Consider the following 131,474-nt stretch of genomic DNA (forward strand, 5'->3'; position numbering starts at 1 on the left):
AAGTATCTTGATGTGAATGTGCACCTGCCCCAGTTTCCTGTAGACTCCTGTAGGTTTCATAAAAATGACTTTTTAAAATTCTATTTTCTATTATTATCTACAGTTGAAGTCGGAAGTTTACATACACTTAGGTTGGAGTCATTAAAAATTGTTTTTCAACCACTCCACACATTTCTTGTTAACAAACTATAGTTTTGGCAACTCGGTTAGGACATCTACTTTGTGACATCTACTTTTTTCCCCAACATTTGTTTACAGACAGATTTCACTTATAATTCACTGTATCAAAATTCAAGTGGGTCAGAAGTTTACAGACACTAAGTTGACTGTGCCTTTAAACAGCTTGGAAAATTCCAGAAAATTATGTCATGGCTTTAGAAGCTTCTGATAGGCTAATTGTCATAATTTGAGTCAATTGGAGGTGTATCTGTGGATGTATTTCTAGGCCTACCTTCAAACTCGCAAGCCGAAGAACACCATCCCAACCGTGAAGCACGGGGACACAAAATAGATGGCATCATGAGGTTGTAAAATTATGTGGATATATGGACAATGACCCCAAATGGACAATGACCCCAAGCCTACTTCCAAAGTTGTGGAAAAATGGCCTAAGGACAACAAAGTCAAGGTATTGGAGTGGCCGTCACAAAGCCCTGACCTCAATCCTATAGATAATTTGTGGGCAGAACTGAAAAAGCGTGTGTGAGCAAGGAGGCCTACAAACCTGAATCAGTTACACCAGCTCTGTCAGGAGGAATGGGCCAAAATTCACCCAACTTATTGTGGGAAGCTTGTGGAAGGATACCCGAAACGTTTGACCCAAGTTAAACAATTTAAAGGCAATGCTACCAAATACTAATGGAGTGTATGTGAACTTCTGACCCACTGGGAATGTGATGAAAGAAATAAAAGCTTAAATAAATCATTCTCTACTATTATTCTGACATTTCACATTTTTTAAATAAAGTGGTGATCCTAACTGACCTAAAATAAGGGAATTTTTACTGGGATTAAATGTCAGGAATTTTGAAAAACTGAGTTTAAATGTATTTGGCTAAGGTGTATGTAAACCTCCGACTTGAACTCTATATTATTATTTTCACTGCATTGTTGGCAAACAGCTCGGTAAGAATTCCACTATACAGTTTTGCTCTTGTTGTATCCTGTGCACGTGGCAATTAAACTTTGAAACTAGTCCACGATCAGCTCCTTGGTTTTGCTGTCGTTGAGGGAGAGGTTGTTGTCCTGGCACCACACTGCCAGGTCTCTGACCTCCTCCCTGTAGGCTGATTAGGCCTACTACCATCGTGTCGTCAACAAACTTAATGATAGAGTTGGAGTCGTGCGTGGCCACACAGTCATGGGTGAACAGAGAATACAGGACGGGGCTAAGCATATCTCCCTGGGGGGCCTCCGTGTTGAGGGTAAGCATGGCAGATGTGTTGTTGCCTACTCTTACCACCTGGGGTTGACCTATCAGGAAGTCCAGGAACCAGTTGCAGAGGGAGGGGCTCAGTCCTAGGTTCCCGAGCTTGGTGATGATCTTGGAGAGCACTATTGTGTTTAACACTGAGCTGTAGTCAATAAACAGCTTCCTCACATACGTATTCCTATTTTCTAGATGGTAGAGGGCATGTGGCGTGCATTTGACACCATCGATCACCACATTCTTTTGGAGAGACTGGAAACCCAAATTGGTCTACACGGACAAGTTCTGGCCTGGTTTAGATCTTACCTGTCGGAAAGATATCAGTTTGTCTCTGTGAATGGTCTGTCCTCTGACAAATCAACTGTACATTTCGGTGTTCCTCAAGGTTCCGTTTTAGGACCACTATTGTTTTCACTATATATTTTACCTCTTGGGGATGTTATTCGAAAACATAATGTTAACTTTCACTGCTATGCGGATGACACACAGCTGTACATTTCAATGAAACATGGTGAAGCCCCAAAATTGCCCTCGCTAGAAGCCTGTGTTTCAGACATAAGGAAGATGGATTGCTGAAAACTTTCTACTTTTAAACTCGGACAAAACAGAGATGCTTGTTCTAGGTCCCAAGAAACAAAGAGATCTTCTGTTAAATCTGACAATTCATCTTGATGGTTGTAAAGTCGTCTCAAATAAAACTGTGAAGGACCTCGGCGTTACTCTTGACCCTGATCTCTCTTTTGACGAACATATCAAGACTGTTTCAAGGACAGCTTTTTTCCATCTACGTAACATTGCAAAAATCAGAAATTTTCTGTCCAAAAAATGATGATCCATGCATTTGTTACTTCTAGGTTAGACTACTGCAATGCTCTACTTTCCGGCTACCCGGATAAAGCACTAAATAAACTTCAGTTAGTGCTAAATACGGCTGCTAGAATCCTGACTAGAACAAGAAATTTGATCATATTACTCCAGTGCTAGCTTCCCTACACTGGCTTCCTGTTAAGGCAAGGGCTGATTTCAAGGTTTACTGGAACCATAAAGCGTTACATGGGCTTGCTCCTACCTATCTTTCCGAGTTGGTCCTGCCGTACATACCAAACGTACGCTACGGTCACAAGACGCAGGCCTCCTAATTGTCCCTAGAATTTCTAAGCAAACAGCGGGAGGCAGGGCTTCTCCTATAGATCTCCATTTTTATGGAACAGTCTGCCTACCCATGTGAGAGACGCAGACTCGTCTCAACCTTTAAGTCTTTACTGAAGACTTATCTCTTCAGTAGGTCATATGATTGAGTGTAGTCTGGCCCAGGAGTGTGAAGGTGAACGGAAAGGCTCTGGAGCAAGAACCGCCCTTGCTGTCCTGCCAGGCCGGTTCCCCTCTCTCCACTGGGATTCTCTGCCTCTAACCCTGTTACAGGGGCTGAGTCACTGGCTTGCTGGTGCTCTTTCATGCCGTCCCTAGGAGGGGTGCGTCACTTGAGTGGGTTGAGTTACTGACGTGATCTTCCTGTCTGGGTTGGCGCCCCCCCTTGGTTTGTGCTGTGGTGGAGACCTTTGTGGGCTATACTCGGCCTTGCTCTCAGGATTGTAAGTTGGTGGTTGAGGATATCCCTCTAGTGGTGCGGGGGCTGTGCTTTGGCAAAGTGGGTGGGGTTATATCCTTCCTGTTTGGCCCTGTCCGGGGGTTTCTTCGGATGGGGCCACAGGTCTCCTGACCGCTCCTGTCTCAGCCTCCAGTATTTATGCTGCAGTAGTTTATGTGTCGGGGGGCTAGGGTCAGTTGGTTACCTGGAGTACTTCTCCTGTCTTATCCAGTGTCCTGTGTGAATTTAAGTATGCTCTCTCTAATTCTCTCGTTCTCTCTTTCTCTCTGAGAACCTGAGCCCAGACCATACGTCAGACTACCGGGCATGATGACACCTTGCTGTCCCCAGTCCGCCTGGCCTTGCTGCTATTCCAGTTTCAACTGTTCTGCCTGCGGTTACGGAACCCCTACCTGTCCCAGACCTGCTGTTTTCAACTCTTAATGATCGGCTATGAAAAGCCAACTGAGATTTATTCCTGATTATTATTTGACCATGCTTGTCATTTATGAACATTTTGAAAATCTTGGCTCTCTCTAATTTTCTCCTTCTCTCTTTCTTTCTCTCGGAGGACCTGAGCCCTAGGACCATACGTCGACTACCGGCCGTGGTGACTCCTTGCTGTCCCCAGTCCGCCTGGCCTTGCTGCTATTCCAGTTTCAACTGTTCTGCCTGCGGTTATGGAACCCCTACCTGTCCCAGACCTGCTGTTTCAACTCTTAATGATCGGCTATGAAAAGCCAACTGAGATTTATTCCTGATTATTATTTGACCATGCTTGTCATTTATGAACATTTTGAAAATCTTGGCTCTCTCTAATTTTCTCCTTCTCTCTTTCTTTCTCTCGGAGGACCTGGGCCCTAGGACCATGCGTCGGGACTGCCGCCCGTGGTGACTCCTTGCTGTCCCCAGTCCGCCTGGCCTTGCTGCTATTCCAGTTTCAGCTGTTCTGCCTGCGGTTATGGAACCGCCACCTGTCCCAGACCTGTTGTTTTTCAACTCTTGATGATCGGCTATGAAAAGCCAACTGAAAATTATTCATGATTATTATTGACCATGCTTGTCACTTATGAACATTTTTGAACATCTTGGCATAGTTCTGTTATAATCTCCACCCGCACAGCCAGAAGAGGACTGGCCACCCCTCATAGCCTGGTTCCTCTCGTGGTTTCTTCCTAGGTTTTGGCCTTTCTAGGGAGTTTTTCCTAGCCACCGTGCTTCTACACCTGCATTACTAGCTGTTTGGGGTTTTAGGCTGGGTTTCTGTACAGCACTTCGAGATATTAGCTGATGTACGAAGGGCTATATAAAATAAAATTGATTGATTGATTGATTTGAGATGGCGTCGTCTGTGGATCTGTTGGGGCGGTATGCAAATTGGAGTGGGTCCAGGGTGTCTGGGATGAAGGAGTTGATGTGTGCCATAACCAGCCATTCAAAGCACTTAATGATTACAGATTTGGGTGCTACAGGGCGGATGCGATGTGACAGGATGCCTTCGAGTTTCTGGGAGCAGGAATGATGGTAGTCAGCTTTAAACATGTGGGGATTACTGACTGGGACAAGGAGAGGTTGAAAATGTCAGTGAAGACGCCTGCCAGCTGGTCTTCACATGCCCCGAGGACACACCCTGGAATACCGTCTGGCCCTGCGGCCTTACAAGTGTTGACCCGTTTAAAAACCTTACTCACGTCAACTACTGTGTTGTTATGTCTGTCTGGTCATTATGTCTTGTGATGTTGTATGACCTGATATGATATCTTGTGAATATGTTATCTGCATGCTATATGTAGCCTACTTTGTTGCAAAGCAATATCCTTATGAGGTTTTCTATTAAATTTATTAAATTAAGAAATCTAGATATCCAATACCATGTATGCATTTCTATCATATTCTATTTTAAGTTATAATTCATATTTTTTTTATTCTGGTCATTTTTAACAGAAATCTAGGCCTATCCCATTCCCAATGTATGCCATGATGAAGCATTATGTGTAATCTCACATCTATTCATGATGTGGCCTATTCTAATGCTGAGTTCATACCAAAGTGGGAAGGTGTTAATTACTAGTTGATAAGTCGGAAATATCAGTTGGATGCATTCAACTTTGAACTCGTTGAGAAAAGACGATTGGCTAATGGACAACAAGCTGCATCAAACATAAACAAAAATTACAGCTACCATGCTTGTAAACAAATTATAGTGTTCAAAAACCATATTACTAAACTGCTTATATAGATGATGTTTTGTTGTTTAGTTTAACTGCTGAAAAAGCTGTTGTCGAGGTAATTTCCTTAGTAGGGGACGTCAGAGGTCAGCATGTGTGAGAAGTCGGAGCTCTGGCAAGATAGAGATGAGATTCCCACTAGTAATTATGCATTCAAGTGGATTTTCCGTCGTATGYGTAAATACCGCATTCCCACTTCGTTATGAACGCAGCATAAGGTCAAGGAAGTAAAGTGTTATGCTGCATTCATAACCACGTGGGAAGGTGGTATTTACCATATACAACTGGGAAAAATCCACTTGAACTCGTAATTACTAGCGGGAAACTCGTCTATCATCCCTGAGTTCTAACATCTCCCACATGGTGACTTCAGACGTCACCTACACCTAAGGAAATGACCTAGATAACACAATTTTGGCAGTTAAATGTAACAACAAAACATTATTTATTCAAGTTTTTTTCTTTTTATCCTTTTTTCTCCCCAATTACGTGATATCCAATTGGTAGTTACAGTCTTGTCCCATCACTGCAACTTCATATGGTTTCTGAACACTATAATTTATTTACAAGCATGATAGCTATACTTTTAGTTTATGGTTGACGCAGCTTGTTGGCCATTAGCCAATTGGCGTTTCTTAACGAGTTCAAAGCACACGTGGTCCCGTGTGGCTCAGTTGGTAGAGCATGGCGCTTGCAACGCCAGGGTTGTGGGTTCATTCCCCACGGGGGGACCAGGATGAATATGTATGAACTTTCCAATTTGTAAGTCGCTCTGGATAAGAGCGTCTGCTAAATGACTTAAATGTAAATGTAAAGCACATGAATACATCCAACTGGTATTTACCATGGTGATGGGAAGTTCAGCTCTTTTTACTGACTTTTTATTGGAGCTGTCATTTGTGACTGAGACTTGTAAAAGTGTGCTTAAACATTTGTTTTTTGCTAGGCATACAAATAATTGTATTTCTTGATACATCTGAAAAGAGGTCTAGTTGTGGCCGCAACCGGACTAGATTGTGATCAACTCTTGGCAGAATGCATTGCTTGACTGCCGGGAAGGTAATACGCACAATATAGTTCATGATTCGTTCTGGAGTTCGAGTTTGTTGAGCAGAKGCTTTGTATATTTTGGTTCTATAATGTTATGTCCATCATAACATTCAATAATCCATTAATCAAAGTAATTCTAATGCACCATGCGATCAATGATCAGTTCTAGGCATATTTTTCTTTGCTGTGTTGCCTGCAGCATGATCTATTTTCCTGTGTGCATATACTGTACAATGAGTATACAAAACATTAAAAACACCTGCTCTTTCCATGACATCGACTGACCAGGTGAATCCAGGTGAAAGCTGTGATCTGCTATTGATGTCACTTGTTAAATCAGTTTAGATGAAGGGGAGGAGACAGGTTAAAGAAGGATTTTTAAGCCTTGAGACAATTGAGACATGGATTGTGTATGTGTGCCATTCAGAGAGTGAATGGACAAGACAAAATATTTAAGTGCATTTGAACAGGGTATGGTAGTAGGTGCCAGGTGCACCAGTTTGTGTCAAGAACTGCATCACTGCTGTGTTTTTCATGCTCAACAGTTTCCAGCGTGTATGTATCAAGAATGGTCCACCACCTAAACGAAATCTAGCCAATTTGACGGAACTGTGGGAAGCGTTAGAGTCAAATGGGCCAGTATCCCTGTGGAATGCTTTTGAACCTTGTAGAGTCCATGCCCCGACGAATTCAAGTAAATATTAGGAAGGTGTTACTAATATTTGCTATACTCAGTTTATGTTGGTTGGAGACATAGGTCAGAGCACGTCTCTGGTGACACTGAGCAGGAGGAATGTGTATCAATCTTTCTGTACGACTCATTGCGGCTAGCAGATCAAATGACAACTAAAATKAACGAGTCACTCAGAAAAACAAAGCATCAGTAAGTTGAGTAATTGAAAAAAAAAATTGCTCTCGAACTGCACATCACTAATTTACGACTTCACAGCTGGTAATTACCACCTTCCCAATTGGTTATGAACGCAGCATTAACCCCCTTTTCAATGATCTGGCGCCAATAATCTCTTAATTAGATTCGCATTTTTGCAACGACTGAATTCGGTTGTGTAATATACAGCAGCACTTCCTGTAATATTGAAAACGGTCTTATATTCTAACACGAGACCTGCAGAAAGGCATGGTTCTTGACATCCATGACAGAGACTCAAGCTACGACGACTAGAGGCGAAGTGTCACACACAGCTCCGCGAACATAGCTAAATCAGTTGAGGACGGAATAGAAAAATAGGCAAGCCGTGTGTTTTTCTTTGAAATACAGTATTGAGGCTCTCTCTCCGATCTAATCTCTCGTCTTCATTGGTTTAGTGAGACAAAGTCGCGGTGCGTAAATGAGAGAAAATCATCGACAAATAATAACCGAGGACGGAGCGATGCATTTGTTCAACGTGTTCAATACAGAGCTGTAGCTAGTTTTTTAAGTGGCAAGGAATGCTATCTGAGTTCACGCATCAATGTTTCACTGGGGCAAGTGGAAGAAGAGAATGGGCGCGAATAGTTCTAAGAGACCGGTCTACGATGAAAAGGAAGATGGTAAGAAAACACAAAGAAACGAAAGCATCGCTATTCTTTTGCGATGTTAGTGAACTATAGCGCAACATTGTAGCGACACCTAAATTGCATTTGAGTCAAAGTTAGTTCATTGGATCAAGCAATTTCATCACGATGTTGCCTAGGCTATAGATGATGAGCTCCTATTGATGTAACCTCGATAATTTTGGGGGAAATATTAGCCTCCTCAAAAAACATGGTCTTACAGCCTAGAGATGAAAGCAAATGTCGGGGGTGTGGGGTTCAACTTTAGATTGATGGACAGTGAAACGAAATGTAGAATGTCGGCTAAAGTCTAGCAACCGACCATATTTCACACTTACACTTTTTTTGGGCCAAATTATACCAATGTTTTGTTGTTGATGATGACACAGAAGAAAATGTTCCAGAAAGAGGACACTGAAATATTGGTTGCAATCTATTCATTCTGGAGATCAACCAAGTTGCTACAGTGTCATACAGTCAGTGTAATTACTGTGGATTGCAGTTCATGTAGATGTCTCATTTATTTGATTATTTTTCTTGCTATTCTTCAGACTTCTCAGGATGTGTTCGCTGAATGCAATACCTGCACACTTCACTTCACCTTTTACATGCATCGTCTGTATGCAGCTGTCTTTGGGGAACTATTATGAAATATGAGAATGTGGAGTCATTGTGTTAATTGAATAATTCATACAAGATTAGTGGCATGCATGAAAGCAATGCACATTCATGTCTGTCACTGTGATGGAGAATAAGCCCATTCGAGCTGAACCAAATATGCCTTGCTTTGAATCMTCAATGCCCCTTTTATACTGTTGCCAACAAATCTAAAATGACAGATGAACTGACTAAATCAGTGAAAAACCGTAACTAAATGAGGTCAGTTCACTGCAGACTTGTGGTCATATGATTAGGAGGGGATGGAGATTGTGTGTTCCTGTGTGTATGTGAGTTCTTGTTTGTTTGTGTGTGTTTAGCTACAAGGGTGACCCATTTTAGAAGCGACATTTTGTCCACACAGTTCAAATGGGACTTTTGATGTGTCGACAGACGTCAGTGAAAATGGTGTCAATGTTATGAAAGGTGTAATGAGAAGCCGTGGACCTGCAAACAGTGCAATTTTTGTTGTTTTTGTCAATGTTCAATTTCTTTTTTAAGTGGAGCTGTGTACAGTATGTCTATGTTTGTCAAATAAACAATTATAGAGGTGGTTCTATTTGCAGAAGGAAAAGGGCGGCAGTTTGACAGGCATTATGATATTGTTTTTCCCCTATACTTTTCATTAACGAGGAGCCTTGAGGCTCAAGGCTGGCATGGCAAAAATGGGGAGGAAACAACATACACTGAGTATACAAAACATTAGGAACACCTTCCTAATATTGAGTTGAACCCCCCCCTGCACTCAGAACAGCCTCAATTCGTCGGGGGATGGACTCTACAAGGTGTCGAAAGCAGCCCATGTTTACTCTAATGCTTCCCACAGTTGTGTCAAGTTGGCTGGATGTTCTTTGGGTGGTGGACCGTTCTTGATACACACAGGAAACTGTTGTGTGAAACCCAGCAGCGTTGCATGTATTGACACACTCAAACTGGTGCGCCTGGCACCTACTACCATACCCCGTTCAAATACACTTAAATCTTTTTTCTTGCCCGTTCACCCTCTGAATGGCACACATACACAATTCATGTCTCAATTGTCTCAAGGCTTTAAAAAACAAAACAAAAAAATCCTTCTTTAACCTTTCTCCTCCCATTCATATGCACTGATTGAAGTGGATTTAACAGGTGACCATATCATATGGAGACAGAATCATAAACATTTTAACCTTAAGTAGACATAATTGCAAATTATTAMATTCTTCCAATAGAATTTAAATAAACAATTTAATTATGAATTGAACTGTAATTCAATTAGTTGACTCTTCACATGGGATGATTTCGCTGAACAACAAAAKAAAAGGGAATATTGAATGATCCCAATGATCGATCGCATCTACCAAAAACGTTTTCAAAATACAGCTGTAAAATGATAGTCTGGAAACTAAAGCTTTGGCTGTCTTTCTCTCAGGCTTCCATGTCTTCTCCMTGGACCTCCTCAATGTCCACCTCTTGAACATCAGACTCTGAGGCCTCATCTACACTGTCACTTTCCAACCTTGTTGAGGATGGCTCGTTGTCGGGCTCAAAAAGCCTAAAATTTGCCCGGATGGCCACCAATTTGTCAACCCTTGTATTGGTCAGCCTGTTGCGTGCTTTGGTGTGTGTGTGTGTTCCCAAATAAGGAACAGTTGCGCTCTGAGGCGGCTAATGTTGGTGGGATTTGGAGGATGATGGAAGCAACAGGGGAAAGAGCCTCAGATCCACAAAGTTCCTTCCACCAGGTGTCTGATGAGATATGTTGGCATGACTGCCATATTGCATCTCCATCCCAAAGCTCTTGCTTGGAAGTGTACTTCGCCAGACTGCCAAGAACCTTGCCCTCATCGAGGCCATGGTGGCGAGACATAGTAGTGATGACACCATAGGCATTGTTGATCTCTGCACCAGACAGGATCCTCTTGCCAGCATACTTGGAGTCCAACATGTACGCTGTGGCGTGTATGGGCTTCAGGCAGAAGTCTTCATGCTTTTTGATGTACTGTAGTTTCCTCTGCTTGGAGCAACAGTGAAGTGGGCAGGGAAGTACGGATTTCCGCTCTTACATCTGCAAGATTTCCGCTCTTACATCAGACAGGATGGCATTGTCTCCCTCAATCTGTGCAATGGCTACTGCTATAGGTTTCAGGCTGCTTACCACTCTCTCCCAAAATACATAATCCAGGAGGATCCTCTTGATGGGGCTGTCCATATCGGCAGACTGTGATATGGCCATTTATTGGAGAGACTCCTTCCCCTCCAGGAGACTGTCAAACATGATGACAACAGCACCCCAATGGGTGTTGCTGGGTAGCTTCAATGTGGTGCTCTTATTCTTCTCACTTTGCTTGGTGAGGTAGATTGCTGCTATAACATGATGACCCTTCACATACCTAACCATTTCCTTGGCTCTCTTGTAGAGTGTATCTGTTGTTTTCAGTGCCATGATGTCCTTGAGGAGCAGATTTAATGCATCAGCAGCATAGCCAATGGGTGTGATGTGAGGGTAGTACTCCTCCACTTTAGACCAAGTAAGCCTTCATGTTCACAGCATTGTCTGTCACCATTGCAAATAACTTCTGTGGTCCAAGGTCATTGATGACTGCCTTCAGCTCATCTGCAATGTAGAAACCGGTGTGTCTGTTGGCCCTTGTGTCTGTGCTCTTGTAGAATACTGGTTGAGGGGTGGAGAGGATGTAGTTAATTATTTCTTGCCCACGAACATTCAACCACCCMTCAGAGATGATTGCAATACAGTCTGCTTTCTCTATGATTTGCTTGACCTTCACTTGAACTCTGTTGACTCTGCCTCCAGCAAGTTAGTAGATAAAGAATGTCTGGTTGGAAAGGTGTATGCTGGGCGAAGATCATTCAGAAATCTCTTCCAATACACATTGCCTATGAGCATCAGAGGTGAACCAGTTGCATACACAGCTCGAGCAAGACATTCATTAGCATTTCTCTGACTACGTTCCTCCATTGAGTCAAAAAAACTTCTGATTCCAGGAGGACCATGAGCTGTTGCTATCGATAATGTGTCTGATTCATCATTTTCACCTCAAATAGAAGTAGAGGGACTTTTGTCAGAGGTTGCTTGTTGTGAGCACTGAGGGAACTTTATTCACTTGGCCAGATGATTCTGCATCTTTGTTGCATTCTTCACATATGATTTGGCACAGTATTTGCAAATGTACACAGCTTTTCCTTCGATGCAGTATTTCTTTATTTTTTATGTGTTATTTCTTACATTGTTACCCCAGGTAATCTTAGGTTTTATTACATACAGTCGGGAGGACCTATTGGATATAAGAGCAACGTCAACTCACCAACATTACGACCAGGAATACGACTTTCCCGAAGCGGATCCTCTGTTTTGCACACCACCCAGGACAATGGATCGGATCCCAGCCGGCGACCCAAAACTACGAAGCCGTAGAAGGTGCAGACGGAGCGGTCTTCTGGTCAGGCTCCGTAGACGGGAGCACCGCTCCCGAGCATACTACTCGCCAATGTCCAGTCTCTTGACAACAAGGTAGACAAAATCCGTGCAAGGGTAGCGTTCCAGAGAGACATCAGAGATTGTAACGTTCTTTGTTTCACGGAAACATGGCTCACTCGAGACACGCTATCGGAGTCGGTACAGCGAGCTGGTTTCTTCACGCATTGCGCCGACAGAAACAAGCATCTTTCTGGTAAGAAGGAGGGCGGGGGTGTATGCCTTATGATTAACGAGACGTGGTGTGATCATAACAACATACAGGAACTCAAGTCCTTCTGTTCACCTGACTTAGAATTCCTCACAATCAAATGCCAACCGCATTATCTACTTAGAGAATTCTCTTCGATTATAATCACAGCTGCATATATCCCCCCCAAGCAGACACATCGATGGCCCTGAACGAACTTCATTTGACTCCATGTAAACTGGAAACCACATATCCTGAGGCTGCATTTATTGTAGCTGGGGATTTTAACAAGGCTAATCTGAAAACAAGGCTCCCTAAATTCTATCAGCATATCGATTGTGCAACCAGGGCTGGCAAAACCCTAGATCAATGTTATTCTAACTTCTGTGACGCATATAAGGCCCTCCCCCACCCTCCTTTCGGAAAAGCTGACCACGACTCCATTTTGTTGCTCCCAGCCTATAGACAGACACTAAAACAGGAAGCTCCCGCGCTCAGGTCTGTTCAACACTGGTGCGACCAATCGGATTCCACGCTTCAAGATTTCTTCGATCACGTGGACTGGGATATGTTCCGCATTGCGGCGAACAACAACATTGATGWATACGCTGATTCGGTGAGCTGATTTATTAGCAAGTGCATCGGCGATGTCGTACCCACATCGTCTATTAAAACATTCCCAAACCAGAAACAGTGGATTGATGGCAGCATTCGGGCAAAACTGAAAGCGCTTTTAATCAGGGCAAGGTGACCGGAAACATGACCAAATACAAACAGTGTAGCTATTCCCTCCGCAAGACAATCAAACAAGCTAAGCKTCAATATAGAGACAAAGTAGAGTCGCAATTCAACGGCTCAGACACTAGAGGTATGTGGCAGGGTTTACAGTCAATCACGGACTATAAGAGGAAAACCAGCCCCGTCGCGGACCAGGATGTCTTGCTCCCAGACAGACAGAACAACTTCTTTGCTCGCTTTGAGGACACTACAGTGCCACTGACGCGGCCCGCTACCAAAACCTGCGGGCTCTCCTTCACTGCAGCCGACGTGAGCAAAACATTTAAACGTGTCAACCCTCGCAAGGCTGCAGGCCCAGACGGCATCCCCAGCCACGTCCTCAGAGCATGCGCAGACCAGCTGGCTGGTGTGTTTACGGACATATTCAATCAATCCTTATCCCAGTCTGCTGTCCCCACATGCTTCAAGAGGGCCACCATTGTTCATGTTCCCAAGAAAGCTACGGTAACTGAGCTAAATGACTACTGCTCCGTAGCACTCACTTCCGTCATCATGAAGTGCTTTGAGAGACTAATCAAGGACCATATCACCTCCACCCTACCTGACACCCTAGAACTACTCCAATTTGCTTACCGCCCCAACAGGTCCACAGACGACGCAATCGCAATCACAYTGCACACTGCCCTAACCCATCTGGACAAGAGGAATACCTATGTGAGAATGCTGTTCATCGACTACAGCTCATTTAACATTTAACACCATAGTACCCTCCAAACTCGTCATCAAGCTCKAGACCCTGGGTCTCGACCCCGCCCTGTGCAACTGGGTCCTGGACTTCCTGACGGGCCGCCCCCAGGTGGTGAGGGTAGGTAACAACATCTCCACCCCGCCGATCCTCAACACTGGGGCCCCACAAGGGTGTGTTCTCAACCCTCTCCTGTACTCCCTGTTCACCCACGACTGCGTGGCCATGCACTCCTCCAACTCAATCATCAAGTTTGCAGACGACACTACAGTGGTAGGCTTGATTACCAACAACGACGAGACGACCTACAGGGAGGAGGTGAAGGCCCTCGGAGTGTGGTGTCAGGAAAATAACCTCACACTCAACGTCAACAAAACAAAGGAGATGATTGTGGACTTCAGGAAACAGCAGAGGGAGCACCCCCCTATCCACATCGACGGGACAGTAGTGGAGCGGGTAGAAAGTTAAGTTCCTCGGCGTACACATCACGGACAAACTGAAATGGTCCCCCCTCACAGACAGCGTGGTGAAGAAGGCGCAGCAGCGCCTCTTCAACCTCAGGAGGCTGAAGAAATTCGGCTTGTCACCCAAAACACTCACAAACTTTTACAGATGCACAATCGAGAGCATCCTGTCAGGCTCTATCACCGCCTGGTACGGCAACTGCTCCGCCCATAACCGTAAGGCTCTCCAGAGGGTAGTGAGGTCTGCACAACGCATCACCGGGGGCAAACTACCTGCCCTCCAGGACACCTACAGCACCCGATGTCACAGGAAGGCCAAAAATCAAAGATCATCAAGGACAACAACCACCCGAGCCACTGCCTTTTCACTCCGCTATCATCCAGAAGGCGAGGTCGGTACAGGTGCATCAAAGCAGGGACCGAGAGACTGAAAAACAGCTTCTATCTCAAGGCCATCAGACTGTTAAACAGCAATCACTAACATTTAGTGGCTGCTGCCAACATACTGACTCAACTCCAGCCACTTTAATAATGGAAAAATGTATGTAATAAATGTATCGCTAGCCACTTTAAAAAATGCCACTTCATAAAATGTTTACATACCCTACATTACATCCTCTCATATGTATATACTGTACTCTATACCATCTACTGCATCTTGATGTAATGTATCACTAGCCACTTTAAACAATGCCACTTTTATATGTTTACATACCCTACATTACTCATCTCATATATATATACTGTACTCTATACCATCCACTACATCTTTCCTATGCCATTCTATACCATCACTCATTCATATTTTTTTATGTACATTTTCTTATTCATTCCTTTACACTCGTGTGTATGAGGTAGTTGTTGTGAATTGTTAGGTTAGATTACTCGTTGGATATTACTGCATTGTCGGAACTAGAAGCACAAGCATTTCGCTACACTCGCATTAACATCTGCTAACCATGTGTATGTGACAAATAAAATTTGATTTGATTTACATTAGCTGTAGTGAAATGTCTCCACACATCAGATAGTGCCCGTGGCATTTTGCTGTAAAGATTAGAAACATTTTTGTAAAAAAGAACCCCAAATACAATTCCATGTACAGATAAATAGTTAAGCAGTTAGAATAAACAACTCCTTTTGTAAGATAAATGTTTTAAAATGAAACCTGTATGGAATTAGCACTCCTCAGTTAGCAGGCTCATGCAATTTAAAACCCACATGGTCGCAAAAACTAACTAGAAATTGTTAAGTTAGAAATGATTTAAACACACTTTGCTGTAGGCTACTATTTACTAGTTAACAAAAAAGTATGCATGTCATCTAAAATATATTCACCCCACCCAGTATTGTATTCAAAACTTACCAGAAAGCATGTAGTGCTTGGCTCTGACAGTGTGGTAGTGTGGGCTCAATAGCATCTCATTAGTATGCAAGATCTTGAGAATCAGCTGTAGATGTAATGGAAGAATGCACTGTGTATGCAGAGGGTTGCAATTCCATTGAATTGGTGGACAGTTTAACCAAAATATGCCACAAGACCTAGAATTGCCTTTTTGTGTATCCCACAAAAAAGGTTAACTGTTATAAGCTAACTTTTTTTGATGAATTTAGGGAAAATTCCCAGGCTTAACTTCCCATGGAAATTTCATGGTAAGTTTCCGACCCTTTGCAACCCTAGGCACAAGAGTTCTAAGTGCCACGATACTTTCTTAATGCATTATCCTTCGATGTATATGATCTCTATGTAACGGGTTTCGTCCTCTTCGTCTGAGGAGGAGTAGCAAGGATCGGACCAATAYGCAGCGTGGTAAGTGTCCATAATGATATATTTAATAAATCAAACAGAACACTGAACGAAATAACTAAAGTACAAAACAAACAACCCGAAACAGTCCCGTATGGTGAAAACACTAACACAGGATACAACCACCCACAAAACCCAAAGGAAAACAGGCTACCTAAATATGGCTCCCAATCAGAGACAACGACTGACACCTGCCTCTGATTGAGAACCATACTAGGCCAAACGCATAGAAAAAGACAACCTAGACATACAACATAGAATGCCCACCCACATCACACCCTGACCAAACCAAACATAGAAACATACAAAGCAATCTATGGTCAGGGCGTGACACTCTACTAGGGATGTGACGAGTCACCGATACGCACCGGTGCATCGGTCCGCGGACCCCAAACTGATCTGATGCATCCTCTCCTTCAGTGTCGAACCGCATGTAACTGTGTTGACAGTCATTGATCTATACTTCATTTTTCATGCCGAACAACAGACATTATCAGTAACCTAGTCAAACTGCACTGTGCCCAGCTCACTAACGCGAGGTAGGCAACCTGTTCCTGATCTTGGGATAATACAGGGTAAAGTAAATGTCACACCCTGACCATAGAGAGCTGTTTATTCTCTGTTGGTTGGGGCGTGATAGTGACTAGGGTGGGTCATCTAGGTGTATTAATGGTTTATGTTGGCCTGGTATGGTTTCCAATCAGAGACGGCTGTTTATCGTTGTCTCTGATTGGGGATCATATTTAGGCAGCCGTTTCCCCTTTGTGTTTCGTGGGATCTTGTCTACAGATAGTTGCCTGTGTGCACACCAGTAGCTTCACGTTTCGTTTGTTCTTGTGCTTTGTTGTTTTGTTTGAGTTTCAATTTATTAAAATATGTGGAACTCTACGCACGCTGCGCCTCGGTACAATCCTTTCGACGAGCGTGACAGTAAATAATTTCATAACGAGGACAGCAATCACTTTTACGAGATGCACTGCATAGCCAAAGCGAGAGGAGAAGAAAAGATCACCTCCTAAAAACTTCCAAAACATTTGATATTGAGATGGGGAGTGAAATCCAAATTTGTGCTATATATTCATTAGCTACGTTGTAGCTCATTTGTAAACGATCAATATTGATGCATACTAGCTCAAACAGTTCAGTTGCAAAAATGACAAGTTAATTAGAGGGTGACGGTATTTCACAACCAAAGTGAGGGGATAAAAAAACAGGCTACATTGCCTACTAATCCGATAGTGGTAGTGGGGTGGTAGATGCCTAGTCTCCTTTATGGCTCAGCTCAGGTGCCTACATAGTACATACACCATAGACACACACACACACAGAAGTAATTTCAGACAGATCCAGCTCTAGAGGCACATCTCCTGAGCTCTATCAGCAGCAGAATTGAATTTAGAATGGAAAATGCAACATGTGTTCATGCAACAAATTGCATCCGGCTCGAATTGTTTTCTAAACAAACCGAATCCCACCGAATTCTTTTAAACTACAACGTATCGTATCTAGATACGCATCGAATCGTCTGGAAAGGGAAAGATGCACATCCCTAATCTCTACACATTAAACCGATAGTAGCATCACATCCCATTCAGCCGATTTGTATCGAAGTTGCTGAGTTGGTTTCATGTGAAGAGCATCCACTAAGTGTTGTGTTTGTTTCTGCCTGAGTCTCTCAGAAATAATATCTCTTGGCTTCTTGGAAAACGGTATATGGTCTACATCGGGCAGTACTTGGCTAGAATGGAGTCAGGTTAATGTCTAACAGAAGCTGCCCGAGGGCTATTTTAGTAGATTTTTAAAAACATTTACAGCAAGGAGATAAGAGAGAGCCTATGGGATTGATTAGGTCACTCATCCTCCTTGCTTGGCTGTTGTAAATTGCATTATTTCTCAGAACTACTTCCAGCCTTGGTGACAATTTAACTTGTGTCGTATAAACAGACCGACATATGGCCCGGATCCCACTGCTCCACTCAAGCCTTTCTTTAGAAAGGTCATGCGAACACTAGCTGGATGAAAGTGTTGAAGCATGTGCCAAGGCAAGCCCCAGGAGAAAGAGGCACTTTCCTTTTGAGAACTTGACCTGACCACTGCAGTGATGCACATACTGTAGTCCGCTTTTGAATGGAGTGTGTTTGCATCGAAAGAGTAGAGAATCCAGAGAGACGCTGAATGGCGATATCCGTGCGTTCTTTGATAGAGCCCACCAGGCATGTTCTTTGTGTACTCTGTACAGTTCGTTGCTCCTCTGATTTGACTATACAGAGAAGCATACTGTGCGCGTCATGTGCTCGATGTGGTGTGTGCACGTTTGTATGTTGGGAATGTGCGTTCCCGTGAGTACGAGGGTTTGAGGAACAAAACAGCGAGGCAGACTTGGAGGAGTGGAGGAAAGAGATAAAGAGAGAGATAGCAGATTGCTTGCATGGAATACTGAGTCCCGGTTTTCTTTCATCTCCAGCATTAGTCTCTCTCTCTCTCTCTCTCGAATAGAGCAGGAGCCCTATGCCTGCAGCTTTTAGCCTCACTAGTACGGACTATTTCCCCCTATGCCAGTAGTAATCCAATACGTGGCTGATATATGGTGGTAATACTGCGGTATTATCTGGTTTTGTGGTGAGAAAGGAATACCTCACCAACTTCACAAGTTGGACATACATTATAGTTATAGAATAGCAATAACATCACAAACTCAACTCGTGGTTTGAAGACTGGGTGACGGATAGACTACTTTAATGGTGAACAATCCCCCTTTTGTGTAGTAGTAGGCAGTTGTGTAGTAGTAGGCAGTAGTCCTTGTTAAAATAGTGTATCTAAAGGTCTTGAATATATTTGCAATTCCCTTAACTTACTTCCGGTGATAAACAGGAGACCGGTTTCATAGGAAAACTAGTTTCAGACTGTAGGTGTCTTCAAAGAGATTAGCTCAGTTGGGTTCTGAGATAAAAACCGAAAGGTCGCTCGGTGTGTTTGTGTGCGTGCGTGTGTTGGCCAATGCATGATGCGAGGAGCGGATGAGGGCACACAGAGAATGTAATTGACGTCAGCCCAGTGGGTTGGATGAGAACCTGTCATATAGTCAGGGTGTATTCTCTCACACCTGCAGACTTCTCTTTTCTATGTTTTCCTTTCTCTTTACTGCGCTTTTTGTTGCTCTTATTCTCCATTTTATTTTCCTCTCAKGGTACAAACAGTTTTAAAATGTGTATTGATGTAGGCTAATAAGAACATTATTGATTATGAAAATCTCTTTCTGCCCTTTCGCAGTGTTTACTGTCACTGTTGTTTYCGTCGCTATTGCAGGTGGTTGTCTATGCAGCTAAGAATGATTAATACACACTAATAAACACTGTTCAAACATTATTTAACACYGCTTATAACCCCCACAGTTTACAGTCTACTATACTGAACAAAAATATAAACGCAACATGTAAAAGTGTTGGTCCCATGTTTCATGAGCTGAAATAAAAGATCCCAGAAATGTTCCATATGCACAAGAAGCTTATTTCTCTCAAATGTTGTGCACAAATTGGTTTACATCCCTGTTAGTGAGAATTTTATCCTTTGTCAAGATGATCCATCCATGAGAGACGTGGCATATCAAGAAGCTGATTTAAACAGCATGATCATTTCACAGGTGCACCTTGTGCTGGGGACAATAAAAGGCCACTCTAAAATGTGCCGTTTTGTCACACAACCCAATGCCACAGATGCCTCAAGTTTTGAGGGAGTGTGCAATTGGCATGCTGACTGCATGAATGTCCACCAGAGCTGTTGTCAGAGAATTGAATGTTCATTTCTGTAATAAAGCCCTTTTTGTGGGGATGAACTCATTCTGATTGACTGGGCCTGGCTTCCCAGTGGGTGGGCCTATGCCCTACCCAATCATGTCAAATCAATAGATTATGGCCTAATGCATTTATTTAAATCGACTGATTTCCTTCTATGAACTGTAACTCAGAAAAAATCTTTGAAATTGTTGCATGTTGCGTTTACTGCACGAATCAGGCCTTCATGGTCGAATTGCTGCAAAGAAACCACTACTAAAGGACACAAATAATAAGAAGAGACTTGCTTGGACCAAGAAACACGAGCAATGGACATTAGACCGGTGGAAATTTGTCCTTTGGTCTGGAGTCCAAATTTTTGATTTTTGGTTCCAACCATCCTGTCTTTGTGAGACTCGTGTGGGTGAACGGATGAGCTCCGCATGTGTATTTCCCAACGTAAAGCATGGAGGAGGAGGTGTTATGGTGTGGGGGTGCTTTGCTGGGGACACTGTCTGTGATTTAATTAGAACTCAGGGCACATTTAACAAGCATGGCTACAACAGCATTCTGCAGCGATACGCCTTCCCATCTGGTTTGCGCTTAGTGGGACTATCATTTGTTTTTCATCAGGACAATGACCCAACACATGATTCCATATGTGTTATTTCATCATTTTGATGTCTGCACTATTATTCTACAATGTAGAAAATATAAAAAATAAAGAAAATTCCCTTGAATGAGTAGGTTTTCTAAAAGTTTTGACCGGTAGTGTATGTATGTATGTATGTATGTATGTATGTATGTATGTATGTATACAGTACCAGTCAAAAGATGTGACACAACTACTCATTCAAGCTTTTTTCTTTATTTTTTATATTTTCTACTTTGTAGAATAATAGTGAAGACATCAAAACGATGAAATAACACATGGAATCATGTAGTAACGAGAAAAGTGTTAAGCAAATCAAAATGTATTTTACATTCTTCAAAGTAGCCACCCTTTGCCTTGATGACAGCTTTGCACACTCTTGGTAATCTCTCAACCAGCTTCACTTTGAATTATTTTCCAACAGTCTTGAAAGAGTTCCCACATATGTGACCCGATTCAGGAAACTAGGTGTTTGTCGCAAGTCACGACTTCACAGGAGAGCCATTTGAACGTAAAAAATATTTTATCAAAATGTGTTTTTTGGTAGAAATGCTAGCTAACATTGGACCTGGTTGGTTAGCTCCCAGCATTGTGGCATTGTTGTCACATTGTTCATTGTCGTTTAACTAGCTAACGTTAGCTGGCTGGCTCATTAGCTAACGTGACGTGTGTGTGTGTGTGATCTTAAACGTTGTTTACCTAGTTTGGTTCATTGTTTAGCTAGCTAACGTTAGCTGGCTGGCTCCCTAGCGGAGGTTATTAGTTTCCCAGAGCTGTTTGCTTTTCTAGTTAGAGCCTAATGTTAGGCATTGTTGGCACTTTGTTCATTGTTGTTTATCTGGCTAACGTTAGCTGGCTGGCTCGTTAGCTAACGTGTGTACAACACCCGTTGAATATGGCCCGTGTCAGTAAACGTCTGCAAAAATGCGTAATAAAATTGTTGCCAGCAGAGCTGGTTAGGCTGTTTTCATGTTATCCAGAGGTAAATAAATAATCGGCCAGAGCATCATGTTCGCTCCGAGAGCGAAACAAGATGGGTGGGGCTAAAGCTTAAGAGGGTGTGAACGATGCTGAATGGGTGTAGACAAAGAAGAGCTCTTCACTAGATACCAAAACGTTCAAAGGCTGTTTTGTCAAAAGTGAAGTTACAAGTTTATCAACTTTCAAATCAGAATGACTTTCCCATTGTTCCTCAAATGCAGTGTATGATATACCATTCTGTAGCTCTGAGTCTCTGCTTTTGTCCAACGTAAAAAACACTTTCAAATTTTGCTACATGAGACCAAATCAAGGCGGTTGGCCACATTCACTGTCCATGAGAAAGCAAGCGAGAACGATACTAAGCAGAAGAGAAGAGGGATGATAAAGATGTCAATTTTCAACCCCAAAAACTAAAAAGTTGTTTGACAAAAGCATACATTGTCATTTTCCTTAATTTATGTGTAAATCCTGGCTCAGTTGTTTTTAGACCAGTGGTTCTCCTCTGTGTGTGTGTGAGTGAGTGTTCAAAGGGGATTACTGGAGCTTCTCCTCAATCCTCTGGGCAGTGCACTGAAAGCTGGCCAGATTCTTGCCTTTTCATTTCAGAACATTTCAGAAATGCCTGTTGAATCCAATTAGGCWGAATTTATAGATCATCTCAAACAAGTCTCAGATTGGGCTTGGGAAGTTCTGCAACATTTTTAAGACGCAACTGGACTTGYCTACTTTTACATAGGAAAACAAATAGCCTCTGGAAACCTGTCTGTGTGGGGAGGTGTTGAGATGTGGTTGTCCTTTAGGAATAAGAGATGCCTTGGGAAGATTTAGTGTGTTAATTTATTCATGTGGCACTTTGGAGTTCAGGGAGGGATTGTATTTTGTCTCGAGCAGCAGATTCATAACAGTAAGAGATTGAGGCCAAGGGAGGTTACTGTAGTGCTGTATTCTCAGGCTGGTTGTGTGTCTTCCGCGCTGTGCATATTGATTGCTATATTGAATGAAATTGCATTTTGATTGCTATATCATTAAAGAGAGAGTGTGAGATTTTGGCAATTTTAAGCCCTTTAGCTACTTACCCAGAGTCAGMTGAACTCATGGATACYAGTTGAAGAARGTTTTGTGAGCCGTTGCTAAAAGCGTTAGCGCAATGACTGGAAGTGTACCGGAACAACTAGCATGCTGGTGTCCATGAGTTCATCTGACTCTGGGTAAGTAGAAAAAGTGCTTAATTGGTGAAATCTCACACTATACTTTTTAATATGTTTTCTGGGAAGTTTAACACTTCTCCCAAGGCTTTTTGAGGTGTGATAATAAATGTGCAACACGACTGTGTTAAAGACGGGTTGGAAATGCATCAACCGATATGTTAGAGTTAGCCTGTTGGGCTTAGGACAATGCCAGCTCACTGTACCACACCACACCACGCCTCTAAAGATGTGAGCCTCACTCTGGCGATGCCAGAGGGGGTGTCACTCACGGTGGCAGCGTGCTTGGCTCATTCATGAAACACTGCTCACTGAACCCATGGATCGGCCATGAAATGTGACACCATCAAAGCTGACAGAGGCCCCTCCCCCCCCAGCTGCCCGTTAGTCCCCCAGGGAGCATATATGCAAATCAACCTGCAAAGAAAATCCTACAACAAGTGTAGGCTAACAGTGAAATGCTTCAGTACGGGCCCTTCCCAACAATGCAGAGAGAAATTAAACATATAATTGAAAGATAATAACACGAGGAATAAATATACAGTGAGTAACGATAACTTGGCTATATACACAAGGTACCAGACTGTGCAGGGGTACGAGGTAATTGAGGTAGATTTGTACATATAGGTAAGGGTAAAGTGAACCCCCCCCCCCCCCATTTGGTTCTTCAATCACATTCGAAACACAGTGCTTCTTTCAGGTGCCACAAGGGATCTGTCATGCCCAATTGAATAGCAGCGTTTGAAGAAAACTGTCTGGAATAATCATGTAAATAGCTGTGGTGTAGCCAAAGCCACACCACAGATTATGGCCATTCCACTATGCCTGTTTGTGCCGATGGTGGATGCGCATCATTCACAATTTACTGTGAAGAGGGTGTTTATTTTAGCGTTTTAGAAAATTAAATGATAAATGTGTTTGTGTTATGCATCTATGTGTGTGTGTGTGAATGAATATATAATTGCTGGAGCGCTGTGTCCCAGATACCTGGTAAGGCTCACAGAAGCAGGTGTATCTGGGCCAGAACTCAACGTGTCCTGCCGCAGCCCCAACCAAGAGCTGGACAGAGAACTAGGCCAGCCCCCCCCCCCACCCCCCAGTCACATGCAATGTCAGAGGTTGTACTTGTGAATTTTGTCATGCGCGATTGCCAAAATTATATGTTTGCAGCGTCTGAAGTTTGTAGGTGCCATCATCACTTCTCGTTATGAACCAATATGTCATGAAGAAGCAGACTCATTTTTATAGTGTTCATTCTTCCCCTTTCTTTGCACCATGCTTTCAATTGACACCGTAATTGTTTCTGTGCGTGTTTCTGTTTGTGTTTCTATGTTTGTGCATACCTGTTTGTGTGTGCGCACTTGCCTGTCTGTGTGTGTGCCTACATTGCTTCATGTATGCGTGTGTGTGAGGACAGCTGTTGTAAAGATGAATTATTCAGCCCTCTCTGTGTACTTTTCACCTCGGAAAGAGTCTTAAAATAGAACTCCGGTGTAATTCCCTCTCCTCACGATCACCCCTTAACCCTTCACACTAGTGGGAATTGGCCTATATAGATAGGGCTAAAATGAAATGTTTCTTACAGAATAAATATGAAGGGCATATGCATAACCATGGTGGCAATTGAAAGGGAAGAGTTAGGAGATTATGGGCAAATGATTAGACCAAAAGTGAGGACGCAACGGTTCATCTGACACGAGACTGAATCCAAACATTCCACTGTGGATGTTTATGTGCGTTCTACATTTGCTGTACTTTTTTGCCGTATTTGTTGATAAGCAAATCTGAAACTATTCTGGATACATTCAGTAACACCATAAGAATATTCCTGGAAAATATGGGGTAGGTGCAACATAATAAAATAATTCCAAGGGATTGAGTGCGAGGACGAACCAGACCGGGCACCATGATAACGTGACTAAGGGGGCAATTGAAATCGGTGAGGGGGCAAAACATTTTGGGGTTCTTACAGTGGAATTATATTTAATTCTGCGTATATAATCACGCTATACCACGATAAACATCAAGTTCAAATGCCAAGACTCCGAGATCATGAAATGCTTTTGAAATCTGTAGCATATCGCTGCTGCGCTGTATCAGCCTAATGGACAGTGCTCTATAGCTAGGCAGTTTTGGTAATGAATATAGGCTACAAGATAGATAGGCTGTTTGTAATAGGAGAATGCAGCCGTAAACATTGCTGGCTTACCAAAATAATGCGAACTCAATGCTGACAGTAATAGCCTAGTTATGCATGCAAACAAAAATACTGAATAGCAGTTTGGCTTAGAATACCGGCTGCGAATGCGAACTAGGTTTGGGTGATATGGACAAAATATCATATCACTGAATTTTTCAAATCTTCGATGGTATTTTATGGTTTTGAAATATAAAAGTTCTACATTTGCTTTATGAGTAGTACGTGATGCTAGGGTGTCAACACGTACCTTCTAAGGGATTTCAATGGGTCTCCCTCCATTTTGATTGTTATATACTGTTCAATATATACAGTGGCAAGATAAAGGATGTGAACCCTTTGGAAATTCCTGGATTTCTGCATAAATTGGTCATAAAATTTGATCTGATCTTCATCCAAGTCACAACAATAGACAAACACAGTCTGCTTAAACTAATAACACACATATTGAACACACCATGTAACCATTCACAGTGCAGGGTGGGAAAAGTATGTGAACCGTTGGATTTAATAACTGGTTGACCCTCCTTTGGCAGCAATAACCTCAACCAAACGTGTTCTGTAGTTGCGGATCAGACCTGCACAACGGTCAGGAGGAATTTTGGACCATTCCTCTTAACAAAACTGTTTCAGTTCAGCAATATTCTTGGGATGTCTGGTGTGAACTGCTCTCTTGAGGTCAGAATGCGTATTCTCTTCTGTTGAAGCCATTCTGTTGTTGATTTACTTCTGTGTTTTGGGTCATTGACCTATTGCAACTTCTGTTGAGCTTCAATTGGCGGACAGATACTAACATGCTCCTGCAAAATGTCTTGATAAACTTGGGAATTCATTTTTCCATCGACGATAGCAAGCTATCCAGGCCCTGAGGCAGCAAAGCAGCCCCAAACCATGATGCTCCCTCCACCATACTTTACAGTTGGGATGAGGTTTTGATGTTGGTGTGCTGTGCTGTGCCTTTCTTTCCTGTGTTCCTTCCAAATAACTCAACTGTAGTTTCATCTGGCCACAGAATATTTTGCCAGTAGCGCTGTGGAACATCCAGGTGCACTTTTGCAAACTTCAGACTTGCAGCAATGTTTTTTTTGGCAGTGGCTTATTCCGTGGTGTCCTCCCATGAACACCATTCTTGTTTAGTGTTTTACGTATCGTAGACTCGTCAACAGAGATGTTAGCATGTTCCAGAGATTTCTGGAAGTCTTTAGCTGACACTCTAGGATTCTTTTTAACCTCATTGAGCATTCTGCACTGTGCTCTTGCAGTCATCTTTGCAGGATGGCCACTCCTAGGGAGAGTAGCAACAGTGCTGAACTTTTTCAATTTGTAGACATTTTGTCTTACCGTGGACTGATGAACATCAAGGATTTTAGAGATACTTTTGTAACCCTTTCCAGCTTTATGCAAGTCAACAATTTTTATTCTGAGATCTCTTTTGTTCGAGGCATGGTTCACATCAGGCAATGCTTCTTGTGAATAGCAAACTCAAATTTTGTGAGGTTTTTTTTATAGGGCAAGGCAGCTCTAACCAACATCTCCAATCTCGTCTCATTGATTGGACTCCAGGTTAGCTCCAGGTTAGCTGACCCCTGACTCCAATTAGCTTTTGGAGAAGTCATTAGCCTAGGGGTTCACATACTTTCCCCAACCTACTTTTTCCAACCTACTGTACACTGCGAATGTTTTAAATTATGTACACAAACACACAAATTATTGTATTTTTCTTATCTGTTTAAGCACACTATGTTTGTCTTGTTGTGGCTTAGATTACTTAGATGAAGATCAGATTAAATTTGTTGACCAATTTATGCAGAAATCCAGGTAATTCCAAAGGGTTCACATAAACTCAGCAAAAAAAGAAACATCCTCTCACTGTCAACTGCGTTTATTTTCAGCAAACTTAACATGTGTACATATTTGTGTGAACATAACAAGATTCAATAACTGAGACATGTGACTAATAGAAACAAAGGGGGGGGGGGGGTCAAAATCATCGAAAGTAACAGTCTGGTGTGGCCACAAGCTGCATTAAGTACTGCAGTGCATCTCCTCATGGACTGCACCAGATTTGCCAGTTCTTGCTGTGAGATGTTACATTTACATTTAAGTCATTTGTTACCCCACTCTTCCACCAAGGCACCTGCAAGTTCCCGGACATTTCTGGGGGGAATGGCCCTCACCCTCACCCTCCGATCAAACAGGTCCCAGACGTGCTCAATGGGATTGAGATCCGGGCTCTTCGCTGGCATGGCAGAACACTGACATTCTGTCTTGCAGGAAATCACGCACAGAACGAGCAGTATGGCTGGTGGCATTGTCATGCTGGAGGGTCATGTCAGGATGAGCCTGCAGGAAGGGTATCACATGAGGGAGGAGGATGTCTTCCATGTAACGCACAGCGTTGAGATTGCCTGCAATGACAAACAGCTCAGTCCGATGATACTGTGACACACCGCCCCAGACCATGACGGACCCTCCACCTGCAAATCGATCACACTCTAGAGTACAGGGCCTCGGTGTAACGCTCATTCATTCGACGATAAACGCAACTCATCATTGAAGAGCACTTTTTGCCAGTCCTGTCTGGTCCAGCGACGGTGGTTTGTGCACATAGGCGACGTTGTTGCCGGTGATGTCTGGTGAGGACCTGTGTTTACAATAGGCCTACAAGCCCTCAGTCCAGCTTCTTCTCGCCTATTGCGGACAGTCTGAGCACTGATGGAGGAATTGTGCGTTCCTGGTGTAACTTGGGCAGTTGTTTGTTGCCATCCTGTACCTGTCCTGCAGGTGTGATGTTCGGATGTACCGATCTTGTGCAGGTGTTACACGTGGTCTGCCTCCTTGCAGCATGCCAAGGCTCGTTCACGCAGATGAGCAGGGACCCTGGGCATCTTTCTTTTGGTGTTTTTTCAGAGTAAGTAGAAAGGCCTCTTTAGTGTCCTAAGTTTTCATAACTGTGACCTTAATTGCCTTCCGTCTGTAAGCTGTTAGTGGTCTTAACAACCGTTCCACAGGTGCATGTTCATTTAATTGTTATGGTTCATTGAACAAGCATGGGAACGGTGTTTACGCCCTTTACAATGAAGATCTGTGAAGTTATTTGGATTTTTACGAATTATCTTTGAAAGACAGGGTCCTGAAAAGGGCCGTTTCCTTTTTTTTGCTAAGTTTACTTTTTCTTGCCCACTGTGTGTGTGTGTGTGTGTGTGTGTGTGTGTGTGTGTATATATATATACAGTGGGGCAAAAAAGTATTTAGTCAGCCACAATTGTGCAAGTTCTCCCACTTTAAAAAGATGAGCGGCCTGTAATTTTCATCATAGGTACACTTCAACTATGAAAGACAAAATGAGGGAAAAAATCCAGAAAATCACATTGTAGGATTTTTTATGAATTTATTTTGCAAATTGTGGTGGAAAATAAGTATTTGGTCACTACAAACAAGCAAGATTTTCTGGCTCTCACAGCCTGTAACTTCTTCTTTAAGAGGCTCCTCTGTCCTCCATCGGTTACCTGTATTAATGGCACCTGTTTGAACTTGTTATCAGTATAAAAGACACCTGTCACAACCTCAAACAGTCACACTCCAAACTCCACTATGGCCAAGACCAAGAGCTGTCAAAGGACACCAGAAACAAAATTGTAGAACTGCACCAGGCTGGGAAGACTGAATCTGCAATAGGTAAGCAGCTTGTTTGAAGAAATCAACTGTGGGAGCAATTATTAGGAAATGGAAGACATACAAGACCACTGATAATCTCCTCGATCTGGGGCTCCACGCAAGATCTCACCCCGTGGGGTCAAAATGATCACAAGAACGGTGAGCAAAAATCCCAGAACCAACACGGGGGGACCTAATGAATGGCCTGCAGAGAGCTGGGACAAAAGAAAAGCCTACCATCAGAACACACTCGCCGCCAGGGCTCAAATCCTGCAGTGCCAGACGTGTCCCCCTGCTTAAGCAGTACATGTCCAGGCCGTCTGAAGTTTGCTAGAGAGCATTTGGATGATCCAGAAGAAGATTGGGAGAATGTCATATGGTCAGATGAAACCAACAATATAACTTTTTGGTAAAAACTCAACTCGTAGTGTTTGGAGGACAAAAGAATGCTGAGTTGCATCCAAAGAACACCATACTACTGTGAAGCATGGGGGTGGAAACATCATGCTTTGGGGCTGTTTTTTCTGCAAAGGGCCAGGACAACTGATCCGTGTAAAGGAAAGAATGAATGGGGCCATGTATTGTGAGATTTTGAGTGAAAAACCTCTTCCATCAGCAAGTGCATTGAAGATGAAACGTGGCTGGGTCTTTCAGCATGACAATGAATCCCAAACACGACCGCCCGGGCAACGAAGGAGTGGCTTCGTAAGAAGCATTTCAAGGTCCTGGAGTGGCCTAGCCAGTCTCCAGATCTCAACCCCATAGAAAATCTTTGGAGGGAGTTGAAAGTCCGTGTTGCCCAGCAACAGCCCCAAAACATCACTGCTCTAGAGGAGATCTGCATGGAGGAATGGGCCAAAATAGCAGCAACAGTGTGTGAAAACCTTGTGAAGACTTACAGAAAAYGTTTGACCTCTGTCATTGCCAACAAAGGGTATATAACAAAGTATTGAGATAATCTTTTGTTATTGACCAAATACTTATTTTCCACCATAATTTGCAAATAAATTCATAAAAATTCCTACAATGTGATTTTCTGGATTTTTTTTTCTCATTTTGTCTGTCATAGTTGAAGTGTACCTATGATGAAAATTACAGGCCTCTGTCATATTTTTAAGTGGGAGAACTTGCACAATTGGTGGCTGACTAAATACTTTTTTGCCCCACTGTACATACACACACACACATACATATCTATTTGTGTATATATATATATATATATATATACAGCATTTTCTTCAATTTCTTTATTTCCTTCACTCATTTGAGATCATTTCCACACTGCCATGCAGGGCTGCCCAATATGGGCAAAAAATATAGACAATTTTTACAATGTTACAATTGCGATTTACTTGCGATTTAGATCAAACTGTTTTAATTCTATAGTTAGAAGGTAAGAGTGGGCAATTTGAATATAGTGTTGTTTGACATGAAAACTAATAAAAATGCCAGGGAGGAGTTTTTGTGACCGGGTAGGAACCAAAGTGTTGGTTAGGGTTAAAGGACCCTATAATCTTTGGCTACATTAAATCTTTTCTCTTAACTACTTCATGTAGTTGCCTATTCCTCTTTGATTTAGAAAATAATGTTGCACAAACAACATACTGATTTAGCCCTACACCATCACTGGTATCAGGCTGTATAGCTAGCTACGTTTATTCTGACTCAGTACAGTATTTATTAGCTAGCTAGTTAGCCAGCTAGCATTAGCAGCTAACTCGACTTAGCCACAATCTGCTAAGAAAATACAAACTTGCTGTTTGCAGATGTAAGAAACACAAACTAATAATGTAATTATAGAACACTTGTGGATTTATATTAAAAAGCAAAGTAGAAACAGCATTCTAGTCATCAACATTGTTGCATGTGCTGCATTGACCATGCAGACGAACGCAAGCAACAACAAATGCGTTCCTTGAGTGACAGGGGGCGGACTAGGTCTGTATGGAAAGCAGCATAGAGAGAGAGCGGAGAGAGATGACTCGAGTAGCGAGTAAACTATAAAAATGGATGTTACACACAATTTAATTTTTAGCATTTCCTTCATTGAGAAAACAACAAAACATTTGCAAAACTTTCCCAATTAGCTGGAGGGATGGGGGCAACTTCTTGTTGCGCGAGGTGCTTAATTTCAGAACTTCTGTCAGTCAAAACCCATACAGCGCTGTGAAACGCAGAACCAGAGCTCTGACGTCATGTATAGCATGTTACTGTACAGCCACTACTTTCCAATTTAGGCACTTATTAGTGCCCAAATCTGGGATTTTAACCCATGTACGGGTATGAGTGTAAAGGGTTACCACATTGCAACCTCCAACCTGAACACAGAAGGCTGCTACACACTATTAATATACTGTAGCTCTCACCCCCGTCTTTTCATCTCTTCCATTTCCTCCCCTCCATCCCTCGCTCTCTTCCTGTGGTCTCTAAATAGATCTCTAATGTTATCCTGTGTGCTTTGTGAAGAGGAGAATATGGCATTTTAACCCTGCAGTATGGGCCATTACTTTTACCAAGGACTTCTTCCGACCCAATGGTTTGTTGATTCAGTGGCAGTGAAGGAAGACAGTGTGACGATAATGATCATGTTTATGATCAATTCAATATCTTGATCATATTACAAAAAACAAACCAAACAACAGACACACTCAGAGCTCTCTCAATGCATGTTGCTGCTAGTCTGAGTTTGCCAAAAGTACCAGTCTCTTTTAGCTAACGTTCCAGTCCCTTTAGCTAACATGACACTCCTTCTCATTGCCAATGAGACCGACATTTCAACATTCAATATGTGCTGGATTTACGGCAGAGTTGCTCATTGGTTGTTGTAAATAACATGAATATTTTCCATGGTAACATGTGGAGCCTCAAAAATAGAATTCGAATTTATAACAAAGTCCCCCAAAAACATTTAGATGTAGCTAGGCAAGTTGTTGTATTCTGAGTCTTAAAAATCTAAACTAAGACAGTTGCCAACATATTTATAAAAATATGAATGACATTTTATAATTAAAAACATTTTAATGAGTAAATTTGTTTCTGCGTTCTGAAGTTGCTACCCAAGCGGGCTGGTCGTTAGTTGTTTTCGCATGTTTTGACCCAGTTGTTCATTCTATTCAATCGACATTGCTATGCTAAACAAATCATTGGCATGTAGCTAGCTAGCAGAGATTTAATTATGATGAGAGACAAGAATTTCAATAAATAATGATTGAATAAATATCCAATAGGCCTACATAGGCAACAACTATTATGGTTGGCTAGTCCGAGCTAACCAAGCTAGTTGGTGATGTTAATAGTGACGTTTCCGTTGATGGCACACGAGTGGAAGAACTGTCCTGGCGCTGGTTGGTGACAGCAAGTGCTTGCCTCTTCATTGCCAGCTAAAATGTCACTCCAGCGCTTTCTGTTCTCCATGTTAGGGGCTGCCAATTACTTGTTGAGTGAGCTCTCACACCGATGGCCACTCGCAGCCAATATTTCCCTTGCCTCCAGGCCCGCATTGGATAACTTTTGCTATAGTTCTGTCTTACTATCCAGGTCTGTGCCCAAACAATTTGAGCTTCTACTTGTAAAAATCCACCTTTCCAAAAACAAGTCTCTCACCATTGCCGCTTGCTATAGACCACCTTCTGCCCCCAGCTGTTCCCTGGACACCATATGTGAATTGATTGCCCTCTATCTTCAGAGCTCGTGCTGTTAGGTGACCTAAGCTGGGACATGCTTAACACCCCGGTCATCCTACAGTCTATGTTTGATGCCCTCAATTTGTGTGAGATTATCAATGAACCTACCAGGTACAACCCCAAATCCGTAAACACGGGCACCCTCATAGATATCATCATAACCAACTTGCCCTCCAAATACACCTTCAACCAGGATCTCAGCGATCACTGCCTCATTGCCTGTGTCCGTAATGGGTCTGCGGTCAAACGACCACCCCTCATCACTGTCAAACGCTCCCTAAAACACTTCAGCAAGCAGGCCTTTCTAATCGACCTGGCCCGGGTATCCTGGAAGGATATTGACCTCATTCTGACAGTAGAGGATGGATGCCTGGTTATTCTTTAAAAGTGCTTTCCCCACCATCTTAAATTTTTTTGAACCAGGAACAGATATAGCCCTTGGTTCACTCCAGACCTGACTGCCCTTGATCAGCACAAAAACAACCTGTGGCGTACTGCATTCGCATCGAATAGCTCCCGCGATATGCAACTTTTCAGGGAAGTTAGGAACCAATATACTCAGGCAGTTTGAAAAAGCAGAAATTTGCATACTGTAGCACAAACTCCAAAAAGTTCTGGGACACTATAAAGTCCATGGAGAATAAGAGCACCTCCTCCCATCTGCCCACTGCACTGAGGCCAGGAAACACTGTCACCACCGATAAATCCACGATAATTGATCATTTCAATAAGCATTTTTCTACGGCTGGCCATGCTTTCCACCTGGCTACCCCTACCCCGGTCAACAGCCCTGCACCCCCCACAGCAAATTGCCAAGCCTCCCCCATTTCTCCTTCACCAAAATCAGATAGCTGATGTTCTGAAAGAGCTGCAAAATCTGGATCCCTACAAATCAGCCGGGCCTAGACAATCATGACCCTCTCTTTGTAATATTATCTGCCGAAATTGTAAGCCACCCCTATTACTAGCTTGTTCAACCTCTCGTATCGTCTGAGATCCAAAGATTGGACCTGTATCTCTCCTACCTGCCTTTTCTAAGGTCTTCGAAAGCCAATTTAACAAACAGATCATCGACCATTTCGAATCCCACCGTACCTTCTCCGCAATGCAATCTGGTTTCCGAGCTGGTCATGGGTGCACCTCAGCCACGCTCAAGGTCCTAAACGATATCATAACCGCATCACGTAAGAAGACTACTGTGCAGCTGTATTCATCGACCTGGGCAAGGCTTTTGACTCAATCACCACATTCTTATCTGCAGACTCAACAGCCTTGGTTTCTCAAATGATGCTCGCCTGGTTCACCAACTACTTCTCAGAGTTCAGTGGTGTCAAATCGGAGGGCCTGTTGTCCGGACCTCTGGCAGTCTCTATGGGTGCACACAGGGTTCAATTCTCGGATCGACTCTTTTCTCTGTATACATCAATGATGTCGCTCTTGCTGCTGATGATTCTCTGATCCACCTCTACGCAGACAACACCATTCTGTATACTTTCTGGCCCTTCTTTGGACACTGTGTTAACTAACCTCCAGATGAGCTTCAATGCCACACAACTCTCCTTCTGTGGCCTCCAATGCTCTTAAATGCAAGTAAAACTAAATGCATGCTCTTCAACCGATCGCTGCCCGCCCGTCCAGCATCACTACTCTGGACGGTTCTGACTTAGAATATGTGGACATCTACAAATACCTACGTGTCTGGTTAGACTGTAAACTCTCCTTCAGACTCACATTAAGCATCTCCAATCCAAAATTAAATCTAGAATCGGCTTCCTATTTCGCATCAAAGCATCCTTCACTCATGCTGCCAAAACATACCCTTGTAAAACTGACAATCCTACGATTCTTGACTTCGGCGATGTAATTTACAAATAGACAGCCTCCAACACTACTCAGCAAATTGGATGCAATCACAGTGCCATCCGTTTTGTCACCAAAGCCCCATATACTACCACCACTGCGACCTGTATGCTCTGTTGGCTGACCCTCGCTTCATATTCTTCGCCAAACCCACTGGCTCCAGGTCATCTATAAGTCTCTGCTAGGTAAAGCCCCGCCTTATCTCAGCTCACTGGTCACCATAGCAGCACCCACCCATAGCACGCACTCCAGCAGCTATATTTCACTGGTCACCCTTAAAGCCAATTCGCTCATTGTGTGTTGGGGAATATAAAAATTGGTTCTTATTTTGTTTGTTCTTGGGGGTGATAATTGTGATTATAAAAAAATTTATAGTGTTGGTTGTTATATAAATACATCAATTATAAGCATGGATATTATCAAATTTTTTGGTTGGGTTGGCAGTATCATATAATCAGCCATTTTTTTAAATTAACATATATTTTTTTTAAAATTATCATTTAAATATAAATTATCATTCATAAATTTTAAGATTTGCTACTTGGGGGGGGGGCCGCCTTTCCTTCCAAGTCCTCTGCTGCTAATGATGGAACGAACGCAAAACTCACTGAAGTGACTCATATCTCCCTCACTAGCTTTTAAGCACCAGCTGTCAGAGAGCTCAAGGTCTGCACCTGTATAGCAAAATTGTAAATAGCCATCAACTACCTCATCCCCATACTGTTATTTATTTTGCTCCTTTGCACCCCAGTATCTCTACTTGCACACTCATCTTCTGCACATCTATCACTCTAGTGTTTAATTGCTATGTTGTAATTATTTTGCCACTATGGCCTGTTTATTGCCTTACCTCCCTTATCCTACCTCATTTTCACACACTGTATATAGACTTTTTCTATTGTATTATTGACTGTATGTTTGTTTGTTCCATGTGTAACTCTGTGTTGTTGTTTGTGTCGCACTGCCTTGCTTTATCTTGGCCAGGTCGCAGTTGCAAATGAGAACTTGTTCTCAACGAGCCTACCTGGTTAAATAAAGGTGAAATTTAAAAATAAGAAAACGATGGCCCAATCGGCTAAGACGCTTTGGGCAGGACGGTCACGTGTGTTTGTGAAGCAGTGGTCCCGAGTAATGCTCCAGGTTTGGGCCATATCGGGTGGAAGTGTTACTTGCTCAGCAAGCTGTGGTGCTGTCCTTTTACACTTCGCAACCGGATACCAACGTGTTCTGTGGAGAGACATATTAGTATTCCAATATTTGCGTAATCATTGTTATTGGAAGATAGCTGTGAGGGTGATCGAATCGAGATCAAATCCTCTGTGCTCCTCAAGCTCATTGACGATAGATGGCAGAAAGACCAGTCTCTTTGGCACATGACATGAGTACAGGGAGTGGATTAGCTAAAAGAGACTGGTACCCAGGCTATGTCGCCTGCATGCAGTGCCATGAATAGCTATTAGGTTTTTATCGGTATCGGACGATAATTCCACCGATAACAGATATTCAATAAATAGGATGGAAAAAAGGGAATCTCATGCTTATCTGAACATTTGTGGCCATTCGTATATTGTAAGAAATCAACATTTGATGCATATTTCTTGGACAATTGCTCTTTGGGACGGCAATTTATGAAAACACGGTGTGGAAAAATTACACGTTTTAGTTTCCCTGATGGGGAAACAGTATATCGGCAGATGTATCCGCGATGATATGGCATGTCATTACTATGGTAACCTCAGATGTTTTCTTGGGTATTTTGATCAAATTGCTTCTTGTTGCTTAGTGGCACCAGGCGCACCACTGTGCAATGTCCCGATCAACTGAAGGCTTGAAAGTTCTGTGTGTCTGTCTCAAGAACATTGTTACTCTTTAGAATCACTGTATAGTCTCCTGTTGTGAATGCTGTATGCGAAGTAGTCCAATTTCACATCACTATTAGAAAGTCAGCATGTTTGTGAGGATCTGCTGTGTGGCTTTATCATCCCTCCAAATTTATAAATGAGTCATTCATACGCACGCACGCACGCAGAAACACACACACACACACACACACACACACACACACAGTAAACATAAGCATAGCCAATTTGATCTCTTTTTGTGCTGAGTGTGGAGGATTCGATGTAAACAAGCCACTTTGCGAGATGTGTCAAGCAGCAGTGCTTTCAGTGTGTGTGTGTGTGTGTGTGTACAAACAGCTGATGAAGCACATCTGTCTAACAGCAGTGCGGAGAGGGACCCTGCCACTGCTTACTGTAAGCCAGAGACTATAATGACAGGGTACCGGAGAGACAGGCAGGAGGAGGTTTGGCTCATCATGTTAAAAGCCTCCATCTGGGGTAATGCACTGAGTCATAAGGCATCTCTCTTATGATGTTTTATTTCTGATAGGCCTACAGAGAATGGGAAGATAGAGAGTCGAGAAAGTATGGACCAAAGAATGATGTTCACAGGTGATGGCTAGTCCTGTAGAACAAAGACCTAGTGTTATTGAAAGTGAAAATGAATGGGCAGGCAAAGAGAGAGGAAAATAATTGGGCAATTTGGAGAGGATGTTAGACTTTTGAAAACGGATTACCGATTGAGCCCATTTCCCCTCTGTCTGAGTCTGTGGAACACAATCATTGAGGATGTGGAGGTACTAAGGACGAATAAACAAGCGCAACCCCCTTGTTGGAAAGTCAATGGCTTCTATTCGCTGCTGCTGAGCCACCCCATAGTGTGGAGAGTGTTGATGCACAAGCTTGTGATCTGTGCCCTCTATTGATCCGACTGAGATTCACACAAGTTCATTTCTAATTCGATCAGCAAGTTTAGACATGGGTTTTGGTGGGGGAAAAAGGATGGATTTCATGCCTCGCTGTATGTTTTGGAAGAGATGTGCATTGCATTAGGGAGTCAGTCCAGTTAGTGGACAACATGCGCAGAAGAAGCTGAAATGTACGGGGGGGGGCGCGCACACAATATTTTGTCACCATAAAATCAGCCTGACATGGGATGTAGGGTATTACACTGCCTTTTGATGATGAGAGATAAAACAATGGTACTAAGGACAATTAATATATAAGCCAGAGCCAATTCACACGACAGTCAACCGACTTGGAGCAGCAACTGAGGAATGGCTTTAAATAGACTGCCTGACTATCGGTAGCAAATGGCTATGTTCATTTCAACATCCTTGAAAGTGCAAATGCCTAGTTAAGATACTCCAGCCTGCAAAGACAATGGACCTGCTTCTGCTAGTGCTCATGAGTATGTATGAGTGTCTGTTTGGAAGGCCAGCAATTACACTGTATTAGGACCGCAAGGCATAACGGGGAAAGGATGATGACTGCTTAACAATGATAGTAATTTAAGTGAACAGGTTCGTCAAATGTAGTCTTCAGTTTTACGTAGGGGCATTGGCCCCTGTTTTTGAAAGTATGTTTACTATTTTTATGTGAAGTGTTTGTTTGATGTCAGCTTTTCAGTCCTTTGTTTGTCACTTTGCAAAGTGGCAAGTTCAGCTCATCAATTATGTAGTTCTGTTAGAGCTGGGATGATAAACCAAAAATGATTGACACCGACCACTTTGCTGATTTCGTTCATTACGAAAAATAACCTATAGGGCCCTACTAAAGAAATGTGAAGTTTGAAATGAAATTATTTTTCTAATATCGATGAGTATTGTTGGGACCGTTGATAGCTACAACATATTAAAGTAGTAGTAGTGGCCTTGTTGTTAGTGTCCGCCCTGAGATTGGAAGGTTGTGAGTTCAATCCCTGGCCGAGTCATACCAAAGACTGTAAAAATGGGACCAGATGTGTCTCTGCTTGGCACTCAGCATTAAGGGGTGGGGGGGGTGGTGTAAGGCCCTGCGATAGACTAGCGTCCTGTCCAGGGGGTGTACATCAAGCTGCCTTACCATACAGAAACAGGAGATGGGCTCCTGCCCTATGAGCTGTTCCGACTCGCACAAGCCAAGCTCCGTGCAAGGCTACTTACATGACTGTTCTAAATGTATCGTTCAATTAATCGTTGTCATGATAGTTCAGTAAATTTAGCGTGATATGGAGTTTTGTCCAAACCCCCCACAGCTTTAAGTTCTACCGTGTTAGGAATGTTCCTCAACCTAAATGGTAATGCAACTCCAAGAGTGACACACTATCATTCTTGAACACATTATGCTTTTCGCCTTTAGTCTGAAGCACACCAAGGCACATGTCTGCAATAGAAATGGCAAAATGGCTGCCCCCTCGTGCTGCCATAAACAAGAGCTCAAAAGAACATGATTCTCCTCTCCCGTGGATCAAAGCCAAGGTCTGCCTGGAGACGGGTTGGGCTTTACAAGTTGCACTCCAACATTGAGCTCTCATGAAAAAATGAACACTGCTAGCAAAGCTGTCACCGTTCCCGAGCTGAACACGCTCGTCTCCCACATGCTGCTCTAGATGGCCTCGTTTGGGGAGATTGTCATTAAAGACTGTCCTTGTGGTAGGAGTAGTTATTCCACCACTACAGCCTATGTAATCCAGCGTGATCAGGGTATCGTATCACTGTCAGGGCTGACCTATAAAACCGTGGGTAAGAGACGTCACTATTTCCCCCATATGATTAATATTTCATGTATATGAAATATTAATCATATGGGGAAATAGGGATGTCTCTTAACCACGGTTTTATAGGTCAGCCCTGACAGTGATACGATAATGTGATCACTGCAGTGTGGTGGGTCTCACGTGTTCATGCGTGATGCCGAGGCATATTCTCAGAGCAAAACACAGGTTGATCGATAATGGGATTTAAAAAATATTTTTTATTCAGCTCAAATCAATCTGTGCCAGCTCTGTTCAAAAGTGCAAACAGGGTGCTTTTCACTTACTGTGAGATCTGATTAGTCATTCACTTTAGAAAAGATATTCTGTGAATGTCAGATCGTGGAGTTGGTTATTCAGTTGAGTTTTCAAAGGCTATTAGGTCTTTGAAATGTTATCATTTCTACTTTCATCCATAATCTGGGAAGTGCAGAGAGTATTGGGCCTTTTACCAGCTTCAATTCACCTTCCAACTGCTACCGATCACCTACTGTAAGGCTAATTTCAATGACGCTTATTCAAATGAACTTTTATTCATTTACCAGACATTATCCACTGCAAAACAGCAAATGCATCCAACAAATTTGTAGAGTCACAAGCTTTATGTGGTCATTGTGTTCTATGAATATGGGACCAAATACTTACATTTATGCTACTTTAATACAGATACAGTTGAAGTCGGAAGTTTACATACACCTTAGCCAAATACATTTAAACTCAGTTTTTCACAATTCCTGACATTTAATCCTAGTAAAAGTGTCTTAAAGTAATGATGGACTGTCATTTCTCTTTGCTTATTTGACCTGTTCTTGCCATAATATGGACTTAGTCTTTTACCAGATAGGGCTATCTTCTGTATACCACCCCTACAACACAACTGATTGGCTCAAACACATGAAGAAGGAAAGAAATTCCACAAAGTAACTTTTAACAAGGCACACCTGTTAATTAAAATGCATTCCAGGTGACTACCTCATGAAGCTGGTTACAGAAAAAGCCTTGAATGAGTAGCTGTGTCCAACTTTTGACCGGTAATGTACTGTATATAAAGCTGATCTCACAGTTCAGCAGCATCTGCATTCTCGATGAACCTCCACCATAGCACCCCCTAACAACACTTTGTGCCGGGGAGCGGTGACTTTGATGGTGATTAATAAAGAACGACTCATGAAAATGACATCATCTCTGGATTCATAATTAATGCCAAAATATGACCAAAAAAGCTCAGCGCCTGGAAGCAAATTAGTCATTTTCATATATTTATAACTTTTTTTAAGCCTTACAGTCTGTCTCACACCCTATCGTATTTAGGTCCCATATGTTTTCCATATCTTCACCATTTGCTGTTTTATTGAAGCGCACGATGTGTCAATACGGTTCCCACTGCTCTCGCCTTTAGCTGAGTGAAACCTGTATTGTTTTCATTGCGGTTTCATTCCATATCTCCATTTGCTGGAACTTGCTGTGTGAAAAAGTGAGTGGTGATTTGTTCATATAAAAGGTTGAAAGGGATGTGTCTCCAGACAGTCTAACCCCACAGTTGTCAGTACTGTCTTGTGTAGAATTAGTCTGGGTAATGATCCTATCACATCATTGACCATCTTGCAGAGCCTTTTTTGAGGTCTCTCACTCAACTCGGCAAAGGGTACCATGTTTCGCAGCCTGTAGGAAAACTCACGAACTGCTATTAGGGTTAACCCACTTGGGAGAGACCGTAATGACACTACCTAGTTAAGAGTCGTTAGTGTCGTGGTCCTTTCTCAATAGCAGATTCATTTCTGCAGCCCCAGATGGTCGAAGTGGAGGTTTTGATAGGGTTAAAGGATGTTAGACCAGCGAGCTACACTATGGCGCTCTCTCTCTCGCTCTGTCACCCCAGGCACTTCCTGTTTCATCACTGGAGCCAGAGTTGCTCAGGGGGTTGTGCTCCCAGTTCCAGAGTAGTTACTGTCATTTGTCCGAACAAGCCAGAGGGAGGGTTAGATCCACCCCCCTGCCTCAACCCCCATGAGTCCTACACTAAGCTGCTTCTGCATAGCAGTGGAGTTTTGTCAAACTGATGTGGTGCCATGTAGTGGAACGCAATATCAAAGAGGCTGAAAACATTAATCTTGGTATAGAATCACAATCTGGCTTATTTGGTATCTGGTGTTAAATGCCTTCTTTGCAGTCATGGTATGGTATGTCAAATCTTGCAAACGGGTTGCAGTATATATCATGAAGGCTAGCCAAGTGTAATAGAGTAGTCACACACACACACACACACACTCACCTACTCTGTGGGCCCAGGAGCCAACCAATCATCCAGAGAGAAGCCCATCACACAGGGGAGCCTGCTTAGCACATCCTGGTGTGTCAGCAATCAGCTTCTTATAGTGACCATGCTGCCAGATCTCTAACTTTTTGAAGCTCAAATTCACCTGCATCACTCTGTCTGCTTGAGGGCAAAAACCCACAGCCCTAATGCAAGCACTCACAGAAGCCTGAGTCGGGAGAGAGGAGGAGAGTCGATGTCATGATTTCAGATGCTTTCTCTCAATCTATCAAGTCAACCCCGGCTTCCGCTGAGCACCACTTAACCCAGAAGTGACCCAAATTACAGGAAGCTTCTACTCAATCTTTGCCGTTTGAATATCGACGTCTCTTCTCAGACTGGAGGTAATTTCCAGAAAAGTTAACTAATGAACTGATTCAGAAGATGGATTGCAATAACGTAATTGAAGTGTCCCCTCTTTCAGTGTGGATGAATCCTAAAATAGGCAACCACTATCCCTCGCTTTAGATTCACCCCTGTGATATAAAATAAAATAGCCTCCAACACTCTACTCAACAAACTGGATGCAGTCTATCACAGTGCCATCCATTTTGTCACCAAAGCCCCATGCACTACCCACCATTGCGACCTGTACGCTCTCGTTGGTTGGCCCTCGCTTCATACTCGTCGCCGAACCCACTGGCTACAGGTYATCTACAAGTCTCTGCTAGGTAAAGCCCCGCCTTATCTCAKCTCACTGGTCACCATAGCAGCACCCACTCATAGCACGCGCTCCAGCAGGTATATCTCACTGGTCACCCCCAAAGCCAATTCCTCCTTTGGTCATCTTTCCTTGCAGTTCTCTGCTGCCAATGACTGGAACGAACTGCAAAAATCTCTGAAGCTGGAAACGCTTACCTCCCTCACTAGCTTTAAGCACCAGCTGTCAGAGCAGCTCACAGATTACTGCACCTGTACGTACATAGCCCATCTATAATTTAGCCCAAACAACTACCTCTTCCCCTACTGTATTTATTTATTTTGCTCCTTTGCACCCCATTATTTCTACTTTGCAMATTCTTCCACTACAAATCTACCATTCCAGTGTTTTATTTGCTATATTGTATTTACCTCGCCACCATGGCCTTTTTTTGCCTTTACCTCCGTTATCTCACTTCATTTGCTCACATTTGTATATAGACTTATTTTTCTACCGTATTATTGACTGTATGTTTGTTTTTACTCCATGTGTAACTGTGTTGTATGTGTCGAATTGCTATGCTTTATCTTGACACGGTCGCAGTTGCAAATGAGAACTTGTTCTCAACGAGCCTACCTGGTTAAATAAAGGTAAAATAAAATAGGAATCAGTTCCTGGGTGTTATTCTGTGTCAATTGTGCAATAAATCCAAGTCTAAGGACACTTGTTGTGGAAGAGAAGCAAGTGGAAGTAAACACATTCTTGAAATGGTGACATTGACGACTGAAAGAGCGAGTTTGCAGACAGAGCAATACATATAACTTTTAAAGGGGTGAAAGGATCCGTGGATACCCAGGGAGGCTCATTGTGAGAGGAAAGAAAGTGGGACATTGGTTGCTGAAGGTCAAGTGGCGACAACATGGCAAGGTCAGACAGAGTTGAAGCTTGAAAGAGCGACTGCAGTACAACTGAACGGGGAGGCAGAATCTGCGGCCCACGCTGCCATTTAGCAGCAACGTGTTTTGTATTGGGTAAAATTTTGTTGAACTGTACTGAATTACACTTACTGAACGCAAACAAGGGGGATTTGTTAGTCTCTGCGTCACTGTCATCTAAAGAGTATGAAGCAGGCTTAATCCATGTCTGGGAGCCACAGGTCTACAACATGAAAGCCCGGCACCGCCTCCCCCATAATCATGCTCTCAGCATGACCGTGAGCTAGCAAAGCGTATGAAGAGACTAGGGCCTCTGACAATGAATGGATGGCTACAGGAAGCAGCGTGTCCTTTCTAATTACCTTGGCCTTTTCTACTCGACGCTAATTCAAAGGAGTGGCCCGATTCACAGGGCTACTACAGGCAGTGATATGTTTCCCATCATACAATGACTCACTCTTCTGGGAAGATCCAGATTGATGAGATGAGCTGGAAAGGTTGAGGTAAAAGGGTTTAACCGTCACAAATGATGCTGGTCATTTCCATGTAAAACGACCCATAAGCACCAACACGTGAAGTTCATAGGAGCATGTCAAATTGGGTGTCAAATGAAAGCTAAGAGTACATCTTTTTCAGATATATTTTCAACCATTTACCATCCTCAAAATGTGGAATAAGCGAAGGCTTTGAATTCTGGTCAAACGGATGGAAAAGGGGTCTTAGAAAACATCTACCAGTAAAAGTATTCAAATGTATTAGAAATACATCAAAACACAGTAATGTTGAAGTAAAGTAAAACTAATAAACACTCTTATTTAGTTTTACTGGCTTCTGTAAGTAAGAAACATTGCCTTGTACCTTGAAATTGCGTCACCAAAAACCCACATATCTTTAAGATATTTTCTCATTTCTCTCCCTCATGAGGGAGGATAATGAAAGTTCACAGAAGTAACAAGTAAAGGTAGACCTATCATTTACTGATATCAGTTTTGTTTATTCATTATTAAGTGATTCATTCTTAATTCCGTTACCAAAWCGGTAACGGAATTACTGAAAAAATGTTTAATGGAATATCTGCAATTGAATTGTTTAGAATGGGAAATCATTGTCACAAATTACAGTTGGGTTTACAAGTTTGGACAGCACTGTACAGCATAGTAGAGTACAGTAAAGAGTAGAGTATAGTTTAGTACTCTACTGTAGAGTTCAGTAGCGTACACAGTAAAGCACACTAGTTGAGTACACTAATGTAGTTTATTTTACTGTACTGAACTCTACTGTACTATAGTCTACTTTACTGTACTGCACTCCACTGTACTCAGTAGTTTTTTGGATATCTGTACTAGAGGTCGACCGATTTATGATTTTTCAACACCGATACCGATTTATTGATGGACAAAAAAAAGCCGATATCGATTAATCGGACGATTTTTATATATATATTTGTAATAATGACAATTACAACAATACTGAATGAACAATGAACCCTTTTATTTTATCTTAATATAATACATAAATAAAATATATTTAGTCTCAAATAAATAATGAAACATGTTCAATTTGGTTTAAATAATGCAAAAACAGTGTTGGAGAAGAAAGTAAAAGTGCAATATGTGCCATGTAAAAAAGCTAACGTTTAAGTTCCTTGCCCAGAACATGAGAGCAGTTGAAAGCTGGTGGTTCAATTTTCCCAGTTGAGAAGTTTTAGGTTGTGGTTATTATAGGAATTATGACACGTCGACTATTTCTCTATACCATTTGTATTTCATATACCTTTGACAATTGATGTTCTTATAGGAACTTTAGTATTGCCAGCCTAATCTCGGGAGTTGATAGAGCTGTTCATGACTTCAAGCCTGTGTCTCAAGCATTGCTAAGAGCTGCTCGCAAACGCTGTTTGAATGAATGCTTACAAGCTTGCTGCTGCCTACCACCACTCAGTCAGACTGCTCTATCAAATGTCAAATCATAGACTTAATTATAATAAACACACAGAAATACGAGCCTTCGATCATTAACATGGTCAAATACGAAAATTATAATTTTGAAAACAAAACGTTTATTCTTTCAGTGAAATACGGAAAGTATTTTGTCGAAAGAGTGGCAACTCTAAGTCTAAATATTGCTGTTACATTGCACAACCTTCAATGTTATGTCATAATTATGTAAAATTCTGGCAAATGAATTACGGCCCTTGTTAGGAAGAAACACAGTTCGCAACGAGCCAGGCGGCCCAAACTGCTGCACATACCCTGACTCTGCTTGCACTGAACGYAAGAGAAGTGACACAATTTCCCTAGTTAATATTACCTGCTAACATGCATTTTTTTAAACAAAATTTTCAGGTTTAAAAAAATATACTTCTGTGTAGTGATTGTAAGAAAGGCATGGATGTTTATGGTTAGGTACGTTTGTGCAACGAATGTGCTTTTTTCGCGAATGCGCTTTTGTTAAATCATCACCCGTTTGGCAAAGTTGAAGTAGGCTGTGATTCGATGATAAATTAAGAGGCACTGCATTGATTATATGCAATGCAGGACAAGCTAGTTAACCTAGTAATATCATCAACCATGTGTAGTTAACTAGTGATTATGTGAAGATTGATTGATTGTTTTTTTATAAGATAAGTTTAATGCGAGCTAGCAACTTACCTTGGCTCAKTGCAGCCACAAGGTCYTTTTGACGCTGCACTCGCCTAACAGGTGGTCAGCCTGCCACGCAGTTTCCTCATGGAAACTGTAATCGGCCATAATCGTCCAAAAAGGCCGATTGTTATGAAAACTTGAAATCGCCCTAAATAATTGGCCTGCCGATTTTTATTTTTATTTATATACAGTGGGAGAACAAGTATTTGATACACTGCCAATTTTGCAGGTTTTCCTACTTACAAAGCATGTAGAGGTCTGTAATTTTTATCATAGGTACACTTCAACTGTGAGAGGCGGAATCTTAAACAAAAATCCAGAAAATCACATTGTATGATTTTTAAGTAATTAATTTGCATTTTATTGCATGACATAAGTATTTGATACATCCGAAAAGCAGAACTTAATATTTGGTACAGAAGCCTTTGTTTGCATTACAGAGATCATACGTTTCCTTGAGTTCTTGACCAGGTTTGCACACACTGCAGCAGGGATTTTGGCCACTCCTCCATACAGATCTTCTCAGATCCTTCAGGTTTCGGGCTGTCGCTGGGCAATACGGACTTTCAGCTCCCTCCAAAGATTTTCTATTGGGTTCAGGTCTGGAGACTGGCTAGGCCACTCCAGGACCTTGAGATGCTTCTTACGGAGCCACTCCTTAGTTGCCCTGGCTGTGTGTTTCGGTGGTTGTCATGCTGGAAGACCCAGCCACGACCCATCTTCAATGCTTTTACTGAGGGAAGGAGGTTGTTGGCCAAGATCTCGCGATACATGGCCCCATCCATCCTCCCCTCAATACGGTGCAGTCGTCCTGTCCCCTTTGCAGAAAAGCATCCCCAAAGAATGATGTTTCCTGTCCAGGCTTCACGGTTGGGATGGTGTTCTTGGGGTTGTACTCATCCTTCTTCTTCCTCCAAACACGGCGAGTGGAGTTTAGACCAAAAAGCTCTATTTTTGTCTCATCAGACCACATGACCTTCTCCCATTCCTCCTCTGGATATCCAGATGGTCATTGGCATTTTCAGACGGGCCTGGACATGCGCTGGCTTGAGAGGGGCTGCGTACTGCAGATTTTAATCCATGACGCGGTAGTGTGTTACTAATGGTTTACTTTGAGACTGTGGTCCCAGCTCTCTTCAGGTCATTGACAGGTCCTGCCGTGTAGTTCTGGGCTAATCCCTATCACTCTCTCATCATGATGCAGGCCCCGAGGTGAGATCTTGCATGGAGCCCCAGACCGAGGGTGATTGACCGTCATCTTGAACTTCTTCCATTTTCTAATAATTGCGCCAACAGTTGTTGCCTTCTCACCAAGCTGCTTGCCTATTGTCCTGTAGCCCATCCCAGCCTTGTGCAGGTCTACAATTTTATCCCTGATGTCCTTACACAGCTCTCTGGTCTTGGCCATTGTGGAGAGGTTGGAGTCTGTTTGATGTGTGTGTGACAGGTGTCTTTTTTACAGGTAACGAGTTCAAACAGGTGCAGTTAATACAGGTAATGAGTGGAGACAGGAGGGCTTCTTAAAGAAAAACTAACAGGTCTGTGAGAGCCGGAATTCTTACTGGTTGGTAGGTGATCAAATACTTATGTCTGCAATAAAATGCAAATTAATTACTTAAAAATCATACAATGTGATTTTCTGGATTTTTGTTTTAGATTCCGTCTCTTATATATATATATATATAATTTATTATTATTATTATTATTATATTATTTTTTTTTTAATCGGTCAACCTCTAATCTGTACTTTACTTTACTATTTATATTTTGGAAACTTTTACTTCACTACATTCCTAAGGAATTATGTACTTTTTACTCCATACATTTCCCTGACACCAAAAAGTAGTCATTACATTTCTCATTTTTAATATATTTTTTTTACCCCCTTCTCCCCAATTTCATGGTATCCAATTGTTAGTAATTACTATCTTGTCCCATCGCTACAACTCCCGTAAGTGCTCGGGAGAGACGAAGGTTGAAAGCCATGCGTCCTCCGAAACACAACCCAACCAAGCCGCACTGCTTCTTAACACAGCGCGCATCCAACCCGGAAGCCAGCCGCACCAATGTGTCGGAGGAAACACCGTGCACCTGGCGACCTTGGTTAGCATGCACTGCGCCCGGCCCGCCTCAGGAGTCGCTGGTGCGCGATGGTACAAGGATATCCCTACCAGCCAAACCCTCCCTAACCCGGACGACGCTAGGCCAATTGTGCGCCGCCCATTGTACATTGTAGAATAATAGTGAAGACACAAACTATGAAATAACACATGGAATCGTGTAGTAATCTAAAAAGTGTGAAACAAATCAAAATGTATTTCATATTTGAAATTCTTCAAATAGCCACCCTTTGCCTTGATGACAGCTTTGCACACTCTTGGCATTCTGTTTATGTTCTTAACCCTGGGCAACATGGGCCTGAGAGGTTGACAGGGATATCCACAGTACTCCCCTAATTATACATTTTTCAACTCAATACTATTCCCCAATTTTTTTTTTGAAAAGACATAAATGCATTTTAATTTAATCTTTCTACAGAATGTGTGGAATTGCAGGAAATTAACTTAAAGTGCAACATGAAAATGTATATTTTCTTTAGTTTGTTATACCACCGTCATCAAAATTGCATGACTTTTAACCACTTTAAAATGGACATACATCCATAATTTCAAAGCTCACTACATTGAATTACACATAATTTAAAAGACAATTTCACAGAGAATGAAACAAACTGGACAATTCCGTATGTAGTAACTTACTTTGAAGAGATGGTGATTGGGTCTAAATAGGTGTTGGGCATTTGGTAGTCTAAATCAGTGTTCTTGACATTAACTGCCATTTGCTGAAAGTCTGACTCTAACCAAATGCCAACTAATTTTCCTCGGCTTCAGAAGCCACTACATTCACCAAGTTGTGTGTGGTTATCCAATATATTCTTGAGACTTGCCCAGAGGAAAATGTCCGGTCCTGAGTTTCTGAACAAAATTAAACCAAAATATTTAGACTGACCTTTTCCAGTGACCTTGAAAAATATTTAATGCCATTTTTGTTTGCACATTTTAATACAATATTTCAGAAACATTTTAATACAAAAAAGTATATATATATTTTTTATCTACATTCAACTGGTAAAAGTTGACTGGGATATGATAAAATAAAAATCCCTATTAGGGTGTGGTGCTTGGTCTTAAATGTTGGTTCGTCCTGCCATGCACTGCCAAAGTCATAGTAAAACTCCTTGTATGCCATTTTTAACTCACTCAAGTTGTATTCTGATTATGAGGGGGTCCCTGATGAATTTGCTATCACAAAAGGGTTCCCCGGCCCCAAAGTTTGAGAACCCCCTACTCTACTGTACTGAACTCTGTTCTGTACTGAACTCTACTTTTCTGTGATGTACAGTATTGTACTCTACTGAGCTGTACTGTACTTTGATGTCMAAACTTGTGAAACATAGATGTCTATTATTGGTTCAGATTTGGTCCAGACCGGACCAACCAAATTTGGTCTTGATTGGGGGCTCATTAAAATAATAGCCAGTGTGTAGAATAATACCCCAATATGCAAAAGAGGATATTGTGTAGCTATTTAGGCCACATCACCATGAAGAGAATATTATAATTTTTTTACCTTTTATTTAACTAAGCAAGTCAGTTCAGAATAAATTCTTATTTACAATAGCGGCCTACCGGGGAACCTCGTTGTTCATGGGCAGAACAACAGATTCTTACCATGTCAGGTCGGGGATTCGATCCAACAACCTTTCAGTTACTGGCCCCACGCTCTAACCACTAGGCTACCTAATTATGATATCCATAATTAGGCATTTCTATGTAGTAGAGTTCAGGGACCTATGATGAAATTCTGTTACCGGATGTAAATCCACGTCACTTACAGTAGTTCAATAACATATGTTTTAAAGTCGATGTGTAATGTCAGAGCTCACACCATTCTTTCTGCGGACATTGTTGAATCGTAATTCAGAGCAGATATTTAACAGACCCCCCCCCCCAAAAAAAATGTACCTCCAAAAAGGGAGATTTGACCAAAATTCTGTTACCAAGCTTTGCATCTACACAGTTCTTCCTGGAAATCAAATCAAATTGTATTTGTCCTATGGGTCATAAGCACATGTGTAGACTATCGATGAAATGCTTACTTACGGGCCCTTCCCAACAATGCAGAGAGAGAAAAATAATAACATATGGAATGAATATACATTTACATTTACATTTAAGTCATTTAGCAGACGCTCTTATCCAGAGCGACTTACAAAAATTGGAAAGTTCATACATATTCATTCTGGTCCCCCCGTGGGGAATGAACCCACAACCCTGGCGTTGCAAGCGCCATGCTCTACCAACTGAGCCACACGGGACCACAGTTTGAGGTCCCGTGTGTAACAATATACAATGAGTAACAATATACAATGAGTAACAATATACAATGAGTAACAATAACTTGGCTATATACATTGGGTACCATGTCGATGTGCGTTGGTACGAGGTAATTTAGGCATATACACTACCGTTCAAAAGTTTGGGACCAGCATCCTGGAGTCGCCTCTTCACTGTTGACATTGAGACTGGTGTTTTGCGGGTACTATTTAATGAAGCTGCCAGTTGAGGACTTGTGAGGCGTCTGTTTCTCAAACTAGACACTCTAATGTACTTGTCCTCTTGCTCAGTTGTGCACCGGGGCCTCCCACTCYTTTCTATTCTGGTTAGAGMCAGTTTGCGCTGTACTGTGAAGGGATTAGTACACAGCGTTGTACGAGATCTTCAGTTTCTTGGCAATTTCTCGCATGGAATAGCCTTCATTTCTCAAAACAAGAATAGACTGACGAGTTACAGAAGGAAGTTCTTTGTTTCTGGCCATTTTGAGCCTGTAATCGAACCCACAAAGGCTGACGCTCCAGATTCTCAACTAGTCTAAAGAAGGACAGTTTTATTGCTTCTTTAAATCAGAACAACAGTTTTCAGCTGTGCTAACATAATTGCAAAAGGCTTTTCTAATGATCAATTAGCCTTTTAAAAGGATACACTTGGATTAGCTGACACAACGTGCCATTGGAACACAGGAGTGATGGTTGCTGATAATGGGTATCTGTACGCCTATGTAGATATTCCATAAAAAATCTGCCGTTTCCAGCTACAATAGTCATTTACAACATTAACAATGTCTGCACTATTTCTGATCAATTTGATGTTATTTGAATGGACAATAAAAATTAAAAAATCTTTCAAAAACAAGAACATTTCTAAGTGACCCCAAACTTTTGAACGGTAGTGTATGTACATATAGGTAGGGATAAAGTGAATAGGCAACAGGATCGATAATGCACAGAAGCAGCAGGGTAGGTGATGAGTCAAGAGTTAGTGCAAAAGGGGTCAATGCAGATATTCCAGGTAGCTATTGGTTAACTATTTAACTAACTATTTAGCAGTCTTATGGCTTGCTGGTAAAAGCTGTTCAGGAGCTTGTTGGTTCCAGACTTGGTGCTTCGGTAACGCTTGCTGTACGGTAGCAGAGAGAACAGTATGACTTGGGTGCCTGCAGTCTTTGACAATTTTTACATAGCATTTTGCCAGCCTCAGTACATGAAAGGCAATATCAACACACAGAGAGACTTGTAGCCTAGTGCATATTCTGCTTGATAAATTCAACTCACTGGTGTGGATAGGATGTTTTTCCCTGTAAGCGATCTAAGACTGGAATTCCAGATTGAATCAAATCTGCTATAATAGGGTTTACTGTTTATGCTACATCTTCGTTTTACACAAATATTGCCCAACCACTTTACAGAGCCCCAAACTATTGTACAACATTATTTGACACGGAATAGAAATATGTTGTTTAGCCCTGTGTGACCAAAACGTGAAATATTACGAAAAATGGAATTGGTCCTGTCTGACGTTTCTGTGCACCTATCCATTTCAGTCATCTAGTTACATTACGAGTACAGTCATTTTGCCCGTCTTCTACGCTGTTCCTGTTGCCCCTTTCCTCTGCTGTGGTTCTGTCTAAGCACTGCCATATGAAAGGATTAGCGATGTACAAAATGTTGAGCGGGAAGAATCCACGGAGGATTAGCTCGTCTTGCAGAGCAAGACATGCAAACCAGGCCCGACGCCTTTTGTGTGGCGCTGCTGCAGTACCTTCTCAGTAACGGCCTGTGTGCCCAGGTCTGATCTGGTGGGTGGCATAGCGGGCATAAGTTAACAACGTTGCGCCTGCCCAGGGAAGGGATATCTTGATGCTCTCCCCCCCCATGTTTTATTGTAGACTGGCACTGTGATCTGTGTGTGGTGTGTTGGAGGCAGAGGAACTTTTAAGATAAGCAGGGCGGGTGAGTCAGAGAGAGGTCTGCTGTCCCCCTCCTGTGCCACTGTTAGCTGCTGGGCACACCGGGGCTTCACACACACAAACGGAGAGCTCCCGCCTGGCACGCGCCACAGGGTGAAGCCAGYGGAGGCCCCTCATGACACCCACACAACACGCACTCCAACAGGGCAGCAGAGGCTCCCTCCAAGCCCCCCTTGGGCCTAACCCATCATGACGTACCAGTCAGATACACTGTAATTGCAAATTTGTGGTTTTCAGCTACACTTTGATTCTTTTCCATCTTCAACGTCACAGCGGCATGATCCTTTTTATTACTGCTTATCTGCAATGGAGCTGATGCCCTCGTCACATGGGAGCTTTGCCAAATGATCCACATTCCCAGTTACAATACCAAGTGTTACAGTAAGCTCGTTATTTTACAGTAACGGATAAGGTTGTACTGTATCTACAGTACAATAGCATACTGAAAGGATCACGCTAGGCTTTAGAAATGGAGATTGTTGTCTGTCGATTTTTCTGTAATAATAACCTGGGTTAACCGTGTCCCTGTTACTGTGCCTCTGGTGTCCTAGGTTGTTCTCAAACTGCTGTCAGAATGTTAGATGCTACTACTGTACGACACCAACAGAGCCTGTCCGTCTTGTTGCCAGTGACCGATTTCTCTTTTCTCTGTTTTCACAGTGACCTTTGACCACTTCCAGATTCTCCGGGCCATTGGGAAGGGGAGCTTCGGAAAGGTAATGAAGCCAGAGCTCTGTCTCTACTCTCTATCTGCTCTTTGTGCGTACATTTGTTCCTGGGAGGAGTGACCGCTACGCAGCTTGAAGGCTTGGGGGAGATCCAGTACCTCCAAGCAGCCAGCTACAGATATGTGTGTGAGGTTTGCGGGCAGGCGGTGGCTGCCACCGCTCAGGACCCTGGGTAATTCTGTGGCACTAATTACCCCCTACAATCATTATCCTCAACGAGGAAGCCGAGACGGTCTGGTAAAGTGGGCCTGAAGTAATTACTTTTGAATAATGATTAATCTAAACCGCAGCAGTTAATTAATTTAGCTGTGGCTGCATTTTTGTTTCTTTTTAAATGTAATCTCATGTCAGCTGGGATGTAAGTAGATTTGACTTGCTGTCTTACATCTAATTACAGACAATAGTAAGATAGCTCAGATCGTTATTTTGCTCAATGCTTATCTTTGTGTAATGAAATGCCAATAGGGAAAGTGTGCGTGTGTGTGTGTGTGTGTGTGCGTGTGTGTGTGTGTGTGTGTGTGTGTGTGTGTGTGTGTGTGTGTGTGTGTGCGCGTTGTTTTGGAACTAAATACCACAACTCTTCAAATCCCATCTCAAGTGACATTATGGGTTTTGATTGGTACTCTTGTGCAGTAGTCTCAGTTGAGCATAGTTTGCATTTGATGTGTGGTGAATAAATCTGTATGGTCCTGCACAACAATGTGTGTATCCAGCCACACTTTATAATCATGAACAATATAAAAGGAGGACTGTGCTACGTAGGTTGAAAAAAAGCTTATCTGCAGTTTGACTCTTAAAATATCATGACGAACTGTTATTTGTTCATTATACTTGCTGTCTACGCAAGCCTTTTTGCAATCTTTCCGCTTTGCTCTCATCAAAATCTTTTTGGGGCGGCAAAATAAGTGTCTCTTTTATACAGAAAGTCAGCCCCGGCTGCAGAATACATTACCATCTGAATTGATGTTCATTTCACTTATTGCTTCTTTCCCTCAAGCTGCTGTCACTACCCTTATGATGTTAGAGGAAGTATGACATCCACAGCACCCAGCCAGGGCTTTAAAGGCTGAGCCATTAGACACAACAGGCCATAGACTAGCGTCCAAAAGGGTATTGCATATCACTGGATATGAAAACCCAGAGGGAGAGGAGCCCTGACAGTTATGTCTCTCTCACACACGTACGTGCTGACACATTTTTTTTTWTTTTWACATTTTAGTCATTTAGCAGACGCTCTTATCCAGTGCATACATTTTATTACATTTTTTTTACATACTGAGACAAGGATATCCCTACCGGCCAAGAGCAGACGCTATTATCCAGAGCGACTTACAGTAGAGTGCATACATATTTTTTAAATATTATTATTATTATTATTATTTTTTTTTTTTACATACTGAGACAAGGATATCCCTACCGGCCAAACCCTCCCTAACCCGGACAACGCTATGCCAATTGTGCGTCGCCCCACGGATCTCCCGGTTGCGGCCGGCTGCGACAGAGCCTGGGCGCGAACCCAGMCCAGCCTGGGCGCGAACCCAGAGACTCTGGTGGCGCAGCTAGCACTGCGATGCAGTGCCCTAGACCACTGCGCCACCCGGGAGACACACAGGCATGTGTATGCGCACACACACATGGGTACACACATACACTTGTACACGCATTAAACACATACAGTTGAAGTCGGAAGTTTACATACACCTTAGCCAAATACATTTTCACAATTCCTGACATTTAATCCCAGTAACAATTCCCTGTCTTAGGTCAGTTAGGATCACCACTTTATTTTAAGAATGTGAAATGTCAGAATATAGTAGAGTGATTTATTTCAGCTTTTATTTCTTTCATCACATTCCAAGTTTACATACACTCAATTAGTATTTGGTAGTATTGCTTTTAAATTGTTTAACTTGGGTCAAACGTTTCGGGTATCCTTCCACACGCTTCCCACAATAAGTTGGGGGACTTTTGTCCCATTCCTCCTGACAGAGCTGGTGTAACTGAGTCAGGTTTGTAAGGCCTCCTTGCTCGCACATGCTTTTTCAGTTCTGTCCACAAATTGTCTATAGGATTGAGGTCAGGGCGTTGTGATGGCCACTCCAATACCTTGACTTTGTTGTCCTTAAGCCATTTTGCCACAACTTTGGAAGTATGCTTGGGGTCATTGTCCGTTTGGAAGACCCATTTACGACCAAGCTTTAACTTCCTGATCGATGTCTTGAGATGTTGCTTCAATATATCCACATAATTATCCTCCCTCATGATGCCATCTATTTTGTGAAGTACACCAGTCCCTCCTGCAGCAAATCACCCCCCTGCCACCCCCGTGCTTCACGGTTGGGATGGTATTCTTCGGCTTGCAAGCCTCTCCCTTTTTCCTCCAAACATAACGATGGTCATTATGGCCAAACAGTTCTATTTTTGTTTCATCAGACCAGAGGACATTTCTCCAAAAAGTACGATCTTTGTCCCCATGTGCAGTTGCAAACCGTAGTCTGGCCTTTTTATGGCGGTTTTGGAGCAGTGGCTTCTTCCTTGCTGAGCGGCCTTTCAGGTTATGTCAATATAGGACTCGTTTTACTGTGGATATAGATACTTTTGTACCTGTTTCCTCCAGCATCTTCACAAGGTCCTTTGCTGTTGTTCTGGGATTGATTTGCACTTTTCGCACCAAAGTACGTTCATCTCTAGGAGACAAAATGCGTCTCCTTCCTGAGTGGTATGATGGCTGCGTGGTCCCATGGTGTTTATACTTGCATACTATTGTTTGTACAGATGAGCGTGGTACCTTCAGGCATTTGGAAATTGCTCCCAAGGATGAACCAGACTTGTGGAGGTCTCCAATTTTTTTTCTGAGGCCTTGGCTGATTTCTTTTGATTTTCCCATGATGTCAAGCGAAGAGGGACTGCGTTTGAAGGTAGGCCTTGAAATACATCCACAGGTACACCTCCAATTGACTGAAATTATGTCAATTAGTCTATCAGAAGCTTTTAAAGCCATGACATCATTTTCTGGAATTTTCCAAGCTGTTTAACGGCACAGTCAACTTAGTGTGTGTAAACTTCTGACCCACTGGAATTGTGATACAGTGAAATAATCTGTCTGTAGTGAAATAATCTGTCACATCTACAGTTGAAGTTGGAAGTTTACATAGATTTAGGTTGGAGTCATTAACTCGTTTTTCAACCACTCCACAAATTTCTTGTTCACAAACTATAGTTTTGGCAAGTCGGTTAGGACATCTACTTTGTGCATGACAAGCAATTTTTCCAATTTCATCTAATTTCATCTAATTTCCAACAATTGTTGGAAAAATTGCTTGTCATGCATAAAGGAGATGTCCTAACCGACATGCCAAAACTATAGTTTGTTAACAAGAAATTTGTGGAGTGGTTGAAAAATGAGTTTTAATGACTTCAACCTAAGTCTATGTAAACTTCCAACTTCAACTGTAGATGTGACCAAGTATTTGGCCTTCAGGTAACCTTCCATGTAAGGCTTGTAAACTATAACGTGTCTGGTAAGTTGGTCTAGCCTTCAAGTGAATGTTTGTAGCCCAGAAGGGATATGGATGAGATGTTAGTACTCTGTAGCAGACCAGGGTTCAAATACTATTTCAAATATCTCAATTACTTTCACATACATGTTGAGTATTTAGATATGTTTTGTTTGAAAAGACAAGTACTTGAATATGGGAATATATTTGGAAATACACTTGGAAAGTATTGGCATGTGTTTGAAAATACACGGACTCAAATACACTCCCATGCATTTAACCCAGATATTTAGAAATAGTATTTGAAATAAGTATTCAAATGGCGTACTATTTATAGGAAATTATTAGAAAATGCTTTTAAATACATCCAATAGAAGTAGTTGATTCKGGACACATTATTTGAAAATACTCAAAGTATTTAAATAACAAATAATCAAATACACATGTATTTAAATCAGTCTGCTCTGTAGTAAACATTGTTGTTTAGAAGTTTACCCATAAAGCATGAGTCCTCTACCTGTGGTGTTTTTTGTCATTTATCATCTTTCATCTGACTCTTAAGGTGTGTGTGTGTGTGTGTGTGTTTGCAGGCTAGGTTGTAGATAACACTTCCTTGTAGCTCAGGGTCTGATTGTAGATATGTGATGGGAAGGTTGTGCAGGCAGACGGACAGAGAGACATTTGGCTCAATGACTCGGACTCAGACTTCCAGACCAAGTTTTTAACAGTTTGGAGGTCATCTTGACCCGACCATGGGGAGCTGTGTGATTGTAGCTGCACTTGGTATGCATGCTGTTACAGAGCAGCATGGTCTTCCTACCAATAGGGGACTGTCACACGGGAGAATGTGCTGACCGTGTGTTTGTGTGTGCTTTATGAGGTGTGTTTTGTGGTGTTTGGGGTTTCACAGCACGAATGGGTCTTTTCCTCCGTGTATTATACCAAAATAGTCCCTGCCGGGTGTGTACTTGTGCGAGCCAGGCATGTGTGGGGAGCCCGCCTGTGGGGAACGAAAGGAGGCTCTCAGTGGGAGAACTGTTTTGGAGCTGCGGAACCCCACCGAGACCACCTCTCCACGGGCTCTCTAAAAGACATCCTCTTTGGGCGCTGATACAGGCTCTTGTGCCTGTCCGCTCCTGCATGCGTACACCCACACACCGCTGCTGTCTGTAGGAGTGGCTGCCTTCCCATCTTCCTGTGATGGGTGGTAGTAATAGAGGAATTGGAGAAGGAGGAAGGTCTGGTTATTTCTCCCGGTCGCGATGGAGAGTGACGTCGTCCTACTTGTGAGGCCGAGCAGCCTGCCGTCCCCTATGGCGAGGGGAAATGGCCCACATACGGGCTGCGGAATAATTGCCTCTCCCCCTGTTGCTCTCTGTGCTCTCTGGTCCAGGAGTGGTCCATGGCGCCACTAGACTCATTAAGGCCCTTGCAACAGCTCTGTGTGTGAGAAGAGACTCCACGTAAAGCCGCCCAGCGTGGGGACCACCACCGGAGACGGTGACAATAGAAGACAGAGACGGCTCCTTAACGGCAGCAGGTATAGATTGACAACAGTCTCAGCCTCTCAGTGGAGAGCAGGGCACAGGAAGGTCAGAGGAGAGATGTCAGCGATGTCACAGAGCTTGGTTAAGGTCGAGTTGACAGCGGAGCTCAGCTGGTGGATTCACAATGTAAAGGTCCCTCTCGAAGTGCTGTGCGAAGACTCGTTATGATATGGCTCCTGTGGCGGACTGGCAGTGACAGTGAGAGGAAAGAGAGAGGCAGGGGGAGCGGAGGAGGGGGATAACAGACCAGAGAGATAACATGGAGAGAAAAGGACACACAGACAGGGCACGCAGACGGGACACGCAGACAGGTAGGGTTTTGTGCTGCTGACGTGTCTGTCAGATTGTATGGTAGGTATCCACATTGCCTGTCTCCAGAAAGGTCAGGGTGATCACTGATGACAGGTCTTTGTGATTGGTTCTATATCAGGCGGAACAGCACGATATGGCTGTGTCTGAAATGGCACCATATTCCCTGTACAGACCGCTACAATACCCCATAATGTCAAAGAGGAATTATGTTTCTAGAGACGTTAACAAGTTAATGAAAAAKGAGAAAGCTGGCTGTCTTGAGTCAATAAGTATTCAACCCCTTTGTTATGGCAAGTCTAAATAAGTTAAGGAGTAAAAATTTGCTTAACAAGTCACATAATAAGTGTGCAATAATAGTGTTTAGCATGAGTTTTGAATGACTACCTCATCTCTGTACCCCACACATGCATACAATTATCTGTAAGGTCCCTCAGTCGAGCAATGAATTTCAAACACAGATTCAACCACACAGACCAAGGAAGTTTTCCAATGCCTCGCAAAGAAGGGCAACTTTTGGTAGCACASAATKAATATCCCTTTGAACAAGGTGAAGTTAATAATTACACTTTGGATGGTGTATCAATACACCCAGTCACTACAAAGATAAAGGARTCCTAACTCAGTTGCCGGACAGGAAGGAAACTGCTCAGGGATTTCACCATGAGGCCAATGTTGACTTTAAAACAGTTAAGAGTTTAATGGCTGTGATAGGAGAAAACTATTGWKGGATCAACAACATTGTTGTTACTCCACAATACAAATCTAATTGACAGAGTGAAAAGATGGAAGCTTGTACGAATAAAACTATTCCAAAACATGCATCCTGTTGGCAACAAGGYACTTTTGTAATACTGCAAAGAAAATGTGGCAAAGCAATAAAAAAATATCCTGATTACAAAGTGTTATATTTGGGGCAAATCCAATACAACACATTACTGAGTACCATTCTCCATTATTTAATTCATAGTGGTGGCTGCATTATGTTATGGGTATACTTGTAGTCATTAAGGACTRGAAAGTTTTTCAGGATAAAAAAGAAATGTAGGGACCTYCCGAGTGGCGCAGCTGTCTGAGGCACTGTATTGCAGTGCCAACATGTACTGTGACATACTGAAGCAGAGCATGATCCCTTCCCTTCGGAGACTGGGCCGCAGGGCAGTATTCCAACATGATAASGACCCCAAACACACCTCCAAGACGACCACTGCCTTGCTAAAGAAGCTGAGGGTAAAGGTGATGGACTGGCCAAGCATGTCTCCAGACCTAAACCCTATTGAGCATCTGTGGGGCATCCTCAAACGGAAGGTGGAGGAGTGCAAGGTCTCTAACATCCACCAGCTCCGTGATGTTGTCATGGAGTAGTGGAAGAGGACTCCAGTGGCAACCTGTGAAGCTCTGGTGAACTCCATGTCCAAGAGGGTTAAGGCAGTGCTGGAAAATGATGGTGGCCACACAAAATATTGACACTTTGGGCCCAATTTGGACATTTTCACTTAGGGGTGTACTCACTTTTGTTGCCAGCGGTTTAGACATGAATGGCTGTGTGTTGAGTTATTTTGAGGGGACAGCAAATTTACACTGTTATACAAGCTGTACACTCACTACTTAACATTGTAGCAAAGTGTCATTTCTTCAGTGTTGTCACATGAAAAGATATACTCAAATATTTACAAAAATGTGAGGGGTGTACTCACTTTTGTGATATACTGTATATGTAAAAAACTATAACAATTATGGAGCTAAGCACRGGCAAAATYCAAGAGGAAAACCTGSTTGTATGCTTTCCACCAGACACTGGGAGATGAATTCACCTTTCAGCAGGACAATAACCTAAAACACAAGGCCAAATCTACACTGAAGAAACCACACAGGGAATGTTCCTGAGTGGCCGAGATTCAGTTTTGACTTAMTAAATCTGCTTGAGAACCTATGGCAAGACCTGACAATTGTGACATTTTTCAAAAAGAATAATAGGAAACTGTTGCACAATCCAGGTGTGCTGTAAACGCTGCTAAAGGTGATTCTACATATATTGACTCAGGGGTGTGAATACTTATGACAAAAAAACTAAATTGAATACATTTTAAATTCAGGCTGTAACTCAACATAATGTGAAAAAGGGGTGTGAATACTTTCTGAAGGCACTGTACATAAACAGTGAGTAAACAACAGTATATACAGTTGAAGTCGGAAGTTTACATACACTTAGGTTGGAGTCATTAAAACTTGTTTTTCAATCACTCCACAAATTTCTTGTTAACAAACTATAGCAAGTCTTTTAGGACATCTACTTTGTGCATGACACAAGTCATTTTCCCAACAATTGTTTACAGACAGATTATTTCACTTATAATTCACTGTATCACAATTCCAGTGGGTCAGAAGTTTACACACACTAAGTTGACTGTGCCTTTAAACAGCTTGGAAAATTCCAGAAAATGATGTCATGGCTTTAAAAGCTTCTGATAGACTAATTGACATAATTTCAGTCAATTGGAGGTTGTAACCTGTGAATATTCAAGGCCTACCTTCAAACTCAGTGCCTCTTGCTTGACATCATGGGAAAATCAAAAGAAATCAGCCAAGTCCTCAGAAAAATAATTGTAGACCTCAACAAGTCTGGTTCATCCATGGGAGCAATTTCCAAATGCCTGAAGGTACCACATTCATCTGTACAAACAAATAGTATGCAAGTATAAACACCATGGGAGTACGCAGCTGTCATACCCTCAGGAAGGAAACGTATTCTGTCTCCTAGAGATGAACGTTACTTTGGTGCGAAAAGTGCAAATCAATCCAGAACAACAGCAAAGGACCTTGTGAAGTTGCTGGAGGAAACGGGTACAAAAGTATCTATATCCAAGGTAAAAACGAGTCCTATGTCGACATAACCTGAAGGCCGCTCAGCAAGGAAGAAGCCACTGCTCCAAAACCACTATAAAAAAGCCAGACTAAGGTTTGCAACTGCACATGGGACAAAGATCGTACTTTTGGAAAATGGCCTCTGGTCTGATGAAACAGCAGTAGAACTGTTTGGCCAACAGGATGCATGTTTTGGAAAAGTGGATGCTGCAAGCGAAGAACACCATCCCAACCGTGAAGGCGGGGGTGGCAGCAATCATGTTGTGGGGTGCTTTGCAGCAGGAGGACTGGTGCACATCACAAATAGATGGCAAACACGAGGAAGGAAAATTATGTGGATATATTGAAGAGCAACATCTCAAGACATCAGTCAGGCGAGTTAAAGCTTGGTCGCAATGGGTCTTCCAAATGGACAATGACCCAAGCATACTTCAAAGTCGTGGCTTAAGGACAACAAAGTCAAGGTATGGAGTGGCCATCACAACGCCCTGACCTCAAATCCTATAGAAATGTATGGCCAGAATTGAAAAAGCTTGTGTGAGCAAGGAGGCCTACGAACCTGACTCAGTTACACCAGCCTGTCAGGAGGAATGGGCCAAAATTCACCCAACTATTGTGGGAAGCTTGTGGAAAGGCTACCCTTTAACGTTTGACCCAAGTTAAATAATTTAAAGGCAATGCTACCAAATACTAATTGAGTCTATGTAAACTTCTGACCCACTGGGAATGTGATGAAAGAAATAAAAGCTGAAATAATCATTCTCTCCTAGTATTATTCTGACACTTCACATTCCTAAAATAAAGTGATGATCCTAACTGACCAAAACAGTGAATTTTTTACTAGGATTAAATGTCAGGAATTGTGAAACTGAGTTTAAATGTTATTTGGCTAAGGTGTATGTAAACTTCTGACTTCAACTGTAAATGGATTATGAGGTGACCAGCGTTCTATGACTCGTATACAGTGCATTTGGAAAGTATTCAGACCCCTTGACTTTTTTTCACATTTTATTACAGCCTTATTCTAAAATTGATGTTAATATTTTTTCCCCCTCATCAATCAACACACGACTATCCCATAATGACAATGCAAAAAACAGGTTTGTAGAATGTTTTTGCTAATTTATTAAAAATACCAAAACTGAAATATCACATTTACATAAGTATTCAGACTTTTCACACAGTACTTTATTGAAGCACCTTTGGCAGCGATTAAATCCTCAAATCTTCTTGCGTATGATGCTACAAGCTTGGCACACCTGTATTTGGGGAGTTATTCCCATTATTCTCTGCAGATCCTCTCAAGCTSTGTCAGATTGAATGGGGAGCCTTGCTGCAAAAGCTATTTTCAGCTCTCCCCAGAGATGTTYGATCRGGTTCAAGTWYGTGCTCTGGMTGGGMCACTCAAGKACATTMAGAGACTTGTCCCGAAGCTAYTCCTGTGTTGTCTTGGCTGTGTGCTTAGAGGCGTTGTCCTGTTGGAAGGTGAACCTTTGCCCCAGTCTGAGGTCCTGAGCGCTCTGGAGCAGGTTTTCATCAAGGATCTCGTTGTACTTTGCTCCGTTCATCTTTCCCTCTCTCCTGACAAGTCTCCCAGGGCCTCCCGCTGAAAAAGATCCCCACAGCATGATGCTGCCACCACCATGATCACGGCAAAGGATGGTGCCAGGTTTTCTCCAGACGTGAGGCTTGACATTCAGGCCAAAGAGTTCAATCTTGGTTTCATGAGACTAGAGAATCTTGCCTTTTGGCAAATTCCAAGCGGGCTGTTGTGCCTTTTACTGAGGAGTGGCTTCCGTCTGGCCACTCTACCATAAATGCCTGATTGGTGGATTGCTGCAGAGATGGTTGTCCTTGGTACCACCTCCCTGACCAAGGCCCTTCTCCCCCGATTTCTCAGTTTGGCCGGGCCGCCAGCTCTAGGAAGAGTCTTGGTAGTTCCAAACTTCTTCCATTTAAGAATGATGGAGGTCGCTGTGTTCTTGGGGACCTTCAATGCTGCAGAAATGTTTTGGTACCCTTCCCCAGATCTGTGCCTCAACACAATCCTGTCTACGGACAATTCCTTCGACCTCATGGCTTGGTTTTTGCTCTGACATGCACTGTCAACTGTGGGACCTTATATAGACAGGTGTGTGCCTTTCCAAATCATATCCAATCAACTGAATTTACCACAGCTGAATTTTAGAATAAGGCTGTAACGTAACAAAATKTGGRAAAAGTCAAGGCGTCTGAGTACTTTCTGCACTGTACATGTGACATTTTTGCAGGGCTGAGTACCGGGCAGGTAGCTTGCTAGTGATGGCTGTTCAACAGTCTGATAGCCTGGTGATAGATGCTGTTTCTCAGTCTCTCGATCCCGGCTCTGATGCTCCTGTACYGTCTCTGTCTGCTGGATGGTAGCAGAGTGAACAGACCATAGCTCTGGTGGCTGAGGTCCTTAATGATCTTTTTGGTGGCCTTCCTTTGACACCGAGTGCTGTAAAATCCTGGGGGGCAGGCAGTGTCCCCCCCGGTGACCTGGGCTGACCGCACCACCYTCTAGAGAGCCTTGCGGTTGAGCGGGGTACAGTTGCCATACCAGGTGGTTATACAGACCGACAGATTGCTCTCCATRGTGCTTCTATAGAAGTTTGTGATGGTCTTGGGGGCCATGCTGAATTTCTTTAGCCGCCTGAGGTCGAAGAGGTGCTGTTGTGCATTCTTCACCGAGGTGTCATTGTGATGGGACCATTTCAGGTCTGCAATGATGTTCACAAACAAGGAACTTTAGCTTTTGACCCTCTGCACTACAGGCCCTGTCGATGTGGATGGGGGCATGTTCCCTCTTCTGTCTCCTGTAGTCCACAATCAGCTCCTTTTGTTTTTTTGTGTTGAAGGAGAGGTTCTTTTCTGGCACCACTCCTCCAAGGCTCTCACCTACTCCCTATAGGTTGTCTGTCGTGTTGGTAATCGGGCCTACCACTGTTGTGCCGTCAGCAAACTTAATGATTGAGTTGGAGTGGTGCGTAGCCACGCAGTCATGGGTGAAAAGGGAGTATAAGCAGGGGGCTGAGCACACACCCCTGTGGGGACCCCCGTATCCAACCTAACATACTATTACAGTATTGTAAGGAACGGTTTGAATGACAGATATTAGTCATATTATATTTTTCCAAATACCCACTAAAGCGTGCAGCGTGTTACTAAGGGTTTCGTCTCACACAGCCACAGTTGCTGCGAGACGAAAAGTAGTCATAATTTATTGACTGCTGGCAGGCTGTTGTTTGGACCTCCATACACTTACAGTGGGGAGAACAAGTATTTTGATACACTGCCGTTTTGCAGGTTTTCCTACTTACAAAGCATGTAAGGTCTGTAATTTTTATCATAGGTACACTTCAACTGTGAGAGACGGAATCTAAAACAAAAATCCAGAAAATCACATTGTATGATTTTTAATATTCATTTTCATTTTATTGCATGACATAAGTATTTGATCACCTACCAACCAGTAAGAATTCGGCTCTTCACAGACCTCTTAGTTTTTCTTTAAGAAGCCTCCTTTCTCCACTCATTACCTGTATTAACTGCACCTGTTTGAACTCGTTACCTGTATAAAAGACACCTGTCACACACTCAATGAAACAGACTCCAACCTCTCCACAATGGCCAAGACCAGAGAGCTGTGTAAGGACTCAGGGATAAAATTGTAGACCTGCACAGGGCTGGGATGGGCTACAGGACAATAGGCAAGCAGCTTGGTGAGAAGGCAACAACTGTTGGCGCAATTATTTAGAAAATGGAAGAAGTTGAAGATGACGGTCAATCACCCTCGGTCTGGGGCTCCATGCAAGATCTCACCTCGTGGGGCATCAATGATCATGAGGAAGGTGAGGATCAGCCAGAACTACACGGCAGGACCTGGTCAATGCCTGAAGAGGAGCTGGGACCACAGTCCAAAGAAAACCATTAGTAACACACTACGCCGTCATGGATTTAAAATCTCTCAGCGCACGCAAGGTCCCCCTGCTCAAGCCAGCACAGTCCAGGCCCGTCTGGAGTTTGCCAATGACCATCTGGATGATCCAGAGGAGGAATGGGAGAAGGTTTGTGGTCTGATGAGACAAAAATAGAGCTTTTTGTGATAAAATCCACTCGCCGTGTTTGGAGGAAGAAGAAGGATGAGTACAACCCAAGAACACCATCCCAACCGTGAAGCATGGAGGTGGAACATCATTCTTTGGGGATGCTTTTCTGCAAAGGGACAGGACGACTGCACCGTATTGAGGGGAGGATGGATGGGGCATGTATCGCGAGATCGTTGGCCACACAAACCTCTTCCCTCAGTAAGAGCATTGAAGATGGGTCGTGGCTGGGTCTATCAGCATGACACCGACCCGAAACACACAGCCAGGGGCAACTAAGGAGTGGCTCCGTCAGAAGCATCTCAAGGTCCTGGAGTGGCCTAGCCAGTCTCCAGACCTGAACCCAATAGGAAAATCTTGTGAGGAGCTGAAAGGATCTGGAGAAGGTCTGTATGGAGGAGTGGGCCAAAAATCCCTGCTGCAGTGGTTTGCAACCTGGTCAAGAACTACAGGAAACGTATGATCTCTGTATTGCAACCAAGGTTTCTGTACCAAATATTAAGTTCTGCTTTTCTGATGTATCAAATACTTAGGTGTCATGCAATAAATGCAAATTAATTACTTAAAAAATCATAGGAATGTGATTTTATGGATTTTTGTTTTAGATTCCGTCTCTCACAGTTGAAGTGTACCTATGATAAAAATGACAGACCTCTACATGCTTTGTAAGTAGGGAAACCTGCAAAATCGGCAGTGTATCAAATACTTGTTCTCCCCACTGTATATCCACAGGATGGTGTGACGGAACTAGTAAGATGGGAAAGCTCTTTCATCCTTCCCCGGCACTAGGAGGGCGACAGTTCCTGAGAAAACAAACTTTCCTGTTGAGCTCTACTATCCCGCTCTGAGGCCAAGCTCAAGCAGTCAAATGGAGGCTGTTTTGTTATTAATGACTATGGCAGCCTTAAAAGTGCGTCATGTAGCTCTGAAAATGGCCCCCAAGCTCGGTAAACATTTTCCTCCTGCCTGTCACTAGCGATATAAGGGAAGACGGCGAGGGGAATGAATTAAATAAAGGGGATTATTTATTCTTCTCTCTGTGACTGACAAGTTCATCAGTCTGAAAACATACAGTATTTGCCTTGCTCATCACTGCCTCTCGACAAAACAGACAGCTAGAGCCCATGTTACGTCCTATTGTTTGTTTGTGTGTGTGTGTGTCTAGGAGTATGTTATTTTATGCTTACATCACTCTCTGTTTCAATCACTGTAGTCTGTTTGCATACAGTATGATATGCGCTACACTATTATGCTGACAAAACCAAACCTATCCCTCTCACGCAACACCCTGCCTGAAACCCCAATATGAGATGTTGATATACAGTATGTGAGCACTTGTATTTCCCCAGAAACAGGAGCACATAGTTTAAAAGTCAGTTTAGGGTCTATGAGGAAGTTCTTCCCTCTCATCTCTTAAAGCAGTGGTCATCAACCGGTCAATCGCGATCGACTGGTCAATCTTCAAGGCATTCCTAGTCAATTAGCAAATATTTCTGAAGAAATGCCAACGATAAAGCCTTGYGCTTCTATTTGATATTTTTTTTGTCATGCACTGTTGGCTGTAGGTGTTCCCATTTTTAACCGTAACATTTTTCTGAAGGGGCACACTCCACCTACCCGGCGGACCAGGAGAGCTAAATCAGGAGAGGGAAATCAAGTGTGCCTTCTGCGTTGGCCAATCGGATAGCTCAAATCACTGTGCCTACAACTTCCACGACTGCACAGCAAAGTTTGATACTAGCCTTCCTGAGACGTATTAACTTTTAAAACCATGACCAGGGAGAGAGAGACTGTCAAATAATACAGCAAAGAGCTGCTGTTTTTATGAGTCAGTTCATGTTTGTTTTTATTCAACACTTTTACAAAACTTAAAACATGCTTCTCCCTACTTCCACTCACGCTACAACCAGTGCTGCAGCTGCAATGAATGAGTAGCCAAGTGTAGGCCTGCATTTTCATTATTAGCAGCTCGTTGTGTCTATTTTAATATCGAAGGCATATTTCACTTTCTCTGGTCATAGGAACAACATGAATTTGTGCATGAGGCAGAAATAATGTGGTGCGACTCAGGTTTTGCCATCAGGTGGATGATGTGTCCCCTCTCCCTAGTCAGTCTCACCTTCGGAAAGGTAAGAGCAGGGACAGTGGGAGGCGAACCCTCTGCTGCTCTCTCCCTCCTTCCTCTGAAACTGACCATCAGATGCAGGTACAGTAAAATAGATGCAGTCCAGTAATATCAAAAAGCACATTATTTGCAAATTATTTCAATTTATCTATGCTCAGCCGTGCTTCGCATGTAATAGTTTTTAAATATAATATGGTCTGAGAAGAACAATATTGGCAGGCCAAGCATTACCAATATGCTGTGATATTGTTTAAAGCCTACTGCACGCACGAACCTCATTCCTACATAACTGTTTTTATTAGGTTAATGTTGGTTAGGCTTACAATTTTTAAGTCATGTTTCAAAAAAGAACCTGGCGGTAGGTCTAAGCTTGCTTTTTAAATCCAAAAGTAATCTTGACTCCGAAAAGGTTGGGGACCACTGTCTTAATGGGTAAGAAGCATGAGTTTTKACTCACCAATGTAACAACATAGTGTGGTCAAAGACATAAGCTGTGTTCGAATACTCATACTAACTGCACTAACCYGTACTATTTGTGACATAAATTGAGTATGTAGTATGCTTAATGGTCATAGTATGGATATAGTTAGTATGCCAAAAATTCCTGGATGTCATACTACATTTGCCAAAATACGAAGTATATAGGCAGTGGACACTATTTCCCTGCTTTTATGGCCCATAATGCAATTCTTCAGAAAATGAGMGTGGCTTCACAGCGTTTTCAGATTGGAAGAAAATGGCGGAAAATATGCAGCTGAAGTCCGACGAGAGCGGATACAAATGAATTGCTTTAACTCATTATGACAAATGTTAAGAAAATGTTGAGCAATGTAATAAAGTAATGACTTTTCAAGTAAGTTACGTAACACGTTATGTTGGCTGACAATTTGTTAGCTACGCTATCCTTACGAACTGCATACATTACAGCAGTATGTACCTGTATGTTAGCTAGTTACGTAACGTTAGTTGGCTACTAATACAYCGAACTTGCCAAGCAGTATATTAACTATAATCTAACTAACTACCCAACGTTTATTGACTTGATTATTCACGTCATTCTTAGCAAAGTGGTATAGTTGTGGTGCGTTTTCAATGGACAGTGTTAATTCTGCCTATCTACTCTGATTTCAGAGCACTCTCGTCTGAGTGTGCCAGAGCGCTGAATAACTGATGAATTTATGAACGYTCAACACCCGTTGAATATATGGCCGGTGTAAGTAAACGTCTGCAAAAAAAGCGCAATTAAGTTGTTGCCAGCAGCACCGTTAGTCACCAATGCTCTGGACAACATGAAAACAGCCTAACCAGCTCTGCTGGGGTGAGTAAAATGGTCAGAGTGAGGTGTCATTTGTGTCTGGAAATAGCTAACAAGCTAGCCAACGTTAGCAAGTTAGCTTTGGTGCTTGACTGCTGTTGTGAGGTCAGAACRCTCGGATCAACCCTACTCGGCCAGAGCGTCCAGTGACACGCTCCAAGAGCGAAATGCTCAGAATTTACAAACTGACAATCTGACAACGCGCTGGATTTACGAACGCACAGAGCGCACTCTAACCGCCCTCTGGCACTCCAGATAGACATTTTACGATTTCATGTGTGTTCATAAATTCTATCTCGTCATTTGTTATGCTAACAAGCTAGCAAGAGGATGCATAGCAACAGCATCAACTTCCGGTAGACTAGTATGCTCAACTGAAAGGATACCGTTCGTTTACAGTATACTAAAATTAACTAATAGTATTGTTAGGTTCTAAATGAACCAAGTCAAACTCGCGGATGATTAGTAAAGCTTAAACCAAGTTTATTCACCCATTGGGTTATACAGCTGCATAAGACATGGTTCCACCAGTGGTAGTATATATATACCCCAATTTGGGGTGGAATCTCCTCCTCCTCTCTAAATATTACATTTTTGTTGCTAGGCAGGAAATTAAGTGACGCGGGCAATAAACTGTTCCTTCTCCCTTAACGTGACCTGACCTGACCTCGGCCCCCTTCCTCCCTTAACCACATCTCTCCACCCTTATCAGTGCCTGCCAACGCCTTTCCTTCACTCAGTACATTCCAAGCTTAATTGCCTCCACCATATACATTCCTCCTACAGATAACCATTAACTTCTGGTGTAGACCCTAGACTATAGCACTCAATATTTCATTAGGATACCTGATAATTAACACTATTCCAAGTTTAGGTGTCAGAACCCAGAATCCATCAGTATGTAGTATATACTCATTAAGTATGTAGTATACAGTATGTTAGTATGGGTATTCAAACACAGCTTTAGTAACTTAGTTGTAGTCATGATCTGGTTACCTATTAGTACAAACATAGTTATGTTTTTGGGTTATTAAATATTTATAAATTATTTCCATATCTTCTAAACTACCCACAATGCACTATTTCTCAACGTCATATGGAGGATTTACTATGTGCTACCAAGTTCGTATGCTAGCTCGGTAGCTAGCTCAAGCTCAAAACGAAAGAGAAATCATACCTGCTTGCTCTAATTGTGTAATACCTCGTCTGTTCTCCTTTTTGTCTTGTCAACTTTTACGGAATTTTCTCTGAAGTAGGCTACGGGAGTTTTGTAACTTTTTCCACCTTGGCTTAGTGCTAGTGTGCTAGCTGCCAGATATCTGGAATCTATCTATTTTGGATTCGCTATATAGTTATTGGATTTCCCTGACTCTCCCTTGGGCTGATGTAGAGCCCGCCTCACCTTTGCTTTGGTAGTTACTCAGCCTGCACTTTTTAAAAAGTTTTTCCATCGGATGGACCCAGCCATCAATCTGTAAGTCTCTGCTCACTTTTTGCTTTTGATCTGTGGTTATGTTTTAGTTGTGTTGTGTTCTAGCAGATCTCCAGGCGTTGGGCTCTAGCTTGCCAGCCATAACCGTGGTGGTTGGCTAGGCTGGCTAGGCTAATAGCAAGTTGGCTAAATACCTAACATTTTCTGGCTAAGATAACTGCATACAGCTAACATTCTTTGATAACTGGTTAGATGCCATTATGCATTTAAAAATCGTTAGTTTACTTTAATGTAGCTGTAAGGTAGTTGTTGATAGCACTGACTGAGTCTGCCAGTTCCTAATGTAATGTTACCAGGCTGGTAGGGATAATGTTAGCAGGCTAGGAGGGCTAACGTTAACAGGCTAGTTGGCTAGCAACCTTGCAAGTTGATTTGTAACAAAATACATTCATAAAGTATTTGCTCATATATTGGCTGAAAATGTCATTTAAACCAGTAGTCATGAGTGCAAAAGATTTGGTTTAATTTATGTTATACATTTGAAGTTATTTATTTGAGTTTACATTATAGGGAATAGGCTGGTTTGCGGGTCCTCCATATTACATTACACCCTGGAAAAACATTTCCCGACATGACTTCGGAATTATGATCGGTTTTATGTAATAATTTGAAAAATATAAGCGTGAGTTGTAACTTTGCATTGGGACTTTTGATGCGTATACTAATGCAAATCCATATGTTACATGTGGTTACGTTTAGGCTACTTACCCTTTAAGACCGGTGCCTGATGCTGTTCACGTTGTATGTTTTTCCTCATCTGTCCTAAAACAGCTGCTGCTTGGTTCACTTGGCACTTAGCTGACCTAGAACAAGAAAATCCTATGCTTCCTGACTCCAATAAATGTAATAGCCAACCTTTTTCTCCTCCTTCACCACACCGAGGGCTCCCTGGAGTTCTGGGCTGTGACAACAATTGATAGGGCAGCAGAATTAAAGGGATAGGGGTTCTTTAAAAGGTATCATCCTGGGCCAACCTTGGAGAGCCACKATTTATTACGAGGACAACTAATAGTACTGCCTCATCTGTGCAATCCCCTGCTTTAAAACTGGACCCACAAACACAGTTAGCCTAAGCACCTTAGCAGCAGAAAATGGTTGCTTTTCAGGCCACGTGTTGCCTGGCTCCGAAAACCCAGCTACATAAATGTAGTTCAAGGGATTGTTATGATTTCATATCAGTGTATGTGTAGTAGGGGTAAGGTGTTAGTAAGGCTGTATACGCCCTTAAGCAAACAGAAAAATGCTCATCCAGAGGTGGCGCTCCTAGTGGCCGGGGACTTTAATGCAGGGAAACTTAAATCCGTTTTACCTCATTTCTACCAGCATGTTAAATGTGCAACCAAAGGGAAAAAAATATCTAGACCACCTTTACTCCACACACAGAGATGCGTACAAAGCTCTCCCTCGCCCTCTATTTGGCAAATCTGACCACAATTCTATTCTCATGATTCCTGCTTACAAGCAAAAACTAAAGCAGGAAGCACCAGTGACTCGGTCAATAAAAAAAGTGGTCAGATGAAGCAGATGCTAAGGTACTGGACTGTTTTGCTAGCACAGACTGGAATATGTTCCGGGATTCTTCCGATGGCATTGAGGAGTACACCACATCAGTCACTGGCTTCATCAATAAGTGCATCGATGACGTCGTCCCCACAGTGACTGCACGTACATACCCCAACCAGAAGCCATGGATTACAGGCATCATCTGCACTGAGCTAAACGGTAGAGCTGCCGCTTTCAAGGAGCGGGACTCTAACCCAGAAGCTTATAAGAAATCCCGCTATGCCCTCCGACGAATCATCAAACAGGCAAAGCATCAATACAGGACTAGGMTTGAATCGTACTCCACAGGCTCTGATGCTTGTCAGATGTGGCAGGRCTTGCAAACTATTACAGACTACAAAGGGAAGCACAGCCGAGAGCTGCCCAGTGACACAAGCCTACCAGCCGAGCTAAATTACTTATATGCTTGCTTCAAGGCAAGTAACACTGAAACATGCATGAGAGCATCAACTGTTCCAGACGACTGTGTGATGACGCTCTCCGTTTCACAAGGCCGCAGGGCCAGACAGATTGCCAGGACGTGTACTCCAAGCATGCGCTGACCATCTGGCAAGTGTCTTCACTGACATTTTCAACCTATCCCTGTCCGAGTCTGTAATACCAACATGTTTCAAGGTGACCACCATAGTGCCTGTGCCCAAGAACACTAAGGTAACCTGTCTAAATGACTACCGACCAGTAGCACTCACATCAGTAGCCATGAAGTGCTTTGAAAGGCTGGTCATGGCTCACATCAACACCATTATCCCAGAAACCTGTTGACCAACTCCAAATTGCATACCACCCCAACAGATCCACAGATGATGCCATCTCTATTGCACTCCAAACTGCCTTTTCACACCTGGACAAAAGGAACACCTATGTGAGAATGCTATTCATTGACTACAGCTCAGCGTTCAACACCATAGTGCCCTCAAAGCTCATCACTAAGCTAAGGACCCTGGGACTAAACACCTCCCTCTGCAACTGGATCCAGGACTTCCTGACGGGCCGTCCCCAGGTGGTAAGGGTAGRTTACAACACATCCGCCACGGTGATCCTCACCACGGGGGCCCCTCAGGGGTGCGTGCTCAGTCCCCTCCTGTAATCCCTGTTCACTCATGACTGCACGGCCAGGCAAGACTCCAACACCACCATTAAGTTTGCAGATGACACAACAGTGGTAGGCCTGATCAATGACGAAACAGCCTATAGGGAGGAGGTCAGATACCTGGTCGTGTGGTGCCAGGACAACAACCTCAAGACAAAGGAGATGATTGTGGACTACAGGAAAAGGAGGACCATCGACGGGGCTGTAGTGGAGCAGGTTGCGAGTTTCAAGTTCCTTGGTGTCATGAAGAGGGCACGACAAAACCTATTCCCCCTCAGGAGACTGAAAAGATTTGGCATGGGTCCTCAGATCCTCAAAAGGTTCTACAGCTGCACCATCGAGAGCATCCTGGCGGGTTGCATCACTGCCTGGTATGGCAACTGCTCAGCCTCTGACCGAAAGGCACTATAAAGGGTAGTGCGTACGGCCCAGTACATCACTGGGGCCAAGCTTCCTGCCATTCAGGCCCTCTATACCAGGCGGTGTCAGAGGAAGGCCCTAAAAATGGTCAAAGACTCCAGCCACCCTAGTCATAGACTGTTCTCTCTGCTACTGCACGGCAAGCGGTACCGGAGCGCCAAGTCTAGGTCCAAGAGGCTTCTAAACAGCTACCCCCAAGCCATAAGACTCCTGAACATCTAATCAAATGGCTAACCAGACTATTTGCATTGCCCCCCCCCCTTTATCCGGCTCTCTTCTACGCTGCTGCTACCCGCTTATTTTCTATGCATAGTCACTTTAATAACTCTACCTACATGTACATAGTACCTCAATTACCTCAACTAACCGTTCCCACTGCACATTGACTCTGTACCTGTATATATCCTCGCTATTGTTATTTTACTGCTGCTCTTTAATTATATGTTACTTTTATTTATTTATTTTGGGTGAGTATTTTTCTTAACTGCATTGTTGGTTAAAGGCTTGTAAGTAAGCATTTCACTGTACGGTCTACACCTGTTGTATTCGGCGCATGTGACAAATAACATTTGATTTGATAAGGGCGGAAATGGTTTCTGCTTGTTGGCCAATTTGGAGGCTTATCCATTTGGAGCTGTCTTTTTTTTTTTTACTATCTCTCTGAGAAAGCTCATAAATGTGGCAGCACAAAGCTCAATTGTTGGATTTAAAATATTCACTGGTCCATAAAACAGGTATTTGAAGAGCTGGTCATCTTTAAATTGTTTTGACTATTAAACCTGAAGCCGCCGTGTGCATCTCTAAACAGACTGGATGCCTTTCTTGTTTTGGTCGCATGCTCCAATAGTTCTATGTGCCGATTTTAAAGTTTAAATTTAAAAAATATATATATCTTGATCATAATCATAATTAAGTTAGGAATGCAGAGATGGGTAAATAACTGACACCTACAGTATGACTTACTGTACATGGGCTTTTGCTATTTTGAAAACTCAACGTGTTTCTGATGTATTCTTTTGATACACAGTACAAGACACTATTCTACGAAAACCATTTCCTTCCTTGAATAAAAATGACTGGTTTTGGACATGATGAATCATTTGGGGTTTGGTATGTATTTATTCATGCCAATAGGCTGTATAAAATCTTTGCCTCCGTTTTTGAGTGACAGGCTCTATTTTGTTGTCGGATAAACCCCTATTATTTATTTTGCGGCGTGCACTTGGCACCGTCTCCCGTCTGTAGAAGATTCTCTTTGCCTTGTCAGTCATGGACTGTATCTGTCACATTTTCAGGTCCAATTAAGAATTTATACTCCATTAGAATTGCAGAGAGATTCCAAATACCCTGACAAGGACCGGGTATTTCGAGTCAGAGGGATGGGGTGTGGGATTAGGCTAGATAATGGAGGAGATGATTGCGCTAGCAACAACTAGCGAATGCTTTGCGATTACTTAAATGGATGCTCCCATTTCGACTCCTGACAAGTCCACAATCGTTGTTTTGTATTTGCTGGTGAGAGTCTCCTCATTAAGCATAGGCCTACTTAAAGTTCTAAGGAGTATATGGATAAATTACTTAACGTTATGATGGCCTTTTTTTTTCTCTGTTTATTTATAGGGGTCAATGCACATTAATCAACATCAATATTACAATAATGCAACATCCATGTAAATGTGCCGGTGTCACGTATACTCCGGCTCTCCCCGCTCAGCGTCACCGGTGTACTAACCACCGGTCCTGGCAACCAATCATTATGCACACCTGGCAACCATTATTACTCACACCTGCGCCCCATCATCAGTCCACCCGTTGCTGGAGCCGACCCCCATGACACTGGGTGTCCAGGAGGAATCTGACGCTATAGACGGGTCTACCATTACTGTCCAGGGGAGGGGTGTCGTGGGGGATGGCATCAGCCAGGGGACCAGTACCCAACGGCTTGAGAAGGGAAGCGGTAATGGACTTAGTTATTCGATCACATCTGTTAGTGAACACCAGATACATTTCAGTCTGGGACGTCTGTTACTCTGGTTGGTCCTTGTATTATTTTAGTGAGGTTGAAATGGTCTGTGATCTGAGTTTTTTTTTTTCTTTTTTCTGCAAGTTTTGTTTTCCCAGTTTATATTGAAATCGACCATGACGATTATCTCCTAATTATGATCACATTCTTTAAGCATGGCATTTAGATGGTCATAAAACAAGATATCAGATATTGGTGGTCGATATRCAGTGCATTTGGAAGGTATTTAGACCCTATGACTTTTTCTACGTTTTGTTACATTGCAGCCTTATACTAAAAGGATCACGTTTCAGGTAACACCTAGATGCAGACAGTGCCGAAGTAACAAAAGTTTATTACTAGTACAGGGGGCAGGCAAAACGACAGGTCAGGGGCAGGCAGAGGTTAGTAATCCAGACAGTGTTCGAAAAGGTCCAGAATGGCAGGCCGTCTCAGGGTCAGAGCAGGCAGGGGTCAATAATCAGTGTGGTGTGGCAAGGTGCAGAACGGCAGGCTCAGGGTCAAGGCCGGCAGAATGGTCAAAAACTAGAAAACAGGAACTATAGAGAGACAAGCGCAAGGGGAAAAAATGCTTGTTGGCTTGACGAACAAAACGAACTGGCATCAGACAGAGAACACAGGTATAAATACACAGGGGATACTGAGGGGAGATGGGAGACACCTGGTGGGGCGGGGTGGAAACAAGCACAATCAATACCCCTAAATGTATTAAAAATACAAAACTGAAAAATCACATTTACATAAGTATTTAGACCCTTTACTCTTTGTACTTTGTTGAAGCACCTTTGGCAGCCATCTTTCCAGAGATGTTCGATTACATTAGCATTACAGCCTCAAGTCTTCTTGGGTATGACGCTACACGCTTGGCACACCTGTATTTGGGGAGTTTCTCCCATACTTCTCTGCAGATCCTCTCAAGCTCTGTCAGGTTGGATGGGAAGCGTTGCTGCACAGCTATTTTCAGGTCTTTCCAGAGATGTTCGATTGGGTTCAAGTCCAGGCTCTGGCTGGGCAACTCAAGGACATTCTTGAGACTTGACCCGAAGCCACTCCTGCGTTGTTTTTGGTGTGTACTTAGTGGCGTTGTCCTGCTGGAAGGTGAACCTTCCCCCCAGTCTGAGGTCCTGAGGTCTCTGGAGCAGGTTTTCATCAAGGATCTGTCTGTACTTTGCTCCGTTCATCATTCCCTCTTTCCTGACTAGTCTCCCAGTCACTGTCAACTGTGGGACCTTATATAGACAGGTATGTGCCTTTTTAAAATCATGCCAATAGATTTAATTTACCACAGGTTGACTCTAATCAAGTTCTTGAAATATCTCAAGGATGATCAATGGAAACAAGATGCACCTGAGCTCTATTTTGAGTCTCATAGCAAAAGGTCTGAATACTTATGTAAATAAGGTATTTCTGTTTATTTTTAATACATTTGCAAACATTTCTAAAAACCTGTTTTCATTTTGTTGTTCTATGGTATTYTGTGTAGATTGATGAGGAGAACATTTATTTTAATACATTTTAGAAGGAGGCTGTGATATAACAAAATGTGGATAACGTCAAGGGGTCTGAATACTTTCCAAATGCCAAGTTATCGTTACTCTTTGTGTATTTATTCCTCGATTTTATTTTTCTATTTCAGTTTTTTTTTACTCCGCATTAATGGGAAGTAAGCATTTCACTGTTAGTCTACATCTTTTGTTTACTTATGTGACAAATTAAATGTGATTATTATCTGCTTTCTGGTCACAGAACACTGATTAAATAAGAATTGTGAAAAGAGGGGGGAAAAAGTGACAAATTATAAACTAAGTTTTTCGTTTGATCCTTCCCAGTGATTGAGCATTTCATTGAGGTGTGTATCTCCTTTTAGGACAGGTGTTTTTCATCTCCAGCCTCCATCCTCCCTTCCTTAGACTCTTTCCACATCAAACGGCTGCTGCACACTTCCCTCTCTCCAAGGCTGTGCAGGGAGGAAATCAATATCCAACCTGACCAATGGATGGGTAGTCCCTCTTTTGAAAGGCCTCTTTAGAGGCAAGATAAGCAGGTGTGCTGTGCAGCTGGTGGCCAGAGATTACAACCATTCAGCTAACGTTGTCACTACGTAGGGTGCTTCACCTCCAGGCGACGCTGTCCACGGCGCCGCTCCTGCCAACGAAACTGGAAGCAAACTGTACACACAGTCTGTTCCTGTGATTGTGCCAGTTTATTAGCCGCCGCTTCACCAAGTCACACCGCATGCCCCAGTCGACAGCCTGCCGAGCGGTTTGGCACCATCCTCAGGGCTGGCCCCAAAGTAAATACTCCCTGTTTCAAAAAAGGTTGACCTTTTACTGTGCCTATTTATTAACTCTGAAGTTAGCCTGAATAGTAGGGGTTCATCATGAATATTTAACAGTGAAATATAGCCAGCGGGACCATAATGCTTTGGACTGTGCCGCCCATTAGCATTTTAGAGAAAACGCTTCGGAATTAATTAGGCTCACTTTGGCGTCCTATTACCCTGAGAAAGGCTCAGACCCAGAAGCCATCGCTCTGACAGTCAGTGCTACAGTCCTAGTCTAGGACCACCATGCTAATCTATCTGTCCTCGCCATCTCCAATGATTAGAATTTTAGATGGTGTATATACTGTACACTATATTCATAAGCTAATAGTTATGGAAAATGTCAGATTCAGACCTTCAGCTCAGTTTGATTCCAATTGTCTATACCTATACAGAATTGGTCTTTGATCTACTGAATCGCTAATATTCTCTATGAATAAATGAATAAACTCTTAATACATTTTCTTTCTGGCTGGTGGTCACGCCCCCATCCACGTTGACAGGGCTTTAGTGGAGCGGGTCGGGAGCTTCAAGTTCCTTGGTGTTCACATCACTAAGGACTTAACATGGTCCACACACACCCGCACAGTTGTGAAGAGGACATGACAGTGCCTGTTCCCCCTCAAGAGGCTGAAAAGATTTTGGGATGGGCCCTCAGGTCCTCAAAAAGTTTGACAGCTGCACCATTGATAGCACCTTGACTGGCTGCATCGACGCTTGGTATGGTAACTGCACCTTCGTTGACCGCAAACGCGCTACAGAGGGTGGTGCGGAGGGCCCAGTACATCACTGGGGCCAAGCTCCCTGCCATCCAGGACCTCTATACCAGGCGGTGTCAGAGGAAGGCCAGAAAAATTGCCAAAGACTTCAGCCACCCAAGTCATAGACTGTTCTCTCTGCTCCATCCGGCAAGCGGTACCGGAGCATCAGGTCTCGGACCAACAGCCTCCAAGGAAGTTTATATCCCCAAGCCATTAGACTGCTATATAGTTAATCAAATGGTTACCCGGACTATCTGCATTGACCCTATTTTGCACTGACCCTATGCACAYTYACAAGCCTCTACCCACACACATATACTCACACATACTATACTGACACTCTCACAGAAACTCACACACATACATACACTACATACGCAGATACACATACAAGCATACTGACGCCACACACACACACACACACTTTCACACTCATCCTACAGTATATGCTGCTGCTACTCTGTTCCTTTTTTAGTCTTAGTATTATCTATACTCTGTGTATATGCACATATCTACCTCAAGTACCTCGTACCCCTGCACATTGATATGGTACTGGTACTCCCTGTATATAGCTTCATTCTTATTTTTTAACTCTGCATCGTAGGGAAAGGGCTCGTAAGTAAGCATTTCACGGTAAAGCCTACACCTGTTGTATTCGGCACATAAAATAAACAAAATGTGATTTGTTCAGTCATACAAACGTGTCTGAACTGAAATGAGGGGCCAGAGATTGGGTATTTGACAGCAGGTTTGATAGGTCTGATAGGTCGTTGGCTTCTCGGTGCAATAGACAGTTTAGTGTAACTGGCCTCAGAGTGTGAAAGACCGCTTTGCTCTGGGGCTGAAATCACAGGCTGTCACCAGCGCTCCATGCTTTACAGCAACAAGGGGAGTCATAAGAAAAGCTAACAGCCTTAGAAGGACAAGCGGTAAAAGCTTTAGCCGTTTGGTTAGCAATTGCAGTGTTTCATTTATTTCCCTTCATCGCCCATCCCCTCGCGCAGTGCAGATGACTGGCTGGCCTCTATGAAATGAGGCTGAGGAAATTGGGTCTGTGTGTAGGCTAGGGCAACAAGGGAGGAAGGAGGAAATATGGAGGGCCGTGAGCCGCGGTGTCACCACGAGGGGGCAAGAAACTCTTCAAGAACATCATTACGAAAACGACTTTCACCCCCTGATCTGTCCATTTTATGAAGGAGCCTGGTTGTACTCAGCAAGCTTCTCCTCTTCCACCACAAACATGTCCTCTGTCATCTACCTGATGCCTCCTCCCACACCCTCTCTCCTTACAACTCAACACAGATCCATAAGGAGGAGGGAAATGGTATGACTTCATGCGGTACTGTAATGAGCCTATGACAAAGACTGACAGAGAGGAAAAACCTGAGTAGGAACGAAGAGAGGGACGGAGAGCAAGATGGTAGAGCAGTTCTTATTTGTGCTCCAGCTAGAGGGAGAGGAAGGGAGGCAGGCAATTAGATTGCGTTTTGGAGAGTAATAGATTTCCGTCTGTCATTCCATCCTCTAATGCTGTAAACCAACCATCTGTTGTAACGAGGATACCTGGGCTGTTGTGGACAATTCAGTTAGATAGCTGGGAGCAGCACGTGGATGTTCCGTTTTTACTGATCTGTGTGTGCGTGCTCAGCCACGTCACTCGATACTACCTGAGACGTGACAGTTGGGGTGGGCTGTATCATCCTGGTACTTTGTCATTCCAACTGTTCAATGGGTTTGAACAAAGCTATGTGAACTTGTTCCAAACTTGCATGAATTGTTTTATCACTCAACTTGGGAGTGGGATAGGTGTAAAGAGTGTGTTAATATCACAATTGATTACTTCAATCTTTTACTGGGTACAGTTGATTTTCTATGTTCTTCATTGGAGATGCGTGCTTATTTGTAGAAGTTAGTTTTTTCTTCCCAAACCATTGTTTATTTTCTGCAGCAGACAGTTTGCGTAACAGTAGCTGAGGTCATCGCTTCCTGGTGTCTGGTGTTCTCTGTAATGACCTTGGTGATAACTGTTTTGCAGACGCTTGCTAAAAAACTTTAATGAGCAACCCTTCCTTCATGAACCGGCCTCTGTAAAATGGTATAGAATCAGCTTGATCCCCTCTGTTGAAGACGCTTGGACCTTCTTTTTCTATATTTTCAGTGGTATTGGTATCAAACACGCCCCCAAAAAGAAAATGAGAATTAAAAACAGGTTCAGCCTCTGGTTCAACCGTGATCTTGCAGAGTTACTCCACCTCAAGAATTGCATTTGGCGAAAGGCTCGGCACACGCATACTCAAGCTGACTGGCTATCGTTCAGACAAACGAGTAGTAAGTGCACTCAGGCTATTCGGACGGCCAAGGTTAGTTACTTTAAGGAGCAGTTCTCTCTCTGTGGGTCTAACTCCAAGAAGTTCTGGAAAACGGTTAAAGACCTGGAGAATAATCCCTCCTCCTCACAGCTGTCCATGTCCCTTAATGTTGATGATGTGGTTGTTACTGACAAGAAGCACATGGCTGAGCTCTTTAATCACCACTTCATTAAGGGATAGCCCCCTAACATAACAAATCTAACTGCCTGTAGCTCAGGCCCTGAAGCAAGGATATGCATGTTCTTGGCACCATTTGAAAGGAAACACTTTGAAGTTTGTGGAAATGTGAATTGAATGTAGGAAAATGTAACACAATAGATCTGGTAGAAGAAAATACAAAGGAAAAAAACGTATTTTTTTGTTCTACCACCATCTTTGAAATGCAAGAGAAAGGTCCCAGTTTCAGCCATTACTCTGGTTGTAATTCCAATGCTGTCCACAATATGGCAGCAGTATATGTGCAARGTTTCAGACAGATAACTTGAAGTATGAGCGAGCTACAGGACATTTAGTCTGAAGTCACCCAGGTACATATGGGCAAATCGTGAAGGAGACCGTTGCATTCATATTACATTTTTCTGTAAGAATATCGTCAAATCTGTATACTTGGACTTTGATTTAGCTTTTCCAGTGTTAGTAGCCATATTATAAGTTCAACATTTGCAAAACAACCAGTTTTCATAACTCTGAATATTCGTATAATTTTTGTCCAAAAGGAAAAGGCATGCTGTCGCAAAAGGTTAGCACCTACATTTTGCGACAGACAATCTCGTAAAGCCCAGCTCATTGGCTATCTATCTAGCTTTGTTTGACCCTGATTGGTGCTTATTTGACAAAGATAGTCATTCAAGTGAAGACTTCCCGCGTCATCGGAGTGCCATGAATGCGTCGCTCTCTGACCAAATATGGTGTCCTATAGGATATACTACACCCCTAATGATATAGTGAAGTCTTGTTACGTTCTAGGATCTCTGAGGAATACATACGAATGTGATTTGACCCGTTGAAACAACGTTAAAGGTGAGATTTTCACAGATTCCTTAATTTGCAAATTGAACGAGTGGAAATACAAAATAGATCGTGCATGCTATATGGACCTTTTTAGGATATGAAAGGATTTTATCTAACAAAACGACACTATGTTATCTCTGGGACCCTTTGGATGATAAATCAGGGCAAGATTTCAGAATGTAAGTACACATTTCACCTTCAGAGGTGAATTTATCAAACCTATCGCAGTGAAAAAAGTGTTTTGTTGTTGGGAGCTCTCCTCAAACAATAGCATGGCATTTTTCCCCAGTAGTAGCTACTGCAAATTGGACAGTGCAGTTATGTTAACAAGAATTTAAGGTTTCAGCCGATATAAGACACGTATGTACCGACATTTGTTGTTTCTCTAAAATCTGCGATCTTGACATAAGGCGCTGCATGATTTAATGTTGTTGATGTGGTTGTTACTGACAAGAAGCACATAGCTGAGCTCTTTAATCACCACTTCATTAAGTCAGGATTCCTATTTGACTCAGCCATGCCTCCTTGCCCGTCCAACATTTCCTCATCTCCCAACCCTTCTAATGCGACTATGCCCGATGCTTCTCCCTCTGTTTCTCCCTGCAAGCAGTCACTGAGTCCGAGGTACTAAAGGAGCTCCTTAGAAAACATCTGGGTCAGATGGTTTAGACCCTTTCTTCTTTAAGGTTGCGGTCCATATCATCTCCAACCTTTTTTAACCTGTCTCTCCTTTCTGGGAGATAGTTTGTCCTTTATTTAAAGGGGGAGATCAAGCTGATCCTAACTGTTATAGGCCTATTTCTATTTTGCCCTGTTTATCAAGTGTCGGAAAAACTTGTCAATAATCAACTGACTGGCTTTCTTGATGTCTATAGTATTCTCTCGGTTATGCAATCTGGTTTTCGCTCAGGTTATGGATGTTTCACTGCAACCTTAAAGGTCCTCAATGGTGTCACCATTGCCCTTGATTCTAAGCAATATTGTGCTGCTATTTTTATTGACTTGGCCAAAGCTTTTGATACGGTAGACCATTCCTTTCTTGTGGGCCGGCTAAGGAGTATTGGTGTCTCTGAGGGGTCTTTGGCCTGGTTTGCTAACTACCTCTCTCAAAGAGTGCAGTGTATAAAGAAAATCTGCTGTCTCAGCCACTGCCTGTCACCAAGGGAGTACCCCAAGGCTCAATCCTAGGCCCCACGCTCTTCTCAATATACATCAACAACATAGCTCAGGCAGTGGGAAGCTCTCTCATCCATTTATATGCAGATGATACAGTATTATACTCAGCTGGCCCCTTCCTGGATTTTGTGTTAAATGCTCTACAACAAAGCTTTCTTAGTGTCCAACAAGCTTTCTCTACCCTTAACCTGGTTCTGAACACCTCCAAAATAAAGGACATGTGGTTTGGTAAGAAGAATTCCCCTCTTCCCATAGGTGTTATTACTACCTCTGAGGGTTTAGAGCTTGAGGTACTCACCTCATACAAGTACTTGGGAGTATGGCTAGACGGTGCACTGTCCTTCTCACAGCACATATCAAAGCTGCAGGCTAAAGTTAAATCTAGATTTGGTTTCCTCTATCGTAATCGCTCCTCTTTCATCCCAGCTGCCAAACTAACCCTCATTCAGATGACCATCCTACCCATGCTAGATTACGGATACATAATTTATAGATCGGAAGGTAAGGGTGCTCTGGAGCGGCTAGATGTTCTTTACCATTCAGCCACCAGATTTGCCACCAATGCTCCTTATAGGACACATCACTGCACTCTATACTCCTCTGTAAACTGGTAATCTCTGTATACCTGTCCACCCACTGGTTGATGCTTATTTATAAAACCCTCTTAGGCCTCACTCCTTCCTATCTGAGATATCTACTGCAGCCCTCATCCTCCACGTACAACACCCGTTCTGCCAGTCACATTCTGTTAAAGGTCCCCAAAGCGCACACATCCCTGGGTCGCTCATCTTTTCAGTTCGCTGCAGCTAGCGACTGGAACGAGCTGCAACAAACACWCAAACTGGACAGTTTTATCTCAATCTCTTCATTCAAAGACTCAATCATGGACACTCTTACTGACAGTTGTGGCTGCTTTGTGTGGTGTATTGTTGTCTCTACCTTCTTGACCTTTGTGCTGTTGACTGTGCCCAGTAATGTTTGTACCATGTTTTGTGCTGCTACCATGTTGTGTTGCTACCATGCTGTGTTGTCATGTGTTGCTGCCTTGCTATGTTGTTGTCTTAGGTCTCTCTTTATGTAGTGTTGTTTTGTCTTGTTGTGATGCGTGTTTTGTCCTATATTTATGTTGTATTTTTATTTAATTTTTTTAATCCCAGGCCCCCGTCCTCGCAGGAGGCCTTTTGCCTTTTGGTAGGCCGTCATTGTAAATAAGAATTTGTTCTTAACTGACTTGCCTAGTTAAATAAAGGTTAAATAAAAGAAATACAAATGCCTAATGACTGGATGTTACAGTAATGAGGCTTCCCTCCCATACCCCCTGTCCTGATCTTGACATTTCACATTTACTTTTCTCCACTTTGTCCACGGAACGTCTAGTTTTAATGAGCACAACATGATGAGGTCGGAGACTGTTTGTGGCTTGTTTTCCATGTCAAACTGGAAATATTCTAATGGAGGGCAATAATATCAGCCATTATGACAATGCATTGTCTCATGCCAGGGTGTACTGGATATCATTGCATACTAATGTATGTGTCTGTGCGTGTCTGTGCTTACTTGCTTTATGTGAGTTTGGTTCCAGTCCTAAGTTAGTTGGTAGCTCACTCTCTGTTCTTCTGTCCTTGTCTCCCCTGCAGGTGTGCATCGTGCAGAAGAGGGACACAGAGAAGATGTACGCCATGAAGTACATGAACAAACAGCAGTGCATAGAGAGAGACGAGGTCCGAAACGTCTTTAGAGAGCTAGAGATTCTACAGGAAATTGAACATGTTTTTTTAGTAAACCTCTGGTGACTATCCTGTGTTTTTTTCACTCTCTAAACTGTTTGTACATTCTGCATGCCTCGGCTGGTACCCTGTGTGTGTGTGGATTCTCTGTTGGTGGTGGATGCATGTTTTAACCCTCAATTGGACAATGAGATGAGAATGTTAAATTGAAGGGAAACAACAGTTGTGGTCTCTGTCTCAAATGACACCCTATTTATAGTGCACTACTTTCGACCAGAGCCTTTTGATAAGTCAAGGCCTGCCGACTGTGCCAGTTTTAACGGACCCAGAAAGTGGTGATACGGCTCTGGTCAAAAGTAGTGCACTATATAGGGAACATGAGATTTGACCAGATGATTTTCATCCAGATCCATGAGCCCATTGCACCACACATTTCTTAATGGCTGTAATGTAAAGTAAGTTGACCCAATACTTTCCCCTCAGGAGTATGATATCTGGGTGATGTCGGGGACCAGCTTCGTTATTCAACTATCTCCGTGTCTCCGCAGCACATATTCTAAATGTAATTGGGAAGCTAGCACAGTGCTTACAGCATATTACACCAAAGCACTTTGCTCCTGTTTAATTGGTAGAATGATATTGCACACGGCGGTAATATCCTCTGAGTAATTGATACAGGGAGCGTTGATCATTTCATGCACACCCGTTATCACCGAGCACCAAGACAAAAGTACACCCGCACACACTGCAGCTTATTAGTCTAAGTCTTGTATGCATGTTAGTTTTTATCCGAAGTTGGCGATGATTAAAGTTTTTTTTTGTCTCAGAGAAGCTTCCAAACTAAAATACACAGAGGGCTTTTTAATGAGGTGGTGGTAGTAGTAGTAGGGCCTGTGTGTGTGTGTTTTTTTTTGTATATAATTCCCTCAAGGAGTGTATAGCCCTATCCTTGTTCTAGTTTCCCTGCTTTTCTCTGATTGGCTCTGCTCAGCTCTGTATCTGTGCATCTATGGCACATCAAAAGCCCCATTTAGTGACAAAGACACAGCAGCGTTATGAGCAGGCAGGAATTATAGTGCTCCTTAGATCGCGATTCAAGTCAACTTCAGAGGGAAACTGGGTAAGTGGTCAGCCCGTCTCAAATGACACTGGAACAAAACAACAACAAGTCATGCCAGAGTGGCACGGAATTGGTTCCATCACTCTCAGCCGGTATACGCTTTGGACGGTTCGTAGAAAGTTTGAGATATTATGTATCCCTTTGCTGGTGAATATATTGTTTGGATAATTTATCCATTGTTTTGATCTCTTCTCCTAAAAACATACACAGGCTGTCAAATCTGCATTACAAAGAACATCAATGCATGGGGGGGGGGGGGTTTGGTGATAGGAAGGCACATCCTCAACCGTCCCCATCAAACTGTTCAGATTTAGCAAAACAAAGGTAGAAAGCTGGCAAAACCCACATGGAGACGGCCTGCCTGACAGGCCACAGCTGTTCCCGTCTGTCGACTCGGGAACAACCGATACAGTATGTTTTTTCCAAAGTTGATTTGCTCTTTGAAACCCACGGACCCCAAACCTGAGCAGCTGTCGGTACCGTAATACTGGCCAGCCTGGTCCCCTGCCAAGCCACCAGAGAACGAACGGCGGAGTTTCTGAAATAACTTTGTACAGAGTGTATCAATCACACTAGCCTCATTTGTGCATTCTTCCTGCAGATGAAGGCTCTCACTGACCAGACTCCTTTTTTTTGGGTTGATTTGGCCTTCCTGTGGGTTCTTCCTTGGCTTGTCTGAAGTTGACATCTCATGTCCTGCTGAGCCTATCGCGCTTACTCAGTGAAACATCGAATGAGAACAGGCTCTGACTTTCTCTCCTCAAACCAGAGAAAGAGGAGCTCGGCACAGAGACGTAAAGGAATTCACTGTTTATTTTCCTGTCTAAAACAGGAAACGGTCTCCTTCATCCTTCATTCATTATTTTGTTCTTACTTTCAAATCAATCAGGTGATGAGGAGTTCCTAAATATGGATGTCATTACAATATTTGGTGATACTTTACGACCCTCTTTCAGTGTAAGGGTCAGGAGTTTAATTAGTACTGTCCGTGGGTACGCTGCTGCACATCGTAAGTCTCTGCTGACTTGCAGAACATTGGCCCGTGTCCTTGGGCATGTACTGCGTTATGTGCTCTGGCCTGTAGGGTTTGCCCAACGAGTGTTCCATTATTGATGGACTGAAGATGGGCCAACCAGGGTTCTGGGAACTGTATGTGCCTATATTCCCCAAGGTAAACATCAGAGGGTGCCACTCATGAGAAACGCCAGCTTTGATTAAGATTAGTCGGAGTTGTTTCCGAGATACAACGCCAGAAAGAGAGGGGGAGAGCGGAGGCTTGAGAGAAACGGCCATCCGTAAAGTAACGATTCTTGAAATCGCAACGATATGCGAGAGAGAGAGAGGGGGGGGGGGTAAAATGTGTTAAGAAGGGATTTGGGCTTTGTTTAGTTTGTCAAAACAGAGTTTCACCATCTACGAAGCTTTGGATTTGCTTCCTTCTCTCTATCTCACACACACACCATTTTGAAGCCTAGGTTTGCTTTCATTATGATGTCGTGAATTCTGTTGGTTTTCTTTTGAAAAAAAAGCTCCATCCATTGCTTCAGAGATAATTCATTAGAGGGAACCTGGGCACCGAATCCACATCACTAGAACAAGACTGCTTAAAAAGCCTGGAGGACTGTCAAGTTTGCTGCGTGCGCTAATTGCCGTGACCGTTCACTTGCTGCAGATAGATGCCATATAATGTGTAGGAGTGGGATATATATGTATTCAATTGGATTAGCCACCTTGAGAGAATTTTTTTTTTTAGTATCATCTGCAGCATTCAAGAAATCCACCCAAATCACCCAAGCYATCACGACACGGGTGTAGACGCGGTCTACGTCTCATCCCCCGATCAATTTGTATTTCTAAGTTGCCGAGGTCATTTTTCCATACCCGGACGTACAGTATTACATGCATTAAGTGTATGCAGCGGAATTGATCCTGTGCACTTTCCAGTGTAAATCATTACCGGGACAAGGTTTTGCCTTAAGCATTACATTGAAACAAATCTACTCTCAAACACCGTTGGCCAGATTCCCCTGGGATGTGGACGGAGGCAGTGGAAGCTGAACCAAGCGAAGAAGAAAGTGATGCGAGAGGGAGTTAATGTGTCAGAGCGGAGCACTGTGGGATATTTGTCGTCTGTGAGCTGAGGCTTTGGAGACCCTTTTAAAGAGGGGTTTTAACGGCATCGCAGAGGGTGAGTCATCAGTGGGATCCGCTGAGCGGCGTTCTTCCTCCGCTGTCCGTCCATCCTGTCCATCAGAGAGAGTGAGAGACTGAGCGAGAGAGAGAGAGAGAAGTCACTGTGGTGAGAATAGATGCACACACCCTGTCCTCCTCCGTGTCCATTAAGAATATTGATTCCTTGGCAGAAGAGAACAATGCTCTGGGAGACGGTGAGACAAGTTAGAGCTTTACCCCAAACACAATAGGCATAACAAGCCCTGGGTGGAAGCTTAGGTTCTGTTGACATCCATAAAATTAACTGAAGGATATTTCCTCAGGGTCTAAGTCCTATTCGCTTTCTTCTCCTGCTGTTACAAACGCATTTATACAGCAGTCTGCATTAGATACAGAGTGTCACAGGAGTTAGTCACAGTCACAGGACTCTGTAACTTTCCACTGTAACTTTCCAAAGCAACCTCGCCATTAAAGTGATGTTCTTTTCTCTGCAATTGTAACTTTCCAGAGCCACCTTACCGTTTTACGGTCCTGTAGGACGTTCGAAGTGCACCTTGTGAAATAAGGCCAGTGGAGGTGGGGAGAGGGGTGTGCTGAGGGGAACGGGGGGGGACTAGGCTAGGGACCACAGAGCGAGAGGCAGCGCTCACTCATTCATTGCATTGTTAGAGGGATCCTCAGAGGAGCCGGATGTGTCTTGTGATCCAGCCCCTTGACCAGCCTGAGCCACGCTGTCTCTATCACAAGACTATCTAGGCCACAGTCACAAAGCAGACCACATTCAAAGCCCCGTGTCTCTTTTTTTTCTCTCTTACTCTCTCGCTCTCTCTCTACCCCATCTCACCCCCATGTCTCTTTCACCCTCTCTCCCCTCCATGTCTTTCTCCTCCCTCCCTCCCTCGCTCTCTCTCTCTCTCTCTCTCTCTCTCTCTCTCTCTCTCTCTCTCTCTCTCTCCCCTTCTCCCTACGCTTCCCTCGGCTCATTTGTCATCATGGCCTGATTATTTCAGCCTGTTTCTCAGACTCTTTCCAGCATGGTAACCTTCCTCTGTACTCTGCTGTCCCAGTCAGTCCAGGCCTGTCCTGACTGTTCCACATGGCCCCTCTTCTCCTTGGCCCTGCCAAAATTCTCCCAAGGCTCAGACCGTAGCCAGGTCCCCAATCAACTGTCTTGGTCATATTTGACCCATGACAAGTCCATTCTCAAGCTGTTTCCTCTTACGGCTTTCTCTTTTATAGTCTTTTTTCTTCTTCAGAACTTTAACTTCTGTAATATTGTCAATGAGAGAGGAGATAAAAGGAGATGTTTGGAGAACTCCGTTTGTGTCTGGTCACACACATTACAGTTCTCCTCTTTCACTAACTTGCTTTCATCTCATCCATTTGTCTTAGCTGCTGCCTTGGCCTCTCCTTGAACGATTTTTACAGACATTTTTACAGGGTGCTTGTGTGCTTTGATTTTGAATTCCCCAAACGTGTCTAGTGAGACACATGCTGTATTTGGTAAAGCATTCATCCGGAATGTTCTCTCGCTCTCTCGCGCTCTCACTCTCTCTCGCTCTCGCTCTCTTCTTCTCTCTCACTGTCTGTCGCTCCCTGTCCTTGGTGTTAAATCTGAATGTGACAACGCTGTCACTATCCGAGCTTAAATACGGCTCAGATGTCAGCTCCACGTCTGACAGTTTACCTGAAGGGGATGTGGAAACTGCTCTAATCTCAGCCACGGGGGGCTCAGGAAACGGGCCCTAATACCACTGCTATCACACTGGATGCCACAGAGGGCATTCTATTCACCATCAGCTGCATGCTGCTCGGGATCAGGGCATGACAAGGAGGTGATAAGAAGGTGACAATAACTAGGGACTTGTGGACAGCAAACTCCGTCTCAACCGATCTCAGCCTGGCCATCTGTGTGACGCTGTGTGTGTTTGGAGTGGAGGTTAGGTGTGTTAGAAGATCTCCAGTCATCAGACCAAGCTGTCGGAACACGTCACCGGGATGTCCACCGTTAGATCCTGCACCGGTTTTCTCTTGATCTGAAGGAAGATGGGCGCTTTGGTGGACATTCTTTAATGTCATGCTTTTTTTTGACTGCAAGAGACTGTATTTTATCCCTAGGTCAGTGATTCCCGAACTCGGTCCTGGGGATCCCAACGGGAGCACGTTTTTGTTTTTGCCCTAGCACTACACAGCTGATTCAAATCATCGAAGATGAATGATGAGTTGATTATTTGAATCAGCTGTGTAGCGCTAGGGCAAAAACCTAAACGTGCTCCCGTTGGGATCACCAGGACCGAGTTTGGGAAGCACTGCCCTAGGCTATAGATGATTTCACTGACTTACAATAATAACCTTATACAATGCTGATCACATAAGTCCAATATTGTGTTTAGCATGGATCCCTCCCAATCCCTCCTTCTCAGAACTTCTTCTCAACCAATCCCTCTGACAGAAATGGGCAATCCCTGTCAATCATTTTTATTTTATGGGGAATATTATGTGAGGCAGTAATCTTTTTCAAAATCGGACCATTTTATCAGTTGATCGGTGTGTTTCTTTTGACGTCAGGGCTTGATATCGTCGTGAACAGCGTTCGCCGTTGCAAAACCGATGTCTTGGAGAGGATAGGTTGATTTTCACTCGCTCTGAAACACGGTGCTCCATTTTCTCGGATATAGAGAGCAAGAAATTGCGCCTGGAGAGGGCCAATCAAAATGCCCCCGAGTGTGTGGGGTTAAGCCTGGTGATATAGAGCTAGGATGAGGAAATCTGCCAAGATGAAAAATATATAATAATGCTGCAATAATCTACCAGGCTTTAATGGAAAAATAAAGAAAGATCTCGGCTTGAGCGCCTCCGGAAAGCCTTCTCGCGCTCTCTCTCTCTCTCTCTCGCTCTCTCTCTGTTGTGACTACTGTGAGATGATTGTGGGTTTCTGACATGTTGTGTTTACGTACTGTGTGGTTTGGGTTTCCAGTGTGCCGCTGGCGCTTGGTGTTTTTAGTCGACACCTGTGGAGAGGGGGTGTAGTAGAGTGTCCCAAATCCCGCCCAGATTATTTTCTGGGGCGCGTTTTAATGTGATGTGCTTGATTAGTAAGCCTGATTGACAACGATCTTTAGCCGTCCATCAGCCGTTTTCAATTAAGAGACATCAATCAAAGGCTGGCTCTGTTCTCGCCTTAATTTGGCAATCACTCTCCTGCATTCACGCGCTCCGACAAACGTCAGCTCGTTTAAGATAGCGATCACTCTCAAAGTTATCGCTCCCACTGTGCTTGTTTTGAGCTTACATGTGAGTACGCACTCACACCAACTCCTGCGTACGTTAACACATAATAGGCTATAGGCCGGGGCTCTCTAACCCTGTTCCTGGGGAGCTGCTCTCCTGTAGGTTTTCGATCCAACCCCACTTGTAACTAACCTGATTTCAGTTTATCAACCAGCTAATTATTAGAATTAGGTGCGCTAGATTAGGGTTGGAATGAAAACCTACAGGACGGTAGCTCTCCAGGGACAGAGTTGGAGAGCCCTGATCTACGCACACGCAAACTCAGTTCCACACATACATAGTGAGTGTCTTGTGTGAGATATGCTACGGTTTTACTGTTGTGTGTTTTTGCGGTTGGTAGATGCAGGGTTCAGCAGGAGGCATGTGGTCAGCATGTTTTGCGCCTGTGTGTCTTGTTCCCGTGTGTGTGTGTCCTTGTTTGTCTGTATCCTGGCCCTAACAGGATGTTGACTGAGCCCTCTGACCTCCGCCTTGTGTCCCAGGTACTCGTTCCAGGACGAGGAGGACATGTTCATGGTGGTGGATCTGCTGCTGGGAGGGGACCTGCGCTACCACCTCCAACAGAACGTCCATTTCAACGAGGACGCTGTCAAACTCTACCTGTGTGAGATGACCCTGGCACTGGACTACCTGCAGAGCCAGCACATCATCCACAGGTATGGGCTAGAATAATGACACCGTTTCTCCAAAACACCCAGCAGGTGATTGCTAACACACAGCTGGCCACCGTCTGCTTTTAGCTGTTCGTCTTACCTCCCTGGTTATGCCTCTCCTGGGTGCCACTCCTGGGACTCCTGGCCTTCTCTCTCCCACGCCCTGCTCCAGAGACCCGACATCCCGTCGCCTGCATGTCCAGAGGGAGATGAATGGCCTGCGTTAGGGGGTGTAATGATGCATCATCATCCTTTTCTCATCTGTCTTGTGTGTCCCCGGGGCAGAGCGGGTAGTCCTGCATCACTCTTTTCACTGTCCCGGGCTCTGACACCGGCTACACGCTCACCTCACTGCAGTACTTGAGAACCGCCACTCTTGGTCTGATGATGTAGCCTTTCAATATGTGGGCTCGTCGGAGGAAGAGCCACAGCTTTTAATTGACTAGTATATCACTGGACAGTGATTTAGTTCTTTTGTATGCTTTTTAAGGAGCTGAGTTCTCTCCATCGGATTTTGAAACTTAAATGGGTTTAGGAGCCTATAGGCTATGTGTGTCCAGCAGTCTGTTGTTTTGCTGAACAGAATTGTCTCTATAATCACCTGGGCATTCTCCTTTTCATTTTTGCTTCTTCGCATATCTAAACAAAGCTCCGGTATCTATGTTGCTGTAACCATCAATCTTCTTCAGCGTGGGATGACTTGCAGTCGTGAGTTTTTGTTGAAATTGCCGAGTGCAGTGAAAAGTGTCAGTGCTGTAAATGAAAAGTGTTTGGGTCCCTGTAGACCCTGAACTCCACTCACCGATGGCCTCAAGATGTTTTAACCTTTATTTCCAAAGCTCGTTTTCAGCAAATCGCTCCTTGAAAGTGCAAAGAACGRTGTGGGTGCTCGCATACTGGTGAGAAGGTGAGTGCGTGTGTGCCGTTGAGCGCACACACACACAATGATGTCGATCCAACTAGATCATCACACACTTGTCCTTTCTTCAAACTCGGYCGTTAATTAGAAACATTTTCACCGCGTGAACTTGATCAATGTGCTTCGCGATARGGTTGGCGGCATCCAGATTGTCATACCGTTTCTGTACCATACCGGGGTATACGGTAKTACCGGAAGTGCACACAAGGGGTGCTATTTAAAATATATATGTATTGATTTTTTTTTTTTATGCACAAAACTATTTAGGCAACAGGGATCTTGATCCAGGAGGGGATTGAATGTCTCTGCTGTAACCAAGAAGCTTGATCTTGACATCTAGCTAGMAAGTTAGTAAACCCAGCTGGAGCCCTGAGCTGGATATAATTTATTTGACACATCTTAGATTTCTTATAGTTATACTAGATTTCTTATAGCTATAAGCAGTGGCGTAGCTTGCACCCCCGCAGCCCCTGCGAGGCGGGGGACCCCCCAAAAAAAGTCATACCGTCGGTATTTCGAAATACCGCGATATACAGTATATCGCCCAAGCCTTCTTGATTATCTAAATGCCAATGAAGTCAGTTAAAAAAAGAGTTTTACCAAGTTTCTCTGTTTTTATCTCATCCTGGCATCAACTGTTCTGACTGACACAATTGTGTCTGCTGGAGGAGGCCAAGTCCAATCCCGAGGTATCTGTGGCCATCTCCTGCTCTACAATTTGGTTTCACGCTGTGGGTTTGTGAAAGGAAAATACTATGATTTTTTTTGTTGTTGCACCAACTGGGGGAAGAAGTGTCTCCTAGCAACAGTCTGCTGCTGCCATGATGCCCGAGGAATGAAAAATKTGTCCAAGCGAAGAAGTCCCCAAAGAACGCCAGAACATTCCCCCTCTTTTCTTCTTCTTCTGCACCGGAGACAAACTAAAACAGTGGATTTTTTTTTTTTACTTCCCACTTCTAAAGTGCAGGGCTTTGAGGTGGATATCCACCTCACACTTGTCAGTCGTCTGCTGCTGGAGTTTCCATGCTTGGGAAACACGGTTGACTGCATTGCTAGTCACGTAAAATAAAAATTGTGTTCAATGAGCAATGCTCTGTATGGTTTTACAAATCAAATAACCACGGTGGTGGTATGGCAGGGCGGCAGAGCTTTCATATTGGATTTTCTCGCATGGCTATAGGGCATGAATAGAATGCATTTCCATGAAACCTCTTGAGAAATCCACCAGTTAGCAATAGAGATGTACTTTTTGGTATAGAATAGCCTCGGCGCTAACAGGAATGTTACTTCCTTATCCCAAAACCAGAATGAGCTGGTTTTGCGATATCGGGGCTTTCATATTGGAGTTCTTCCCATACATTTCCATTTGAATCTCTTGAGAAATACATCAGTTAGCAATATAGACTTACCTCTTGGTATAGCATAGCCTTAGTGCACATGCATTTTATARTAGTGTAGTGTATGAGACGAGGACTCTGTGGGCTAAATGGCTTGGGCTTGTGATTACAGTTCCATTTTGCTTCATTTTTTATTGAACCTTTTATTTAACTAGGTTCTTAAGTCAGTTAAGAACACATTCTTATTTACAATGACGGCCTACCCCGGCCAAACCCGGACGACGATGGGCCAATTGTGCGCCGCCCTATGGGACTCCCAATCACGGCCGGATGTGATTCAGCCTAGATTCGAACCAGGGACTGTTCGGATGTGATTCAGCCTCTTGCACTGAGATGCAGTGCCTTAAACCGCTGCGCCACTCGGGAGCCCCATTAAACCTCTTGAGGAATACACCAGTTAAAAAAAGACTTGATATATCCTGATATGGTCTTGATATATCCTGATATCATGTTAGTGTAGTGTATGAGACTCTCTATGTGGACTAAATGTATTAGTCACACTTGCGTGACAGGCTGCATAATTTAAAAAGTGGTGTGGGCTTTGCTAATTGGCTGTGGGCCGCRCTGGTGGGTAAACACCAAGGTGTTGTTGTTTGTGTTGGGTCTCCACTGCATGGGTGCCCCATGTAATAAGCATGTGTGGAGAAAACCTGCAAGTGTCTCCAAGGGATTGGATTGGAAATCGCCATGTTCCCGCTCATCCATGTCCAATGTAGTGTTGTAGGGATCGATACATCGCAACACATACACACCTGGGCACGCATTCGCATATGTAATACACAGCCACGTGATGTAAGCATAGAATAAAATACGTCAAGACACACACACACACACACACCTACAAGCCTCAACACGCCGATACACATTCTGTTCCACACACGTGCAAGCAGATGCACGTGCGCACTTAGAAACGCACATTCTGTGACACACGTTTTATATTGACTATAAATAGTTCCATGTTCTTAGACACTGATGTATGTGTGTTTCTCTCCCTCTTTCTCTCACAGGGATATCAAACCAGACAACATCTTGTTGGACGAGCAAGGTGAGCAGGCCTCCTCTTAGAGATTACTTTTGTCCTGTACTCTTTACATGTTCGCGACATGTCACAGACAGACCTGTGTACATGTTTTACTGTCATGTAACATACTACAGTGCGTTCAGAAAGTATTCACACCCCTTGACTTTTTCCACATTTTGTTGTTGTGCCTGAATTTACATTTAAATTGAGATTTTGCGTTAGTGGCGTACGCACAATACCCCATACGTCAATGTGGAATTGTGTTTTAAGACATTTYTACAAATTAACTAAAAAYGAAAAGCTGAAATGTCTTGATTCAATAAGTATTCAACCCCTTTGTTATGGCAAGACGCATAACAAGTTGCATTTACTCACGCTGTGCAGTAATAGGGTTCAACATGATTTTGAATGACTTCCTCATCTCTGTACCCCACACATCTGTAAGGTCCCTGAGTCRAGCACTTTCACAGATTCAACCACAAAAAGCAGGGAGGCTTTCCAATGCTTCGCAAAGAAGCGCACCTATTGGTAGATGATTAAAGATAAAGACAAAGCAGACAGTGAATATCCCTTTGAGCATGGTGAAGTTATTAATTACATGTTGGATGGTGTATTAATACATCCAGTCACTGCAAAGATACAGGTGTCCTTCCTAACTCAGTTGCCGGAGAGGAAGTAAACCGCTCAGGGATTTTAAAACAGCTAAACATTCTATTATTTTGGGGACAGGTTGAAAAGCATCAAACTTTTATAGCAATTTAGCTAGCTAGCTTGCGGTTGCTATCTCATTTGTCCTATTTAGCTAGCTTGCTGTTGCTAGCTAATATGTCCTGGGATATAAACGTAGAGTTGTTCTTTTACCTGAAATGCACAAGGTCCTCCAACAATTAATCCACACGTAAAACGGTCAACCGAATCGTTTCTAGTCATCTGTCCTCCTTCCAGACCTTTTCTTCTTTGGACTTTATATGGCGATTGGCATCTAAACTTGCTTGAGGGGGCTTAACTATTTCAGAATAAAAATAAACGGGATGGAGCTATGCACAGGCAAAATCCTAGAGAAAAAACTCCTTCAGTCTGCTTTACACCAGAGACTGGGAGAGGAATTCACCTTTCAGCAGGAGAATAACCTACATCACAAATCTACGCTGGAGTTGTTTACCAAGAAGACCGTGAATGTTCCTGAGTGGCCAAGTTAGAATTTTGACTTAAATCTGCTTGAAAATCTATGGCAAGACTTTAAAAATCGCTCTCTAGTCATGATCCCCAACATCTTGACAGAGCTTGAAGAATTTTGAAAAGAATAATCGGCAAATATTGCGCAATCCACATGTGCAAAACTCTTATAGACTTATCCAAGAAGACTCACAGCTGTAACCATTGCCAAATGTGTTTCTAACGTGTTGACTCAGGGGTTTGAGTACTTATGCAACAGCTATTTTAGTTATGACATTTTTTTCTTGCACTTTGACATTAGAGTATTTTGTGTAGATTGTTGACAAAAAAGGACAATTAAATACATTTTAATCCCACTTTGTAACACAACACAATGTGAAGAAATACAAGGAATGCTTTTGCAAGGCACTGTATATGTTTTATTGTCACGTACACCGGATAGGTGCAGTGAAATGTGTTATTTTACAGGGTCAGCCATAGTATTTTGGCACCCCTGGAGAAAATKAGTGTTAAGTGCCTTGCTCAAGGGCACATCAACAGATTTTTCACATTAGTAGGGGCCGTGGCAGGATTCATAACCCCGTCGCTAGCGGTTATATGTGGTCTGGATTTGGCAGTACTACCACTAGACCAGACTCCGGCACACAAGTCTTGTTGACACACTGAATCATGTTTTCATTAAGCTATTTGTGTTTTATTTTTCGTTACAGTTAGTTAGTCGGAGTTAGATACTGTAGCTTGAAGTTTATTTTGGCTAGTTTTGTTGGAGAAATAAACATGTTTTTTGAATTTTATGGATGTAGTGTTAAATATAAGTAGTTTGGTTCTGATGCTGCATTCATGACAAGTGGGAAAATTGGAAAATACTACTAATAACAAATTCTAGTGTTCGAAACCCATATTAATAGATTGTTTTTATAAATAATGTTTTATTGTTCCATTTAACTGCCGAAAATGCTGTTGGCAAGGTAATTTCCTTAATATGCGATGTGAGAGTTCAGCATATGGGAGAAGTCGGAGCTCAGAGATGGTAGACATGTTTCCCACTAACCAATAAAATTAGATGTTATGAATGCACCATAAGCACGATATCTTCACAGGCCACGCCCACCTGACAGACTTCAACGTTGCTACAATAATCAAGGATGGAGAGAGGGCCACTGCCTTAGCTGGAACCAAGCCCTACATGGGTAAGACTGTTATTCCTTCAACCCTTGGAAACCCTTATCACTGGCCTGGTCCCAGATCTGTTTGTGGCGTCTTGCCAACTCTTATGGTCATTGCCACAACTATGACAAGGCAGATCTGGGACCCGGAAACCTTATCATTAACATACTGTGTAAATATCCATCAGTAAGCTATGGTCTTGACTGGGTGTAGCCTAGCTGTCTGAACCTGTCTTTGTTGTATCCCCTTCAGCACCAGAGATCTTCCAGTCCTTTGTGAGTGGGGGGACGGGTTATGCCTTTGAGGTGGACTGGTGGTCACTAGGCGTGACTGTCTTCGAGGTGCTGCGTGGATGGGTAAGGAAAGGCATTCTGGGCAGTGGAGCTGTTCTTGAGTTATGACAACTGACGCTTACTGTATGTGGTTGATACTTATCTCTTTCCATCTCTCTCTCTCTCTCACTGTCTGTCTATGCTTTCCTCCCCCTCTATCTCCCTCCCTCTTTTTCTCTCACTCTCTTTCCCTGCCTCTCTCTCATACCACCTTAATCTCTCTATTTTCCCTCCCTCTCCCTCATACCCTCTCTCTCTTTCTCCCTCTGTCAGAGACCCTATGAAATCCATGCCAGTAACTCAGTGGAGTCTTTAATGCAGCTCTTCAGTACCGTCAGTGTGCAGTACAACACCGCCTGGCCCAAGGACCTGGTCCATCTCATGAGGAAGGTGAGTGGAAAGGGGAGGGGAGGGGGAAAAGTGGACAGCAGAGGAAAGTTGTGAGGAGTGCAGGGAAGAAGAGAGCAGAGGAGGGGAGAGGACAGGACAGGAGGGGAGGGGAGTGGAAGAGGGAAGATGGACCAGAAGTGGAGAGATGGGCTGCTGATGTGGAGAGTTGTCGGGGGAGAGTGTACAATGGAGTAGAGAGTCGAGGCAGTGGTCAGAAGACAGTGGGAGGCTAATCATAATTGCGGGTGGGGGGGGGGCTCGCAGCAGTAGTGGAGGTGAACGTGGATGGAGGGAGAAGGGCCTGAGGCCAGAGGGTAAGAACGGGAGAGATTGAGAGAGGTAAGGTCAGGGAGGAGAGACTGATGGAGTGGCAGGGAGACGGAGGAGTGAGGGACTACTCTCTACTCTGCGTGTCTGCTCCATTCAGAGCCAAAGCGGAGACTCCAGAGCGATGGCATCGGTCTCTTCCGCTCGGCTGCTGATCTATTACCATGTCTGAACTCCACCGAGACAGACTTAACCAGCCCTCTGGGAGAAATGACTCGCCGCTCGGAATTTCGGGTGTGGAGAGTTTGGAGAGAGACTGTTTGCCATGACAACGGACCACATCCCCCCCAAATAATTTCTCCTAGGTGTATGTTAAGCTGTACCACGGTGAAGTCAAACAGCTGTTTTCCTCCATTGTAGATACAACAATATTGATACAAGTCACATGTATTTAGTTTCTCCCCTGACAATGATCTCAATCCTTCTCTGATTCCATCTATGCTAATCAGGGTAACATCTTTATTTTGGATTCATAAGGGACCTGATCCTTGTACTGTATGACTTGGCTGACTTAAGAGTGCCCCCTAATGGTGACACCACCTAGGTTATTGGATCTGATTTTAGCATTCGACTTGTTTTGTCTTCAGTCATAAGGTTTTCACCTTCAATACAACTTTATTAATCCCTGAGGGGAATTTAGGAAGGAATGACGTGTATCTTCTCTGTAGAGATTATATTCTTTGAATCTTTAATGGTCTAAATTAGATATAATTGTGTGTGTGTGTGTCGCCTCCCAGCTGCTGACTGTGAACCCAGAGCATCGTTTCTCCAGCCTGTCTCACATGCAGACGGCTCCCTACCTCTCTGACATCAACTGGGACGCTGTCTACGAGAAGAAGATAGATGCTGGGTTCGTTCCTAACGTAAGCATGGACCTAAACCTATTCACAGAGGAGCATAGAAGTTTCAGCTTATGGACCAGAACACTGATTCACACATAATACAGTATATACACCACATGACCAAAAGTATGTGGACACCTGCATGTCGAACATCTCATTCCTAAATCATGGCCATTAATATGTAGTTAACCCCCCCCCCCCACCCTTTTGCTGCTATAACAGCCAACATTCTTCTGGAAGGCTTTCCACTAGATGTTGGAACATTTGTTTGGGACTTGCTTCCATTCAGCCACAAGAGCATTAGTGAGGTTGGGCACTGAGGTTGGGCACTGATGTTAGGCGATTAGGCCTGGCTCGCAGTCGGCGTTCCAATTCATCCCAAAGGTGTTCGGTGGGGTTGAGGTCGGGGCTCTGTGCAGGCCAGTCAAGTTCTTCCACACTGATCTCGACAAACCATTTCTGTATGGACCTCGCTTTGTGCACAGGGGGCATTGTAATGTTGAAACAGGGAAGGGCCTTCCCCAAACTGTTGCCACAAATTTGGACACACAGAATCGTCTAGAATGTCATTGTGTGCTGTAGCGTTAAGATTTGGCGGTGAGCCTCACTCCAGCCGACGCTTGGCATTGCGCATGGTGATTTTAGGCTGCTCGGCCATGAAAACCCATTTCAAGGATACACCTGAGCTCAATTTCGAGTCACATGGCAAAGGGTCTGAGTACTTTATTTATTTTATAAAAACCTTTTTTCGCTTTGTCATTATGGGTTATTATGTGTAGATTGAAATKTATGTAATCAATTTTAGAATTAGGCTGTAACGTAACAAAATGTGGAAAAGGGGAAGGGACCTGAATACTTTCCGAATGTACCGTATTTGTCATATGCACAAATACAGTACAATGAAATGCTAACTTGCAGGTACACGTGTGTGTGCCTGTATTAGTGTATATTCATTCATTAGTGTACTGTGTGTCTTGGGTCCACAGAAGGGCCGTCTGCATTGCGACCCCACCTTTGAGCTGGAGGAGATGATACTAGAATCTCGTCCCCTCCACAAGAAGAAGAAAAGACTGGCCAAGAACAGGTCACGGGAAGCCAGCAAGGATTCCCAGTCGGTGAGTGTCACATCACCCAGTCACTACTGACTGTGCCTGAGTCATGTTCATTAGGCACCAAACTGAAGAAAACGGACTGAAACTTGGAGGTTACTACCTGAACTTGTCCAATTAGAAACGTTTATTTGTGTTTTCCGTTGCAAAATGTTTTGCTACGKCATCCCCTAAAGAATTCAACCCTTGTAAATAGTGCTTTAACCTGAGGTATTGGACAGTTTAGCAGGTCTTGGTTTACTCAGAGTGCAGGGTGCCTTCTGTAGCCTTCTGTTCCCCAGTTGTTATTTTTGTCCCTTCATTTCATGAATATCATCATCTCTTTGTCTTGAAGACCGGTTATTTGCTTGCATGATTACAGTATTTTAAGAAACCCACTTTTATTATCTGTGATTGCGGCCACAATTTACCATGGATGTTAGACAATCCATATTTAGGAGCTGTGCCAGGTTTTCATCCGCCAAGCCTCTCATTACGAGCTCCACGTTATTATTGTCGACTTTCAGTGTTATCGAAAGTGATCTCTGGGCGCTGTAATTGCAGTAAAACTCGTATATTCTAACAATAGCCGCCATCTTACTCCGGGCCTTCTATTGTGTGAGGGGGGCTGGGTTATTACATAGATTATTAAATGATGAAGCCTTCAGTGGTGTTGTGATGCCCCCCCCCCCCCCCCCCCCCCAGTGCTTTTGGAAATATGCACTTCTATTTTTGTCCCGTGCCAAACGTCTAATTTGAGGGAAGGAACACAAACAAATCACCAGGCGTGATTTAAAGGAGGGGAGAAGGGGGTGTTTGTAATCTTTCGGGTCTCGCTGGTGATTGTTTGAGGTGAAATTGATCTCCCCGTCCGCCGTTGTCGCCCTGTGTGTGTGTGTGTGTGATGATGATGGCTGTTCCCTTCCCTTGCTGCCCTCAGGAGAACGACTACCTACAGGAGTGCCTTGAAGTGGTGCAGTCTGAGTTCATGATCTTCAACCGCGAGAAGTAAGACCACATACGAAACCCTTCGCCTGGGAGACCAATCAAAATACATTCATGTTAAACCATTTAGGGAAATTGTATTTAAAGTGGCATGCGTAAGGCTGACATAACACCTACATAAGGTCTAGGCAAGCTGACATATACATGAATAGATATTTATGAATATCCCAAGCATTGTTAGCTCTATAATATACTAAGACGATATAAACGAGAACCCAATTACTGAACCTGGGAGATCAATAAAAAAAACACATTGTTACATCAGTCTTAGCTCTATTTATACCATGGTATTGTTTAATACTCATTCCTGATTGGCTTGAAGGGCATTCTAGAGCGTGCGTTATTTCCCTATAACGCACAGTATATCAGCACGGTAGAAGTCAATGGCTATAATTCATTCTTCCATGTTCTATGTTTGAGTTGCTTTTGAAAGCAGAAGTCGAATTGAAAACATTATTGGCATTGTTGAATTCAACTTTTAAAAAATCAAGTTAGGACCAATGTTTTGGTCAGCTAAACTAGCAAGTCTATTTGTTTGGTTACCAAGGCAACTGCTGTAGCTATCTATATACTGTAGTAACTTGCTAGCTACTTCAGTCGATGTTGAACACATTTCTACCGGCAAATGTACACATTTCTAGTGGCAAATGTGTTAAATTATAGCCATGGTATAAAAGGGATAATCAACTCGGGGCTCTGGGTTCTCTGSAACGTGATGCAATTTCGTGGAAGTTTAGTTCCTCTCCGCTATTGTAATCRCATCGAACGTCGTTCATTCTTTTCGAGAGCGCATAGCCCCTTGTTGATTATCCCGTACATATGACATAAGCACTAAAATGATATAACGATTATTTACATGGTAATTTCTCCGTGTAATCTATMATTTGCAGAACAATATGCAATATGTGGTCGTCATACCAAAGGTTAGAAGGTGGTGTTATGAATCAACCTTATAATGGAGTTAGGTTTCTGCAGTCATCATTTTAAGTTTATGGTGAATAGCTGTTTATGTGCTACTGTACATCCTCCCTGTTCACTTTTGCTTCCAGTGACGTTGACATCACTCTKCAAGTCATATAGAAATGCTCTGTACATTACCTCGACTTAATGATGGCGTTACAAAAATATATAGCCGTTTTATGACCCTATATTGTTGCCATAATGCTGTGTTTATATTAAGAGATTCTACACTGGCGATAGTTCATATTTCATGTAATGAAAAAATGAGTACCTCATTTATTATTTACCTGTCTGAGATTGCAGCATAATTTGGAGTTCTTCCTGCATGGCAAATTTAGTTTTCTTATTGCTGTAATTAATGGAGCTTGAGTTCTATTTTTACTACTTGGGCATAATCTCTAGACAGATAGTATATCACAGTCCTTAGACCGCCACTATGTATTCTAATCACACATTTTTTTCCTCTCCTATCCCTTGTGTGGTTGAGTGTATGTATGTATGTATGTATGTATGTATGTATGTATGTATGTATGTATGTATGTATGTATGTATGTATGTATGTATGTATGTATACTACCGTTCAAAAGTTTGGGGTCACTTAGAAATGTCCTTGTTTTTTAAAGAAAAGCTATTTTTTTGTCCGTTAAAATAACATCAGATTGATCAGAAATACAGTGTAGACATTTGTTAATGTTGTAAATGACTATTGTAGCTGGAAACGGCAGATTTTTTATGGAATATCTACGTAGGCGTACAGAGGCCCATTATCAGCAACCATCACTCCTGTGTCCCAATGGCATGTTGTTGTTAGCTAATCCAAGTGTATCCTTTTAAAAGGCTAATTGATCATTACAAAACCCTTTTGCAATTATGTTAGGACAGCTGAAAACTGTTGTTCTGATTAAAGAAGCAATAGATCTGGCCTTCTTTAGACTAGTTGAGTATCTGGAGCATCAGCGTTTGTCTGTTCGATTACAGGCTCAAAATGGCCAGAAACAAAGAACTTTCTCCTGAAACTCGTCAGTCTATTCTTGTTCTGAGAAATGAAGGCTATTCCATGCGAGAAATTGCCAAGAAACTGAAGATCTCGTACAACACTGTGTGCACTGTTCTGTGAAGGGAATAGTAAACTGTCCCTAACCAGAATAAAAAGAGGTGTGGGAGGCCCCGGTGCATAACTGAGCAAGAGGACAAGTACATTAGAGTGTCTAGTTTGAGAAACAGACGCCTCACAAGTCCTCAACTGGCAGCTTCATTAAATAGTACCCCCAAAACACCAGTCTCAACGTCAACAGTGAAGAGGCGACTCCGGGATGCTGGCCTTTTAGGCAGAGTTGCAAAGAAAAAGCCATTTCTCAGACTGGCCAATAAAAAGAAAAGATTAAGATGGGCAAAAGAACACAGACACTGGACAGGGGAGCTCTGCCTAAAAGGCCAGCATCCCGGAGTCGCCTCTTCACTGTTGACGTTGAGACTAGTGGTTTGCTGTGCTAACATAATTGCAAAAGGGTTTTCTAATGATCAATTAGCCTTTTAAAATGATAAACTTGGATTAGTGAACACAACGTGCCATTGGAACACAGGAGTGTGATGGTTGCTGATAATGGGCCTCTGTACGCCTATGTAGATATTTCTTAAAACATGTGCCTTTTCCAGCTACAATAGTCATTTACAACATTAAAAATGTCTACACTGTATTTCTGATCAATTTGATGTTATTTTAATGGACAACAAATGTGCTTTTCTTTAAAAAACAAGGACATTTCTAAGTGACCCCAGACTTTTGAACGGTAGTGTATGTATGTATGTATGTATGTATGTATGTATGTATGTATGTATGTATGATCCCAACACTTTTTTTGGTTACTACATGATTCCATGTGTGTTATTTCATAGTTGTGTTGTCGTCACTATTATTCTACAATGTAGAAAATAGTAAGAATAAAGAAAAAACCCTTGAATGAGTAGGTGTGCCCAAACTTTTGACCGTTTCTGTGTGTCTCTCAGGTTGAAAAAGAGGCCGGAGGAGGGTGCAGAGGGAGGGGAGTCTGAAGGAGCTGCCGAGGGCGGTGATGATGGCGATGGAGACGGATCCGGGGAGGCTGAGGGAGGCACAGAGGATGAGGACCCTGAACCCGAGTCCTCCTCCAAACGAAGCATGTGCGGCTCGGTCTGCTCCTCTCCTGGCAGCTGCTAGCACCACACCACCACCTGGTGGTCTCTCAGGCTGCTGTGTGTGTGTGTGTGTGTGTGTGGAACCATGCCTATAGATACTCTAACCTCTCCTATGTAGCCATGATGACTGTGGGAACAGGGACGCACAGCAGAACAACAATACACAGCAGGACACAAAATGGCTCCCCTATTTCTTCTTCTGTAGCATCCACCGTTAAGGCATGAATGAAACTGCAGGGTTACAGAGCGGTCCCGCCCTCCGCGCCCTAGAATAAGCTCTAACTAATTTCTATGCAACGTATAGCATGAAAGTAAGGTATCACTACGAGAGGGGATAACAAGCAGCAGAAGCCACACGATATATGAGCATGACAACATACAGAGAAATAGGAGCCAGGTTTAAGAGTTTCAACAAAAAAAAAATTGTATTTTTTTTTGCGTTCCCGCTCTTTTAGCCTCGAGTAGATGTAGCTACCTCTGCAAACTCACGTACTGAATTATTCAACTGAGTTAGACACTCTTAGTTTTCTTTCCCTGTGTAGCTCGTGCAATCCCTCTCCTAGTCTCTGTGCAGTCCTCCTATTCTGAACGACTATTACTGTTGTCCGGTTACCTTCTCCAAATGCCTTTCATTTCAATCATAGTATATAATTGTTCAAGTATCACAATGCCAATATGCAGTGYACATAGACATAGAATAACTATTATATTACTATGTTCTATGTAATTCTATTCCTAAGGTAGTGCAGTGGAAAGAGACTTTTTGAGGAGGGTAAATGTTGTTTCCAGTCACAGTAAGTGAGTCTTCTAATAGATACATACAATACAGTATGGGCCATTCGGGACAAGGAGGTTTTGCAATTTAAAATAAACCACTAGTTCAATCCGATAACGTAGAACCATTTTTAAGTTGGTGTTGATTGTTAATCAATAGCCATTCATTACACGTTAATTGTGACTATATTATGCATCAGCATGCTGGTTTGATTTTTACTACGGTGATTTTACGCTCCTCCAACGAAACCCTTTTTCCAGACATTGTTCGTTTTTTCAAACGCCCTGTCAGTTAGAGGGACTTAGCACGTCTGTGGTGTAAATGGACGTTTTCCCTCGCCCGTCGATCTCTGTGACTGTTGCCAAGATGCTGTTTCTATTATCCCACTGCTCCACTGTGGGTTACATGCTCATACTGCTCGAGTTTTTATACGTTAAACATTAAACATTGTCACTACCAGGGGATCAGACCATAGAAGAAGAATCATATTGAGTGGACCCCGTAAGGGTTCAGTTCAATTGACGTGGTCTGGGAGGCTTTGCCTGTTCCAGTCTTTCTTTTTCCATGGATCGGACATGATCAGCTTCTATCGAATAGCTACAGAAGAATGTCGTAGTTGAACATAATCTCCTTATTAGACTAAGATGACCGTGAGATTTGAACAATCGTCTCAACATATGATTGTCTCGATCACTCCCATATGAAAAATGATCGCGGGGCAGTATTATTAGTTGTGTGGTTGAAACGGTCACTTAGTGGGGATAGTGGTACATTTAAGGTGGTGCCATTAGTCTCAGCCTGGACATCTGGGAACATGTAGCATTGTCCACCTTAAAACCCGAAGGCCTAACAAAGTAAGGTGTAAATAGCCTAACCTAACTCCCCACAGTTTTATGTGGGACTGCTTACTAAACGTACATGTTACTAAATTAAGAGTAGTGTGAAGCCAAACATTCATACACTGTTGTACTAATTTTATTTTCAAGTGTGCAGGCACGACTTGTAGGCAGATATGCCAAAGCTTTTCTACCATTTGCATAGCCATTTCTAAGAACTTTGTGTGTGAATGTATGTTTCCTCTCTGTAGCGCATAGAACCACTGTTCCTTCTGTGAAAATACTATCATTTGTATACAAACATTTATTGTGATTATATATAAAGGAATGTTTTGGGGAGAAATCAAATATTAAATTATATGGAGGTAAAAAAAAAAAAAATCTGATTTCCTGTGAAAAATAAGCGCATTAGTTACGCCGATAGCGTCTCGAACCCTGCATTTTTGCATGCGCCTCCATTTACAGTTTAAAGCAGATTTTGTAGGAGAGCCAAACGCTAGGGTTTGGGTGGCTTACAGTATGTGCACATGCAAGCTTCAGGCAGTAGAATACCTTGATGTTCACCTGTGTTCTGATGATTGACAGAGGAGAGGCCTCATATATAATCAGTGTAGCCCTGTCCTGCTTGCCTGTCTATGTGATGTCTAGGTTTGCTTAAAAAAAAAAAAAACTGATTTCAAGACCTACGACTGTACAGATCATTTATTCCCAGTGTTATATGGATGCCATGATATTTTAGATTGTATGCAGTGACTTTTGGCATCCCGTAGATTGTCTTAAGAATATGTTCAAGTGCACAGGCTTTTCTTTAAGTGGATGATTTAATAAGTCAGTATCTATGCCCTCCTATGCTCCAATGTGGGTAAGTTTAGGTTTTCTGTGCTTTGTTATGTATATGGGAAAGGGATAAGGCCAAGGGGTTGGGGCATTGTGTGAGTCTGCCCTTAGCTATGTGAAAAGTCTTAAATACTGCTCTTCGACATGTCTTTACATTGTCCTCACTACTGACGACTAGATGAAAACGCTTGACTGGATGTTCAGTCTCCAGTGCTAGAAATGGCCACGTGATTGTGTTGATTGTTTGTAATGAATAGTCATTGATTTTAATGGAAACCCTGCTCTGTAGTTTATTTCTAAGTTCAACAATATTGTAGCCTAAATGTCATTCCCTTGATATAATTAAAAATGCATCTCCATTCCTGGTCGGGTGTTGCTTGCCTAACCCCCAAATAATCTTTAATATGTTTGTACCATTGTGTTTACATGCTAGTTTATTGGATAACATTGTATGTAAGTATATTTACCTGTGTGTTTCAAACAGCATTGTGATCGAACGAGTGACCAATTACCACCAAGTACTTTTCCCATCAACTGGATAAGGATTAAAGCTCTCACAGATAATATTACTGTCTTATCTTTGTAGCAACATTTAGTATTGTGGTGTCCATTTTTGAGAAAACAAAATCTATGACCACTCCCCTCTTTGTTTCGATTTTGAACATGTTCTGTAAGATTTGTATGGGGACTAAATAAATACACTTGCAACTAGCCTGGGTCCCAGTGGAAGCCTTGTACCGTACCTATTCAAACTGCTCTGTGTATTGAAACATGTTGCTTTAACTGCTTTGATAAATAAATTCCTTCCAGTACTCTCTAGTGGTTTTCATCCTTCATCCACATTGAGATTATTAGTTGCCCTTAACCACTGATGCAAGGTATTATTTCAMGCCTCCCTAATGGTTTCAGGATAGGGGTTGTGTAACCTGATTCTTGATCTGTGGTAAAGGGCACKGCCTACCTTGTGGCTCTGTGCTGCATGTGTAGCTCTCAACTGGCACCAGGGGGTGGAACAGAGGCATGGGATGAGAAAGGGACACAATCCCACACGGAACAGAATGCATTACTAGATAAAAATCAAAGTATATTGTTTAGAACTGTAACCATCCCGAGAGGCTGAGACAGTTACCCTTGTGTGTAGGGATTCCGGTTTAGTCTAAGAAGGGAGAAAGGATGAGAGTGTCTGAGGATTAGAGGAGTGTATTATGCAGACAAGTAAGCAGTAGTGTCGTGATCTATCAACTGTTGCACAGAATACATACTAAGCCTGTGTTTACTCATTAAAGGGCTTGTTTTATACAGTTTGTGTACACTTCCAACTCCAGAAAAACAAAGATTGTACATTTAAAGTGTCTTTCATTGTCTGTCCTTGCCAGGTGCACCCTCATCAGGGCAGAGTGAAGTAGCATAGCCCCTCAACAGAGATCTCTGCTCTCCTCTCTCAGGAGTCGCCACCTTCTCCCAGTCCCTGGCCATCCAGGATGTCCACCACAGGTTTTCCAGCAGTTTCCAGCAGGGGGCTCCACTCAGGGGCCTCTATGGCTTCCAGTAGCACAGCCAGCTCAGCCTCCAGCTTCTGGACTGTGTCCTCTACACGCTACAGGGGACATATAGGGGACAGACAGGATCATTATCAGCCCAACTCACATTGATTCCTAGGTCCTACTCCTAGAACCTAGACCCATCTGAGTGCAGATCTRAAAGAATTGGATAGTAAGCGATATGGCATAAATGTAATGTAGCCTATCAAGGTGATGCTATTACATAAGGGATAAACACTGACGTTCTGTACATTGCCTTGGAAATAATGGACGACGCAGAGTTAATGTACAGAATGSAGGTGTTTATACCACCGTTTCCAAAGAAAACAATATGAAAGCGCACATTTACCAGCAGAAAATATAATTTTTCGCCTTATATTTTCGTTTTTATAAGCAAGTTCCTACTTTCTCATCTTCTGGTTGCTAGAGATGCGACACAGTCGTTTGTTCTATATTAGTTCGATATTTACAGACCAAGAGTGTGCAAAGCTGTCATCAAGGCAAAGGGTGGCTACTTTGAAGAATTCTGATTTGGTTACTACATGATTCCATATGTAATATTTCGTTCGTTTCATGTCTTCACTATTATTCTACAATGTAAAAATAAAGAAAAACCCTGGAAGGAGTAGGTGTGTCTAAACTTTTGACTGGTACTGTAGATTCTCAGATGCAATCAATACTCATTCAACAGCAATACTCCCTGGGCGGTGTGAACCAATACTTTTTTGTAACTGAGTGATTTTCACYGCTGAGTGGTTTGGATGGGCATTGTTAGTACAAAAAAACGTTTCCTTTTAAAGGAAATAGTGCCGATTATTTTAGTGTCAACGTAAACATTTTTTTTATACAAGGTAGTAATGTAACAAACCACTGGGAAATCTCCCACATTCCTTGGATGATTGAATGTCTGCCATGGAAATTGGGAAATGTGAAACTATTTCCAAATAAGGCTAGATTTATTTGTGTGTGAGATACAAAGAAAGATAGGTCACATTTGAAGCAAAGTATATATGTTATGGTTTATTGAAGCCTACATAAATGCTTAACAAATCATTTATAAGAATTAGAATATCATTAAAGTGTAGCCACAAAAGGCTACATTTTTGGAAAAGCACCATGTTATATCCCCCTCATATAGTATGACATTTGGTTCTGATTTAAATTTGACAGTGGATTTAGAAGTGGATATAAAAAAAATCTTCATTTGAACTTGATTGGTCAACTCCCTCAGCCCACCTGCAGCAATTTACATACTTTGTATCCTTTTGGGTCACTGAAGGTCAGTGTTGTGGCACTAACTTGGCCCACTCAGAGGGCTGTAAGAAAAGTCCAAATCAGTCACCAAAGATATGGGATAAAAGGCAGGAATTCAGGTGGTGAGGGATGAATATTGCACCATTCCTGTTAGTAGAGACCTTGAAGAGTAGGTGTAACAGTATAACTTTACGTCCGTCCCCTCGCCCCGACCCGGGCGCAAACCAGGGACCCTCTGCACACATCAACAACAGTCACCCATGAAGCGTCGTTACCCATCGCTCCACAAAAGCCGCGGCCCTTGCAGAGCAAGGGGAACCACTACTTCTAGGTTTCAGAGCAAGTGACGTAACCGATTGAAAGGCTGCTAGCTCGCACCACCGCTAACTGGCTAGCCATTTCACATCCGTTACATAGGAATATGTAAATAAATTGCTCTACCAGGCAGTTGATATGTCATTAAAAAGTACGCTGGACTAAGAATAGGGTACAAACATTTTTTATAACAAATACTTATTTTGGTGAAAAATATGATTGGATTGTTGACAACAAATGGGTTAAACCACATTTCATGCCCGTGGGATCAATTAATCAATATTCAGATGAAAGGTCACCTATAAAATAAGGCCTATAATAGTAATTGAAAACTGCTCTTTGTCATTCATTATCTCAAAATGTAGTCTGAACATGTGGAAACATGATGGAAGAACCTGGATCAGGGTTGGGCGACTTTGATGGGGGTGGGGGCACAGTGGCTAGCAAGTCTGCGTACCCACATCTATGCCATTGGGCAAAGAGAAAATGTTGCAGTTTTAAAGCGAGTTTGATGCAATTCTTTTGCCATGGGGCAGAGTGAAGATTTTGCAATTTCGTAACTAATTTCATGCAGTTCTACTCATTTAAAATGTGCAGTTTTAGAGCTAATTCCCATTCATTCTAAACATTTTGCCATAAAGTGGAGAGAAATGTTTGCAGTTAAGCAAATTTCCTGCAATTCTACACATTTGCCCTGACTTATATATCTGAGTGAGAGTGACTTACAAAATCAATGGGGTCCCCGGGTCCATAATTCGACCATGATTACCACACGTTTGGATAGCTGGCTAGACGAATTTACCAATCTAAAMATGTTTAGCTGGCATGGACTCATTCAGTGACTGTCAGTGACTTACATAACACGAGAGAAACTGCTGATGCACAACCAAATGTCAAAATGCATTGTCTATTCTACTATTCTAACTCGCAACATTAAGTTGAGACCCTGACTGAGTTCCTCATTTTTATTGAATTTTGGGGGGAAATTGATCTGTGGGCCTACAAACGGGGGCTTTGGGCCGCTAGTTGGCCATCCCTGACCTAGATCATTTCAAATTCAAGAAAACCATATTATGTAATAGAATATTCATATTTGGACACACAACATTAACATAATATGTTCAAATTTGAAATCAGTCCTTGTTTACCAATTCTTACCTATGAAAGCCATTGAAGCAGACCTAAAGTAATTCATGTTCTTTTTTTGAGATGAGTAAAAATCCCATGCAAATATTGCCATTCTAATGTGACTTCTCAACCACCTGGTAGAGCTCTGTAATTCACTAATTAAACATAAACTTGAAAAAATTATATTTGTAGTTCTTATTTGAGTTATTAGAAGTAGGAATGTAAGGTCAAATCATTTTTTCAACATGTTTTTCAAGAAGAGACAGTTAAAGGGATTATGGGTTTATGAAGGCTTTACAACTCCATCATACTACTTTGTTATAGTGTGACAGAAAGAGACCGTGAAAAGCATTGTGTCTTACTCTACCTTCTCCACTACATCCAGTCTGTCATGAAGAGTACTGTGGTCCTGACAGGCACTCGACCGGACAGCTCTGGGTTGGAGCTCAGACTCAGGTCCTGATGGAAAACATAGAGAAAACATTATTTCTAACAGTATTTCTGATATTATCTTTACATTACCATACCTTAGTATCCTACATAGAGCCTAGATTATAGGATACATTGTATGGACCCCAATACCCAGCACAGCAAAATTCTCAAATACTCCCTCRGCCTGAGAATACACAGTGTATTTTTGTCTACTATCTCTATCCACAGCTTGAGTTCCATTATAAATCTTCATCCAGCTAATCTCTAAAGGTCACCAAAACAAGTATTTCTTGTCTCCTCTCCTGCTCCTTCCTCTCTCTCTCTCCCTCTGACTGGTTCACAGCCCGTTCCAAGTGTTTTCTATTACCTCTACATCTCTGCTCTGCAGGCAGCCTGTAGCCCAGCCTTCCAGTTCACCACAACCTCTGACCACATGCCATTCTGTTGACATCACACTGCCACAAACTGAGTTGGGATCAGTTCACCCTCACTCTCACCAGTACGTGACCCAGTTTGTTTAGAAGAGATGCCGCTGATCCAGGGTTAGCATTAAGGAGCAGCATCACTGCCTGTGTTTTACCTTGCTGCCTTTAGGCTTGGTAGTCTACTACTAGAAATGGCATAGCTTTGATGCAACCCTTTGTCTGGAAGGGAAGGCGGTCTCACTTTGAATCAACCTTGAACCTTTATGGGTTGGGTGTGGTGAAGAAACCTCCATATACATTGTTCCACCAGGTTTTTTCATTTTGTCATCCAGGTTTCATGGTTCCAATTAACCACCCATACCCTTTTGAAGAGCCCCCTATTTTCTCTGTGAGCTGAAGCTCTGGTCTATGCCGATGAATGTGGCTGGGATGTGCGGTCCGTATGTCTGTGAAGACAAGTTTCTTCTTAATAATTAGTGGAGCATAGATCATGCATAATCTATTGCATGATGTCCTTTCTATTCTCTTCAGCCACACTTCCTGTTGCATCTGGTTTCCATCACATCACAGAACTGTTTAACATAGGTCTTTAAGCTAGACATTTCTTACTTACTATATATTGTCCCAAGCCCTTGTGCACGCTGAAGGGTATTACAAACACAAGACAAAAGACATTTACATACAAAATACTGTATACTGCATACAGAGATACTGGATATAATGACGAGATGCCTATGTCTCCGCTCTAACAATGGGATTCGTAGTCCACTTAGCGGAACGGCAAGCTCTCAAGCGCTCGCCTTTTACTCTCTTTGGATAGGTGGATACATCTTGTTATTTGAATACTATTTTGAACATTCGATGATGGGTGTTGACGTCAACCGTGTGTATTCAATGGAACGTGAGATGCTATGCTTGTCTCATGAATATGCATAGACCGTCTCCGATATAAAGTGTGTTTTCTCTAAGTTGCCGCAATGTCACGTGCATCACACTTTTATCAKTACACTCTTAACAGGCTAAGCAGTACGAAACTTCTATTCGATAAAATAAGCCTCGTTTCAAAATAGCAATACATGTTTATCTTGACTAAATTCTCCTTGCCCCCCATACAAACACTGCTCACTTGCTTAATGACTAATGATCTTCTGAACGTGGAGAGATTTTAGGCGGAGTAAACCCTCTCGCTTCGCCTCTTCTTCTCTGATATATAGCAGTCTATTAGGTGTTGAATTTGCCCTCATTGTTCTAGTTGTCTATTCCCTGCCTGTCAGAAAATTAACACAAGATAAGGACCATTTATTTTCCCAGCGTCATGACTGAATTTAGCCTCCAGTGTCCTGTGAATAGCAGCCATTGATTACCGGTTGTGCTGTTTTTATGGAGCTATCCCGCGGTACAATTTTATAAGCTCCATTACAACACCACAGATCATATCTAGGACACAAGCCAAGGAAACCCAAGGGATGATTGTAAGAGAGAGCTCCTCTTTAGATTTCTCTCAATAAACATGCCAGGTGTTTCTGCATCAGTACTACAGCATGTACACAGACATAAGCACCCATCATTTTCAGTCGATTCAATTCATCTGAGTGTATGAGCCAGTTGGCAAACTACAATAGCAAAGGACTTTTTTTTCTTAGGAAGACGTGTCACGCGTGAGCATCGATTGATCACATTCTGTGAAAGATGYGTGTATAGCACGTGACACAGTGTGTGCACGCACGCACATTCGGTGCACACACAAACAAACACGCGCACACAAACAGCGAACGCACGCACGCACACACACAAACAGTGGATGCTGTCTCAGTTCGATAGTTATGTGGCGTATGTAACCTGAACATGGTGGTTTGCTGTTGAATGCCAGAATTCCGTGCTCTGCCAGTTTAAACAGCCTGTGCTGCTCCTAGTTTGGTTATCAACATGGAGGGGAACCAAAAGACCCTAAGACTGCAGCTGAAGATTGTCAGGGAAGTGTGTGGGTTACTGGTGTAACCCTGTTCCGAGCCAATTGTGTAATTTTCCAAGGTCCCTCTTTGTGGCACCTGACCACACGACTGAACCAGTGGAGGCTCCTCAGAGGAGGAAGGGGAGTACTATCTATGTGTTGAGAAGCTTGGTGAGTTGGTGACATGATTAGATAGAGGTTGAAAAGTGTTAGTTGAAAATTTTGGGGGGGATATTATTCAATTCAAATGAGTTTCTTCAAATTACAGGAGACGGAGGAGGTAGATTATACATTGTTTTCTTGGTTTTAGAACTTTATTTTTGTGTCCAGCTAACGCAATTTATTTCAATTTGCCTTGCTAACTGCAGGAGCAAGTAGCAGTAGCTAGCTACTTGCAACTGAAGAAGCGAATTAAAAGCGAGGGTTGACCTCTTCCCTGAAATCAGTTTCATGAAGAAGGATGAAAAGGTGAGGGCATTCAACACCACCTGGTATCAAATGTATAACAGCAGCTGGTTAACAGGGAGCCTCTCATCAAGCCGCCTGTATTTCTGGCCTTGCCTGCTTTTTGGAAAGTCATCCTTGGGCAAAGCTTCTGGGAAAAAGACGAGACGAGAGGGATAGTTCCGCTAACAAGTGCAACTCCAAGGTAATTTTACATTACGAGGAACTTGAAGCTTTCCACCTTCTCCACTTTGACGGAACCGCAGTGGTGAAGGTGGAAAGCTTCAAGTTCCTCGTCGTACACATCACAACAACAGCGCCTCTTCAACCTCGGGAGACTGAAGAAATTTGGCTTGGCCCCTAAAACCCTCACAAACTTTTACAGATGCACAATTGAGAGCAACCTGTTGGGTTGTATCACCGCCTGGTACGGCAACTGCACCGCCCGCAACCACAGGGCTCTCCAGAGGGTGGTGCGGTCTGCTCAATGCATCACCGGGGGCAAACTACCTGGCCTCCAGGACACCTACAGCACCCGATGTCACAGGAAGGCCAAAAAGGTCATCAAGGACATCAACCACCCGATCCACGGCCTGTTCACCCCACTATTATCCAGAAGGCGAGGTCAGTACAGGTGCATCAAAGCTGGGACCGAGAGACTGAAAAACAGCTTCTACCTCAAGGCCATCAGACTGTTAAATAGCCATCACTAGACGGGTTCCACCCAGTTACACAACCCTGCACCTTAGAGGGTGCTGCCCTATATACATAGACTTGGAATCACTGGCCACTTTAATAATGGAACACTAATCACTTTAATAATGTTTACATAATGTTTACAGAGTGCTTTATTCATCTCATATGTATATACTGTATTCTATTCTACTGTATTTTAGTCAATGCCACTCCGACATTGCTCAATCTAATATTTATATATTTCTTAATTCCATTCTTTTACTTTTAGATGTGTCTTTTGCTGTGAATMGTTTTTAGATACTACTGTACTGTTAGATACTACTGCACTGATGGAGCTAGGAACACAAGCATTTCGCTACACCCGCAATAACATCTGCTAAATATGTTTATGTGACCAATGAAATTTGATTTGATTTACTTGCTGAACGTATGGAACTTTCTACTGTCTACTGTCTTTTTCTGGGATGTCGAAATCAATTCACTATTCTTCAGTCTGATCAACTGCAGGCTACTAATAAGAGCAGCTGCATGCAGCCTATGTGCGCTGTCCATTTGGTCAGGGTAACTAATTGGTAACTTTATGTATTTAAAATCCATTTGTGTGTCGGGAGAAAATGTGAATGTGATCAAATTTGCTCAGCCCTGTGAGTTCTATTGTCTATCAGTTGTTGTCTATGTGTCTGGGTAGAGGAAATCCCCCTCCTAATCTAGTCTAAATATAATTCATATGAACAAGTATAAGGTTGCTGCAGATTGACAGGATTTGTATCTGCTATTTGTATTTACAGCTAAGTCCCCTCCTGTTCCCTGATTAAGAGGTGATGACCACTCCACTACCATTGTCAACTCTCTCCTGACATGAACTGTAGCCACGTCYCATGTGCCCGCTCATCCACTGGCACATTGAATGTTTCCTCTCCAAGCACTGTGACCTATCAATTTTCTCTCATTACTGTATGTAGAGTCAATCACATACACAATCACATTATTACACATCAATGATTTGACTCCTTGCTTGGACTAACTCATTCTTAGCTCTTTTGTCTAACTGTTTAGTGTGTTGTGCTATTGTTTTTTGTCTTCCCAGTCAAATCCTGTCCTGCACTGAAGCCTCTGAACACCTCAACTCAGGACTCATACCCTCATTCAATCACTGCTGTGATCCCTTCCAAACACTGTGTAAGTAGCCCTCTCATTCCCATTCCCTATAATATTGTACTATAAATGTCTTTATTAAATGCTTTAGGTTAAAATAATTACTGTTTCCCGATTTTTGAAACACACTTTGACGTCTCTGTGCGTTACGCGCTTATACCGTGGGTCTCCCATCCTTCTCAATTTTTCAAGTCACCAGCCTCATCTGGCATGAACAGTAGTCCAGGTGCCACAAAACTAGGGCCTGTAGGAACTGCCTTGTTGATAGTGTTGTTAAGAAGGCAGAGCAGCCCTTCACTATGTACAGGCTTCTCCTCATCTTAGCTACTGTTGTACCAACATGTTCTGACCATGACAGTTTTACAATCCAGTACAAAACCTTTCAGTAGAGAATCGATTCAAAACCTTTCAGTAGAGAATCGATTCAAAACCTTTCAGTAGAGAATCGATTCATCTGGTTAAGTTGTCTCTATGGGCCAAGCCTGTGGAAGGAAATAAAGCAGTTTGGTCACTTCAACTTGCTCAATTTCCAAATACAATGCTTTTAGTTTTTGAAGTATTTAGGACTCAATTATTCCTTGGCACTCATTTTGAAACTAACTGCAGCACTTTGTTCAGTGTTGCAGGGATTTCACTCGCTGTAGTAGCTGACCCGTATAGTGTTGAGTCATCCGCATACATTGACACACTGGCTTTACTCAAAGCCAGTGGCATAAGCCATGATTTACATTTTTTATTACAGGAAAATAGCTTCAAAACTGGAAGATTTTATCTCAGCCTCATGGCAAAATGTATAAAATAGTGTGTGCCTGTGTGTGTGTGTGTGTGCCTGCGTGCGTGCGTGCGTGCGTGTACAGTATGTATTGGACAAAGGCAGATGATGACATGCCTGATGAAGTGCACACTCATATGTGTATTATGTCACAGCTGCACCAGGAGAAATACTGACCCACACACTCAGAGGCCATAGAAAAGGAAAACACAACAGCCCACAAGAGTCTGATCTAACACCCTCCGCCCTGGGAGACAGGTTTGGAAGATGGTGTGTGTGTGTTGGCCTGTCTCTGCGTGTCTGTGGGGTGTTCATATTCACATGTGTGTTTGCGCTGGCCACAGGAGACAGGGCAAGACGTGCAGTGGAGTGAATACTGACGAAAACAGCCTGAGCCCGAGCATTAGGTCAGTTTGTACCACAACACCAGTGGTCCCACAAACCAGAGCTTGCCTAATACAGACCCGCCCATGGAAAAGAGACTAACAAGCTGTTAGTCAGATCTCCAGAGTATTTCCTGAATCAATATTGGGTTGGCAGAGAGAGCAAGAACTAGTGTGTGGTTCCATGTGTTGGCCATTCCTTGTGTATGAAGTCACACTCAAGCCCAATCATCTCTGGTTTCTCATAAGCCCTCAAAGAGTAGGATATGGAGGGGGGGCTAAAATGTTTACRATTTTCGTTGAGCAGTAAACAAGATTGGAATGATAGATAAACATTAGACATATAAGGATAAAATAGAAGATTTTTGTAGAAAATGCAATACTGATGAGGACTACATGGAGAAAGGTCAATGCTGCATTAAAAATAAGAAACAGATGTTTTAACCTCATGAGTATAATCTCTCTCTCTCTATACAGTACCAGTCAGAAGTTTGTACACACCTACTTTTTCCAAATGTGTACTATTTTCTACATTGTAGAATAATAGTGAAGACATCACAACTATGAAATAGCACATATGGAATCTTGTAGTAACCAAAAAAGTGTTAAACACCTCAACTACCTCGACTAAGGAAGACCTCAATTACCTCGACTAACCGATGCCCATGCACATTGACTCTGTACCGGTACCCCCCTGTGTATAGTCTCGCTATTGTTATTTTACTGCTGCTCTTTAATTACTTGTTACTTATATTTCTTATTCATATTTTTTTTAACTGCATTGTTGGTTAGGGGCTCGTAAGTAAGCATTTCACTGTAAGGTCTACACTTGTTGTATTCGTCGCATGTGACTAATACAATTTAATTTGATTTTAAACTAATTAAAATATATTTTATAATTGAGATTCTTCAAAGTAGCCACTTTTTGCCTTGATGCCAGCTTTGCACACTCTTGGCATTCTCTCAACCAGCTTCATAAGGTAGTCACCTGGAATACATTTAAATTAATAACAGGTGTGTTAATTTGTGGAATATCTTTCCTTCTTAATGTGTTTGAGCCAGTCAGTTGTGTTTTGACTAGGTAGGGGTGGTATACAGAAGATAGCCCTATTTGGTAGAAGACCAAGTCCATATTATGGCAGCTCAAATAAGCAAAGAGAAATGACAGTCCATCATTGCTTTAAGACCTGAAGGTCAGTCAATTCAGAAAATGTCAAGAGCTTTGAAAGTGTCTTCAAGTGCAGTCGCAAATAACATTWAGCGCTGTGATGAAACTGGCTCTCATGAGAACCTCCACAGGAAAGGAAGAACCAGAGTTACCTCTGCTGCAGAGGATAAATTCATTAGAGCTAATTGCACCTCAGATTGCAGCCCAAACAAATGCTTCACAGAGTTCAAGTAACAGACAAATCTCAACATCAACTATTCAGAGGAGACTGTGTGAATCAGGCCTTCATGGTCGAATTCCTGCAAAGAAACCACTACTAAACGACACCAATAATAAGAAGAGACTTGCTTGGGCCAAGAAACACGAGCAATGGACATTAGACTGTCCTTGTGTCTGAGTCCAAATTTGATATTTTTGGTTCCAACCTCCGTGTCTTTGTGAGATGCAGAGGAGGTGAACGGATGATCTCTGCATGTGTGATTCCCACAATGAATCATGGAGGAGGAGGTGTGATGGTGTGGGGGTGCTTTACTGGTGACACTGTGATTTATTTAGAATTCAAGGCACACTTAACCAGCATGGCTACCACAGCATTCTGCAGCAATACGCCATCCAATCTGGTTTGCGCTTAGTGAGACTATCATTTGTTTTTCAACAGGACAATGACACAACACACCTGCTGGCTGTGTAAGGGCTATTTGACCAATACGGATAGTAATGGAGTGCTGCATCAGATGACCTGGCCTCCACAATCAACCGACATCAACTCAATTGAGATGGTTTGGGATGAGTTGGACTGCAGAGTGAAGGAAAAGCAGCCAACTAGTGCTCAGAGTATGTGGGAACTCCTTCAAAACTGTTGGAAAAGCATTCCAGGTGAAGCTGGTTGAGAGAATGCCAAGAGTGTGCAAAGCTGTCATCGAGGCAAAGGGTGGCTATTTGAAGAATCTCAAATCTCAAATATATTATGATTTGTGTAACACTTTTTTGGTTACTACATGATTCTATGTGTTATTTCATAGTTGTGATTTCTTCACTATTATTCTACAATGTAGAAAATAGTCAAAATAAAGAAAAAACCCTTGAATGAGTAGGTGTGTCCAAACCTTTGACTGTTTATATATATACTTTAAATATCTATTATATCTATATCTATATACAGTGGGAGAAACAGTATTTGATACACTGCCGATTTTGCAGGTTTTCCTACTTACAAAGCATGTAGAGGTCTGTAATTTTTATCATAGGTACACTTCAACTGTGAGAGACGGAATCTAAAACAAAAATCCAGAAAATCACATTGTATGATTTTTAAGTAATTAATTTGCATTTTATTGCATGACATAAGTATTTGATCACCTACCAACCAGTAAGAATTCCGGCTCTCCCAGACCTGTTAGTTTTTCTTTAAGAAGCCCTCCTGTTCTCCACTCATTACCTGTATTAACTGCACCTGTTTGAACTCGTTACCTGTATAAAAGACACCTGTCCACACACTCAATCAAACAGACTCCAACCTCTCCACAATGGCCAAGACCAGAGAGCTGTGTAAGGACATCAGGGTTAAATTGTAGACCTGCACAAGGCTGGGATGGGCTACAGGACAATAGGCAAGCAGCTTGGTGAGAAGGCAACAACTGTTGGCGCAATTATTAGAAAATGGAAGAAGTTCAAGATGACGGTCAATCACCTCGGTCTGGGTCTCCATGCAAGATCTCACCTCGTGGGGCATCAATGATAATGAGGAGGTGAGGATCAGCCCAGAACTACACGGCAGGACCTGGTCAATGACCTGAAGAGAGCTGGGACCACAGTCTCAAAGAAGTAACACACTACGCCGTCATGGATTAAAATCCTGCAGCGCACGCAAGGTCCCCTGCTCAAGCCAGCACATCCAGGCCCGTCTGAAGTTTGCCAATGACCATTGGATGATCCAGAGGAGGAATGGGAGAAGGTCATTGGTCTGATGAGACAAATAGAGCTTTTTGGTCTAAACTCCACTCGCCGTGTTTAGAGGAAGAAGAAGGATGAGTAACACCCCAAGAACACCATCCCAACCGTGAAGCATGGAGGTGGAAACATCATTCTTTGGGGATGCTTTTCTGCAAAGGGGACAGGACGACTGCACGTATTGAGGGGAGGATGGATGGGGCCATGTATCGCGAGATCTTGGCCAACAACCTCCTTCCCTCAGTAAGATCATTGAATGATGGGTCGTGGCTGGGCTTACAGCATGACAACGACCCGAAACACACAGCCAGGGCAACTAAGGAGTGGCTCCGTAAGAAGCATCTCAAGGTCCTGAGTGGCCTAGCCAGTCTCCAGACCTGAACCCAATAGAAAATCTTTGGAGGGAGCTGAAAGTCCGTATTGCCCAGCGACAGCCCCGAACCTGAAGGATCTGGAGAAGGTCTGTATGGAGGAGTGGGCCAAAATCACTGCTGCAGTGTGTGCAAACCTGGTCAAGAACTACGGAAACGTATGCTCTCTGTAATTGCAAACAAAGGTTTCTGTACAATATTAAGTTTTGCTTTTCTAATGTATCAAATACTTATGTCATGCCAATAAAATGCAAATGTAATTATTAAAAATCATACAATGTGATTTTCTGATTTAGATTCCGTCTCTCACAGTTGAAGTGTACCTATGATAAAAATTACAGACCTCTACATGCTTTGTAAGTAGGAAAACCTGCAAAATCGGCAGTGTATCAAATACTTGTTCTCCCCACTGTATATCATGCACACACACACACACACATGTTCATCCACACACACACACATGTTCATCCAACTGTCACCCACGCACACACACATCCTGTAACCTATATGCTCATTGACAGATCCTGAATGACCAAGATGGATATTCCTTGAAGAATCAGCCCATTTTACCGTGGAAAGATCTCCAATTCATGTAAGGTTAGACATCACAAAGAACTATTCAACTCCACTGCATAGTGAGTACTGTTCATCGCTACACTGCTACAAAGTCACTTAGAAAATAGCACTTCTATCAAACAACTTAGAACAGAATCTAACAGAATGAACCACACATCTATTTAYGGTTTGTTTACACATTTTCTGTGCCCCCTGCTCTTTCCCCTATGACCTCTAACCCCAGCCACACCGAATCACATATCTTACCTGCTRCTGTGTAGCCAATGAGGAGGAGCAGAAGTCCAAGTGAGATGGTGGCGGGGCGGGTCATGGCGGAGGAGAGGAGCTGGAGGGTAAGAGTAGAGTCTGTAACTGGTGCTTGCAATGAGAGAAATATGGGGAAGAAAGAAAGAGAAAGAAATACACAGTGTATTCAGTGCCCAAAAATCTCCTGAATGCTAACCTAGACTGTATGCAATTTTTTCCTTCCTTCCTTCTCTCTCTCTCTCTCTCCTCCCTCACTCTTTGCCCTGCACTCACTCTCGCTCCCTTGGTTGCGCCCAGTTTCCTAATGAAAACATTAGGTGCAGAACAAAAGGCCTCTATCTGGGAGGAGGCTGAGGCTGAGGGGTGAACGGAGGGGTGGGGTTATTTGTAGGGTGGGAGTCCTCAGCAGAGCTTAACTCCTATAGCTCTTTTCAGGGAAGGTAATTCCAACACGGATAACATTTAGTATGAAGGGCATGAAGATAGGGTTGTAATCATTGTGGAACGGTATGGTGTGTAATGACACACCGGGTCAATTCAGCATGAAGGAAACATATCCTTTATAATCTGTAGGAATGCTTATAGTTACAGCTGCCTTAATTGATTTTGTAAAAAAAAAAAATGGTGTACTGTCACAAACACGTGCACACACTCGCATGAACGCAGGCACACGCACACTGCGGAGGCTCTTACGTAGTGAACATGGTTATCTCCATTAAGCATTAAAGCTTGACTTTCTTTGGCTCCATCAAGGGCTGACTGTCTGGCCTCGTAAGCAGCTCTGAAGAGGAGAACTAAGCAGGGTGGGAAAGAAGTGGAGGAAAAGTGGGGGGATGGTGGGTTCGACCAGAGATCATTGATATGACTGTCGAGAGAGAGAGAGAGGCATGAAGATGGCTGGTTGTGGAACATGTTATTACCGCATACCACTAACAAACCAACAACTCAACAACAGAGAAAAGAGGCAGTCAAGAGACGCTTGACAACCAAGGGAACAGAGAGAGGGAGGGGTGGGTGCAGGGATAATATCTCTCTCTTGCAAGGAGAGTTGTGTGGGAAGCACAGCCAACTCCCCTGATAGCCTTTCCAGGAACAACAGTGGTTGGCCTGCCAAGAGGGTCATCATCAGATAGACAGGAAGTTGTGCTGAATGGAACAGAGCCTCTCCGCCATCTAAGCCTCAATGCTCCAGGGTAGGGGGTGGCCGAGTGCTACACAGCCCATTAGAAAGGACCTTTGGTGGCGGAAGGGGGCCAGCTTGCACCCACGCCCAGTTTCTTAGTTCATGCCCCATCTCCTAGCATTCTACAGGCCCTACAAAACACCATTGTCCTGCCAAAAGATTAGGTCAGCTCTGGATACCAGTTAACTCGTTGGCAGAGACATACCTCCCTGTCACTAACAAAGGGGTTAGGGTTCAATCTGATGTGTGTGTGTGAGCGTGCTTGCGCGTGTGTGTTTTTGTGTCAATGGGATTGTGTACGTCAACGATGACCTTTGCCTCTGGTTTATCTCTTCTCTCAGAGTTCAGTCAGTCCCACTGATTCCTAGATTCACATATTGTAAACATCAAATATTACATTCTTTACTAGATAGTGTATGTTGCTATCTTAATCACAATGAGGAGATAGAGTTTTAGTCGAGTGAGTGTATTAGCACAAAAAAATGTGCTAATGTGAGCATTTAGACAGCTGTACTATCTGAAATGAGTCAAAGGTCAGATTTTGTTGATCCTTCACTGATTGTGGGGAACAGTGTAGGGGACATCTTCATCCTAGTTTAGAGATCAGAGGTGGAGGAAGCTTCTACATACCTTCTTATCCTGACTGAATAGGATCTCCCTGCTTAGAAAGTCATTGCTCTCTCTCTCGTTCTCTCTCATCTCTGATCCTCCTAGTGTCTCTATCTCGACTAACTGCCTAAGATCCCAGATCATTGTTCCCTAGATAAACTGTAAGTCTGTATCTATCCCCTTACAGCGTCTGATTACCAACACGCCACAGACCTGGAGGTTTATTCCAGGTCTGGGACCGGAATAGAGACAAGGGGAGGGAGGGGCCAGGGCTGGAGGCAAGCTGGGCTGGAGGGCTGGGCGGCGGGCGGGCATGTGCCTCTGGGTAATCCCCCCTTAAATAGCCCCAGGAAGGGATCCAGGGCAGTGCAGTTAACACCGTGGGAGCGCTCTGAGCCGACACACTGTCCCACACACTCCTGGACGCGCAACACAGGAGAGGAGGGAGAGGACTTTGAGACTTATCCAGAGTGGATCCTGGGACTATAGCTGAAAAAGTGGTCCAGGATGAACTTTGCCGCCCAGTTCATCTACGCCAACTATATCAGAGATGGATCGCCTAACAGAGTGGGATTCAGCGATAGTGATGATAATGACCCCTTCTGGCAGAGGTGGGACTCTACAGATTCATCACCAATCCCCTGCACCCCATTAGACACAGAGGGATTTCCCACCCGAGCCCTGGCTGTAGACGTACCCCCCCAACACCCTAAGGAACCAAATACTCCCACTGCCGCTTCTCCTGTAGTGACTCCTGCTGTGGCTCCTACTGCACCTCATGTTGCACCTCTTCCTGTTCTCCTTCATCCTTGTTCTGCACCTCTTCTCTCTCCCCAAGGTCAACTAATCCCACCGGCCACAACCTCCACTCTCCACCATCTTCCTTCTCCTCGTGCAAGGATATCTACCAAGTCCTCTAGAGCGACCAGCAAACCACTTCCTCATCATCCAGCACTTCCTGTCCCCAAATCTAACGGCATCTCCGATCCCTGTTGTTCTCCTCCTCCTCCACCTGAAACAGCACCTCCACCACCTCCACCTCGAGCTTCCCCTGCTCTCCCCAGGTCCACAGTAGTAGCCAAGGACCCCCTTAGATGTGTCCCTGCCCCTGTGATACCCTCTCCAGACCCGGGGAACAGATTTCTCTTGCCAGCCTTCCACGTTCTGGTATGCCTCCTCCTCCGCCTGGTTCTATCCTTCATCCTCTTCTTCCTCCCCAGGTAAACAGACTGGACACAGGGAAGGACATAAAGATAGAGAGAGAGAGCGATAAAGGAGAGAGCGAAAGACAGAGAGAAGCTTGGGGTCTTCCACATTCTGAGACAGTAGAAAGGAGACGGAGAGGTGGCATTACTGAAAGAAAGTGTGAAGGATTAAAGAGGCAAATGGTGTAGAAGGACATTAGTGTCCGAGGGTTAACTGGGGGAATGGGGTGAAAGAGTAAAGCAGCTCTTATGACTGAGTAGACGATATTAATAGAACGACTGGTTGTGAAACAGGAAACGGAGCCAAATACATTGGATATTGGGGAAATAGAATGTCAACAGAGTAACTCCACCTGGTGGTTCTATGTGCTAGTGCTGTTTGTATCTTGACGTCTTTGCTATGACTTAGCTCTTGGGAATTCTGTCCATGTGTGTACCAGTGGAGGCTGCTGAGGGGAGGACGGGTCATAATAATGTCTGGAACGGATTAAATGGAATGGCATCAAACACATGGAAACCATGTGTTTGAGATATTTGATACTATTCCGGTCCAGCCACTACCACGAGCCCGTCCTCCCCAATTAAGGTGCCACCAACCTCCTGTGGTGTATACACAATGGAAACTTAAAGTGAAGTTATATTTTACCAGCTGGTTTGAATTATGACATACGGTCTATCCATTTCAGTAGTGCATATAATGTGAGCAAAACTCAGTTACTTTTGAATAGGAGTCTCCCCAAAACATAATATATCATACAATAGCATGGATAGGAATGCATTAGGTTATTTAAATACAATGTAATGAATACTACATGTAGTTGCTATGAATGTTTATAAGGCAATGTTAGTAGGTGAATCTAATCCCCGGTCTAATCTAATCCCTTTATGTCTTTATAAATAGAGCTATAATTCTAAATGACCTGATTGCTGATAATATACAGTTGAAGTCGGAAGTTTACATACACTTAGGTTGGAGTCATTAAAACTTGTTTTTCAACCACTCCACAAATGTCTTGAGAACAAACTATAGTTTTGGCAAGTCGGTTAGGACATCTACTTTGTGCATGACACAAGTAATTTTTCCAGCAATTGTTTATTTCACTTATAATTCACTGTATCACAATTCCAGTGGGTCAGAAGTTTACATACACTAAGTTGCCTTTAAACAACTTGGAAAATTCCAGAAAATGATGTCATGGCTTTAGAAGCTTCTGACAGGCTAATTGACATAATTTGAGTCAATTGGAGGTGTACCTGTGGATGTATTTCAAGGCCTACCTTCAAACGCAGTGCCTCTTTGCTTGACATCATTGGAAAATCAAAAGAAATCTGCCAAGACCTCAGAAAAAAAATTGTAGACCTCCACAAGTCAGGTTCATCCTTTGGCAGCAATTTCCAAACGCCTGAAGGTACCACGTTCATCTGTACAAACAATAGTATGAAAGTATAAACACCATGGGACCACGCAGCCGTCATACCGCTCAGGAAGGAGACGCGTTCTGTCTCCTAGAGATGAACGTACTTTGGTGAGAAAAATCTAATCAGTTTGCAACTGCACATGGGGACAAAGATCGTACTTTTTGGAGAAATGTCCTCTGGTCTGATGAAACAAAAATAGAACTGTTTGGCCATATTGACCATCGTTATGTTTGGAGGAAAAAGGGGGATGCTTGCAAGCCGAAGAACACCATCCCAACCATGAAGCACGGGGGTGGCAGCATCATGTTGTGGGGGTGCTTTGCTGCAGGAGGGACTGGTGCACTGCACAAAATAGATGGCATCATGAGGCAGGAAAATGATGTGGATATATTGAAGCAACATCTCAAGACATCAGTCAGGAAGTTAAAGCTTGGTCGCAAATGGGTGTCAGGACCCGGTGAGAGAAACAGTCACTAATAGTCGGCAGAACCCAGAAGATGAGGCAGACTCAGCAGTACTAGAAATGGTGGTTTAATAAAAGGACAAGATCTTCAGGCAAATAATATAAATCCACCACGTCCAAAAATAAAGCCAAGAGGCACAAAATGGATATCCTCCAAAATACAAAGAAACTCCACAAAGTGGTAAAAACAGCAGGGAAAAACAAACCTCAAAAGACTACTCAAAAATACACAAGCACTAAACCAGAGAACCTCTGGAAAATCCAATAAGAGAAATATGTTCACAACAAGGCTGGGGCTGGGTGCTAACATACAAACACTGAGCAAAGAACTGAGGAACACACAGGGTTTAAATACTAACAAGGGAACGACACACAGGTGCAAACAATAATTAGAGCAAGGAAAAAACAAAAGGTACAAAAAAGGTGCAATGGGGACATCTAGTGACCAAAACCTGAACAGTCCTGGCCAAAACCTGACAATGGGTCTTCTAAATGGACAATGACCCCAAGCATACTTCCAAAGTTGCGGCAAAATGGCTTAAGGACAACAAAGTCAAGGTATTGGAGTGGCCATCACAACGCCCTGACCTCAATCCTATAGAAAATGTATGGCCAGAATTGAAAAAGCTTGTGTGAGCAAGGAGGCCTACAAACCTGACTCAGTTACACCAGCTCTGTCAAGAGGAATGGGCCAAAATTCACCCAACTTATTGTGGGAAGCTTGTGGAAGGCTACCCGAAATGTTTGACCCAAGTTAAACAATTTAAAGGCAATGCTACCAAATACTAATTGAGTCTATGTAAACTTCTGACCCACTGGAAATGTGATGAAAGAAATAAAAGCTGAAATAAATCAATCTCTCTACTATTATTCTGACATTTCACATTCTTAAAATCAAGTGGTGATCCTAACTCACCTAAAACAGAGAATTTCTACCTGGATTAAATGTCAGGAATTGTGAAAAACTGAGTTTGAATGTGTTTGGCTAAGGTGTATGTAAACTTCCGACTTCAACTGTAGCTATGTATCCTAATTACCACAATAATTTAAAGGTTCGATTAACTATATTATCAATCCCATTGAGTATTACGGAAATGTTTGGACATTAAGTACTAGGTTTAACAACAATCCAACTAAATGCTGTACCAAGTAACTTTACAGGATTTACAGGAGTAACTTTACAGGAGTTACAGGATTTAGTCAAACTATCACTGATAATAAACGTCTCTCTCATTTGACTTTATTCAAAGCATGCTATGTTTAATTACTGCATGCTCCTTAAAGACTGCGTTGAAAGGATTCTAATGAGTCATTGTTTAATCAGAGATCAAATAAATCAAGCAGAGGTGAAACTCTGAGAACATGACAGGTGACTCAATGAACTCCAACCATTTCCTTCCCCTCTGTACCATCCAAACAGACAACATAAGAGCCGTGTGTGTGTGTGGCTAATAGGTCAAAACCTACAGCTATTTCCGTTGTCATCAGGGACAGCCAGTTGTACCTTGGTCATGGGAAGATCTCTGTGGATTATCTCCTATTGTACAGAGCACAAGGTTACAGCCATCACTCCCAGACTATGTAAAGCAGTGGCTAATCTGTTCCCCACTTGTTCACACACATGTACAAATCTTACTCCTGAAAACTCCACCCAGCCTAATAGCAATTCTCTCCTCCTGCTCCCTCTCATCACTCTAGTCCATTGCTGAGACCTTTGACCTGAAATACATGTGTATAACGGTAAGAGCTGTATCCATCATTACAGACACCCAACCAGAGAGAGTAATTCCAAGCCCTGTTGATCTTCCTTTCTCCCCCAGCGAGGAGCAGCGTCTTGGGTCAACTAAACAGGGCTGCTCCACCTCTTCCAAGAGTACCTGCAACAAGGACGCCCCTGTTTGTAACGGGGTTGCGGGCGTGCGGCCCACCCTCATCCACCCAGAGCGCCTGAAGGACTTTGGTATTGAGGAGGAGGAGTGCCTCAATGGCGAAGTCAAGACCAAGGAGACCAAGGTGGTGGGGGCCCCTGAGATCCAGCTGATGGACCCGCCCAAGACTAACAAGAAGAGAGGCAGCGAGAGCAAAGCAGTCACACCACCCAAGCCTGAATACCTCCGCTTCGATGACATCAGTGCTGCGGCCTTCAAAATCCAGTTGAGGATGCAGAAGACCCCCTGCATGGTATGTTTAGAGCCTTCTATACACTCTTAGAAAAAAAACGTAAAGGGTTCTTTGGATGTCCCTCGTCTGTAGGAGAACCCTTTTGTGTCCAGTTTAAGCCTTTTCACCAAAGGGTTCTTAAAGGATTCTTTGATGAGGGATAGGAGAAGAACCCTTCGTTTATTCTAAGTAGTACCTTTTTTCCCCGAAGAGTAATAACTGTAGATGATGAACCCTACTTCATATGCAGAAGCTTACTCGCATCGGGCCTGTTTGTGTTCCCAGTACTCCAGACTGTCCAAACAGTACGGCATGGAGATCTTCCTGAAGAAGGAACACCTCCACTACACAGGCTCAGTGAAGGAAAGAGGCGTTCTCTACGTGCTCACCTCCCTCAACCAGGTATGCATCACAATGCAACTCTCAATGCATTCCAGCTGGGGAAAAGTCCAAGCTAACATGTAGCTGACAAGCTAACAAGTAGCTAACAAGCTAACAAGTAGCTAACACGCTAAACAAACACAAATTACTTTTACAGTTAGCTAACTCCCATCCCCCTCCACAGGAGCAGCAGAAGAAGGGGGTGATTGTGGCTACAGACTGTAGCTTCTCCATGGCCGTGGCCCACCATGCAGTGGAGTTGAGGATCCCAGTGTTTGTCATCATGCCAGCCAGCTGTGCCCAGCCCCACCTCAGGATGTACCGTGACTACGGCGCCATGGTAATCTCCTACGGCAGCACGGCCAGGGACTCCCTGAACCACGCCCGCCACCTGGCCAAGGAGAACGGATACCTCTGCCTGGAAGAGTAAGTCACCCTGGGAGCCAGTCCCATAGCTCTCCTTTGTTTTATAACATGCACGGGTGACAATGTGACACTAACACATGGGCACATGGTAATACTGTATTTCTCTCTCTATCTCTCGCTCAGGGATGATAGTGCTGTGTACTTGGCAGGRCTGGGCACAGTAGGCATGGAGATCTATGAGCAGGTGCCCAAACTAGATGCAGTCATTGTGCCAGCTGGTGGGCAGTGTAGTCTACTGGTTGGCATAGCAGCCGCCATCAAACACCTCAACTCGCGCATCACCGTCATAGTAAGTGTTTCCTAACTCTGAATATTTGTTTAGTGTACTATTGTCGTAGTGAGTAAGTTGCAAACATGCTCTCCAAAATGTGGATCCCCATCATACTTAGCATGGCACTGAATGTCCACTAAATCGACAAAATAATATTGGGATTTATGTACCATTGTTCTCTTTGACAGGGAGTTGAACCAGAAGGATTCTCGTTGCTATTACAGTCCCTCAAAACAGGCAGCCCGGTAACTAGAGAACTATACAGCACCCCCAACAAGAAGCTTTATGGAGGTACTGTGCACTTGTACCCCTGTAGGCTATATGAACCCATACCTACCCCCTGTGATATGTTTTTCTCTCTGTACTTTGTCTTTCTTTTTCTTAAATAGATTGTCATGGCACTGTACTCACTGAACTCACCGCCTATAACCCCACTCTCTATCCCCAGACCTATTTGAGCACTCAATGGGGACCCACACCTTCCATCTGGCTAAGACATTTGTGGATAAAGTCATCTCTGTCAGGTATTACATCTCTATGGAAGAGGAGGGTATCTCACCACACATTTGCCATCGTCATAGTATTCTACATGTATGGACATAGACACCCCTCTGTTCCCCAGTGCTGTGATTGTTGCCATGGCTCTATATTGGTAGCACTGATGCTCCCAAGGTTAGAAGCACCAAAGAGTATTTAGGAGCAGTATTTAGGAGCACCAGGGCCTCTATTAAATCCGTATCACAGAAGTTCAGCGTTATTGCGTGATTGACAATTAAAGACGATGTTCCCACAGTGGCGGAGACTGCATTCGCTTCAGCGATACAGATTGACTAGAGCCCTAGGCCTATGTGAATCCATATCTCCTGGAGGAGCCCATTTCCTTTCTTCCAGTGCCTTCTTACTGGGCAAGTTACCAGGTTGTTAGGCAGCTAGGAAACGTGACTGGACATTTGTTTGTTATCAAACAAGTTAGCGGCCCGCAACATGGTTTCTGAAATGATCAAATGTGACCTGCGATTCCACAATAGAAAGGAAAGATGTTAGCTCTGGTCATACATTTTGAACAGTTTGGGCAAGAGACTAGCAGTTCTATGCATTGTAAAGGTGCAACCATGGTACTCACAGGTGAGGTGCAAAGAGAAGTGAACACTGCCGGGTTACCTCCCTCTCCAACCAAGGTGCATGAATTGAGGAGCAAACAGAGTGGTAAAAGCAAAAATGCGCCTCTGCCTTAGCCTTTTGCAGATAGAAAAGAAGAAGGCTTTTGTATATTGCTGAATGTTCTCCTATGGGTTCAGGGACCAATCACAATGGGAATACAACACAAAGCATGATATGATTTTTTTCAATAATCTGACCAATAGGCGGCCATTTTGAAATATATAAAAGTCCCCTTTATTTTTATGTCTGTAAAAGCTTGATCAAATCTAAGGGTCAAAGTTTGTTGAACTTTTTGTAATAAAGAAGCAATAAAGAAGCTTTTAAAAGTTGCTGAATTCCCTCTTCAATCTCACAGGTGAGGTGAAATTATACAATATATTGACTTTTCTTGCCGCAATATATGATACAAATGTAACAACTTAACGTGTTGCTCCTAACGATACCAATATAATTTTGCCATTCAATGTATTATCTGGGTGAATATTTTTCTTCTACACAGCAAAATATTTAGGATCATATGGGAGCAAGATGGTCGCAAATTAGAGCCCAGAGTGCAGTAAAGTGTCTCAATCATTGTCCTTTAGCACTGCTGTTGTTGTGGTGGTGTTGTTGTTGTTCTCTCTCTCTGAGTATCCCTGACCTTTTACTCTTCTCAACAGAGAGGAGGACTCTCTGGTAGCCATGCTAAGGTTCCAGGAGTTTGAACACTCCATGGTGGACACAGAGGGAGCCATGGGACTGGCGGCCATCTTGGCTGGTCAACTACCAGAGCTGAAGGGCAAAAGGTGGGTTAACGCACGGCTAGTGTGGGTTACTGTATCAAAACATATGAGTGAATCCTAACCCTTAGCCTTCAATTGACATCAATTTATGACTAAATGAAAATGAGACTTAAGGAAATTAAGATTCACCCATAGTGTCAAAAATGTAACCTGTTGATATTCCGATTAATTGAGTATCCATCTATGTCCTTGTCTGCCCGCTGCAGGGTAGCTGTGGTGGTCAGCAGTGCTAACATGGAGTTGGACCTGAT

The 131,474-nt window shown here is 43.1% G+C and overlaps 3 protein-coding genes across 4 annotated transcripts; 2 read left to right on the forward strand and 1 right to left on the reverse strand.

Annotated features, from left to right (window-relative positions):
• The first annotated feature begins 7,314 nt into the window (after positions 1 to 7,314).
• Positions 7,315 to 107,168, forward strand: LOC111978070 (serine/threonine-protein kinase 32C). The gene is made up of 12 exons (XM_024007863.1): positions 7,315 to 7,846; positions 52,066 to 52,121; positions 83,784 to 83,935; positions 90,939 to 91,112; positions 94,433 to 94,470; positions 96,723 to 96,812; positions 97,042 to 97,145; positions 97,395 to 97,511; positions 98,576 to 98,701; positions 99,667 to 99,795; positions 100,709 to 100,776; positions 103,741 to 107,168. Exons 1-12 carry the CDS (start codon positions 7,768 to 7,770, stop codon positions 103,928 to 103,930), a joined length of 1,323 nt encoding a protein of 440 aa, XP_023863631.1. The 5' UTR covers positions 7,315 to 7,767; the 3' UTR covers positions 103,931 to 107,168.
• Positions 107,169 to 107,540: 372 nt separating this feature from the next.
• On the reverse strand, positions 107,541 to 121,465 carry LOC111978071 (placenta-specific protein 9). Of its 2 annotated transcripts, XM_024007864.2 has the most exons (4): positions 121,323 to 121,465; positions 121,164 to 121,242; positions 110,962 to 111,053; positions 107,541 to 107,953 (listed from the first exon to the last, which is right to left on the reverse strand). In XM_024007864.2, exons 2-4 carry the CDS (start codon positions 121,225 to 121,227, stop codon positions 107,798 to 107,800), a joined length of 312 nt encoding a protein of 103 aa, XP_023863632.1. In that variant the 5' UTR covers positions 121,228 to 121,242; positions 121,323 to 121,465; the 3' UTR covers positions 107,541 to 107,797. The 2 variants fall into 2 exon arrangements, with proteins under 2 accessions (XP_023863632.1, XP_023863633.1); XM_024007865.1 differs by lacking the exon at positions 121,323 to 121,465 and having other exon boundaries at positions 121,164 to 121,316.
• A 1,816-nt stretch (positions 121,466 to 123,281) lies between these two features.
• Positions 123,282 to 131,472, forward strand: LOC111977537 (uncharacterized; the record flags this gene model as incomplete). Its single annotated transcript, XM_024006991.3, has 9 exons — positions 123,282 to 123,566; positions 127,863 to 128,223; positions 128,488 to 128,604; positions 128,768 to 129,009; positions 129,133 to 129,298; positions 129,469 to 129,571; positions 129,729 to 129,804; positions 131,101 to 131,226; positions 131,430 to 131,472. Coding segments are annotated over exons 1-9 (1,338 nt in total), but the record flags the coding sequence as incomplete, so codon positions are not given.
• Positions 131,473 to 131,474: the final 2 nt, after the last annotated feature.

The sequence above is a fragment of the Salvelinus sp. IW2-2015 genome, linkage group LG18 (genome assembly GCF_002910315.2).
Source record: "Salvelinus sp. IW2-2015 linkage group LG18, ASM291031v2, whole genome shotgun sequence".
In the NCBI taxonomy this organism is placed as follows: domain Eukaryota; kingdom Metazoa; phylum Chordata; class Actinopteri; order Salmoniformes; family Salmonidae; genus Salvelinus; species Salvelinus sp. IW2-2015.

Excerpts from the sequence above, each read along its gene's own strand:
- LOC111978070 (XM_024007863.1), top strand. The coding sequence starts at position 7,768 with ATGTTTCACTGGGGCAAGTGGAAGAAGAGAATGGGCGCGAATAGTTCT. Across the intron at positions 83,936-90,938 it reads GTTTTTTTAGTAAACCTCTG|GTACTCGTTCCAGGACGAGG; the intron begins GTGACTATCCTG and ends CTTGTGTCCCAG. Across the intron at positions 94,471-96,722 it reads CATCTTGTTGGACGAGCAAG|GCCACGCCCACCTGACAGAC; the intron begins GTGAGCAGGCCT and ends ATATCTTCACAG.